The sequence below is a fragment of the Rattus norvegicus genome, chromosome 5 (assembly GCF_021556685.1).
Source record: "Rattus norvegicus strain SHRSP/BbbUtx chromosome 5, alternate assembly SHRSP_T2T, whole genome shotgun sequence".
Taxonomy (NCBI): domain Eukaryota; kingdom Metazoa; phylum Chordata; class Mammalia; order Rodentia; family Muridae; genus Rattus; species Rattus norvegicus.
This window is the reverse complement of record NC_141538.1, coordinates 33,881,900-34,026,078: the sequence shown is the minus strand read 5'-3', so window position 1 is coordinate 34,026,078 and position 144,179 is coordinate 33,881,900. Positions and strand designations below refer to the sequence as shown.

Below are 144,179 nucleotides of genomic sequence, written 5' to 3'. Positions count from 1 at the left end.
AATGAGAAAGGTGAGAAAGGAAAACTAGCTACAGTACTGAGTTGATTAGGCTCTAAAGACAAATTCACTCATTCCCTGAGTCGCTGGGCCAAGCTATGTGGCAGAGTCACAAGTCAGACTCTGCCCTGAGCTTTCAGAAACTTAATGGATGAAACATTTTGCTTTCTGATTATTTTATTTTGCCACACCTCTGTCCCCTTTGATTAACACTGTTGCATCGACCACAGTTATTTAGATCATCTCTCATGAATGTTTCAAAGTGCACTTTTAAGTAAATTACTCATTCTTACCTTTCTACTGGTGAGTACATTCTAAGCCATCTTTCCTGTGTGTCCCAAGCTCTGTTTGGAGAGTTCTGTCTACATGCCAATGAAAGAATGAAAGACAAAAGAACTTAATATTTCTTTCCTTTTGTTCTGAAGTCTTCTATTTCCCACTACTCTCCCCAACTTCTAAGCCACTGCAACTTCTGAAATGGCCTTTCCCATAAGGCATTTCATGGTCCAAAATTATTTATTCTTCATCGTCTCATGTCCTCTTATGTACCTAAATTTTTCATAAACTCAGTGAAAGACCAATGGGAAGCATTAGCCTTTAGGAAGGAAACTCTGTTGTTTGTGGCACCATAGATGGAACTGAAAGACACAATGCTAAATGAAATAAAGCCAGCCATAGAAGGTCAGATACTGCACTTAGAGGTAGAATTTCAAAGACTCAATTCAAAGAATGTATATGTAGAATAGGGGCACCCACAGCCTGTGGCGGGAAGGCGAATAGATGAAAAAATATATTTATCAAAGTTCATAAAGTCTTAGTGAGCAAGGATGGTGATGAAGTATTTAGGGAGCCATTTATGTAATATTGACTACAGCTAATAAAATAGTTTAATTTAAAAAAAAGTATTTGCTTCAAAGAAGCATATGAGGTGGTAGATTCATTAATTAGTTTTATATAATCAATTTATAATATTTGTGACTCTTAAAAATACATAGTTGTTATTTGTAATTAAAATGTTTAGAAATGAAACTTTTTCCTAATATACTCTTTATCAGGGAGAAAACAGTAAAGTTGAGTTAACATGTATAAAATTCTTTTCAAATAATGCTCTACATTTTCTATATATGCTTTCATATTTTTAACTGTATTTTTTAATTGCATATTTTTTATTTATACTCCACATGTTATCTTCTTTCCCGGTTTCCCTTCCATAAACCCCATATCCCAACCCCACCCCCTTGCTTCTATAAGGGTATTCCCCCACTCAACTGCCTGCCCTTTCCTGCCTGCCCACCCTGACATTCCCCTATACTGGGGCATCAAGCCTTGGCAAGACCAGGGACTTCTCCTCTCATTGGTACCCAAGGCCATCCTCTGCTACATATGCAGCGGGAGCTATGGGTTTGTTCATGTGTACTCTTTGGATGGTGGTTTAGTCACTGGGAACTCTGGTTGGTCAGTATTGTTGTTCTTATGGAGTTGGAAGCCCCTTCAGCTCCTTCAATCCTTTCTCTAACTCCTCCATTGGTACGCCGTTCTCAGTCCAATGGTTGGTTGCGAGCATCTGCCTCTGTATTTGTCATGCTCTGGCAGAGCCTCTCAGGAGACAGCTCTATCAGGCTCCCATCTGCATGCCTTTCTTGGCATCAGCAATATTGTCTGGGTTTAGTGGCTGTATATATATATGGGCTGGATCCTCAGGTGGGGCAGTCTCTGGATGGTCTCTGCTCCAAACTGTCTCCATATTTCCTCCTGTGAATATTTTGTCCCTACTTCTAAGAAGGACTGTATCTGCCCTTTGGTTGTCCTCCTTCTTGAGCTTCATGTGGTCTGTGGATTATACTTTGGGTAATCTGAGCTTTGGGGCTAATATCCACTTATCGGTGAGTGCATACCATGTATGCTTTTTGTGACTGGGTTACCTCACTCAGGATGATATTTTCTAGTTCCATCCATTTGCCTATGAATTTCATGATGTCATTGTTTTTAATGGCTGAGTAATACCCCATTGTGTAAAGTACTAATATCCAATATATAGAAAGAACTCAAAAAGTTAGACTCCAGAGAATGAAATAACCCTATTAAAAAATGGGGTACCAAGCTAAACAAGGAATATTGAACAGCTGAGAAGCACTTAAAGAAATATTCAACATCCTTAGTCATCAGGGAAATGCAAATCAAAACAACCCTGAGGTTCTGCCCCACAGCAATCAGAATGACTAAGATTTGAAAAAAAAACAAAAAAAAAACCTCAGGTGACAACAGATTTTGGCAAGGATGTAGAGCAAGAGGAACACTCCTCCATTGTTGGTGGGATTGCAAGCTGGTACAACCATTCTGGAAATCAGTCTGGAGGTTCCTCAGAAAATTGGACATTGAACTACCTAAAGACCCAGCTATACCACTCCTGGGCATATACCCAAAAGATGCCCCAACATATAACAAGGACACAAGCTCCACTATGTTCATAGCAGCCTTATTTATAATAGCCAGAAGCTGGAAAGAACCCAGATGTCCCTCAGCAGAGGAATGGGTACAGAAAATGTGGTACATTTAATTTTATGTTTTTGTTATTATTGTGTGTATGTGTGTGATATGAGAGGAATATAAAGATCTGAGGACCACTTTGTGGCATTGGTTTCTTCCTTTAACCTTCATTTGGATAGAAGGATTAAATTCATGTCATCAGATTTATGCAGAAAGTATTTATGCACTGAGCCATCTCACCAGCATGATTTTCACCTATTCAGAAAGATACTTCCTTAGTTTAAATGACTGTCAAGGTAATATAATTATAGGCCACATGGGAAGATGAAATCTTAAGGTTTCAAAGATACATGCATGGGAAACCAACATGGGAATGGGACAATTCCCTCTTCAGGGCAATTCCTAGTTTCACTATTCCCATATCTCTTTTCAGATTCTCTTTCTCCATTTCTGTATCAGGAACCCTAAAAGCCCTGAGAATTTGTGCAATGTATTTTCCTTGAAGGGTTGATTAAAAGTACAGAGAGTAATTTAGCATAGGGCCATCTGTGTTACAAATACATCCATTCTTTTAGTCAGCACAACCTCTCATTCATGGATTCAAGAAACATTTTTTTTTATTAACTTGAGTATTTCTTATATACATTTCAAGTGTTATTCCCTTTCCCGGTTTCCGGACAAACATCACCCTCCCCCCTCCCCTTCCTTATGGGTGTTCCCCTCCCAAACCTCCCCCCATTGCCACCCTCCCCGCATAGTCTAGTTCACTGGGGGTTCAGTCTTAGCAGGACCCAGGGCTTCCCCTTCCACTGGTGCTCTTACTAGGGTATTCATTGCTACCTATGAGGTCAGAGTCCAGGGTCAGTCCATGTATAGTCTTTAGGTAGTGGCTTAGTCCCTGGAAGCTCTGGTTGCTTGACATTGTTGTACTTTTGGGGTCTCGAGCACCTTCAAGCTCTTCCAGTTCTTTCTTTGATTCCTTCAACGGGGGACCTATTCTCAGTTCAGTGGTTTGCTGCTGGCATTCGCCTCTGTATTTGCTGTATTCTGGCTGTGTCTCTCAGGAGCGATCTACATCCGGCTCCTGTCGGTCTGCACTTCTTTGCTTCATCCATCTTGTCTAATAGGGTGGCTGTATATGTATGGGCCACCTGTGGGGCAGGCTCTGAATGGGTGTTCCTTCAGTCTCTGTTTTAATCTTTGCCTCTCCCTTCCCTGCCAAGGGTATTCTTTTTCCTCATTTAAAGAAGGAGTGAAGCATTCACATTTTGATCATCCGTCTTGAGTTTCGTTTGTTCTAGGGATCTAGGGTAATTCAAGCATTTGGGCTAATAGCCACTTATCAATGAGTGCATACCATGTATGTCTTTCTGTGATTGGGTTAGCTCACTCAGGATGATATTTTCCAGTTCCAACCATTTGCCTACGAATTTCATAAACTCGTTGTTTTTGATAGCTGAGTAATATTCCATTGTGTAGATGTACCACATTTTCTGTATCCATTCCTCTGTTGAAGGGCATCTGGGTTCTTTCCAGTTTCTGGCTATTATAAATAAGGCTGCGATGAACATAGTGGAGCACGTGTCTCTTTTATATGTTGAGGCATCTTTTGGGTATATGCCCAACAGAGGTATGGCTGGATCCTCAGGCAGTTCAATGTCCAATTTTCTGAGGAACCTCCAGACTGATTTCCAGAATGGTTGTACCAGTCTGCAATCCCACCAACAATGGAGGAGTGTTCCTCTTTCTCCACATCCTCGCCAGCATCTGCTGTCACCTGAGTTTTTGATCTTAGCCATTCTCACTGGTGTGAGGTGAAATCTCAGGGTTGTTTTGATTTGCATTTCCCTTATGACTAAAGATGTTGAACATTTCTTTAGGTGTTTCTCAGCCATTCGGCATTCCTCAGCTGTGAATTCTTTGTTTAGCTCTGAACCCCATTTTTTAATAGGGTTATTTGTTTCCCTGCGGTCTAACTTCTTGAGTTCTTTGTATATTTTGGATATAAGGCCTCTATCTGTTATAGGATTGGTAAAGATCTTTTCCCAATCTGTTGGTTGCCGTTTTGTCCTAACCACAGTGTCCTTTGCCTTACAGAAGCTTTGCAGTTTTATGAGATCCCATTTGTCGATTTTTGATCTTGCAGTTTTATGAGATCCCATTTGTCGATTCTTGATCATTGGTGTTTTGTTCAGGAAATTTTTTCCAGTGCCCATGTGTTCCAGATGCTTCCCTAGTTTTTCTTCTATTAGTTTGAGTGTGTGTGGTTTGATGTGGAGGTCCTTGATCCACTTGGACTTAAGCTTTGTACAGGGTGATAAGCATGGATCGATCTGCATTCTTCTACATGTTGCCCTCCAGTTGAACCAGCACCATTTGCTGAAAATGCTATCTTTTTTCCATTGGATGGTTTTGGCTCCTTTGTCAAAAATCAAGTGACCATAGGTGTGTGGGTTCATTTCTGGGTCTTCAATTCTATTCCATTGGTCTATCTGTCTGTCTCTGTACCAATACCATGCAGTTTTTATCACTATTGCTCTGTAATACTGCTTGAGTTCAGGGATAGTGATTCCCCCTGAAGTCCTCTTATTGTTGAGGATAGCTTTAGCTATCCTGGGTTTTTTGTTATTTCAGATGAATTTGCAAATTGTTCTGTCTAACTCTTTGAAGAATTGGATTGGTATTTTGATGGGGATTGCATTGAATCTGTAGATTGCTTTTGGTAAAATGGCCATTTTTACTATATTAATCCTGCCAATCCATGAGCATGGGAGATCTTTCCATCTTCTGAGGTCTTCTTCAATTTCTTTCCTCAGTGTCTTGAAGTTCTTATTGTACAGATCTTTTACTTGCTTGGTTAAAGTCACACCGAGGTACTTTATATTATTTGGGTCTATTATGAAGGGTGTCGAAGAAACATTTTTTTTTTTTTTTAGTCACTTCACATCCAGATCACAGTCTCCCTCTCTCCTCTTTACCCTGTCCCACTTTTCAAATCCCTCCACCCATTGGCTCCTCCTCTTCTCAGAAGCATTTTTTTAATTATTTACTTTACATACCACTCACTGCCTTCCTCCCAGTCACTCCCTGACACAAGCCTTCCTCCATCCAGACCCCTTCTCCTCTGATCAACTGGAGGGCCTCACCTGGGTATCCCCTACCCCAGTACATCAAGTCTCTGCAAGGCTAAGCACATTCTCGTCCATTGAGGACAGACAGGGCATCCCAGATAGTAGACTATATCCCACATACAGACAACAGCTTTTGGAATAGCTCCCACTCCAGTTGTTCAGAACCTACATGAAGACCAAGCTGCACATCTGTTATGTATGCTCAGGGAGGCCTAGGTCCAGACCATGTATGTTCTTTGTCTGGTGGTTTAATCTCTGATAGTCCCAATGGTCCAGGTTAGTTGACTCTGTTGGCCTTCCTGTGGAGTTCCTATCCCCCTTTGGGGCCTGAAATCCTTCTTCCTATTCTTTCATGGGAGTCTGCATCTGCTAGAAGCAAATTTTAAGTTCCAGTTTTTATTTTTATGCATGTTACTTAGGACTCAACAGTATACCTTTGATGTCATGGACTTTTAAGATCCTCCAAAGCTTATAATAAAACATTGTCTGGAATCAGGTACACTCAGTATCATAGGCAAAAGCTTGCTAAACTCAAAAATGCTGACATGGGTAAAGTGTCTTGTCTTAAATGAGATAATGGTAACATCAGTTTTCCTGGTCAAAGCATGAATAGCACTTTCTTAGTCACTCTGTGACAAATGTGCTTAGTTATTTTGGTTTTAAAATTCTAGGAATTATACCGTTATTTTTTATTTTACAAATAAAGAAACTGAGGTAATAATTAAGGCCAGAAAGCTAGCTATTAACAGAGCTAGGATTTGGATACAGAGCCAGTATGCCTACCCATCATCACCACGTATGTGTTGGCATAAAATTATTTTCTGTATATTTAATTTATAAAAGAGAAACTCTGGGTCATTAATAATAATTTTGAAATTGACTACATATGTATTAAGTTGCAAGTGCTGTGCAAAGGAAAATAGACTCAAGTTATTTCTAACTGGGCTTCATACCCAAGCAAGGAATGATACAGCAAATACAGTAAAGTACAACTAGCCCCCAAGAAAGAATAGCATTAGGAAAAGTTAGCTCAACACAGGTTTTTATATTGACTCTTGCAAAGTACAATAACCAACCTCAGTACCTCCAACCAATGTGAGACTGGAAGCAATTAACTGTAAGGTAATGGATTCTGAACTTGTAAACTGGCACACACAGAAAGACACACATGCACACTCACACATACACACACACATAAACACACACACACACACACACACACACATATACACACTTTGTTGATCTTAGACGTTCCCTTCATGTGTCCCTCAGCTTTCTATGGCTGTGATAAAGGACCTGCCAAACCGACTTCAAATAGGAAAGATTGACTGGTTCAATGGTTTCAAAGTTTTCAATCCAGGATCATGAAGCTTCCAGTCCAATGCCTAGAATATCGGAGGCAAAGGGTTGCCCATTTTATAGCCAGGAAGCAATGAAGAAGACGATGACGAAGAAGAAGAAGAAGACGAAGAAGAAGACGATGACAAAGAAGAAGATGACGACGAAGAAGAAGACGACGAAGAAGAAGACAAAGAAGAAGAAGAAGAGGAGGAGAAGGAGGAAGAGGAAGAGGAGGAGGAGGAAGAGGAGGAGGAGGAGGAAGAAGAAGAAGATGAAGACGAAGAAGAAGAAGAAGTGGTAGAGGAGGAGGAGGAGGAAAGGGAAAGGGGAAGGGGAAAGGGGAAGGGGAAGGAGAAGGAGAAGAATAAGGAGGAGAAAAAAAGGAGACTGTTCCCTCCACCAGACCCTATTTCTAGAAGTTTCTGATGTTTCCTGCTACCCCTCAATCTTTGAATGTGCCAAATTCATTGACAAGGTCAAGGCCTTATGAACCAATTACCTCCTCGGAGGTTCCACCTCTTAATTCTGCTTAATCATGGTATAAACTTCCAGCATGGGAACCTCTAGATGACATTTCAGATCCAAACCTTAATGGTTTCTGACTCGTTCAACAGAACATGCCAGAACTTATTACAGACATGTCCAATGTAATCCTCTGAGGTGATGATGAACTCAGTAAAAACACAGCTACCAACCTGGACAAACTAACAATATGATCTTGACACTGCCCAATAAATGTGAAATAGGCCTTGGATAAGATGTTCTCCTTTTGTGAATCTCCATTTCCTTAGAGGTAAGATGAAAGGGGTTAGAGTTACATGATCACAAACAATTTGTCATTTGGCTGTTAATTTTAGGAAATGATGAATTCTTTTTAGGTAACTGTTAGTCTTTAGCTAATTCCACTATGTTGGATAATAAGTTTCAGAATATTTTCAAAAACATACTAAAACATGCTGCAATTTTTTTCTACAGTAGTTCTATTGGGGGGAAATAATTTCTTTGTAGCCATAATTCTCTCTTTTAGTCAGTTTTATCAGACCACATTTTTACTTGGGAGTCAACATACAGTATAGGCTCAGGAAAACTGTGTTGCATTCTTCAAAAGCACTTTGTTGGGCCTCACCCCCACAGTATGGTTTTAGTAGATGTGGTGCATCTGACCAAATGACTAATCATCTTGGAGTTTCCTGCAATACTAGGGTTTTAGCTTTTTAGCACTTAAAGTCCTTTAACATTGAAGCCCTTCCAATACAGGCAAGCTCTCATGCTTCTCTGATAGAAATGAGAACTTGCACTCCTGACAGGTCACCAGATCATGTCGACTCAGCAAACCCAAAGGTTCCATTTTGGGAACCTGTATTCTAAACAAGTAGATCTCATCTTTGGCTTCCAGTAGGAATCACCTGAGATATAAAAAAATAAAAGAAGGGTTGGGAATTTAGCTCAGTGGTAGAGCGCTTGCCTAGCAAGCGCAAGGCCCTGGGTTCAGTCCCCAGCTCCGAAATAAATAAATAAATAAATAAATAAATAAATAAATAAATAAATAAATAAATGTAGATGGTGAGCTAATTAATCACAATGACAGCATGGATATTAGCCTTGCCGACAGTTCTTCAGATGATTCTAGAGTGAAGTCAAGGAAAAGCAACAACAGAACAACAAAGTACTGCTCTAGATCCATAAAACTGAATGGAGCACTTTGACTCTAGCCTGCTAACACCCTGTAATAGTCGCTTCTCCTAAGATCCTCATTGCCGGTGCTGGAATTCAGGACATCTTCATTTCCTGCTCAGATTATTGCCCTGCTTATATGACTGGCCTCAGTGCTGCCACGGTTCCCAAACCATCCCTACTTCATCTTCTGATGACTGCCAGAGGATTTTGCTAGCATAAACATTAGAGTCTATCACTCCCTTGCTGAGCATCCAGTACAATACATGCTGTTCGCTCCAACAGACTGTTACAAGTTCCCAGCAACCTGCCATACCAAAGCATGAGTCATTGTTTAGCTATTGTTCAGTAGCCACTCTTCCCAAAGGTTCCTCTTTGAGTGACAGTGAATCTCCATCACACGTTCTCACTGTGGAAAGGTAGTGTTTACTCTTTTTGAGATGCCACATGCACTCTAGCTGCCTCCCCCAGGTATGTGACTTGTTCCTTTATAATTCTCCCTTTTTCCCTCATACAAATTTATTTGTATAGGTTTAATATTATATAAAAATACAGCAGAAATCGTTGTTTTAGAAAGCCTTTTGTTGTTTTTCTACACCACCACACACTCACAGACCTCATATATTTCTTTGACAGGGAGCATTTTCATTGTGCCCTTACAGATGACAAAATGAGTGTTTTCTTTGTTTTCATGCCTAACAGTTGCTGGATGCCTAAACAAAGCAGATTTTGAGTAAAAGTTCCTTGGAGTAATTGAAGAGCAGCTGAGGACACTAAACAGCCCTGGTTTTTTATCGTGATTTCACATGTGGAGCATAGACTCCCCTACTGCATACGTTTCCATGTGTTCAACTGTTGTCATCTATTACTTTATTAGTACAAGCAAGACTGTGTAGAAAATCTACTGACCATTAAACACAGCCCTGTTGAACAGCTTCTCAGTGTGTATAGATGTGTGTGATGATGCCGACTCTAATTGTGATATTAAAATGGGTCACAGGAAAAGTGTTTTAGGAAGGAAAGAGACTTTAAATTTAAGAATACACTGGTCATGGGTTATTTAATAAGTATGGAGTATACTACATATCTCTCCAAGGACCTTGAATAGTGGGTATAGCATGAGAATATTATTTGAGATCCACAGAGTACACAAATGAATGGTAAGGGCAGCACCGAAGACAAATTTCCACTTTCATTGTTTCCCCCTGGGGACCTCCTATTGATGTGTGTCATAGCCTGGTGGTCACTTAAGACTCTGAAAGCCCAGTAACCTACATATCAGCAGTTCCAAGTAGAGTTACCATCTTCCAAAGGTGATCCCCTTTCTTCTCGTCATTCCTTTTAGTGTGTTACCTTTTCAATGGGAATGACTACCTGCCTCTCTTGCTTAATGTTTTTTTTATTAGAAATTATCTCCTTTTCTGTCATGAAGCAAACAGTGAGTTTTCATTCCTTATTTTCACAAAATAAGTTATGAAATGTGATGAGATGGAAATATGTATGTGGTCATTTTCAAAATGTTTCTCAAATACTTCCACTCATCTCTCCAGATCCACTCCCTGCCCCCTTTACATTGTTATATGCTCTAGGAGCTAAGGATATTGTGAACAAGCCTTTTCTGACAGCAATACATAATCAGAGGGCTGTTCTGCTCATTCATTCATTTGGCTTCCCCACTGTGAGTCACCTTAAGTCACCTACCACTCAGCACAAGGCCACAGGTAATCTAGGCTGACCTCCGGGTTTCCAATTTCTCTGGAGAGTGTTTTGAATTGCTTCATCTTCCACTGTTGATTTTGACTTCTTGTACTTGCAAGCTTTACAGTGTTTCTGTACCTTCTATCAGCTTCCCTTTGCCCATCAAATGACCTGATAACCATGGGAAATGCCAGTTCATTACAGTGTCCTCCTGAAAGGTTCCATATATTTCCTCCAGAACTCAGATCAATACAACGGACTGGCTAGTAATAGATGCTTGGAAGCCAGTCATAAGGCTACAAATAGACCTCATACTTAACCTTTCTCCATAGGCTAGAAATACTTGAACAATTAAAGTATAGCATCTTTATTACTTATGACTTTTTTTTTATAAGATGTATTCATTTATTGTATGTAAGTACACTGTAGCTGTCTTCAGATACACCAGAAGAGGGCATCGGATCTCTTTATTGATGGTTGTGAACCACCATGTGGTTGCTGGGAATTAAACTCAGGACCTTTAGAAGAGCAGAGGGTGCTCTTAACCACTGAGCCATCTCTCCAGCCCTACCCTTGACTTTTTTAAGAGCAAAATGTTGGCCTACAATTCAATCTCATCTTTTAAAGAACGGTATGATGGTGAAAGCTGAAACTGATGCTATCCAGTTTCTGACTTATGGATTAAGACTCCTATTACACTGAACTGAAATATGTAGGCCCATTAGAGATACCCAGAATCTTCTTAGGTGTAATCTTTGGTTGGCTGACTGTCTTCAGATTTGTATTCTGGAAAGCTGAGCATGTATGTGGCTTCCCTAAAGTTTCTATCAAACTGAACTAACAAAACTTCTCTGCTAAGTTATCCCAATGAACAGCCCTACCACCAGCTCCATGGGTGTATGCATTTTTGACAATCATTTTGCTCATTAATACATCTGAATACATAGTGATTAAATGTTCATATTACAAACCAGAATGAATAATAGATGAAATGCCTGTTCCCCCACTTGACAGCTGTCTCAGAAAAAAAACTTAATCTCTCTGAATCTCCATTTTTCTGAAATTAAGGAGTATTTTAACAGATCCTCTCTTGCAAGTTATGAGACACAATTATGAATTCCTCTAAGTGTTCAGCACAGTAACCCAGAGAAACACTAAGTGAATGTTATCTCATTGCATGCATCATTTTCCTTTATAAAAATGGTCAAAATATTCCCAAAATGGAAATATTCTTCTGTTACTGTCAGCCTGCAGACTGCCATGACTGTTCTAAACTGCTGTATTTACCTAGTTCTGCTAATGGCCTTTTTCCGTCGGAAAGAGTCCAAGGTTTTTAGACAATAAGAACATTTGGTATGATACTATTTCAGACTGGTCATCGTATCTTAGATATTCAGGAAATAGGTAAGCAGAGAAACTAGACAGTGTAGAACCCTGCGTGAGTTTCTCCTGAACGTATGCTCTGCATCATGCTGTCAGGATTCCTACAGCCTCTGAGCACACCTCTTGTCTGTATGATGGGTCTTCCTGTATCACTACACGGTTCCCTGAGATCGATTCTATGAAAGATCTCATTAAGGATCCAGTCCCATTCATCCAAGATCACCAATAACTAGCTTGTTCTCCAACCAGGGCAAGGAGTGCTCCTTTCAATTCTCAGGCAAGCTTGTGTTAGGACTCCTAATTTGGGGGTTAAACCACTGGCACAAAACTTGAAAATACATAATTTTTCCTCCTGGCCTCAGGCACAGTGAATCGTGGGTAAGGAAGGTGAGCAGCATGGAGTCATTCCACACAAGCAGTCATGGGTTTTGTGATCGTGCTAATGTGAAATATGTAGATTAAGTAAATCCATGGCAGAAGAGATAAACTAATCACTGGCAGTTCCAGGCAGAAAGAAAACCAAGTGATTGTAGAATGGATAAAGGGTGTTCTTTGGGGGTAAGGAAAATATTAGCAACTGTTAGAGGTAATAGCTCCTTGTGCGAATTACTAAATGCCACCAACCTGTAAGCTTTGAAATTATTAATTCTATCTTATGTCGCGCCCAACCTCGACCAGCAAGGAAGACACGACCAGAGGAGATCTTCTTCAAGCAGTTTATTCAGGAACCTTGATGCAATCTTCTACTACTACGGGGAACGCCCTACATCGCCTTAAATCCCTTCCTACTGGCCAACCCCAGTGAGCCATGTGGGTCCCACCGATAGGCTGTCACTATGCGCTGTCACTATGCGCGGAACCTAGCAGGCCAGGCAGGCATAGCCAAATAAGGACTTGTTTACTACAAGGAGCGCTCACCGTCGGGAAGGTGGAAGGCAGAAACCAGCGCCATCTTTGAGGCGCGGCACGTCACAGCTCCCTACAATCTTATGTGACTATTATTTCAGGCTTTTTAAATTTATATAAAATGCATCATATTGCTGCTTATCTATGATCTTGATGACACCTAGGTTAGGGTCATCAAGTGTTTTTGTCACCCTGACTGATTTTGCCTTTGCTCGTTTCTGTATTTGCCTTTAGCATTCTGTGTTCAAGATTCCACACAAAGTTGCTTTCAGGAGTTAGCTATTTCTTTCTGCAGACCCCTCCTTAGGGAACCAATGCTTTATCCAATGGTACTTCAAGTTAGATAGTAATTCATGAGTTCCTTCCCTCCCTATCTCCCTCCCTCCCTCCCTTCCTTCTTTCCTTGTATACCCCTCTTTGGTTTGGTTATCAGATTTATGCCAAGAGTAAAAATAATTGAGAACCCTTCTTTTGCTATTTTCTTAAAGAGTTTGTTTAAAACCTTTATTGATTTTTTTTTTACATTTTGTACAATGTGCTGTTGGAGAAATGTCAGCCCACCATGTTCTTTGTTAGAGAACCATTGATTGTTCGTTCAACTTTTTAAATTGCAGGTTTTCTGTTCAACATGTCGTGAATTTCTTTTACTCTTTTCTACCTTTTTTTAATATTTACATGTCAAATACTGTCCCCCTTCCCAGTCTCCCCTCTGCAAACTGCCCACCCCCTCCCGCTCCCCTTTGCCTATAAAAATACTCACCCATCCATCCTGCCACCTTCTAGCATCCCCCCTTCACTTGAGCAACAAGGTCCACAGGACCAAACTTATGTCAGTTGTCACTAAATTAACTTTCTCTCTACACATCTTCATTTTGAAAAGCAATTAAGGGTTTTGCTTTGATTTTTTCACTAATCTATGGAATTGTAAATGTGCTATTAATTCTGGATATCTGGAGATTTGTCAGACTTTAATTATATTATAAATTTATGTTATAATATTGTTATGATTAGAGAATATACATTTATCATCTTAAGCTTGTATGAGCAAAATATAATAATCATCAAAATCAGGATGACAATATTGGTGTATAAATGCTGAGGACTCAGTGTGATTTCCAACTGTCTCCGTAATGTCCCCACAGAATGGTGTCCAGCTCAGGAGTCTCTGAGCTTTCTGTGGCCACAGTACTTTAAAGTGGAAACCCTCTCTGTATTTGCTTATTGGTGTGGGCATTTCTGGAGGATTTTGGTGAGACTGCCATTGCAAAGTTCTTGTTCATCTTTCCTAGGGATGACTTTTGGGTGCTGACTTTTGGATGACTTTTGGATGCCATGGTGGTGCCAGATTCTAGTTGCTTCCTACTAAACATAAAACTACTTTTTTCTGTCGTGTAACATACGTCTTAGTCATTTGATTCAAACTCTCTCTGCCAAGATTTTTCCCTTTTCATTTAAATTGCTCTCTTCCCTTTTATAATTAGTATGTATTTTGTAAAATGCTATTTTAAAATTCTGTATGTCTACAATTCTTTCTGAAGTCTAATTTGCTTATTCATTTGCCTTTTAGGTGTTTTATTTTATTTTATTCTCTCAGTTAGAATCAATTACATTTATTTTGAAGTTCAAATTATCCCTGCACTGACCTTCAATGAGAATTCTTGCACGTGTCTAAAAGGCTCTTCTGTCATATTCTTACTTTCTTTGGCCAATCATTTCATTCTTTGAGCATTTTGTAACTTCTTGGCACAAAAATATAAATAAGAAGAAAATAATATCCCATGCTCGTCTTCTACTTCCCTTGCTCCAGCCCTGAAATAATTTTTTTCTTTTAGGTAAAAATGATACTCAGAAGGCAGAATCGTAATTCTGATAATCACTTCTGAAGTAGTACCTCTCTAGTTCTGTCATCTTCAGTGGGTACTTACTCCCTCACTTTGGGCATAGGAAAGCAGACTACAGTGAGTCCTCACTCAGTTCACATACTCCTACCACATGCCACTAACATCTACAAAGCAATGGTGGCCATCTTTGGAAACACCTCCAATGTAGATGAAGGGGTGTCGGGGTAGCCTCTTTTTACTTTGTATGAAGGTGTTTTCAATTATTAATTCTGTACCAGCAAAGAAATAAGTGCTGACAGGATTCTGGTATTATCGTTTATATGGCCCACCACCAGGTTTTCTCTTTTATAAATATTCATCCTTCCTCACCTGTCTAAAGGCAATCTAAATCGTATCAGAGGTTGTCTCACTGCTGATTGGTTGGAATAAAGAGCTGAGGGCCAATAGCTTGGACAGGAAGTAGGGAGAAGAACGTCCAGGCAGAGCAGTGACATGAGTTACTCAAGAGCAACAAGAAGGGGACAGATGGATAGGAACAAGACCAGAGAGGTAAAGAACTAGCCATATGGTAGGTGATAGGCTAGGCTGATGAGCTCACTGGAAGATTACTCAAGCAAAAGGCCTAAGATCTCAACTATAATAGAGTCTTGTGTCATTATTTATACATCTGGCAGGTCCAAGAAAGTCCCATTATAGATGGGACTTTCAACTATTCTTTTGGCTAAAGTGGCCTTAGACAAGTTCATCTTGAACTTTTCTTCCCTAATGTTGGGGAATGTGAAATAAAGAATAGAATGTCTGAGAATCTCAGTTAGCACAGGGCAAAGATCTTCAACAAATGGAAACTTATTCCGAAGACTTCTATGAAGTCTACCATATATTTTTGAAAGAATAAAGTATTTCCAATATCAAATACTTAAATTCCTTCACAAAAATTTTTATAGTTCTTATTTTTTATTTTAAAAACAGAATTCTTATATAAATTGAACATAAGCACTCGTCACATCAAGTGATGGTAAAAAGTTAATCTCTAGGGCTAGACTATGTCAGCCAGATTTTAAATGGCATGCAGATACAGTCTGGTTAAATTTTAAATAAAAGTTAAAATACTTTACTCACCCAAATCTACATGATGCATTCAGCAGTCAGGCTAATGTCAATTCCAGGTGAGCACTAAGTACTTAGTTTCAAATTGCTTTTATTCAACTGGTTACTCATCATGACTGAACCTTGAAAAGGTGTTGCACACATACCCTTTCCAACTTTGGAAATTGCTTTCCAACCTGTATGTAACCATTAATAGGTTATATGTAAAATAGTGAGTTTGATTATATAACACAGTGTACATGCGTGGATGCTTATAAGATGTCCTTCCACATGTATGTGTGTGAACCTATGCACACATTTACATTCTTTCCCAATTTAGCACCCCTGACTCTCAACTTTCTCGCTTTCAGTCTAGACTTTTCCTTATTATCCCCTGACCCCCTCTCTCCAATGCCTTCTCTCCTTTTGGCCTTTTGTTTCATTGTTTCCCTCACATATGTTATCAAGCTCCAATGACCTGCTAAAGGTATTGGGCTATTTATACATATAATAAATATGAAGTCCTTCTGATTCTAGAGGACTTTTTATTGGATATTTTATGTATTTACATCTCAAATGTTATCCCTTTTTCCCCCTCTCCTATCCCATCTCCCTCCTCCCCCTGCTTCTATGAAGATGCTCCCACTCCCACCTCAATGCCCTGGCATTCCCCTACACTGGGACATCGAGCCTTCACAGGACCAAGGGCTTCTCCTCCTATTGATGCCAGACAATGCCATCTCTGCTACATACGTGGCTTGAGCCATGGGTCCCAACATGTGTACTCATTGGTTGGTGGTTTAGTCCCTGGGAGATGCAGGGGAGTGGGGTCTAGTTGGTTGATATTGTTGTTCTTCCTATGGGGTTGCAAACCCCTTCAGCTCCTTCAGTCCTTTCTCTAACTCCACCATTGGGGTTCCCCTGCTCAGTCCGATGGTTAGATGTATCAGTACGATCCTCATCTGTATCAGTAAGGCTCTGGCAGAGCCTCTCAGGAACTTTTAAAAACACAAATTAAGTTCAGCCAGCCAAGTGTTAGAGCTAGACAAGGCTTTCTGAGGTCAGTGAGTGAGTCTTGGCTGGGTCCTCTCTCCATGTTTCCATTTTTCCTTCTCCTCTAGAGCTCTGTAGCCTTACTGCTTTCACCATTGCCTGCATCCCATCTCCTCTTATCCACCTTTGGGATGTGTGCTAATGCTAGTGTTTGATTGCCTTTTCTGTAGTACAATCCACTCTTCTCATTTTCCATCTCTCTTTCCACTGCGTTAGCAGCTGAGTCAGTCTCAGACTGACTTTCGTCCCAGACACTTCCTCTGCCAGCTACTTAGCTTATCTACTAACTATGTTAAATTTCTGTGATCGAATTTCAGTCATCATAGAAAAGGCATTTTTTTTCTCTGAATAAATCCAGTTTCCCTTTTCCATAGTGTACTGAATATATCTCACTCATTCCACAATTTCTTTTCTGTCTCTGGTTATTATAAATGTATTTTAAGGATCTCTTTTTTAGAACTCTACTGTCTCCATATTCTAGCTTTCAACAGTCATAGCTGTTTTCATGTTTAAACTCCTATTGGTGACAAATTTTCTTGTTTCAAAATGTTTTGGGCATTCCATAATATCTCTCTGAGTGTACTTCTGATGGAAATGTTTCCAGTATTTTGAGATAGAGATGTGGAAGTGTGACTATTGTGAATTTAGGAATTCAGTTTGTTCTATATCAGTTTTTCACATTTTCTCTGCCCTTGAAGATAGTTATATTCATAATGCTCATCCTTGTTTGCTTGAGCAAGCCCTTCTTTCATAGCCAGTGATCTGGCTTAAAACTGTGCCTAAGTGCTGCTCCTGTTGGACAGAACTAATGTCATAATTCATATACTGGATAATCCCTTCAAAGGTCTACTATTTAGGGAGATACAGTCAGTTTTTTAATACCTCATAGGTGTAAGTAGATCGTTCCATACCACATGAAGCCAAAGACCACTGGTGTTCAAATATTTATTTATTACAATGGTAGTGTTTGCTCTTGAGATACTTCTAATTAGCTCCTTCTTTTGCACGTAAACCAACCTAATGTATAATAAGTTAAAAGTGTTTTATTCAGCATTTTTCTATGTATAGACTGGGTAGGGCAGAGGAGTGGTGGTTATTTCCATATCTTTACAGTCTATTCTGTTAATCCCATTATTATCAAGGAGAGTCTCAAAAGCTAAGAAGGATCTGTAAGTATTCTGCCAACTCCACAACCAGTCCAGCCATACAGATTTCATGTGTTAGAAACTGGAAACATACTTGAATCATGCTGTGTGATCTGAGTGTGAAGGAATTTCTGGGACTTTATTGACAGGTGACCTTCTTCCACACTTAGACCATATTTTATTCAAGATCCAGAGTCTCATGTCCAGTCACCATTTCTTGATATAAAACCAAAGTGCATATAGATGTGGAGCATGAACAAATAAAAATAGATGAATATGAGGTGCTAGGGTAAAAACTCATCCTATTATGTTTGTGCAATAAGTACTATATCTACTATATCTCTTGTCCCTTTTATAATAAGAATAATTAATAAAAACTTAAGGAATAAGAAACTCATCTTTCCCTATTGCTGAAACTCCTTAGTCCAAGGTGAGTGCAAATAGCATCAGGTTTGCTTTTTTTTTTATTTTGTCTTTGTACTATTAAATATAGGTAATAAAAAACCTTTAAAATCTAGCTTTAAATCATCTTTTTGTTCTATACCTCAGTTCAAAGTGTCCCCATTGGTAACTTGGTCTTACCATTGGTGAATGGGAAGAGGGTAAGATAATCAATGCCCTTTGAGAGTGCTACTTTTCCACATTGTCAACAACCCTACCTCTTCACATGGAATGCCTTAATTCTCATTTCCTCATACTGAAATTCAAACATTGCCTCCTACGTTCACCACTTTTTCTGTTGCTATGAGAGAATATCTGACCAGAACAACCTAAGGGAGGAAATTTTATTCTGCCTCACAGTTTCAGGGAATTCAGTCCATCACAGTGGGCAGGGCATAGCACCGGGAGTAGTTTGGAGTAACAATGAGAACTCTGGGAATGGCTTCTTTACCTCCTCCTGTACCAGGAAAGAGAGAACTCATACCAGAAATGGAGTTGGACTATATCTTTAAAAGCTCATTCTCTTCCCACCAAGAAACCCACTTCTCTCAGCTAAGCTTCTCCTTCTTAAGGCTCCACAGCTTTCTTAAACAGTAGCATCCACCGGGGACCGAGTATTTAAATGCATGAGTCTATAGGGAACATTTTATATGAAACCTATAATGATGTTTTAGGCTAATTTCCTCAGTGTTTCTCCACCACCTTAATCAGAATCATTCAATCATCAAAGACATGAAATGCCAGTGGTTTTCTTTAAATACTGGCCCCCTTTTACAGACAAGACTCAAAACACCAGCTGATCTTTTCTGATACGCAACATGTGGCTCAAGACTCTGCCAGCAGTTCTCAGACAGGTGGTACTTTGATTTCTAAAGGATATTTGGCAATTTCATAAGATATTGTTGGTTTTCAGGGCCGAGTAATGAGAGTGGCATCTAGGGTATAGAGGCCAGAGATGCCATTAACCATCTTACAATATCCGAGGCAGTGCTGTGTGAGACTTTTCCTGGAAAGATGCTGCACAAATGTCTGCTCACCCCAGACTGGAAAACAACAACAGATCAAAGTAATGATTCTAGCAAAGGGCAGCTTGGTGAGTCAACAAGTTCACTGGGGTTACTTACAGGAGTGTGGGTAATGGTTTGCTTGTAGGAGCAAGAACAACTCATATACAGATCCATCCTTGTAAAACTCACCACACCGTGGGTGATGATTCATGAAAGCTGCATTTCTAGAACTCTCAGTAGGACTTTGAAGACCTACAAGTTAGATAACCTCTTCCCTGCAGTCCTTGTGGGTTAGTTTTCTCTCTAGCAGTTCTGCTTCTATAGCCTGAGGGAAGGGACCCTTGTATGTTTCATATTTCCCAAATTTGTGATGTTTACTGCCTGAGTCTCTTGAACCTCCTCCCTCCTTTCTGGGGTTATATATCAGTCCCAGAAAGTTGCAGTACAGCAAATATCCCAGGCAACAGAGAATCAACTGATCTCAGATGTCCATAGGGCTGATGCTGAGAAAGGCCTGTAATGAGGAGGATAGGTGCCTAGTCATCCTTTAGTGTGGTTCATCACCCAGTGAACTCCTATATCACAAGGGTCATAGCTCTCCATCTGTCAGAACAGAGACACCTCCATACTCATTTGAACTGGAAATAGTTTAATATTTTATTAGATTTGCATGCTTTCTTTTAAGTGAGAATGTTTTGCCTGTATGTAAGTATATATGTATGTATGTATGTATGTATGCTTGTGTGTATGCATGTATATATACCAGATGTGCACTTGATGCCTATAAAAGTCAAAAGAGGTCATTGGGTCCTCTAGAACTGGAGTTCCAGATAGTTGTAAACCATCAGGTTGGTGATGGGAATTTAACCTGGGTCCTCAGAAAGAGCAACCAGTACTATTAATTGCTAAGATGTCATCTCTCCAATCCTATTGAACATTGTTAAAGGTAGAGGATTATGCTGTCCTAAGCAGTTGACTGTGAAGATGCAACTCCATTTCTGGATTCCCAATACTTCCTGGTGACTTATGGATCACAGCTCACACCCAAAATCACTGCATGTTACTTCGATCCCAGAATTTCCCTCTGAATCATCTCTCCTTTTTTCTAACAACCCACAGAGGTCTCCCAATGAGGTTGCTTTGGTTTCCTGGCATCATTAATATGCAACTCTCTTATATCTGCCCACCCACCACCAAAGTGAATAGAGACCACTGTACACAAACCACAAATCCAAATATCCCAGTAGCATTCTCTAAATTTGGTGAGTATTCTGTATAGCTATTACTGTTTAATGCTGTAGTCAGCAAAGAGAAATTTCAGTTTCTCTGAGTTGACTAATTTGGGAAGAGGAGCAGACAGTCCCTGAAAAGTCATGAGCTTGGGGGCATCTGATCATCTGATTTTCAGGGTGACTGGAGACAAACATGAGTCACCTTTGGAAACATTTAAGTCTTACCATCAAATAAATCTCATGGCAGCAACTGATACCTACTTCATGGAGTACCACAGGAAGGAACACACATGAAGCTCCTTAGTAATAAATGCTCAGAAGACAGCTTACCCCCACATGTAAGTAAAGGTTCTGTCCTTGATGTTAGTTTTGTAACCACAGCTGTACAAATACTTCATTTTGAGATCACTGATTCCAGCCAAACAGATGGAGTCCCCTGAAATAATGCTTAGGACTAAAAGAGTGTTATTTTCCTTGTTCACTGTAAGAGACCACAATTGGTGCATGCTCCCAGGGCCTAAACATCTTGCTGGACTGAGACATGACAAGGAATGGCCTAGGGTCAGACTTTTAGCTCTGTAGTTGAGCACTTGCCTCAGACATGAGTCAACCCTACTCTACTCCCCAGTACTGTAAAAAACAAAACAATACTTTACAAAAACAGTTAACTGGTCTAGTCTAGATGCTACTACTATACCCCAGCTGGAGAGCTAATCCAAATGACCCTAGTTTTAAATCCCCATGATGCTTCATGCATTAGCTTTCTGGTGGGTAGTCAGACCCACATTTGCTGTTGAGTGTCCCAGGCTCCTTGAAGAGATTTTAAGTCAAGTATGGCTTCCAATTTTCAACAGAAACGTAAAATGATGCCACCAGACAATCCCAGTCATACCTTAAGAATAGCTTCCTACAGTTAAAATGCTTCTAAGAAACAAAAATTCAACACTTTCATTAACAGGGTCATACAGCCTTCCCTGCTGACACTCTGACTGCCACCTCCTTGTCCTCTCTTCTCTACAGTGTCCAGACTTGCCCTTCCTTCCAGCTCTAATGAGACAATGCTTTAATGCTTGATTTCTTTTTCTTCTGCTTTCTGCTTATTCAGATCTATTTTTATTCTGCTTTCCAACTTCAATCTTCCGATTTCTTCCACTGTTAGCTTCCCTTCACCCTTCAAACCTGATTTCTTTAGGGTTTTTTGTTCCAATCTTTTTCCACAGACAATTTGCCTTTGTTCCTCTAAAATGTTTTGAGGATTTTTTTCTGCAGTAAAGGAAACCGGGCATATGGGAAACCTTTAAAACTCGTGTTCTAGTAGTTTACAAAAGCTTCCTGCAGCACTAACTTAAAAGGAAACTAAGAATGCTTAAAAGCATTTTGTTTCTGATTTCGGCTTTGTAGACGCATAGTTCTAAGAAGAAAGCAGAATGTTTTGTTCATGTACTTCAGCAAAATGTATAATTCCTCTACTGCACAGCTGCTGGGGGGCTGGCTTATCACATTGGGGGATGCCTTCAGCACAGTTAGCCCTACTTCTGTCACTTGGCTTAGCATAGAGCATTATCTAATGAACGATTGGTCCACCATTGAGAAGGCAGACAACATCTTTACTTGTTCATAATGACTTAGAGCCATACTTACCATATGACTTTGTGGGGAGGTGGCCCCAAAAGGGCACTGATGGCAGGGTGGTGGATAGACTAAAGAGTGAGGTAAAAGAAGTAAGGAGAAGCTATGCAGTGAGTAACCTGGAAGCTTCTAGACAGTAGAGGGGAGAAACATCAAGGTTTAAATGAAAGGAGAAAGTGGGTCTGAATAAAAGCTTCTGAACTGAATGTAAATGTCAGGAAGAAACTTAGTCTAGGAATCTTTAGAGAATGAATTTACAGAACAATGCAGTCAGCATGTGAGCTGTGCATTAAAAAAGGCTTCAACTTTGGTACCCCATTACTACTTCAAAGCTCCTAGGACACGTACTCACAGCAGTTTCTACCAAACAGTAGTGTTTGCCTTGTGAGCTGAATATGGAAAAAGAACCTTCCACACGGGCCATGTGGTTAATCGCCAGCCACATGAGATACTTCTAGAAACCAAAAATGGCAGCAACTCTGTATGCAGAATTCCATCCCAATAGCCTGTGTGTGTGTGTGTGTGTGTGTGTGTGTGTGTGTGTGTGTGTGTGTGTGTATGTATATGTGTATGTGTGTGTAGACATGTGTGTGGTGAGTCTGAGTGGATATCAGATGCAACCTTGGATGTTGGTCCACAGGTGCCATCCAACTTTTATTTTAAGATAGGATCTGTCACTGGCCTAGAAATCACCACATGAGCTAGGTTGGCTGACCAGTGAGATACACGGATCATCTGGTCTCTAACCCCCTGGAAAGAAATGGAATTCAAGCATACTCCATCATGCTTGGTTTTAACTCAGGTTGATGCTCATGGCTGAGCACTTTGTTGATGGCGCTCTCTCCTCAATCTCATTCCCAGGATATATTTTCTTTTAACAGGGTTTCATATATTTTCCAGAGTTCCAACTCAAAGAGAAAAGGCATACCCATCTACTCCGATGAAGTTTTAGGATTTGACATTGAAAGAGTCACAAAGAACTCTGAGGTAAAAGTTAGTTGACTGAATTCGATAGCTTCAAGTTCACTGACAAAAGTGCTCTATCATTGCTGCTGCCAAAGTTTGGCCGCTGTGCTGATCCTTCTCTTCCTGCTTTTCCCAGACATTGCTAGTCATCTATACCCTTACAGAAATCTGTATCTGGTCCAGTGAGATAACTTAACAAGAAGAGACATTTCCTGCCAAGCCTGCTGACCTGTGCTCAATCCCAAGCTCCTAGCTCCCACACGATAGAAGAAACTCTGGAAAGTTGTCCTCTGACCTGTGTTCCTGTGCTCATGCACGTGTACACACATATACAAAATAAGTAAATACAATTTTAATTTAAAAAGTAACAAATCTTCAATACACCTTCACCTTCCTTACACCTTCAATAGTCACTGTGCTCCAGGAATCGGTCGACAATTAATTGGGATCAGTAGCACAGGTGAAATCCACGGAAACCTGATAACACTGGCCCTGCTGTGTGCCAGAAGAAACATAGGACAGTAAAGTCAGTCACAAGGTTACTTGTCCTTCCTGCCCAGGACAGTGACCAGGTCAGTTCAGTGGCAAGTTGACTGCCTTTGTCACAATTTTTTCTCACCACATTTTTTAATTCTTTCAAAGCCATATTCCTCTACAAACTAGGAATGAACTGAGTGTTTCTCTGGATTGACTGACTATATTTTACTAAGGGGATTTGAAAAGAATCAGCCGAGGCTACCCTTCCTCCCTCTCAGAAGTGCCTGCTTTCACCAGAGCTGAGACAACTGCCCTCCTTCAAACTCTCAGGAGAGATTAGGTCTGACTCAACCCAGGTAAATTTGCCCTCATAGTGAGACACGACATCGTGGTCCTTGGTTAATCACTGTCCCGATGAGGTACTTTTAGAGACCAACAACGGCAGGCTACGCCTGGGGTAAACTCCATGATGATTACTTAGCATTAGAATTTGACCTGAATTTCACCTGAGTTGCTTTCGCTCAGAACATTTAGTTGACAAGCAGCTTGACTTGCTGAGATTGTAAGTCGACCCATTTTCGGAAGCAAGGGTGGCACATTTGAAACTCTTCTCCAGGACAGGACCCTTGTAGCTTCCACATCTCATTAGAAACTAAAAAAACACATCTGCTCTAATTGCATCTGAAGAAAGCTGCTCTGCTTTTCAAAAATCATATGAGAATTTTAGTTTCTTAGTACTTAGAGTGCTAGTTAGAGAACCCTGAAAGCTAGAAAAAGCATGATTTTTGGGGGGGTTGTTTTGGTTTTTTTGTTTGGGATTGCTTTTGTTTTGCTTTGGCTTTTTGCTAAATGTGCAAGGGCTCTATGAGAAGAAATGTTGGACAAGAGCCCCAAAAACACTGTGCAATGTTCTGATTCACCACTTTAATGACATTACTACAGAAAACACAACTTTGACACAGGAGGCACTGTGTGACAAAGGCAGCTTGGAATCAATCAATGAAAGCAGGACATTTTAACATTGCCTTTTTCTTCCTAACAATAGGTAAAAACACACTCCAATGTGAAGGATGCCTTCCAAAGACCTCTTGCACAGAAACATTCTGCATGTGGGGGTTTCAGCATGGAAAGTTCTACACAGGCAAACCTGGCTAAAATATCCCCTCCTATTCTCCAGTCTTCCTCACACAATTTGCTTCTCCATGCTCCCTCTCTTGGTTGAATCTACCTCAAGCATATGGTTTTCCTTTCCTTATGGCAGGTCCCAGGTCATGGGAAATTTGTATTTTTTCCTCTCATTCATTTACCATTACCTGTGTCAACTCTTGCTCAGCTCAGACTTTAAGCAGATAGAGTACAGATAATGTTTTGCCTGCCCTACATTATAAAATCCCAACACAGAGAGACTCAAACAGAGGCAGAAAGGCAAAGAGACAGATACACACACACACACACACACACACGCACACACACACACACACACACACACACCTCTATCCTTGTTCTCTGCCAGCACAATCTTCCCATTCTCTCAGATTTCTAGTTCCCTTAGCCTCCAGAATGCCGTCTTCCACATCAAGGTGCTACATACAAATAATTGTAGCTCTAGGGAGGCCGGGACAGAAGGATTGTGAGTTCAAGGCTAGCTCGGGCTACAGTGCAAGTGCCAAAAATAAAAACCCAAAGAGAAACCAGAAGGAAATGTTCTCACTCAATCACACCTGCTGCTTAGTTCTCCAGTAAGAGTATATTCTGTCTTACAATGCTGTTTTTTTCTTTGAAACACACATGAATTGTGGGTCTCCTTAAGGATCCTGGTAATGTCCCCACTCTTGTAGCCTAAAGGCACTCCATTCCACTGAGAGTGAAGGGCAGGACCAATGGACTCCTGGGAGTGCCCTTGGGGCTATTCAGCCAACCACAAGCTACCAACATGCAGTCCTCACCTGATTCTAGAGGATGGATAAGTTTTACAAATTAAAGACCCCTTTTTTTATGTCTGTAGGTATCAAAACATATCTATGTTTGTGTGTGCACATTCATCTATGTACCTACACATGGAAGTTAGAGGTCAAGCTCAGATGTCTGAGGGCTTCCCTGAAATCTGTCCAACCTCCACTTCCCTGGTGCTAGGACTACAAGCTCAGAACCACCATACTTGGCCTTTTAAAAATAGGTTTTATGACCATCAGACTCAAGTCTTTCATGGCAAACACTTTACTAGTGGAACTATCTCCCCAGCCTGAGAGACCTTAAAGATATTGGCCGCTGTGGAGATTAAAACCCTCCCACTGAGTCTGCTGCAAAATTAAAACATCTTTATCAAAGGATCTCAACTTGTCTCCTATTGTGAAATTCATTTGTTCACTAGTGTTGAACACTAAAAATTTGGCATGCATTCTAAATGATGGTGAGGATGTGGCAATTAATGAAGTGAACAAGTCCTCTGGCCCCTGGGGACCATGTGATTTTCATTTCTGGACAGCACTTGCTGCGTGGATTTTTGTCTTTGAAAAAGCTGTCGCTCTTTGTCTTCTCCTGAAGCAGCACAGCGTGGAGAGGGTGCAGATGAAGTCTGCAGCGCACGGGATGGAGCGTGGTCGGATGGTGCCTAAGTCTCTGGGTTTTAAAAGTGAATTACATTGAATCAGTCTTAGCAATCACATTAGCTATGCACAATGCAAGGCGTGGGTTGGTTGTTGTGGGGTTGTTTATTAAGCTCCAGGGGTTTAGTAAAGCAGGACACTGGCAGTCTAATTATAAACTAAAAGGATGTACTCTGGTTTTGTACTGCTCGTATGGATTGCTGTCTGTATGCAGGTGAGGGCAGGCACAGGATAAGGAGAGAGCCCGGGATTGGGCAGCAGAAAAGGAAGGTGGGCTGAGAATTTTAAAGACCAACACAGAGAGTACAGAGAGAGAGAGGAAGGCAAGGAGAGAAGGAAACATGATGGAACTATAGTAGGAGAGGAAGAAGAGTCAGAACCACACAGTCCCGGACGCCATAAGTACTGGGGATTTTTTTTTTTTTTTTTGGTTCTTTTTTTCGGAGCTGGGGACCGAACCCAGGGCCTTGCGCTTCCTAGGTAAGCGCTCTACCACTGAGCTAAATCCCCAGCCCCTGGGGATTTCTTATATAGATAATTAAATAATAAGTCGGGTGTGTTTGCCCCATCTAGATGTATAGCTTCTGTTTATATCAATTGAGTTTTGAGTTCAGTGTGTGGGCATTTTGTGGGTGAGAATTTACTGATATAAATCTGACTGATAAATCACAAGCCTCTAGAGTTTTGATTTTACCGGTTACGGGGATTTGTGACAGCTAACCCCAGGGGCAGACAGCTGGGAATACGGCCAGAATCTGTAGCAGGAGAACTGCCAGTTGGGTGATCACAACACGGGGCTAGCCATGGAGGCAGCGAGACCGTCGGGGCAAGAGAGTAGCCGTCGATAGCGTTGGATGGTGCCTTTATTTTTTATTTCATGCAACAGGCTGATAGATAAGAGCACAGATAGACCACAGAGCTAAATGCCTGACCACAGGGTGTAATGAGTACCTACCGGAGACTGTGACAGGTAGGCAGTTGCCCCTTTGCCACCCATGCAAAGTGGTTCTCAACCCTTGAAAAGCCACAAAAATATGCAACACTCTAGGCAGAGTCAGGAAATAGAAAAACACTGTTTTCAAATCACCGCAAATGATGTGTGGTGTCTGTCACGTGATTGGGGACAATATCTGCTTCATATGTCAGCAATGGAAGATAGTTCTGAGACAAAAGAGCCTTGCAACTTTTATATAGAGTCCTCGAAGTGCCATATGAATATTTCAAGATTGAAGTCTTACCTTCTAGGTCTTGTGTTTGATTTCATTATGAATAGATGAACTAAAATCACCCTTATCTTTGGTGGCATGAACAGAAACTTCAGGTTCCCAAGTGATAACTTCTAACCCCAACAAAAGCATTACACAGACACTACCAAATCATAGGTTTACACTAGATACATAAACTATAAAAATGTAAAGTCTACTAGTAGACCATTAGAAGCCCATTTATGCAGTGACCTGATTGCTTAGATTTTGTTCTCTATTTCAACACTTTGCAGACTATTTCTGGAACAACTGTGATCAAATATTTGAAGGTTCTTTATTTTGTGTGTGGCCCTACACATAAATTAGATTCCAGTTAGTTAATCTCCGTGCATGTGTATCTTTCCAAGAGAAAACAAATTATTGAACCAATTAAAGCTTTACAAGTGTAGGGTTGAGGAACTGTCATCTCATTAGCAGACCCTTAGCTCCTTTTTTTTTTTTAATTCTTTTTTTTTTGGTTCTTTTTTTTTTTTTTTCCGGAGCTGGGGACCGAACCCAGGGCCTTGCGCTTCCTAGGCAAGCGCTCTACCACAGAGCTAAATCCCCAGCCCCTCCTTTTTTTTTCTTCAAAAATTGCATACTTGTTTTCTTGGTCAACTTAGACATTGTTTTATTGCTGTGAAGAGACACTATGACCTTGCAACTCTTAGAAAAGCATGGAGATGGCTTACAGTCTCACAAGTTTATTCCATTATCATCATGGCAGGGAACACAGCCCACATAGGCAGACTCTCATGCAGTGGTTGAGAATTGTATACCCTGATCCACAGGCAAAGAGGGAGACTCAGGGTCTGGCATGAGCTTTTTGAATCCTTAAATCCCACCTCCAATGACACACTTCCTCCAAGAAGGCCACACCTTTTCTAATCCCTCCAAACAATTTTACACCCTAGTGACTGAACATCCAAACATATGAGTCTATGGAGGCCTTTCTGTTTAAACTGCCACCCTTGTCTGCATTGTCTCTTGGTCATATCTACTCCTTTCTTGCCCTCAACTCCCCCTGGACCACTCGCTCCCCTAACCACATTCCCTTCCCAACACCATTCATCATTCTCTCTCTCTCTCTCTCTCTCTCTCTCTCTCTCTCTCTCTCTCTCTCTCTCACACACACACACACACACACACACACACACACACACACACAAACACACTAGCACACTGAGTTCAGTTAGTGGTGTCCATTTTTGCCTGGGTGTAGGATCATCCATGTTGCGTCATCAGAGCCCACCTCCCCAGAGAAAAACATCCTAAAGCATTCTCCCTAAGCATCCACTGTGACCTAGTCAGAAGTCCTAGGTCCTCAGCCGCAGGTTCTTCCCAAGTTCTCCTGGCTCCTGGCACTGACAGGGAAAACATCCCAGATCCTGAGCACTGAACACATTTTCACAGTCTATTTAAAAGCCTGGGGGGTTGACACAGATTTTTTTTATCATCATCATCACCACCACCATCATCATCACCACCACCACCACCATCATCATCATCACCATCATCATCACCATCATCAACATCATCATCACCATCATCATCTTCTTCTTCACCATCATCATCACCATCATCACCATCATCTTCACCACCACCACCACCATTGTCACCATCATCATCACCATCATCATCACCATCATCACCATCATCTTCACCACCATCATCATCTTCACCACCATCATCATCATCATCCTCACCATCACCACTACCAACACCATCATCACCACCACCACCATCATCGTCACCATCATTATCACCACCATCATCGTCACCATCATCACCATCACCACCACCATCATCATCACCATCATCATCACCATCATCATCACCACCACCATCATCATCACCATCATCATAACTATTTTGTTTTTTTTTAATTTAGAGAATACTTTATTAGTTTTTGTAATCAAACCCACGTAGATAAGACCTTACATATTTAATACAGTGCGTTACCCCTGTACAAATGGAAAAAACTTAAGTTCAACATTTCTAGACCAATATGGCTGTTAATTTCTGTACAGTGCCAACTCAACACAGTAAACGGGGATACTTTTTTCCAAAGTTGACAGCACAGCTAAAGTTTCCAAAAATTCAAATTATATATCTGTATATATATATTTATATTTATATAAAAAGACCAATAATAGCAGTGTGTTATGCATCAACAGCAGCAACAGCTTTTCCAGGTTCTGCAGTCATCTGAACAAAACTGTAGAGACATCCAGCACACTCCATTAAAAAAAAAAAAAAAGTAAAAAAACAAAACCCGAGAAAACAGCACAGTTCTGTTACTCTTGTGGTGCCTGGCACCATATCATAACTATTTTGAAACAAAAGTAACAGAAATCTTTTTTAGGAAAAGTGATGATGTAAAGACTTAGATTCCTACCCATTTCCAGAGAATTTTGATTTCCATGCAATTCTAAACAATTTTCTAAATTCTTCCCATTCAGGTAGCTATTCCGTAAACCTTAGCATGACATAAACAATTAAAAAATATTTACACCCTAAGCAGATGCTCAAGAGATAGTCGTAGGTCTACTGAAACATGACCCTAGTTTCACCCAGGATTTCCTCAAATCCTATTTTGAGTGAAGCTCATTGAAGCTGTTTAATCCCTGATCTTTGGGAAGAAGAGCTGAGACGATTATTTCTGGAATCCAACTGTCTTATTTTCCAGAGTCCAGTCAGCTTCATAGAATGAATTCCGTTGTGCTTTTTGAAAAACCTCTTGGAAATGAAAACAGAATTAATGTTCATTTTCTTTCCCTGGGAAGCTCTGAGATTCAGGGTCAGTGAACTGACCGCTCTGTCCACATTCACAGGTGAATGTAGTGATATTCACCCACAATTAACTAATGTAAAAACAATCCCCAGTACTCTAATCTTTTAGAATTTAGAATAAATATCTTTTTGATCTAGACATGCACAAAACAAATATTATTTAGGGAGGTTAATATTTGAGTCAAGTTCCATAAGAATGTATTTCTACAACTGAAATATTTGACTGACCTCACACATATTCACTTACTATCCATAAAAATACATGCAAATATTTTTGGGGAGAAAAAAAGAAACCTTCACAGAAGACAAGAAGAAAATATTGTGAAAGCAATCATCTCCAGAGTGGGTACAGGAGTTAGAAAGACAGCAAATCAAAGGTGTTAGCATCCTGCCATCCAGTGGTCATGACTGGTACTACAGTATCTTCACATTTATAATTTCCACCCAAGAGTTCCAAAGTGTGAGGTCCTCCAAAAGACAATGCTGTGGTTTACGATTGCGTGTGCATATGTATGTGTAAATTCTAAAACACTTCAAGTTATCCATAGACACTTTCACAGTCATTAAATTCCAGAAGAGACAGCTAAACTAAATAGTTTCTAGTTGAGTGAACATGAACATCAGATACTGTATGTAGTTCAATAGTATAGGCACAGTCCTGAATTCTATGTGACTTTGACATTTTAAATGAGAATACGGGAAAGAAGAGACTAGGTAGCTCCTGAATGGAGCCTCTTGTCTTAATCTTTTACCCTGCTCCTCAGTCTGCATTGGCCTATAGACGGATAAGGTTTTAATCGTGTACTGTAGGAGCGCGCTAGCCTCACACCCTGACCATCACATAGAATGTTTACATTTATTTAGTCCCTTTTCTCTCCCTGTTCCTTCTTCAAGACAAGTAGAAAGCTGCCGTTGGAGACAGCCAATTAGAAGAGCCTATGAAGTCACCGCTGAACAGAAGTAAACAGTCCCAGTGTGAGGCAAAGCAAAGCTTCCCACAGTAGGCAAGGGGCACCACCGACCTTTGGTCTGTTTTCCACCCTGTTTGCTGTATGAGAAACTCGGCGATGGTATTGGCTACTCTTAAACTTAAATTGTCGAAACTGGTTTGCTGAGACAAAGGTCGCGGGAAAACTCATGCACAGAAATCAAAAGGCAAGACGGTAAGCTACATTGTTAAAGTGCGTTACAGTCAGAAAGGCTGAAATGTTCATTTAGGGGTTAGGCAGGGATAACCCCCTGAGGAAAACAAATGGAGAGAGGAGAGAGGCCGGTGTTTAGATAGGATGGGAACAACAGAGTCTTTCTGCCTTCCCCGTAGTGTTCAGTCAAAAACACCACCACCAAGACTGTTTTCATGGAAGAATGATTTTTTTCTTTAACCTCACCATTGTGTATGTGTTCTAGGAGTTTTAATGTGGTGTCTTCTTTATCATGATCTTGTGAAGAAATCAGATTCTTATGTTTATAAATTAAACTACATTTTCAGGAAAGGTGAAGTGTCCTGCCATAAAACTAGGATTTGAAACCAGACAAATGGCTGCATGTGAAGAAGCGAACAGAAGGAGGGGGTGGGGTCTGACAAGCTCCCACGTGCTCTTCTGCCGCTCTTTCTCTGCCCTTAGCCATTTTTCCTTCACTTCGTCTTTGACTCCTAAACCTACCATTCCTACCTTCCGCATTTTGGACTTTGTCATTTCCCTTTCACTTCCTAGATCCCTTTGGTCTGTTTTTCTTTTCTTTTCTTTTCTTTCTTTCTTTCTTTCTTTCTTTTTCCCTTGTCTTTTTTTTTAAATCATTCTCCCCAGCTCCTTTCAAACTGGAAAGAAGGTCAAGCAGGCATCAACAGTGCACAGGTCTGAGTGTCACCGGACTCCACTCTTCTTCAGCTGGGGATCCTTGAACCTTAGGCTCCCATCTGCAGATTCAGACTCTAGAAAACCTTGTGGGGTGAACCCTTTCTAAGAGCCTTGGGATGGGGATGTGGGAGTCTGGTTCAGAGCAAGAAGAATGGACTCACACCTGCCTCCCCTCTCCAGCACTGTTAAATGACATCATTTAGAATTTTTTGAGTATAAATATTAAAATATATTTTCCATTTATCTTTTCTTTCTACTTTCTAGATGTCAAATTGCTCAAGGGAGGCAACCTCTCTTTGTGAATTCCAGTGATTAACAAATGTCAAACAGTTGCTGTTATAACCCAGTCTTGAGTCTCCAGTGTAACATTGGTGGGTTATAAATTTAGAACAAATTTACATGAAAGGTCGTTTGCTTCGAGAGAATGGAGATCTACTGCTTTTGATTAAAAGTGGGGCACCAACCACCCTGTCAGGGAGGACTTCGGAGATAGTCCTAGCCCACCCCCAATACCACTTCCTGGTGCTCACTAATGATTCCCAGGCAGCAAAACATGGTGAGACCCCAAAAGAGCCATGGAGGGTCCATCGGCACTGCCTTGAATCGTACTGTGCACGGTACAGACTGTCACTCAGACTTCCCCAAAAGGAATAGGAAGTCATTGAAGGCCATGTGCCCACAGCTAGTGCAGGAGCATGTCTGCTCAGAAAGTCTAAAGTGGGAAGTATTGGTAAACAGAGGCACGGCTCACAACTACTGAAGCACACTCTCATAAAACTGTAAAAGCACAGCTCACATTGCTATTGATTGGGCTCAATAAAAACAATAGACACCAGCTTAAATACTAACCCCCCCCCCCCTGATTCTTCACAGCGTGCTTAATGGATGATGCACACCTGACTTGACTGGCTAGTGGGGAACCCTTTGGGCCTTCCCTTTGCTTCTCCTCACAACTTCCTTGGAGTTATTTCAACACGGCCTCCCTTCCAACCCTTTCCTTTCCATTTGATCACTGGAGAATAAAGTAGGCAGATTTTGATGGTTACTCCAGTGTTCGGAACCTAGTTCATAGCCTGCCGTGCCTAATAAATGTGTTCTTGGCAGAGAATCTCAGGAGCTTCACCAACAGCATGCGTGTCCGTTTGTTTAAGGTGCATGAAGGAGGAGATCATTCTAACAAAGTCTTCCAACTGTCCCGTAAACGCTCCTCCCCTCAGCAGAGCGCATGAATGCAGTTACTGTTATCCCACTCCATCGTGCCTTTGAAATGTCAACCAGGCGGGACTTAGGACTTCAGTGTTCGTATTCCTTCTGATGTTTCCACCTTTGAGAAGCGATACTTTAATGGCCTTGCCAACTCATTTTAAAAATGCAATCAAATCTCTTATGAGTCTTGGATTTATGTGTTCAGTATTTCCCACCAAAACCCAATCCATTTTCTTTTGGAAAATGATACGGTCTAGAAAAAGTATTTTGTTATGAGACCAATCTGCATGCGATTAAGATGTCTTGCTCATTTCTGAGAGATATTCTGAGGTCTATCAACTCTGTGCCAAGTTAACTACTAACTTAATCTGGAAATCAGTCACGCATCTTCAACCAGCCTTCGCTGTTTGGTTGAACTATGTCTAAGGAATCTGGCAATATTGGTTCCCAGACAAAGAACCAATATTATTCCTTAAGCTTAATAAGTGTGAGGCTATGAGAGGCAGCACCTTCCAACAAGCTTTCTCCTCTTCCTTTGCTGGTCTTGTATCATACCTCAATCTTTCCAATACTCATTCTGAACCTGGTCAGACACAGTGACCCCTAGAAGTGGGAGGGAAGAGTGTGTACAGCCGGCAGACCATGACGACCTCATGGATTTTAATGATGCTAATCTAGAGTTTCCTTTCCATCTATTTGAAAACAAACCTCTTATGGGATGAATCACAAGTAAATCAGGTGGCAATTGGACATGATATCTGAATTGCGGATTCTCATGCCTTAGTAGAAAAGGAAAAAACAAACAAACACGGTAGCAGAATTTAGGGAACGTAGCTAGTGCTGGAGGACTTTATGCTAATTGCACAAGAGCGACAGCAATAGTGACTCACATCTCCTCAGAGAATGTAAAGTCCTCTTGAATCTTGGCAGGGGGAAGGGCTCCTAAAGTGATGGAAAGTGCTGGAGGAGTGTAAGGGTGGCTACAGAGAACTCAAGGATGTGTAGATGGGATAGCCCCAAATTCTAGGTGACTAAGGCAGTGATGGGCGAAAAGGCAGGATGATAGTCTTCTCCTTATGTAGATGGTGTACAGAAAAGGTAGATGTATTTACATTTTAGTTTATTCCAGTTTCTTCTCAAAGGGCATAACTTGTGATCCTTCTGTAGGTCATGGTGAAGAAAGGGAGTGAAACGCAGAGCAAGCACACTGAACAGATAGAGAGTTTCAATTTCTAAAATAAAGTTCACAGAATTTGTTCAATTAGTCCGGTTCCAAAGAAACGCTGGAAAATGGCAAAAGGTAGTGCCTATTAGCATACCAAAGTGCAGGCTGAAGGCTGGCCGAAGGCTCATTCAGGTCCTGGAGCTGCTCTCAGTTCTCACAATGGCCCTTACCCTAAACTCCTCCAGCTCTTGGCCTTCCCTCCTGCAGCTTCTCCTTCCTATAGACAACCCTGCTGTTTCAGTCTTGTGCTTTCCTTTGCTCTTTCTTTTTGTCTTCCTCTCTTGGTCCTCCTCTATTACTCCCCTCCTCCACAGCCCTGTTCTACCACCACCATGGCCAGGCCCAATGTTTAGTTTACTATTTTCTCTCCCTACTCTGGACTCTTCCAGAAGCCTCTGGATATTCTCTCTCTCTCTCTCTCTCTCTCTCTCTCTCTCTCTCTCTCTCTCTCTCTCTCTCTCTCCAATAAAGACTGTCCCCTTAAACCATACCTTGGAGGAATGATGTTCTCATTTTATACAAAGTCTATGCAATGACTTTAGTATCAAAGAACCAAAAACCAGCAGCACATTCCTCTGCTGCCCTTGTGCTGATGCCACTCTGTGGCTTAGATACATGGTCTACTGCTCTGGGTTCAGATCTGCCCCCGCCAGCAGGGACCCAGTTATTCAGGGTTCCGAAGGAGCGCTACCCTTGGGCCAAATGGGGGGCGAGAGAAGACCAAGCAAGATTCTATTGTCAAGGTCTCGTTTATTGGGGTGAACGTTACAGCTTTTCAGGCTTTCAGGTAGGGGGAGTGTCCTTTGGGGGAGATGAGGGTATAGGCAGTGATAGCAGGAGGCAAAGAGGTCAGGCGGTAGACGATGAGGTCAGGCGGTGGAGACACCGGGTGTTGGCTCAGGAGATGACTGGTATCTGCTTGAGCTGAGGCATCCCTTGAATGTTATCTTCCTGTGCCGTAAATTCATGGGAGAGGCTTTCATTCAACAATCTTAAGACTTTATGGCAGTCATCTTAGGGGTGAATATCTGTGGCCAAACAGCCCAGAGTCACCTAGCCACTTTGAGCTATGCAGTCAAAAAGTGGCCAGGCCCAAATCCAGTATGGCTCACTACACAGATCCAAACGTAAAACAGCAACTATACCACATCTAAGTATGAAGGATTGTGAGAAATCAAGGTGTATTTTGGGGCAAAGGGCACTTCCAGTGTTTATAGGAACATGCTAGAACCCCTGGTTCTCTGGTCATATTCAATTTCAGGGAGAAAGAGCCCCACACCAACTTCTCTTTTTTTCTACGGCTGTCCCAGTTATCTGCATATTGGACAGATCAGCATTCCAACTTCTCAAACCTGTGCACACACATTCCTTTCATGGCTGAAGGATTCAGCAGATGCCTATGGATTGGCTGGACCTTATAATCAAAAGCAGCTCACTAAAGATACTATTGCTGAAACCTTGACTCTTTCACTGTTGCAATCAACTTAAAAGTGTTCAGTGAAGCAATTTAAATTTCATTGTAAATATTCTTAGTAAAGTTGACGGTAAAGAAAAGTGTGATGAATCCAGTTGCTGGGCAGAGTGCCAAGGGTGCTTATGCTGGATTTCGTGAAACATGACCTTGCAGAGTGCATGGTTACAAGTGTGTGATATGTGACCTTACCCTGACACACCCGTCTACACTGTGATCGTGTTCTTCTACATACTCTCACCTTTCCCTTCCAAACATCTACTCTAGCTCCTCTCTTGCACCTCTAACTGTCCTCGGTGGTTTGAGAATGGCCTCCATAGGCTCCTATGTTTAAGTGCTTGGTCCCTAATGATTTAGGGAAGATTTTGAAGGTGGGGCCTCGTTGGAGGAGGTAAGGGACTGAAGGGTGGGCTTCAAGGCTTCAAAAGGTCCTGCCCAGGTCCAGGCTCTCCCTCCCTGCCTGCGACTTGTGGATCAGATGTGAGTCCTTAGCTACTGCTCCAGCACCATGGCTGCCTGCAGCCGTCCTTCCCACAGTGATGAACATGACTCACTTTCTAACACTGTAAGCAACGCACCAAGTAAATGCTAAGTTGCTTGAGTCACAGAGTCTCTCACAGCAGTAGAACAGTAACTAAGACACCCTTCTTTTCCGTCCCCCGTACATCCCATTTCTTCTCTGAGTTGAACACTTCTTATCCAGTTAACCTAGCCAAATGCACTGGTCACGGTCTGAGTCTCTTGTTTCCTCTTTTCTCCTTAGTGTGCCTTGACTGCAGAACCTTGAAGTGCACACAAGGAATCATGAAAAGGATGCAACTTCAGCTCCGTTGTAAAAACTACTTTTCTTTCTTTCTTTCTTTCTTTCTTTCTTTCTTTCTTTCTTTCTTAATCTTGATTTGTTAAGACAACAATCTTTGATTTGTAGGTGGCATCCCAACCTGGCCAGAGACTGCTTTTTACTTTGCAATACAAAGACAATACCTTCGTGTATGGGACTATTAAAACTTTAACTGCTAGCACACTCAAATATAGTCAGCTCCAGTTGTCTCAAATGTTTCTAGTGCGGATATTGACGTAAACTGTCACAGGACCATTACTGAGAACAAACTTTAATGTTTTACATGATCAACTTTTGAGTTACAATGAACCCTGTTTTACAATTGGAACCTTGGGCATGTACCTCAGCGGCATGGTATTGACTTAGACTGTGCAAAGCTCTGGGCTTGATTCACAGTACCACACACTCAAAAATAAAAAAAAAAAATCTCTAAGCCAAAATACTATCTTGAAATAAGTCGTTGTTCTGAGTCTTGAAAGCACCTGCACTCTTTTCGAATGTCTCTGGGAGCCAGCGCCGCTGGGCTGAACCAGTACCATTCAGCCCTGATATCACTGTGCCAAGGCGAAAGGTGGCTTTGAAGTGACATTGGCTGAGATCCAAATAGGATTTAGAAACCTGAGCACAGCAGAAATGGGTCATGAGCCTAAGAACCTCTGTGAAATCTCCCTGCTGATCTGTGGCCTTTAGCGTCTCTCTCTTGAGAATGAAAACTTGAACAAGAAAGTAACTAAGTTCAAAGGTCTTTTCTGAAGTCTGATTAGAATAAATATTTCAAATATAAGCTCTAAGAAGCAAAAGAAGGACACGGGGGAGCAGCAATATTCTAACTGGTTTACATGATAGAAAAGATTATAATTCATATGTACCTCTCCTTGGTATCACTTGATAGATAACCTTTGATTGGCTTCATTCCTGTATAGAGCTACTTGGCATTTTTCCAGACCTACAATTTGACCCAGATCCTAGAAATAAGAAATTAATACAGAAGGGAATAACACAAAATCTCCACAAAGAAATTTGCGACCTACAGCCTATTTCTCAGCACTAATGGTCTCCAGGGAGTATAAACCAATCCGTCTCAATTTTTCCTGGCAGTTCTTGAAAACCTGATACTAAGGCTAAGGAAAGAAAAATCAAAGTTTGTGATGCACATTCACTCCTAGTCTCACTCTAAATGTTACTAATCAGATGGCTTTGGTGTTCTTTCTTCTATCAGGATATAAATCATGACTGCACCAGGAGCTCTGCCCATTTAGAATTCCACAGCTCTTGACAGTTCTTTTATTACAACTCCCAAGTGTAGGGTGTCAAGGTTCCAAGACCTTGAGAGAGAGAGCAGGTTACCGCTCCAGGGTGTCCAAGGGTGTCCCAGACCTTTGGCCCTCAGGCCTCTGACGCTTCTCGCACTAACACTGCCTGTGCTATGTCTGCACTCTTGGCTGTCACCCTGCTCTCTTGCCTGCTCTGAGGTTTTCTCTGCCTTGACACTGCATTGTTACATTTGCCAGTGACTGTCTGGTTCTGCTCTTTCTGTATCTCAGCGTGTCTGGTTGCCATTCACAGGATGGTCTCCTCATACACAACCATAAGCCAACCATAGAAGACCTCCATGTTACCTTTACACCAGTGAAGGCCTGATTTGTTGCTCTCTAAGAGTCCCTTGCTAGGCCACATGAACAAGTACTCCCCCTTTGGCCTGGGTGGAAGTGGCGGCAGGGAAAGTTTTGTGCAAGCTGGTTAGAAGTGTTGTGCCAGGGCCTTCAAGGTACCAATGATGTTATGGATATAGTTGTCATATCATGTCATTGTCAATACAGCCATGTGATTTAAATACTGCAGTGTAAACCAAGACAAAGAAGAAATAACAGCAAGACAATCAAACTCACAGATCGCTCATGGTGAGGCCCACTCTGTCATTGTTCATGGTGTGAGCCTAGTGCTATCGAAGTTCCTGACTAAAACAGATTTAGACATAAACAGTTGTGACTCCATATTCCCTGGTTTGGAAAAGGGCACATCAACTGGGGACAGAAGCAATCATTTGAGATGACTCCCATGAGTGCTACTGAGAGAAAGAAGAAGTAACATCTGTGAGACGACAGAAGAGCCAGAGGTCATGCAGAGGTCACCACACAGAAAGCCATGCTCACTTTTCTGAAGAGATGGTTCAGCAAGGATGGATCTGGAGACTTCTGAATTGATTGTGTAAATAGCAGGTGCAACAATGACTATTTCCAGAAAAGATTTTATTTCTTTTTTTTTCTTTACCTATCACTATTTTTTTTTATTAACAAGTATTACTTATTTACATTTCGAGTGTTATTCCCTTTCCCGGTTTACGGGCCAACATCTCGCTAACCCCTCCCCCTCCCCTTCTTAATGGGTGTTCCCCTTCCCACCCTCCCCCCATTGCCGCCCTCCCCCCATCAATCACCTTCACTGGGGGTTCAGTCTTAGCAGGACCCAGGGCTTCCCCTTCCACTGGTGCTCTTACTAGGATATTCATTGCTACCTATGAGGTCAGAGTCCAGGGTCAGTCCATGTATAGTCTTTAGGTAGTGGCTTAGTCCCTGGAAGCTCTGGTTGCTTGGCATTGTTGTACATATGGGGTCTCGAGCCCCTTCAAGCTCTTTCAGTCCTTTCTCTGATTCCTTCAACAGGGGTCCTATTCTCAGTTCAGTGGTTTGCTGCTGGCATTCGCCTCTGTATTTGCTTTGTATTTGCTCTGTATTCTGGCTGTGTCTCTCAGGAGTGATCTGCATCCGGCTCCTGTCGGCCTGCACGTCTTTGCTTCATCCATCTTGTCTAATTGGATGGCTGTATATGCGTGGGCCACATGTGGGGCAGGCTCTGAATGGGTGTTCCTTCTGTGTCTGTTTTAATCTTTGCCTCTCTCTTCCCTGCCAAGGGTATTCTTGTTCCCCTTTTAAAGAAGGAGTGAAGCATTCACATTTTGATCATCCGTCTTGAGTTTCATGTGTTCTAGGCATCTAGGGTAATTCAAGCATTTGGGCTAATAGCCACTTATCAATGAGTGCATACCATGTGTGTTTTTCTGTGATTGGGTTACCTCACTCAGGATGATATTTTCCAGTTCCGACCATTTGCCTACGAATTTCATAAAGTCATTGTTTTTGATAGCTGAGTAATATTCCATTGTGTAGATGTACCTCATTTTCTGTATCCATTCCTCTCTTAAAGGGCATCTGGGTTCTTTCCAGCTTCTGGCTATTATAAATAAGGCTGCGATGAACATAGTGGAGCACGTGTCTTTTTTATATGTTGGGGCATCTTTTGGGTATATGCCCAAGAGAGGTATAGCTGGATCCTCAGGCAGTTCAATGTCCAATTTTCTGAAGAACCTCCAGACTGATTTCCGGAATGGTTGTACCAGTCTGCAATCCCACCAACAATGGAGGAGTGTTCCTCTTTCTCTGCATCCTCGCCAGCATCTGCTGTCACCTGAGTTTTGTTTTGTTTTGTTTTTTTTTAATTAACTTGAGTATTTCTTATATACATTTCGAGTGTTATTCCCTTTCCCAGTTTCCGGGCAAACATCCCCCCCTCCCCTTCTTTATGGGTGTTCCCCTCCCCATCCTCCCCCCCTTGCCGCCCTCCCCCCAACAATCTAGTCCACTGGGGATTCAGTCTTAGCAGGACCCAGGGCTTCCCCTTCCACTGGTGCTCTTACTAGGATATTCATTCCTACCTTTGAGGTCAGAGTCCAGGGTCAGTCCATGTATAGTCTTTGGGTAATGGCTTAGTTCCTGGAAGCTCTGGTTGGTTGGCATTGTTGTTCATATGGGGTCTCGAGCCCCTTCAAGCTCTTCCAGTTCTTTCTCTGATTCCTTCAATGGGGGTCCTATTCTCAATTCAGTGGTTTGCTGCTGGCATACGCCTCTGTGTTTGCTGTATTCTGGCTGTGTCTCTCGGGAGCAATCTACATCCAGCTCCTGTCGGCCTGCACTTCTTTGCTTCATCCATCTTGTCTAATTGGGTGGCTGTATATGCATGGGCCACATGTGGGGCAGGCTCTGAATGGGTGTTCCTTCAGTCTCTGTTTTAATCTTTGCCTATTCCCTATTTGCCTATTTCTCTCTATTCCCTGCCAAGGGTATTCTTGTTCCCCTTTTAAAGAAGGAGTGAAGCATTCACATTTTGATCATCCGTCTTGAGTTTCATGTGTTCTAGGCATCTAGGGTAATTCAAGCATTTGGGCTAATAGCCACTTATCAATGAGTGCATACCATGTGTGTTTTTCTGTGATTGGGTTACCTCACTCAGGATGATATTTTCCAGTTCCGACCATTTGCCTACGAATTTCATAAAGTCATTGTTTTTGATAGCTGAGTAATATTCCATTGTGTAGATGTACCACATTTTCTGTATCCATTCCTCTGTTGAAGGGCATCTGGGTTCTTTCCAGCTTCTGGCTATTATAAATAAGGCTGCGATGAACATAGTGGAGCACGTGTCTTTTTTATATGTTGGGGCATCTTTTGGGTATATGCCCAAGAGAGGTATAGCTGGATCCTCAGGCAGTTCAATGTCCAATTTTCTGAAGAACCTCCAGACTGATTTCCAGAAAGGTTGTACCAGTCTGCAATCCCACCAACAATGGAGGAGTGTTCCTCTTTCTCCACATCCTCACAAGCATCTGCTGTCACCTGAGTTTTTGATCTTAGCCATTCTCACTGGTGTGAGGTGAAATCTCAGGGTTGTTTTGATTTGCATTTCCCTTATGACTAAAGATGTTGAACATTTCTTTAGGTGTTTCTCAGCCATTCGGCATTCCTCAGCTGTGAATTCTTTGTTTAGCTCTGAACCTCATTTTTTAATAGGGTTATTTGTCTCCCTGCGGTCTAACTTCTTGAGTTCTTTGTATATTTTGGATATAAGGCCTCTATCTGTTGTAGGATTGGTAAAGATCTTTCCCCAATCTATTGGTTGCCGTTTTGTCCTAACCACAGTGTCCTTTGCCTTACAGAAGCTTTGCAGTTTTATGAGATCCCATTTGTCGATTCTTGATCTTAGAGCATAAGCCATTGGTGTTTTGTTCAGGAAATTTTTTCCAGTGCCCATGGGTTCCAGATGCTTCCCTAGTTTTTCTTCTATTAGTTTGAGTGTACCTGGTTTGATGTGGAGGTCCTTGATCCACTTGGACTTAAGCTTTTGAACCCCATTTTTAATAGGGTTATTTGTGTCCCTGAGGTCTATCTTCTTGAGTTCTTTGTATGTTTTGGATATAAGCCCTCTATCTGTTGTAGGATTGGTAAAGATCTTTTCCCAATCTGTTGGTTGTCATTTTGTCCCAACCACAGTGTCCTTTGCCTTACAGAAGCTTTGCAGTTTTATGAGATCCCATTTGTCGATTCTTGATCTTAGAGCATAGGCCATTGGTGTTTTTTTCAGGAAATTTTCTCCAGTGCCCATGTGTTCGAGATGCTTCCCCACCTTTTCAACTAAAAGTCATCAAAAAAGATAAGGAAGGACACTTCATATTCATCAAAGGAAAAATCCACCAAGATGAACTCTCAATCCTAAATATCTATGCCCCAAATACAAGGGCACCTACATACGTGAAAGAAACCTTACTAAAGCTCAAAACACACATTGCACCTCACACAATAATAGTAGGGGATTTCAACACCCCATTCTCATCAATGGACAGATCATGGAAACAGAAATTAAACAGAGACGTAGACAGACTAAGAGAAGTCATGAACCAAATGGACTTAACAGATATTTATAGAACATTCTATCCTAAAGCAAAAGGAGATTTCATTTCAAATAGACTTAAGCTTGAGTTACAGCTCAGCCTTAGTTACCAGAGGTTTCTCAGAGCTGCAGTTTCCTTATCTCAAAGCAAGGTGCAGTGAACTCTATGCCGCTAGGTTATCATGAGGGCAGCAGATGGACTGCATGGTAACTGGTTCCTCTGTGCAGCCAGGAATGGTAGCGGCTGAGGGAGAGAGAATATGATGTTGACCTGATGACACGGCTTGGGGGTGTTCAGCCACACGTTGTGACTATCAGTCTCTGATGTGCTACCTGACCATCGGAATGTATGAGTAGATGTGCCCTGGGTACAGGTGAATGCTTGAGTTTCTGCCCCACCTGGGCCTGTAACACCATTGCTAATACTCTGTGTTTCTGAGTTTCTTGTCTCTGTTTTAGTTAGTGAGCTTTGATTCACTACGGCAAACTGTAGCTCATCGCCAGACTGAAGATACTCACCATTGACTATCCACACCAAAGCATGTACCCTTTCGCAGCCATGTGTCAACATCCCTAAGGCTCTTTGCTCACATATTTTCCGCCAATCGTCTTCTTCTGTCTGTGAGATCGCTACCATATGGCATCTCTGCTCATTTCAGCGCTGCATTTTTAAAAATAAGTCAGTCTTTATAAATGTCACAGATGAGTCCTAGAAAAAGATTCTGTCGATGACCTGATCAATCTCCCAGTCACCATAGCAGATAGGATCTTTAGATTTTTGCTACCACCTAGAATGAATCGTTACATAAGTTTTCTTAGACACAAGAAGGGTTCCACCCCATCCCCATCTTCTCCTTAGGTACTCAAGACTACACAAACACTTTTATTCTCCAGTTAATGATTCTAATGTGTCTGGGAGTATTGTCTATTATGACAAACTTTTAGAAAACATTGTATACATGATTTGCTTGCTTAAAAATTGAAATGGATTTTTATTTCATTTCTGCAAGGTTTAAAAACAGCTTATTGTTAAATCAAGATGGCAAGTAAAAATAAGGCTACCGTATCCGGGGGAAATAAATAAATTTTACACACCTGAGCTCAGTGGATTACAGCATTTAAGCAACATACTAGTTCCAAAGCTTTCTGGATGTCAGAGTGCAAAAAAGTTACATAGAAGTGCTCCTCAATTCACAGCCTGGTTTGTCATAGTCCATCATAAGGTGAACACACATTTAATGCATCTAAGCTGCCAAACATCACAGCCTAACTTGTGATAATCTGCCCAAAGCACTTATGTTAGCCTGTGTTTGGGCAAATCTTGTACTACAAAGACTAATATATAATGGAATGGTAATGGATAACTTGTGTAATCCATTAAATATTATATTTAGGTTGAAAACCATTTGGTTGTTGTTGTTTTCGTTTTTTTTTTTTTTAAGTCAAATTGGGATCTGCCTACTTTAAAAAAAAACACATTTTAACCTATACAGTTTTCAAATAGGAATTCATTATAAAATGATCTAAATAAGTTATCTATTCATACCACTCTTAGCATCCTACCAGATTCATAGTGAACACCATAGTGTTTTTCACAAATTACCACTTTAATTAGTAAGGGTGCAAAACCTATGCTAAGAAATCAATTCCTGGGAGAATAGTTTTGAACTTGTAAATTTTTACTCTGTGCCAGAGAGAGAGAGAGAGAGAGAGAGAGAGAGAGAGAGAGAGAGAGAGAGAGAGAGAGAGTGCTGTGTATATTAGTACACTGATGTGCATGTTTGTATGCATGTGTGGAGGCCAGAAGAGGGCATCAGATGTCCTTCTAAATCACTTTTTGCCTATCCTCTTGAGACCAGGTCTTTTCCTGAACCTGAAACTCATGTTTTCTAGGCTGGGCCTCTGAGTGTCTCTGCCTCACTCAGATCTGGGATGGACATATTAGGTGCATGTGCAACATTAGTGTGCATGGTCAAACATTAGTCCTCCTGGGTGTACAGCAAGTGACTTAACAACAGAAACAGCATTCGAACACAATGTACTTTTCAGGTATATACAGTTTTATTTTGTGTGTGATTCATGTGTGTGCTCAGATGTATGTGTGGTATGTTCATGTATGTGTTCACATGTGTTCAGGTGCATTGTGTACACCTATGCACATGTGTGTGCGCATATGTGTGTGGAGACCCAAAGTTGATGTTAGGTATCTTCCTTGATTTTGCTCTATTTTATTTAGGTAGTGTCTCTTGCTGAATCTGAACCTTACCCATTCATCTAATCTAATTAGCATTTCAAGGTATTCCCTCTCTCTGGCTCCTACATAGTAGGATCACAGAAGGTAATCCCATCTGCAGGCTTTTGACATGGATTCTGAAGATCTGATCTACGGTCCTCATTCTTCTGTGGCAAGTAGAACCACTGAATCATCTCCCAGCCCTCATTAGAAATTTATTGGTAAGAAAGAAATACACTATTCTGACGTGTTTTACTAATACCTTACTCTCTAAATAAATAGAAAACAACTTATATATACATATATGTATGAGAGAGAATTACGTAGATATTAGAATATTGTATAAAAAGTAATATCATTGTTTTCTGCAATACTTCTAAATAGGTACTGTATCACATTAAGTTAATGTGTTTCTCTGAGGTGTTCAAGTGGAGCAGTCGAGAGAGCTTTAATGTGACCTCTGCTCTGTTCCCACTGGCCTCACTTGTCTAACCTGGGTTGACAATGTTGTTGAACTCTGATATGGATTCTCAAGGCTAGAGACCACAGTCTGTGAGCACAGCTGTCTTTATTTGCTTTGACTCACCAAAGAGTTCCACCAAAAGAATATTTTTTTACTTGACTTTGACTAATACTTTACAGTTACATGGTCTTTTTTCTGAGATCAATGTTGAAGCCTGACTGAAGCTACTACTGAAAGGAATCCTAAAGTTAATGCCCATTGAGTTGTTCTGTTATCTAAAGTCCCTCAATGTGAAGTATTTACGACACTGCCTTTCCTGTATGTGAACTGACTCTGTCTTCAGAAAGGGATTGAATAAATTGGCTAGCCCTGAAAACCCTGTGCAAAAAAATTGGGGGAAAGCAATAGAATACGAAAGGGTGAGAGAGGAGATGAGTGTTTCAGAAGAACTAATAGGTTCTCATAAAGTTTTGAAGGTTCAATATATAATTAGTTAAATATACAAGTACAAATAGGAAAAGGCTTAACCCCAAAGATATTAAGAAGTTTAAAGGAAAGATTAATCCCTTTGGCCTAATTTATTTCAAAGTGTGCTTCATGTATCAATGGGATCTTCATTTGGAGCTCTTTCGAAGTAAATTGTAGACTGTGTTAGATACTCTCTATCTATTAGTATTCTGTACCTTTTCATTCCAGATCATTTCTACTAGAGGAATGGTATTTGAGACAGAAAAATTAATATTAATCATGATCAAAACTTTGTTACAGAAATAAAGACTTGGGAGACAGTTGATGTCTTAGTTAGGGTTTTATTGATCAATACAAGTTTTATAAAGGACAACATTTAATTGGGACTGGTTTACAGGTTCAGAGGTTCAATTCATTATCATCAAGGCAGGAGCTTGGCAGCATCCGGGCAGGTATGTTGCAGGAGGAGCTGAGTTCTACATCTTTATCCTAAGGAAGCCAAGAATAGACTGAACATCCGCAGGCAGCTAAGAGGGTCTCCAAGTCCACCCCCACAGTAACACACTTCCTCCAACATGGCCACACGTTCTAAATAGTGCCACTCCTATGGTCAAGCATATGCAAACCCTCACATTCCACTCTCTGGCTTCCAAAGGCCTGTTTAAGCACAAGAGTCTATGGAGGCTATACTTAAACATAGTATAATAAAAAAGTACATTTAGTTCAACTTCCAAAGTCCCCATAGTTTATAGCAGTAACAACGTTAAAAGTCCAAAGTTCGGAGTTGGGGATTTAGCTCAGTGGTAGAGCACTTTCCTAGCAAGCGCAAGGCCCTGGGTTAGGTCCCCAGCTCTGAAAAAAAAAAAGAAAGAAAGAAAGAAAAAAGAAAAAAAAGTCCAAAGTTCAGTCTCTTCTGAGGTCCATCCAATCAGTTACCTGTATTCCCCGAATTAAGGCAGGCAACCAGGTGGGCAAACTTCAAACTCCGCCATCTCCATGTCTGATGTCAAAGTGGTCTTCAGACCTTCAACTCCCTTTTCATCTTTGTTAGCTACAACAAATTTGTTTCTCTTGAGGTGGTTTCACTCCCTGTTTGCAGCGTTCCTCAGCAGATAGCCCGTGACTCTGGTATCTTTAACATCTTTGGGTCTCCATGGGAGCTTCAATGTTACAGCTTGCTTCAGTGTCTGGGATCCATACATGATCCTCCAAAGGGCGGCCCTTTCACTTCTCCAGCTCTGCCCTCTGTAGCAGTTTAACTTCAGGTTGATCCACATTACACTGTTGCTGCTGTTGTTCTTGGTGATCATCCCATGGTACTGGGGTCTCCAGTACACTGGGGTCTTGCGTTGCATCTGGGCTTCACCAGTAGCCTCTCCTAGGCTCTCTTCTTGGTGCCAAGCCTCAACTCCTTTGCCTGACCCCTTCAGTCCTGGGTCGTCAATTGCAACTGAGGCTGCACCTTCACCAATGGCCTTCCATGGCCTCTCACAGTGTCCAGCCTCAGCTGCTTTTCATGACCCCTTCATGCCTTCAAAACCAGTACCACCTGGGTGACTCTTACACATTATCAAGCCCAGCCACAGCACAAGGTACAACCTTGGCATCTCTGGAACACAGCTCTCAAAAAAAAAAAAAAAAAAAAAAACTTCCCAAAGATTTTGATTTTGCCTCAGTGATGCTGGTCTCTTTCTTAGGTCCAGCTAACCAGCATCAATTGTCCCAGCAGTCTCCTTCTCTCCTCTTATATAAAGCCAGAGAAACATGGCCAAAGCTGCTGATTTCTGCTGCTTGCAGAAGCTGAAACATGGACCCCCTTATTCTATTACATTATCACTAGCTTCCTCTTTTCTAACTCCTTCACTGCCTAAAGTTGGCTGACCTGGATTTTTTTTTTTTTCTTTTCTTTTTTTCGGAGCTGGGGACCGAACCCAGGGCCTTGCGCTTGCTAGGCAAGCGCTCTACCACTGAGCTAAATCCACAACCCCTTGACCTGGATCTTGATCTGTAGATTGACCTTGAATTTAGAGATCTGTATGCCTGTCTCCTAGGATTAAAGGTTTGCATTAAGTTGCCTGGCACTAACCTAGCTGGGTGGGTTCTTGTCCCAAGGTCATTACTTCCTTAAGTCAGTTTATTATCCTTGAACAAAGAATTCAGTTCCATTTCACTTCCAGGTGTCCCTTTAATACCCGAACCATATATTTTGTATTTCTCCTTTTTCAACTTTCCTTTTTTCATTAAAATGCTCTTCATGAGACTTAATCAGGAAACAAAATCTATGATGGGCATTTCTGAGACTTCCTTTGTCAATGCAATTAATCTGAGTCTTTTCACCTTAGCCTCAGGCAGACTCCTCAAACAAGGGCAAAAAGCAGCCACATTCTTCACCAAAATACCACAAAAGCAGTCTTTACAGCACATACTGAAATTCTCCTCTGAAACCTCTTGAACCCGGCCTGCACAATTCAAATCACTCTCAGTAACAAAGACTTCTGCATTCCTACTAAGATAGCCCATTAAGCCCCATTTAAAGCGCTCCACTACTTTCCAAATCCAAAATCCCAAAATCCACATTCTTCCAAACAAAAGCATGGTCAGGCCTATCGTAACAATGCCCCACTCCTGGTACTTAACTTCTGTCTTAGTTAGGGTTTTATTGCTGTGAGCATATGATCAATGCAAATTTTATAAAGGACAAACATTTAATTGACGCTGGCTCACAGGTTCAGAGGTTCAATCCATTATCACCAAGGTGGGAGCATGGCAGCATCAAGACAGGTATGGTGCAGGAGGAACTGAGTTCTACATGTTCATCCTAAAGAAGCCAGGAACCAACTGAGCATCCCCAGGCAGCTAAAAGGGTCTGCAAGCCCACCCCTACAGTGACACATTTCCTCCAACAAGGCTACACCTTCAAATAGTGCCACTTCCTGGGCCAAGCATATGCAAACCCTCACAGTTGGTAAAGTGTGTGCTATACAAGCATGAGACCTGAGTTTGACCTTCAGTAACTAAGTACAAACAAAGAGACTTGCTGACACACACTTGAAATCTCAGCTCTGGGGAGGTAGAGACAGGCAGATCCCTATGGTTCACTGGTTCTTGACTCATATCTAATGGAGGAGAGCTCCAGGTTCAGTGGAAGACCTTGTCTTAAAAAATATGGAGACAGGGCTGGAGAGATGGCTCAGAGGTTAAGAGCACTGACTGCTCTTCCAAAGGACCTGAGTTCAATTCCCAGCAACCACATGGTGGCTCACAACCATCTGTAATGGAATCTGATGCCCTCTTCTGGTATGTCTGACAGCTACAGTGTACTCGTATACATGAAATAAATAATTCTTAAAAAAAAAAAAAGTACAGAGATAGATTGAAAAAGACACTGGATGGTTGGGGATTTAGCTCAGCGGTAGAGTGCTTGCCTAGAAAGTGCAAGGCCCTGGGATCGGTCCTCAGCTCCGGAAAAAAAAGAAAGAAAAAAAAAAACCAAAAAAAAAAAATCTCCAATGGTCTGGATAAGATGTATTAAAAGTACATGTGAAATATCACAGGAAAAACATTTTAAAAAAAGAAAGAAAGAAAAAGACACTGGATTCCAAACACTGACATGTACACACACACACACACACACACACACACACACATACACACACAAGTCCTCATGGACATCAAATTATAGTACCAATGACAGGAAAGAGAGTTTATCGAACAGAGTTCGTAAAACTGAAAATGGTCAGCTGAACGTATATAATTGGTCTCCTATCTGGCATAACTGCTTACTATGACATCTAGGAAATGCAAAGATGAACCAAATACACTCAAGGAATTGAGTAAAACTTTCACTGGCTGTGGCTGGAAGGCAATTGAGTTCCTAGGTGAGGCACATGAGTGCAGGCATCGCCAGCACCAGGTGGAAGAGCATGGCCCAGTGATCAAGCGGATTAAAGGCAAGAAAGAACACTTCGTGCACATCATCATAGTGAGCTGAAAGCGGCACTGAGGATAGCAGTGTGCCCTGACATCAAGGACACTGCACCTAAAACCTGACAAGATTATACACATGCAGAGAAGTCATTCAGACACAATAAACCTCATTTCTTTACCAGAAAGTCTGTGTTCTCAACAGTCAGGACTTTTCATTAGGATTAAGTAACACCAAGTATATGTAAGAGTAATGTAAATTATTAAACTGTAAAATTTTTACTATGTACATGTTTATTAGATTTCGCCTATTAATGAGTTTTGGTATTTACCATGTTTTGTGTAGTCCAGTAGCTATGGATGAGATGTGCTCCATCAATCCAATCTGGTTGTAAATTCACTTTTTAAAATTTCTTCTTAAAAAAATGCCGACTCATCCTTCAAACATGTCCTGACTTACTACAGCCCTTTCTTGCAGAACCAAGTTTCAGTTTTCTTCAGGGCTTTGAATCGAGACTACTTGCTGGCCCTTTGAGAATGCAATGCCAACATCCTAATTTATTTTCAATTAGTGGTTAATTTACTTTAAAATGTGTTACCAATATTTCCCAGTCCTAAGTGTTTCCCAGAGCAGCCACGCACGAGTATTGGGAACCCACCTCGTTTCTCTTTTGTGGAGCAGTAATAGGTCAATAAAATATTAATTTGCCTATTCAGAGCAAACTATCAGAGAGAATATTTGAGGCTGCTGAGACCTCAGCAGCCTTCTGTGGCCAACCAAAAACACTGATCATTTCCTCCTCAACAAACTCTAGAACACAAACAAAGGCATCTGCTTAAAGGATTCAAGTTTGGTTAGTCTCCAGTAAGCAATAGCAGCATTCCTGTTCAACTGACTGGAAGCCAGGAACTGAAAACAAACAAAAGATGCTTCTACTTCTAGTCCCCAGTCTAATCATTTGTACCTCCATTGTATTAAGTTATTAATATTTCTAGTAACAAAGCCAATAGGATACTTTCTTCTTCATTTTGACATCATTAAAAGACAAATAATGTCTTTAAATAAAATTTTCATGTATTCATTTCCAGCTAGAATTTTCTTATTTATTGCAAATCTAAAATAAATACCTGAATACTAAGAAATTGACAAACCTAATGTGCGATGCTACAAAGGCACAATCTTAAGAAATCATTAAAAGCAATAAAACACTATTATTATTGTGTTAGAATAAGAAGGGATGGAAAATTATTGTAAAAATAAATCTTGGAGACGGTGCCTATTTTAAGGCCTTCTGTCTATTTTGGTTAAGTCAGTATGGACAAGGAGACTAATGGACAATCTGCAAACAGAACTACAAATGAGTCCGACATACTTAAGTACACCCTGAATCAACCAACTGTAGTAAAATGTAAATATGAATTTGTAATCCAGAAATATGGGCAAAGACTGGTTATAACCTATAACCTGTTGCAATTAAACAAAGTCACAGTCATATTTGAATTAAGGCACAAAGAAGTCAGTCATATGTTTGAATTCATAATCGAATTTTCTATTCAGAGCAGAATGTCTCCATCCTTTCTCTGGAATGAATGTAAAAACAGAGAAATACATTTTCTGGCTTAAGAGGACGGGAAAGGATCAGCAACCAGGGAGAAGGGAGACAGGGAGATGGTTCAGTGGGTAAATGAGTCTACCATGCAAATCTGACAACCTGACAATCAGAGTCTAATCCATCTCTAGAGAAGGACAAAGAAGAGAGGGGGGCTGTTAGCGTTCTGTCCACAGTTACCTGGCAACAGCTAGGTATGCCTGACACTATAAAAGGGGCTGCTTGCCCCCTCCTCACTTTCTTGCTCTCTCGCTCTTACCCTCTTCCCCCTTTGTCCCTTCTCTCCCCATTCCCCTCCCCATTTCTCTCCAAGTACTTATGGCCGGCCTCTACTCCTCTCTCTCTCTCTCTCTCTCTCTCTCTCTCTCTCTCTCTCTCTCTCTCACACACACACACACACACACACACACACACACACACACACACACCTACTACCCTCTTAACTCCCCTCCCCATGCTGTGAATAAACTTTATTATATACTATATGGCTGGTCTCTCAGGGGGAAGAAATGTTTCAGAATGGATCTGCTGAGGCACCCCTTTTCCTCATACCTCACCACACTTCCATAGAACATAATTCCCCCCTCCCTTTATCTTTTATAGACACATCAGAGAGGGCATCATAGAAAGTTACTTTGGTCAGTGATCAATGTACAATGAATATATGCAAATTACAAAACAACAGTAATGACTAAAGAATCAAGGATCCTAAGAGCTGGAGAAATAGCTCAGTGCTTAAGAGCTCTATCTACTATTTCAGAAGACATCGGTTTAATTCCCAGCATCCTTACAGCAGCTCATAAGGTCTGTAACTCAAGTTCCAGATGATCTAGTGCCCTCTTCTGGCTTCCACAGGCACCGGGAACCAATCATGTATTTTGTACAGACAGACATGCTGACACTTGTTTAAAATGTACCAAATACCCTACTACTCCTGTCTTATCTAAACTTTGCTGGCCTTGCCAAATCTCCCAGTACCTTCTCACCTTCAGGTCAGTGGCACCTCCCAGCTGCCACTTTCTAGGTCAGTTTTGTGACTGCTCAGAAAATACCGATTAGCAAGGCTAACAAACAGAAAAGACAGGAAGAGGAAAGGAAAATGGAGGAAGGGAGAAAACAGCGGTAATAGTGAAAAACCACAGGCCACAGAGCTCCCAGCATTGCCTAAGGAGAAAGGACAGAGCCATACAGAAACCACTGCTGCGGCTCCCGCTAACCCAAGACAGAAGCCAGGTTACCGCCATGCATTATTTTCCACCTAAACAAGGGTCCAGGGACATCAGCTATTACATATTGGGGCTGGAAGACAGACTTCAAAACTAGCAAAAAAAGCTGAAAGAAGAGAGGACAGGGGTCCACAAAGAGCATTAGAGAAACAGCTATGGTGAATTCAGAGGGAAGTGAACTGCGTCAGCTGAGACAAAAGTGTGCATGGGAACTGGCCAGGCAAAGACTAGAGAATGAGCTTCTCGGGCAGAACAAATGGATTCAGTAAACATCCACATGGAAGGATAGTGCTACCAGAGAAGCGACGTAGCTCAGACTCTAGGGGAGTGTAGATAGGGAGGAAGGTGGATGGGACCTTTAAGACACTCCAAGGTCTAACAGGTCAAAGCCAATACAGCAGGAGTCACTGAAATTATAACCAAATAACTCACCAATGACTCTCATTCACGTATAAATTTACTTCTAAACTAGAAGCAATTGAGATAATTAAGACTAGATGATGATACTAAGGATTTTGCAAGGACCCTCAGACCCCACTGTGAATTTAACTATCATTATTATTGTAAATGAGCCTCCCTGTCCTGAAAATGACCTTTGAACTTCCTCATATGAACCTAAGTCTATGGCTTACTTTTTTCTCATGGAAATGGACCTTTGAAATTCTTCTGGGGATTGGAGAGAGGGAAGTGTAAATACATAGAATATCCAAGAAAAAGAAAATTAAAAAAATAGCCAATCTCAAGAAGATATAGACCTCACAGTTTCAGTCACACAGCAGTTAATGGGATATTACATTCATAGAGACAGAGGATACAGTTGTAACTGCAGGGAGTTAAAGACAGCAGGGGAACGAAGCAATAGTGGCTTTAACATCTTAAGGGAAGGCCATGTTTTGTAGACAAACAGGGCCTTCTGAATTGTGGTAGTAGTCACACAATACACGCGTGTGCGCACACACACAACCACGTATGAATCGAGATCTCTAAATAATCTTTATTGATTTTGCCAATGTCCATGTTATTGTAGTGTATCCATGTGAGGATTCACAGAGTGGGAGGCTGAGGGGTACTTCTCTGTATATTTATGTGCAAGTCCAGTGAGCCTCCTCGGTCATTAGAGAAATGAAAATCAAAACTACTTTGTGGTGTCATATTAAACCCATTGGGGGGGGGGAGAAACTCTCCTGGTTGTTTGGACTTTTAAAATGCTTGTTACCGTTTAGAAGCTTTAGAAGTTTAACTCTCAAACCTCTACTCAGCAGACATTTCATCTCTGATATGGAGAAAGAAACATGTATTAACATGTATTGTTTGTATGGCACTGAGAATTTAACTTGGAGCCTTATGCATGCATTCCAGCAAAGAGCAACAGTTCCTTATGTTTTTGTACACAGGTACACCTTCGTTCAGAGTTAATTCAATGTTCTTACTATTCTGATTACAAAAGAAAAATTCCAATCACAGGATTCACTGTGCCTTTATTCCTGAATGGATTCACCAGATTATGCCACTGTGTCCTTCACAAGGAATTTCAAACGTGGACGGTGGTGTGGCTCTCTCGAAGCCTTATGCTTCTTGCTGTAAGGAACACAGAAGAACAGGTCAGTCTTAGTATTTTAAAATGTAACCCCATGGACTTCGATGAAAGGAAAATTAAAAGCTTAAAAATGTACAACAAAGAGAAACATCAGTTAAAAGCCCTCTGAAGACTCCCTTTAAAGAATATCGCCGGTCGTGTGTGATCACTGAAGCCCTTGTGTGGAGGCCAGAGTGTGAGTGAGAGCTCAGGCTTGACTGGTTTTGACCTAGGTTTACCATTTACTGGAAGATACGAGGCAATCCCTCAATGTGATTTTTCAGTTCTTTATAAAATGTTTAAGAATATCACCAGCAGTCTAAGATTCCTGGGCAAATTTAAAATGCTTGTATTTTTAATTTTTAAATATCACAAATACCTTTAAATATAGAATATTTAAATATAGAATATTTAAATTCAGATTCTATGGCTCTACTATGTTAGTGTGGACAAACACCCCCACAAGCACTCAAGGAAGATTAACATCTCAACATCTTAGCATGTCAAACCCACAGGATCTTAACATCACATTTATTTTTACAGAAGAGTGTAAATTAGAAATACTGCTTTCGAAAAAATTGCTCTTGGTCTTATAGAATGCTTGTCTTCCTTTTGGTCTACTGTTTCCTTTCAACGTCTTTGAAAAGTTTTCATTTAGAGTGGAAGCTAATGGAAAGAGTTATGAAACCTGCTCTCCAGCAGAAGGCCAGATCCAAAAACAAACAAACAAACAAACAAACCCAAAACCATAATGAATTCTGAGGAAGGAAGTCATGGTTTCTACCACAGGTCAGGCAGTGTGTCTGGGTCTGGCCTTGCAGACTGACAGTATCAGATGAAAAGATCAGTTTTCTGATGCAGAGCCAAGGAGTCATGGGGAGGGGGAAGGTGGGAGGAGAAGGGAAAAGCCCAACAAATGACCCCACACACTTCTTTAATGAACTCAATACTGGCCTGTCTGCTTTTCCTACTGCCACCCACTCTGCAGGAGCCTCTCACCCTTTCACCACCTTTCTTTATCCTCATAGTTTACAGACAGAGCAGTCAAGGTTCCAACACTATAAACCGCTTGTCTAAGATTGTTTAAAGAGAACATTTGCAGTTTGTAGTGAATTATCATAATCTGGGACATGGGTATAGAAAAAGGAGGTGCCGAGGAGGCAAGCTAAGGGGGTGATCCTAGCTTTTTAAGGGGTGTGTGCAGGACACTCAGTTTGACCTGTAGGGTCACTTCTGAGTTGAAAGCTCCTTGAAATAAAAAAGGTGAAACCCCCTGAGGTGTTGTGCAGATGATCCATTACCACAAAAACAAGTTCCTCTGGTAGGTCCTTGATATTATCTGATCATGGTTCCGGCTTTTATCCCGGACCTAACAGCACTGTGTGGACCTGAGAACATTTTTAGGGAAGCAGCTCCCTGAGCTCAGAGGCACAATAAAAAGAAACATTTACACAACTATTATACACCTGATAGAAGCTTCTTTTAACGGAGCCTTTCCTAAATAATTAATCCAACCTCATTATTTCATTGTTGTTGGTTTTTTTTTTTTTTTTTGTAGAAAATATGCACCATTTATGCCTCATTGACCGCTATTTTGTTTGCTTCCTGACTGCAAAATTTCTGGCAGTTTGGGAGAACAGAAAGGAGGGTGGGGAAAGGCTGCTGAACTCTGATTGGGAGGTTCCATTCTCATCCACAGTGCAAGCATTGCAGAATTTAAGCTTTCAGAAAGGTTTTCGGATGGTTCAGTGCTCTTGTAAGACAGAAGCCAACAATAACAAAGTACAACTTCAGGCTGGCTGGTGACTCTTCAGGGAAGGCACTTGAAGGCAGAGTGTAGCCTTCACAACTGACCTCTGAGAGTTGTCCTCTAACTTCTACACACGCTCCTTGGCATACACATGCCTGCATTCATGCACACTCACACAAAATAAGTAAATGTTAAAAAAATAAAAATCAGAGAAGAGTACATTTATTAGCCCCTCTTTTATATATATACTTTTAGACTGAACTTCTGTAACAGTTTTGAGGTTGCCCCTATGTCATATCCTGCTTCCTTAATTGTGGGCTGTTCTTCCGAGCGACCCCTTCAGTATGCTCTACTCCCACGGTAAGCACGGGGCTCACCAGGGGCAAAATCATTCAGGAAGCATGACGATGAACTGCCTTGACACCGAGGGAAAGCAAGTTTAAATTGGATTCCAGTTCCTGGAAAATCAGAGGCCAGAAACAGACAGTACTTTTCTGGTTTTAAGAACGTTGGTCTTTGTTCTGTGAAGGTCTGGCACACGTGTGCCTGCACTCAAAAATGCTCGCCGGAAGCCTGGTGTCCAGGGCCGGTTTCCTGAAATGCCACTTCTGTATCCGTTGATTAGAACTCGACTACAGACTCAGGACTCTTGAGCACAGTTTTGTGTTCCACTTCTCATTTACTCTGTGAATGTTATGCAGCAAATGAGCCAAGAGATGGGACGATGGTGCCACACTTCTGTAAACGAAGTGCTCAGGACAGAAACAGACAGAGGGAGGATCTGGGGGAGGGGAAGTCGCTGTGTTCCAGAGCATCGGGTCCCCTAGTCAGTTGATCTCTTGCCTCCTACAAACCCCAAAGAATTCACTTATCATGATCCCCATGTCTAACACACCCTGGCTCCTCTTCCTGATACTCTTTTCCTCAACAATAAATAGTCCACCGTTACTAAGACCTTGAGCCTCACAACCTCAGTGACAACTTTGTTTTAGCTTCCAGGGTATTTGGCCAGTACCAAATGACCAACAGTCAGAAGTGCTGAGATGGCCCCTGCCAGGGAAAAAGGCTGGATTGGACTTATTAAGTGAAAAACAACTCTCTGGTTAATAAAATAAATTTATTATAACAAATTTCTCAATTAACTTATGTAATTATTTATTGCCTCTAACTTATCTGCTTGGTCTCATCTTTACTGGAAAGTGTCCGTTAAGGTCAAAGTCTGGAAAACTACGAACAATGTTTCCAGATGAGCTCCTGTGGTTTGCGCATTGCAAATAAATCATTTTATCACAACAAAAAAACACTGGAGGGAAATGCTTGTGCGTCACCACGGGTTTACTTAAACCACTTGAGACTGTCAGCTGGTTTCTCCAGGCTGAGCTTACGGTGCCCAGGGATTGGAAACTATTCCATCTTCTATCCCAGGTATCAAAATGATGTGAGGTTCCTGACTTCTCTTGTGTGCTACTCAAGGACCCTTAAGGAGCCCAGTTCATTTCTCACATGATTCTTTTCATCATGTTTCTTAAAAGGATGCCAGTATTGCTTCTTTAGAGAACATACCCTTATGCACTCTTATAAATCTCAGGATTGAAGCCTAAACACAGAAATAGTAAAACGCACACACCACACACACACACACAAGCCAGTTTTAATTATATAATGACTCCAGGTGAACTCTTGTTAAGGTGTGTGTGTGTGTGTGTGTGTGTGTGTGTGTGTGTGTGTATGAAAACACATGTGAATGAACAATAATATTCATCCTAATTATCAATTAAGAATAACCAACATGCAGCACGGCAAGATACCAACAAAAGAAATTGTTACTCTTAGCTTTTGCCCTACTTTCCATGTGTAATACTTGCACAACAACAAAAGGATGTTTTAAGTATGAAAGAGGTGTTAGAAGATTGCTGAATCTGAACATTTAACATTAGTGACAGATTGGGAAACATAGTTTATGGATCTGCTTCTAAATATGTTCTATGCCCTTCCACATTGTGGCACAGACACCTGCAAGCACCATTTAAATGCATGGCGATACTCACAGACCTAAGGTATTCCCAGAAGGACGGGCTAAGGGATTGTATTTGGAGATGGCACATTTAGGATTGAGCAGCTCTCGTCTGGGAAGTAGGAAAGCGTAGAGATTCAAAACTCAGCTTAGAGTCTGTCTTCCAACACACTTCCCAGTCATGAGGTTTACCATTCCTGTAAAGTGCTTGCAATTTTGCCAGAACCACAGTGAGAACTTGAAACATGTTAGACGTTATCCTGTATTCAAACTTCAAGGCTATCTAAAAAGCCAGACTCTCGGGAATAAATCACATCAGCTGCAGTAGAAGATGCATCCCTTTTCCCAGGAGATGAGAGGGGCCACAGTCACTAGAGAAAATGCCACACTGTTACTATGGAAACACCCATGCTCTGCTCCTAAAAGTAGCTTCACAGTTACACTAGAGTGTGACAAGCATTTTATAATAATAATAATAATAATAATAATAATAATAATAATAATAATAATAATAATAATAAAAACTAGAAATAAAACAAAATTCCAAAAGGCAGAGAGAATCTAGTTTACACAATTTACACCACAGATGTTTATTCCAGAAATGAGTACATTTTCTACATTCATACTGCCACTTAAATTACTATTTTGGATATTCCAGTATTTCCCATCATCAGAAAGCTAACATGAGATTTGCATTACAATAACAAAATATGAAAAGTTAGCATTTTAATGTGAATTTAATTAGTTTAAGAAGGAATTTTACTTACAAAGTAAATGGAATGCTTACTGTTAACATTAATACTTAAAGAGTGGAGCTTAACTGTCTAAGCGTTTATCTTTACTTTATTCACATAAACACCATTTAGTCACCCTGTAAGGTCTATAGTGAGACAAGTTAAAATTGAAAAATTACTTCCTACTAAATACAATCAAAACATACATTTGACAGATGAGTTCTATTATAATTTGAGTTTATAATGTTTTCAAAGTGGGATTTGCCACAAAGATATTTCATTGTAATTTTTATTCTTGCACAGTATAGAACTCAAGAAATACAAAAGAAGATTCAAATGACAAATTTTTCTACATTAATTTATAAAGGTACTTAAGCAAAAATTTTACAAATACATCTACTGTCGACTTTTTTTTAAATTTTATATTGTTTTAAGGTACCATTATGACTTTTTCAATGAAATATTTTTATGTTCCTTCTTCCATCTGATCATCTCTCCTGCAATATTCTTCTCTGTAGCTGAGAGAGAAGGTTAGAGGGGAGAGAGACTTTAGGTCTCTTTAGGCTACTTCCTGCTGATTGGAGTGTCCAGTTCCTAGGGGCATGTCCAACCTTCATTGGCAGGATATCTCCAACCAGCAGCCGGCAATAGCAACAAGCAAACAGCAACAAGGCAAAAGAGAAATCCAGCATTCCGACAATCCAGCTATGCAGCAATGCAACAATGCAGCAATCCAACAATCTAGCAATGCAGCTATCCAACAATCCAGCAATGAAGCAATGTAGCAATCCAGCTATCCAGCAATCCAGCTATCCAACAATCCAGCAATGCAGCAATGTAGCAATCCAGCTGTACAACAATCCAGCAATGCAGCAATGCAGCTATCCAACAATCCAGCAATGCAGCAATGTAGCAATCCAGCATTCCGACAATCCAGCTATGCAGCAATGCAGCAATGCAGCAACCCAGCATTCCAACAATCCAGCAATCCAGCAATCCAGCAATGCAGCAATCCAGCTACCCAACAATCCAGCATTAGTAAAAGCAGCAAATGCAACACAGGAACTAGCAATAGCAGGATCCAGCAGGGGCAGCAGAGGCAGAAATAGCCACAGGCCCTCTCAGGGCTCTCACATTTTTACTCTCTCAAGATTTCCTAGAATTACAAACATAAACTATCTGCATCTGGCAAAAATCACACTCCTCCTAGACAGAGCACAAGACAAGTCATAATTAGCAGCAATGGGCAATCCGAAGCAACCCATATCGGACACCTTGGATTAAAGCAGTAACAACCACACAACATAACTGGGTTTTTAAAGAAACCATAATTTTCACTACGCCTCTTTGCCTCCCTCCCCATACTGTCATTATTTATACTGAAACATAGAAATAAGTTCTTGGACTTGAAGAAATGGATATTAAATGCAAATTCATTCAAGAAACTAAATTAATTGTTCCATATGTCTGAGACAATATTCAGCTCATCTGGTAACATTATTATCCAGTTGTCAACTTAATTGCAAAGACAGCAAGCCAGAGGGATTATACAGTAGTGAAGACTTTGCACATCAACTTCAGATCAAATTCAGGTACACACACACACACACAGACACATGTACCCACACACATGAAAACGCATACATATATATATATATATATACATGTATATATATATATGGAAGTAGTAAATTTTTTTAAAGATTTATTCATTTATTATATATAAGTACACTGTAGCTGTCTTCAGATACACCAGAAGAGGGCATCAGACCTCTTTACAGATGGTTGTGAGCCACCATGTGGTTGCTGGGAATTGAACTCAGGACCTCTGGAAGAGTAGTCAGGTGCTCTTAACCGCTGAGCCATCTCTCCAGCCCCCAGAAGCAGTAAATTTAGTAAAAACAAAGGTACTCATTTTGACTAATGCTTAGCCTACCACATAATTTCCTCTCTACTCCAATATTTTTAGTTGGTATGCTAAAATCTTTAAAAATTAAAAAAGAACACTTTAAATATGCAGAAATAAAACTGGAAGGAACACAATCTAGGTTTAAAATTTTTTTTCTGAATTCTTTTAGCAGAGGGCATTTGCCTCGTTGGTATAAGGCCCAGGGTTAAATCACAAAATGAAGGGAAAAGTATTGACATATTTTGTATCAATTATGCATGTCCTTTAGTCAAATTCGGAAGTCACTGAAGCAAAGTTTTGATTGTTCAGAATTCAGATGTGACCTTCCAATTCCATTGAGAGTGCTCAAGGTTTTCAAATACTCTTTGGTGAGATATTGTTTTGATGGTAAGTAATATGTTTTTTTTTCTCTTCATTTTGAAAAAATCTCTCCATGTATCTGCTATATATTACCTGTTGGTGAACTATGAAAATGTCTGGCATGAAAGTAAATTTTCAAAAATGAGCATTTAAACTACTGACAAACACAAGCACGTTTTTGTCTTTTCATGTGTATGTTGTGTCATGTGCACACATATGTATATGCATTTTCATGTGTGTAGGTACATGTGTCTATGAGTGTGTGTGTGTGTGTGTGTGTGTGTGTGTGCATGTAGACACCTGAATTTGACCTGAAGTTGATGTGCACAGTCTTCAATTATTTTTCCACCTTGTCTCAATCAAACTCAGCACTTGTTGGTATATCGAGTCTCACTGGCAAGCTTGATTCAGGGATTCCCAACTCTGCCTTCCATAACTGGAACCGCAGGCAGGCCTGCATGCCCACTTGCCACTAACGTGTTTGGGATCTGAACTCTAGTCCTCTCACTTGTATGATATGGGTTTAGCCACTGAGCAATCTCCATAGCTTCCTCAAAGATTATTTTCACAGATAAAAAGATGACCCATCAGTTAAAAGCATTTGATGCTTACGCATACAGCCCTGCTTTGATTCCCCACACTCATATGGCAGCTCATGACCCTTTGATACTTTAGTTCCAGAAGATCCGACACCCTCTTCCAGCCTCTAAAGACACCAGGCTGCTTGGAGTACTTACATACATGTATACAAAATGCTCAAACACATAAAGCAAAACTAGATTTTAAAAATTAAACGTTAATATCTAAACCCTACTGAGCATAGTCTTTATGCCAAATTCCGAAAGCTCCTTTGTTGAGTTCATTAAAATATTAGTTTCAAAAAGCAAATAATAGGGTTTTGCTTTTAGTGATGCAGAAAAAGCAAGACCCTTAGGGCAGCATAGTTGTACATTAAGTGGAAACTCTTGGCATTTCCATCATATATAAAAAGTAAACATGATTTAATGACAACATTTCTGAATGTTTACTAAATCATATTCTACCTATAGAAGGCGATATTAATTTTACTTTCGTCGGTCAATCAGTATTTCTAATGTGTCCACTAGGTACCGGTCATACAATGATAAACGAGCCAAGAGAGGAAGACAAATGTCTCAGAGAGAGAAAAAGTGGGAAGGAAAAGAACTGCATCTGCATGGGAAGCCATCTCTAAGATGCCGTGAAACACTTTGCTTCCACACATGTGTCTACACGAGCCCTAGCTGAGGTCCTCCCGTTTTACTCCATGAAATATAAGACAAGCAACTTTGCACAAACGACTGGCAAGGAAAGGTTTTGCCCAGGTGACTTCTTTGGCTCTGCACAAGTGTAGCTATCAATGCCATTAAAGTGACTGACCACATGGCTAACCATGTGGTCTACTCCATGCTTCTTCACAAAGCAAGTCTGTTAAGGAACTCAAACCCAGGGAATCCTCAGGGCCAAGTCTGCCCTGTGATACTTCAACTCCTCAGTTAATAAAACGGAGATAGAACACGTCCTGCTGAACAGATCATCTAAGAGTTGTAAGTCTTCTGACATCAGCTCTTCCTGGAGCTCTCTGGACAATCGAGGGTAGAAGTAAAGGAAGAACATTCCACACCACGTACCGAAATAGATCCCTCGGAGTCTAGTCACTAGGAATGTCTGTGATGGCTTCTTGTTACCTTCCTACTGACCTGGTACCAAGCACAAAGTCCTACAGCCCGGGGAAGTGTTGTTTCTACATCTACTAATTTTTTCCTTCCCATCTGTTAATGTGGCACTAGGAATGGTCCATTACTTGTCTTTATCTTTTGGATTTAGAGCTACATTGATTTAACTTGCATAATAGGCATTAGGTATTTTCAAACAATGCACCTGTTTTGTATCTTTAATGCACACATCGCTTACAATTTTAAAAACTAGACTGCTTTTTGAAATGAAAACGTAAGAGACCTCCTATGTATTGTACCCTGAAGAAATTCTCACAGGTCTCTTCCTGACTGCAGGGAGGGTTGGCAGATGAGAGATGGGCTCCTTCTCCCTTTTATGTATGTAATAAAGCAAATGGTTGCCTGTTTGTAACTCCAGGAAGCCGCTAATGAGCCTCTCAGGGAAACAGTTAATTCCCAAACCTCCTTTAAAGGCTGGGCCTATTTATATGCACATTTAAGAACTGCTAAGAGTTTATCTTGACTGTGCCAGCTGCCTTTACAGCGGGATAATTCAGGAATGGAGGCAGAATGGTCAGCCCCCACAGCCTGAGACCTGTGCGCCTACCTCAGAGAAACGGACAATCCCAGCACTGGTCCTTTCCCCTCCACCGTGAAGTCCGTCTTTTAAAGCGCTTTAGAAGCCTGCAGCAGATGAAAGTTCTTTAAATTTGTCCTGACTAAGTCTCATCTTTCCTAGTTCCAACTGACCTGTAAATGTCGGCGGCTGTCAGAAGTAGGTGTGCACGCTTTGCCTCCTCCGGGGGATTCCATCTGATACAAAGGCTGTCAGAGTTTTGGTTCTTACGTTTCTACCTGTAAGGTTTCATTCTCACTTGCAGACCCTTCTAATGGATGCCCACTAATATCTCCTTTTGGATGTCTAAGTTCCTCATTCTAACATGTCTGAAACAGAGCTGTTCTCTCTGCTCCCAAACTCACTCCCGTCGTCCTTACTAAATTGCGAGCACCCACTCGGTTGCTCAAGCCTGAAACAAAAGCAAACACCAGCTTCAATCATCCTTTTCCAATATGCCATGTCCGGTTAGTTAAAGATCTCTGTTAATTCTTTCGCTGGGATCTGTGTACTTTGGAGTTTCTCTTTGCCGAATGGCTGGCCTTTGCTCTCTTGTCTAGACACTGAAGATAGCCTGCGAGCTGGTTGCCAGACATTTCTTGTCTCCTTGTAATCCATTCATTCTCCACAGTCTGAGTTTAGCAAACAAGCTTTCCATATTGACAATGAAGCTGGAATAACAGTGAGAGAAGTGCGGTTTTCTGAGCCATTTCAAGCTTGACCCATCCTAGATCCCCGAGTCTGTCAGCCTTTCTTCTGCCTTCAAATCCAGAGATAAACACTAGCACCTTATTATCATTTAGCACAAAGAGCCCGTTCAAGTTTTCCAGTCATCTTAATAGTGTCTTTTATGACGAAGATTATATCTAGGGCCGCATATTGTATTTAGTTGTCATGTATTCAGCTGTCATATCTCTTTAGGATCCTTCAAGATGCAGGGGTTTCCATTTTTCTTTTAACGTCAAGTTTGGCACTTCTAAGATTACTGGCTCCTTATTTTCTATTACCATCTCAGCTTGTGCCTTGTATTTCCTCATGAAAATATTCATATCATATATTTTTAGTAAAGATTCCACAAAGTGATGCTTTTTACCCCTGCCCCCTTCTCATTGCATCATACGTGGTTGTATCACTTCGAGTCTTCCAAGAAGCAGAAGGCAAGGCAGATTAGAGCTAATGATAGGTTTGTTATGCACACGTTTGCAAAGGATGGGGGTGGGGTGGGCGGAGAAGGAAGGAGTAGGCAGAGAGAGAGAGCCACAAGGTCTATAAAAGGAAGGAAGAAACAGACGGTGATGGAATTCTGGGAAAGCGACAGTGGCTGATGGGGCATCTCCAAGGAAATCTGCCTGATGAAGTAGGAATGGATAGACTAGGCTCCCATTCCCTCAGCATGCTCAGCAATTGGCTGGACTATGCGGGGGGGGGGGGGGGTTGGACACGGACGATGACCTCATCAGTGTTCATGGGGACAGACTGATGTGTCAAGTATTTTCTCCCTTCACAAAGGAGTCTGTTTCCAGGGCACATTCATGGCCACCGTGCACTATTTCTGCGGTAACAGCTGGGTTTCTCAAGTACTGGATTGCCGGCTGCAGAAAAGTAAGCTGTAGTTATCATTTTGCCCCTCAGTTGTCCCAGCTGAGATGCTGGCTCCTGTCTTTCTGAAGCATCATTACTAATCTTTCATACTTCTTTCCTATCACAACCAAACAGACTCCACTTGTTCTTTCTTTGCCTCAGCCCTGGGGTTACCCATTTCTTCAAAGACCACCAGTCTCTTTGAGTTGGATGGCATATTGAAAGCAGCATTTGGGTGTCAGGTGACACTATTGCTATTACAATATCTTTGCTCCCAGGTCCTCCCAATAAACAGAGCTGAAACAAAATGCATTCATTATCTATCTATCTATCTATCTATCTATCTATCTATCTATCTATCTATCTTGTATCTATTGTATATACTTAAAAACTAATAAGATTCACTCTAAGTTTCCTGCTTTCTGTGTTTGTAACTCCTTTCTCTCATAGTGAGAAAAAGGACTTCCATTTTACTCCATGTATTTCAGCCCACTTGCATTAAAGATGACTATGTGACGTCAGTGAGCCCCCACCAATGCCATGTTCCTCCTTGAAAAGCTCTCTAAACTCCACTATAAATTATTTAGAAGCACAGGTTTCTGAGACAACTCATGTCCTTGCTGCAACCGATAGTCCAAAGATGATATCAAAATCAGATTTAACTCTGGCATTCAAACAAACATACAAAATAACGACAATAACAACAACAACACCTCAAGAAAAATAATAGCTAAGAAAAATGCCAGATAAGAAAAGAGACATGGGGGTTGGAGAGATGGCTCAGTGGTTAAGAGCACTGACTGCTCTTCCAGAGGCCTTGAGTTCAATTCCCAGCAACCACATGGTGGCTCACAGCCATCTGTAGTGAGATCTGATGCCCTCTTCTGGTGTGTCTGAAGACAGCTACAGTGTACACATAAAATAAACAAACCTTTAAAAAGAAAAAAGAAAAAAGAAAAGAGACATGGGAGATGTCTGTTGTCTGAAATATTTAGTACATGATGGTATAGCATATGACACCCTAAAAACATTCTAGAGTGTTTTTCTAGAAACAGGATTTGAGACAGGGAAAAGAAGAGAGAGACACAAACCAAGAATAACAGAAGTTCTAAGGAGAATTCATAGAAACATAATCACGAGTGTGATTATAACATGAGTTGCTTTTCGAGACATTAAAGAAAAATCAGACGAGAATTCATCTTGTTAGAGAAACAAAATAAGCAGAGGCCAACATTGGAACATTTTGAGAATGATAGCACGAAGCCTTCATCCCAGCACCTAGAGGCAGGAGCATCTCTGGGAGATTGAGATCCGTCTGCTCTACATATTAAGTGACATGTAAGCAGGAGCTACATAACGAGAACTTGTCTCAGAAACAAGCACACAAACACAAAAAGACAAACCTAGGTCACAGCACTAGGTGAAAGTGTTATAAATATTATTAATACCAAGGATGTATCATAGAATTAAGTTGAAAGCGTAAAACTATGTAAACATTTAGGGAAAAAGTAAGCTAGTAATATACACAACAATTTCAGTGAGTTTCAAAGGAACCATATTTAGTAGGAAAAAAGTTGTTCCTCTGATATTGCATGCTGTATGATTCTCAGAAATAATAAATTGCAGAGTTAGAGAGTAAGTTCCAGCTGCCAAGGATTCAGGAGATTTTAGGGCAGGAGAGGGCACAGCTATCACAGAGCAGCCTGAATGGTCTTCTTGGTTGTTATTCAAATGTTCTGTATCTCTACTGCATCCAGTCAGCATCCCAGTCAGGATACAGAACAGAGGTATAGTAAGATGTCCCTAGTGAGGAACGTGCTCTCTCTCTGGATTATTTACTACAACCACAAGCAAATTTACAAGGATCTTAAAATTAAAAATTGCATCAAGAGTCTGTAGATGGCAATTTCTATAATCGATGTAGCTATTATATATAATAAAGCTTTTAAATGTACTTTATACATGTAATATTTAATGCTGAAGTATACACGACTTGTAAAAATTTCTAGACTTATCAAGAAAATTCTCCCAATGGTGATCAAGGCAAGATCTGGAAAGAGTTGGGGGGCAGAGGAGAACGTGATCAAAATATATTATATGAAGTTTTCAAAAATACATAAGCACATAGAAAAGAGCTTTCAGACAGAAGTAGCTAAGTATTTAGATTAATTATTGTGAAGTTAAAAGATGAATAAAAACCAGAATCTATATAATTACCAATGCAAAACTAGTAATTGTAAATATTCATAGAAACACAAGAAATACTACTAATTACTAGATAGGATAAACCAAACCAGTAATAAAAAAAATGCTTCTCATTTAATTAATGATGAAGAATACAGGAACACAGAGCATTGCCCAAGATCCTGAGAGTGTGTCTTGCTTCTTAAATAGAGGCTGGAGAAATGAGTCTATTGTTAAAGTGCTTGCCGTTCAAGTGTGGACCACCATTTACATCCCCATGTAAATTCCAGGTGGCTTTGGTGGCGTATGGTAATTTCAGCCTCAGAAGGTAGAGATGGGATTCCCCAGAGCCAAATGGCTACCTGTATTACACAGTTCTGGGTTTAATGGAAAGACCCTGATTCAGTGAACACAGTGGAAAGTCAATCAAGATGATAGCCAGCATCTACCTCAAGTCTCTATGTGTGCATGCACACAGGAACACCTCACACCTGTGCTTCACACATGCATCATACATACATATCACACACCCACATAGAAAAACATGAAAAAGGAAAAAATAGTATAACCCCTCCAAGATCCTTGGCAGCTATATAAGTCTATTGTTACAAATTAATAATTTCAACATCTGGGATACTTATAAATTAGCTCAATTAATTAAAAACGTCAGAAAGGACATTTATGTTTAAACTGTATTAAAGTATACATATTAATATTATATAATATAAATCATATTTTAGCAATAAAAAGAAAGGGGAAGGTAGTAATTTCTTACATAATAAAGTAAAACTGGAAAACACATGCAAATAGGGCCGGGAAAATGGCTCAGCTGGTAAAAGCATGTGCATATTATTGGAAACAAATAATTAAAACTAAAAATATTTTTAGGGCTAGGTAATCATTCAGATGGTAAAATTTTTGATTTGCAAGAACGCGGATCAGAGTTGAATCTCTCAAATTCTATATAAATAAAAATGGGGGTGACTGCACACACTCGTAATACCAATACTCGTAATACCAATACCAATACTTGGAAACCAAGCAAATCCCTCGGGCTAAATAGCGGGTAAGCCTAGTCTAAGTCCTGTCTTAGGAGGACCAATGAGATGTCTCAAAAAAAAAAAAAAAAGAGCTAAATGCACCTGAGTTTGTCCTCCGGCATCCACAGACAAGCACACGCACTGAGCATACGCACCAAGCACATAGAGGTTTGTAAAGGCAGTATACAAACTTTTTTAAAATTTGATTTCTGAATAAAATCATTGCAGCTCTTGTCAGTGACATGATGCAGCTTCTAAAGTCCATCCATTCTTCAAAATATATCGATAAGAAAATATAATAACAGTTTATATAGCACACCACGAGACAAACGTATACCAAAATTTTTAAGCAAAAAGAGAAAAAAACCTTTGAAGACTTTTACACAAAGCTGTGAGCACTGAATTTTTATACTGCACTCTGCAAAGCATTTGTAAGATGGGTAAAGAAATGATAGGAAATTAAATGAAAACTACCACATAGACCTAAAGAAAGGTCAAATTTTAAGGTAAGTAGAATAATTTAAAATGTAAAATATAAAACACAATGATAATAGTTCAGCATTAAATATTAAGGAATAGAAAATGAAAAGAACAAAAACACCAGTGTTTTAGGAAATAGAATTAAGCGTGGGGTGTTCAGGATAAAAATGTAAATTTGGGGCTGGGGCAGAGTTCAGTGGTGGATCCTAGCACACTCCAGAGCTCGAGCTGGATCCCCAGTATTTCCAAAGACACAGACGCTGTGCACGGTGATGCACAGCTTTAATCCCTGCACTCAGGAGGCAGAGGCGGAGGCAGGTGGACCTCTGTGAGTTCAAGGCTAGCCTGATCTGCAAAGAGAGTTTCAGGACAACCAGGGCTGTTACACAGAGAAACCCTGTCTCGAAAAACCAAAACCAAAACCAAACCAACAAACCAAAAAGATAGCTAGAAGGACACAGACACAGGCACAACCTAAAATTTACCCAGCATCGCCCCCCACCCCACCCCACCCCACCCCCGTCCTTTGTTTTCTAGTTTGTGTTCCCAGTGCAATGTATTGACACCGCTGTTCTATCGGATCTCAGGCAGCTTGAGTCTTTTTGTTCCTTCCCAGCCTCTGTCTATTCTGATACAGGAAGTCCTTTACTCTTTCTTTTTAATTTTTTTTTTCCAAAACTTTTCAGGAGTATGTTAACTACTTATTGTTTAGGTCTCAGACTTGAAACAAATGGATAACTGAAGTGCGCTTGTTTCAAAGTGCATCCCTCAGTCCCTACCTGTTACAAAGTATGGCTGGCATACGCCACCCCTATCCTAAACTTCTCTTGCCCAGGGACCGACTGCCTTTCCCCAAGCTGCCCTTCCCTGTATAAGTCAGCCATTTTGATTACCTAGCTCTTTTGTCTGCCCTTTACTCTCCTGACTCTCCCCTCTCTTCTCCCCTTCTCCTCACAGGCTGGCTGATGGCCATGTTCGTTCTGGACCCTCTCAGAAGTCTCTACCTCAGGCCATGTGCTGTCTCCTATCTACAATAACCCTCCTCTGCCACCCTTAGGAGCAGTTGTGTGCTCCTCTGTTTTTCATTTCTTTATTTCACTCATCTGGTGCTGAAATCGGGAGTAAATGGGATCCCTCCCAAGGAATCCTACTGCTCTGAACCAAGCTAGGGATTTGACTCGCCTAGGGTCTGTACCGATCTTTCATCTCTGCCAGCTCCTGTCATCCATCAAATTTGACTGCAAATTCTAGAGCCTGCCTGCCTCAGCTACTTCTCCCCGCCATGTGCTCTCTAACTTTTCCTCTCCTTGTCTATGCCACATGTGTCTCTCCGGCACCTAGAGCCTTCCCTACCTTCCCAAGGAACCCACCGGGCATTGGTCTTGAATGTCTTGGCTGTGGCCTACTACACCTGCCTGGGTATCTCTACCGAAGACACTGTCTGCCTTTCCCCTGCTGTCCTCTCTTTACTGGATGAGCGTCACCCCCAGCTGCCTGCAATGTCTACTATTACTACAAATGCCACACGGATATTATATAAATGCCGCACGGGTATTACTACAAGTGCCACATGGGTATTACTACAAGTGCCACACGGGTATTACTACAAGTACTAGGAAGCTCCTCTCACCACTTGGGCCCCGATCATGTGGGAAGGGGCACCTCTCCTCTGTGATACAGACATTTTTTTCCTCTAGAAAGTTTCCCACTCTTGTCTCAACACTGTATCCACCTCAGCTGCTTTCTCTTGCCTCCCCCAAGGAACTGTAGTTGGCACTATCTCTGAGCTCACGCCTCTGGCAGCAGTTTCTGCTCTCAGCTTCCTTCTATAGTCCTGTTGTGCCCCCTCTCCACTGCCCCCCTCCCCCCAAAAAAGCTGCCTGCTCTGTCTCCTCCTTATGGCCTCCTAGGCCATCCTGGGCAGAGCTCTCCTGTAGCTTCTCTTAAGTTTGAGCCTGTCTGGGTCGCTATGTACTCTCTCCCTTCCCTCCCCCTCCCCTCCCCCTCCCCCCTGTTCTCCCTCCCTCTTCTTCCTCTCCCCTCCCTCCCCTCCTCTCCTCTCCCCTCCTCAATAGCGATAGACTGGCAAGCTTGATTTTCAAATTCTCACATATGGTATCCACTTCTAACTCTGCACAAGCACACGGCCCCCAAATCTCTTCTATTTAAGCTTGTTCTGGTCTACATTTCTTCTTCTGTCCATTCTTAAAAACCTTTTATCTTTACGATTTCTCTGCACTCTACTCTGCAAAAAACAAAAAACAAAAAACAAAAAACAAAAAACAAAAAAACAAAAAACAAAAACAAAAACAAAAAAAACCAAATTCCTGTAAACTCTAACTCATGATTTCTTAGTTCATTCTCTCTCTCTCTCTCTCTCTCTCTCTCTCTCTCACACACACACACACACACACACACACACACACACACACGCACACACACACACACAAAATTTGGCTTAACTTAAATAGCAAAAGGCTTAAAATTAAAAAAGAATCTATGCATGAGTAATCTTAATTTGCTACAATATATTATATATGTGATTCAGCTCTTGGTTAGAATATACTGCATCTGTAACTTGGATCCAACTCTTGTTTTAAGAAAAAAATAGATTTAGCAAAACAAATAAATCTACCAAAAAATTCCCCAAAACCCAAAAAGGTATTTTAAACAATAGCCTCATGACTGGCAGCCACCTCTTCTAAGGCTCAGAGTATATGCCATGTGACTTTACCCCATCTTAATAACTACATAGATAAAATAACCAAGGAGGCACCTATAAAATTCCTTAGTCCTACTGAGCTCTCCATTTATCATTGTATCTACATTCAGACTAAGGAAGCAATATTAAGCCTCCAAAATATCTGGGATTAGGATGGATTATATATGATGATAAATTCCTAAGGTTAGAAAGGTATACTCAGGTTAACAGAACCTCACTTAAACACAAATATATAACTACTTTTGTGCCTTTGCTAACTCCGTTCAACACTGGGGCTTTAAAAATTTTAGATAGACAAAAATGTACATTTGATAAATAAGGTTTATGCATGTCTAAGGTCTGCACACACTCACGGAAATGGCTAGGCTCTTTGTCTTTGCGCACTTTGTTAAGCTGGCCTTAAGGACTCCCCGACAACAACTGCCAGGCCTTTTCCCTGGTGTTCAACACCGGGTGGATGAATGAATGAAAAAAGAGAAATACAGAAATAGAACAGGAAGATGTGACTGCTCCTAGGCATAGTGGATGAGATTTAGAGAAGAGCAAAGCCAGAGACAGAGGCCTGTGGGAAGAGTCCAAAGTGAACATGATCCTGAGCTGGCCACTTAACGGGAAGGGGGAGGGTAAAGTGTAGACAAAAGGGCCAGGTAACCAAATGGCTGGACTGTATAGGGAAGGGCAGCCCAGCCTGGGCTGGAGAAGTTTAGGGTAGCAGATGGGGTATGGCAACCATACTTTGTAGCAAGTAGGGACTGAGGGATGCTGGGAGAACCTGAAGGCCAGGTCCACTTTGATATGTTAAATAGGCATGTCGGACATCTAACAGTTATTGCAGATGATTTTGGCATCATTCTTGCCGATTGTAAAGCAGGAAAAATGTGCTGTGGTACGTATTGTAAGACTGTAGGCTAGTTTGAAGGACTTGACATGACAAGATCACGGGTCAGCCGGTTTCTCAGTCCTGTGCTCACACGTTCCCTGGTGTAAGTTTGACCTGACATTGCTATAGCAAGCCCCATAGGAACAACAGTGGGGCATAACCCCTTTTCTTGAACCCCAAGGAGGAATATGAGAGAAAAAAATCATAAGGGGGAAGTGATTCTAATTTGATTAAGCCTGATGTTAACCTTGGCACTTTAAGTTGAAGTTAATTTGGGTCTCATTTATCATAGGTATCAGAGAAACTCAGTCTACTCCAGGGTTGCTATAAGTCACCTTGAGTCTAACTGGCCCTGGCACCCAACACCCAACAACAGAGACATAATTTCAAATCACTTGAGGTCAGACGTAAGTGATAATATTGATAATATTTGACTTTTTTTTTTTTGTATTTTCCAAGCCTTGTGCCCTGCAGAACTGGTAATGAATCTGATAGTAAATCTGAGGGTAAGGTAGGGGCAGTGAGGAAGGAACTCCCACTCCACTGTCTGCGGTGACTTATGTGCTTTGCAGAAGTTACCATCATTTCACAACTTCTTGGAAAGAATGCAACCAAAATACACATGAAAATCCACACCAAGCGTCACCTCCCATCTACAGCTACAGGCTGAGGGTGAACAATTGGTAAAACGAAGCTTCCGAAACACCTTAACTTTCCTGTAGAATACAAGTAAGATGTGATAGGAAAACAGATTCCTTGGGAATTTGGGGAAGGGATCCCATTTTGGTTCTGGTTCTAGCAAATAAAATGCTCAAAAGATCCCAAGTCAGAGGCACTGAAGTAATTTCCTTCTTCTTCCCCTCTCCCTCCCTCTCATCTTTCTCCCCCTCTCCTCTTCTGCCCCCTGGAAATATATCGGGATCACAGTCATGGACAGAGCGTTACTACTGCTTCCTCAGCTCAAGTTTAACACTGGAGGACACTACGGGACGACCTATACATAACTGCAACTTAAGAAAATCCTTGCCACCATGACTGACAAATAATCTCCCCTTCCTCTCAGTTATTCCTTATAAATTCCCTGAATCTGTGCATATTTTGCTTCCTTTTTTGCAGTGAAAAATTCTATTTTGCCATGCGACAGACTTTGGCCCTATCTTAACTATATGCTCCAAAAATCATTTGTGTGTGTGTGTGTGTGTGTGTGTGTGTGTGTGTTATCTGATGACAACCTTAGGTGTTGTTTCTCAGGTGCCATCCACCTTTTTTTCTTTTAAATAAACAAAATTGTGGCAGGGTCTCACTCTAGTAGTCCTGACTGGCCTCAAAATTGCTATATAGATCAGGATGGCCTTGAATTTAAGAGATCTGCATGCCTGTGACTTTAATTCTGCACACTTGGATTAAAGATGTCTACCCACACACCTATGCAGTCTACCCTTTCTGGAGACACAACTTCTTGATCGACTAGAGATGACCAAGTAGGCTACAGCGAACCCAGAGACCCCTTTGTATTTAATCCATGGATTCTCTTTTGTATGTGTTCTGGGATCCAACTCCCCCACTTTACCAGGTGATCCAGGTCCCCTGGATCCAGGTCCCAAATTACTTTCCTGTATCTCAGAAAATTGAAACTACAAAGAGTGGGTTATGTGTCAAAGGTCTTTGTAATTACTCTATGTTTTATATGACCTGATATATTCAGACTTCTGCCTGAACCAAACTCTAGATTTAAGTGCAGGAGAATAATTTCACTAATTGAGGGTAACAGTCCTTGTTGTGGACAGCTTAGGGGGCCATGATCTCACTGATGCTCCAGATCTCCTGCTGTTGTGTATAAAGTGCGATGGGGCAAAGGCATACTCTGCCGCCCACTCATTCTGATTTTAAGTAAACAACTTTCTTTCTGCATGAGAGAAAGCTGAGCAGCACGCTGCTTTTAAACGTTTTCTAAAATTGATCCAACTTTGAAATAAATGTTTCTAAACTCATTTTTTAAGTGAAGACAAAATGTTCACATACTCTGATGGAGTTTATAATACGAGGTATATACACATACACAATGTATAATGATCAAGTCAGGATAATAAGCATTTCCATCTCCTCAGCTCACTTTTCTGTGCTGGGAACCACATAGTCTTCCAGTTAGGCTAAAGTCGATCATGGAATGGTGTAACCAAGTCCTACTGCTGTAGAACATGGAATCAGTTCCCCCTAGTATTTGAGAGCCCTTATCTAATTTCCTCCCACCCTTCTCCCTCCTCCAACCCACCCCCACCACGTCTTTAATTCTCACCACTGCTTATCTGGGTTACTCAACGTTTTAATTTCCAAAATATAGTGGAAATATGTGATATTTGTTCCCTTGTGTTTGCCTTATTTCACTTAACATAATAAACTTTACTGGACCATAAACATTTAGGAGAGAAAAATCTTTAGAATTGAATTTTGTAAGGGTGGTCTTGGATCTGCCTGTCCCTGGAACCTTTTGATATTCTTGTTTTAGAGATGAGAAGAAAAAAAAAAACACTTAATAACCAGCCTACGATTAATTAAAGTTGGACTTATATTTATCACACAAATAACTCAATTACTCAATTCTAGAGTCATGTTTCTTTGCAAGAAGTTAATTTTAAGTCATTTTTTTGTTGCTTAAAAGAATTCTTGGGTGGTTTTTCAACTACTTTCTGCAGATGATCTTTGAAACATTAGTTAAAATTAAAAGAATAAAACACATGAACAACGACTCACTCCCTTTAGAATGAAATGGGCATCAGTGTACTGTGGACATAATCTGGTGTAACATGTTTGTAGTTAATTGGCAATGATCAGAAATAAGCTGTATTGTGGCAGAGTTTCCAGGCAAATGTTCCACTGATATATACTGTTATCTAAGCTGAGAGCATAACCCAATGAATTCATATAGTAACATAAATTGTACAGATAATTCCCCTCACTGCTTAAACAAATTTTAGTCACTCCCTCTGAACGGGTTTTTAATCAGCAGTAAACATCAAAATTGGCTGGTGGCCACATCTAGGTGCTAGAAAATAAGTCAAAGAGGGCCAGGCATGGCAAGCGCTTTGGTTCCCCAGATAACTTTAATATGAAAGAATTCTTGTCCTAACACTTATCTTCTCTCTATTCTCCAACTGTGCTTTCTCTTCTTGAATTCAGACTTTCAGAGGTTTACACTGACACAGTTCACAGATATTTTAGTTGAAAAGAAACAATGTCAGAGGGGAAAAAAGCCAGGCCTGAGAGCCTGAGAGTCCATGCCTGTAATCCTAGGTACTCAGGAGGCTGAAGCAGGGCTATCTCGAGTTTAAGGTTAAGGCTTGTCTGGGCAATTTAGTGAGACTCTTATTTCACAGACACAGAGAGACAGAGAGAGAGAGAGAGAGACAGAGAGAGAGAGAGAGAGACAGAGAGAGAGAGAGATGGAAGGAGGGAGGGAGGGAGGGAAAAGGGAGAGAGGGAGGGAGGGAGGGAGGGAGAGAGAGAGAGAGAGAGAGAGAGAGAGAGAGAGAGAGAGAGAGAGAGAATTCCTAGTATGAGGTGCCATTCTCAGTACCACAGGGAGAAAAAAAACAAAACACAGAGAAAGGCAGTAAGCAGTGCAAACCCCTTGGAAAGGCAGTTCTCTCTTCTGGGGTTTTTGTTATTCCTTTGGTTGCTACACTTATTGTTATTGTCTGGAGCCATTTGTTGCTTCTCTGAAGCAGAGGGAAAAGGAGAGAGAGAGAGGAAAAAGTCTGCCTGCCAGGCAGAATCAAGGCAGGTCAGGGGCTGTTGGCAGATTTCCCACCCTGCTGAGGCATGGAATGATAAGAGGAGGTGTACTTAAGGCTCAAGATGAAGGCCTGAAGATTCTACTGACCTTGGTGGAAGGAATAGGGAGGTTTTTGGATGGGAACAAATGTCTTACGTGTATATTCTAGCAAACTGCTAGCTTGTGGCTTTGCTTCCCACAGTAGTCTAATATAAGAAGGCCATGGGGAGTACACTTGCTGCTGGTGTGGTCATGGCCCACAGCCCTCCCATTATCTGTCCCTTGCATTTTTTTTCTCTTTTCTACAATCAGCCTCACTCCCCTCTCGGAGGCCTGTTCGACTTTGTACTGGTCAGACCTGTACAAGTTATTGAGAGACTTACATTTGCCGAATTCGCTTCCTCACTGAAGTCACACGACACTCCATTAAGCTTCTCTGTGCTGTCCCCGAGATACCAACATCTGCCTAAAGGCTAAACTCATTGAACACATTTAAGTCCTTAATTGTATTTTTCCTTTCTGAAGTAGTCCTTTCTAGACCTTTCCGTCTTCCGATGGTGGTGGCTTTGCTTCTTGGGCTGCACTACCAGGTCATACACAGACCCTCTTCTCATGGTCACCATTATCCTCACTTGGCGAAAGAGCCCCAGTTGGTGTCAATCTGAGGCCAGTGGGAAAAATCCACCACAAACCTCTGAGCACAGAAAGACCCCTCCCTTCTAGGAGGAGCAGAGCTACTTTAGTTCCTGGAACCGCTACAAGCCAAACTGTTGAACAAATCCACCTGTGACTCCCCATCCGACCCTCTCGGAAAGTCCCAGAATGTCCACTGACCACAAGTCAGTTTGTTGTTCAAATTCTGCCATTATTGTCAGAAATCTGCCTCTGTCAAAGGTATATAACTCCCTATTAGAGTCGGCTTGTGGTCATCTCTCTCTGAAGGGAGCAGACTGCAGCGCGTTGGATCAATAAAGCTCCTCTTCCTTTTGCACTGATTGCTGCCTCCCTGAGTCTCACTCAAGGGGTCGCAAAAGGGGTTCAGATCAGACATCACACTGGTACCAAATCTACACCTTCTAAGGCAGCACGTTCTGTTGATTCCCGAGCCTCTATCAGTGCCCACTCCCTCCTTGAGTTTCAGATCTACGCAACTACTTAGCCTATATTCCTTGATCACCGCACCCCCAGGCTGCATCGAACATTTGCCAAATTTATTGTGCACATTGGCTTCCTGTATTTACCGTCATGTTTGATTTCTGGCCATTACTTCATCCCTGATTACTTTCACACTAGTGGTTTGGGCATTCTTCATTTTCCCTAAACTACTCAGTTCAAAGTTTTGACAGTTGCTACTTCAGCACTTTTTTACCCATAAATATGAAACCTGTGCTTCTTATAGATGGATCCAGTTGTACCTTTACAACGCAAGCATCTTACAAAGTGCTCCAGTGCTGGCTTAATACTTTGCTTCCTGCCCTTCACGTTCTTGCTGCTCTTAAATATTCATACTGTCTTATGTTTTGAATTCTCATCTTTTCCCTCCTTCCTTAAGAATCTGGATTTACTCTCAGACTTCATTAAATTACTGGTGACTGTATACCTTTCACTCTGCTCCATGCCCTGCAATCCTCACGATGTCTGATTCTGCTCTCTTGTTTCTGCTTGGCCTTCCTCTCTGCCCAGGCAACACTGTGACTGTGTTCACTCTCCAACTTCCTCACAAATGAGTCCCCCTATTTCCCTTACCTGTGTAACCCCAGGCCAAGCACATATCTAGCCAGTTTCCTCTTTTTACTGAAAAACCAGTGACCAGCTGAATGCAAACTCAGGGGATTTAAATTTTCTTTCCCTCACTCACGGAGCTATACTGATATGATACGAAGTGTAGGCTGGCGTCATCAAGGATGTAATCGACTCTGAAGCCCCTGTGCAATGTGTATGACTTAAAAGCAAGAACTGAAGCAAGTCTTCGAGATGCACTAGCTTAAGTAACTGAAAGCTGCTAGTGGAAGCAGCAGTTAGCTGGGGAAAAAAGAATGACCTGGAAACTCATCCAGCTACATGAACAAAAACTATGTCCCTTCCCCTCTCCAACCTTCATAGTTTTGTCTTTTCAACTAAGGGTTCCCATCTGCAGCGTACAAAACCAGTAACAGACACTCGCACCTCTCCCAGCCTGGCGACTTCTCCAAGCCCACCTTTCCTTAGTCACACATTCTGTCCGAACGGGCTTTTATGTTGATCTTGCATGCCGTGTGGACCATGCAGGGTTTGTTTTATATATTGTCCTTGAAACCTCCTGGAGCCATGGAGTTTTAACTCTCTCCGCTCTTGCTTATAAATGGCAGGTTCATCTTAGTCTTCCCCATCCACACACCAGAAGGGTCTCTCAGCTCTAAAGAACTAGGTATTGGGTAGTGACAGCTTACTGTGCACTCCCCACACAGGCCTTTTTAACTTTCCCCAAAACCCAGGAGGCAGACTGTTACCTCCCAGGCAATGAGACAGAACAGAAATGTTGTTACTTCTTAACTTCCCAAGGACTTGCATCCAGCTAAGGGTGGTGATCCTGGGACGTAGATCAGGCAGCTGACCTTAAGAAGGTACTTTCTTCGGCAAGGACCTTAAGAATGTGCACTCTTCCATTAACAGGCACTTGTTAACTCAATGATAACTTCTGCCACACCATTTTATTTTCAGGTTTGCCTCTTCTTCCCTTTCCTTTTCAACGTTGTCTTTACTTCTTCATTCCATCCCGGGAATGACACCCGTCCTTTCCCTCCGCTCCCACCTAAGGAAGCCATATTAAAGTAGCAAGTTCCCTTTAGCAGTTTCTCATCCACATTTCATCCTACACAGGCAGATGCGGATGTAGCTGTCACACAGACATATACAGAGCCACAGAGCTTTGGGGGTCAGATGCATTCTTTGTTCTTACAGTTGCTACGTCTTGCCTCTCTGACAAGAAACTTTCTGGAACGCTCTAGTCTGTCAGAATCAGCTAGCTCATCCTATCTAAGGGCTGCTAAATCTCTTATGATGGCTGTGTCGCTCCCCTAAGTGCCTGCTCACTGCTTGCAAGTGCCAGGAGAACAAAGATACGATTGATAGACCTCCAGAGGAGAAGTGGGAAGCCAGTCCACCGCAAGGGCCTTAGAAGAAACTTCTGGGCGTCTGCTCTTGCAGAATTTTCTCCTCCTTACCTAGCAGGGAACTTGAAAGCCCAACAGCCACTTTGCAACACACAAAGCTCCATCCGCACCCAGCAGCCCAGGGCAGTGCAGGAGAAAAGATGGTTCAGAGTTACTGCTCCTAAGCCACGCCCACGCAGAGGATAGCCACTCTCTGAGAGCCCACAGAAACACTGGCTCCACAGAAAGCTGTGCAGCTGCCTGTTCACGGCAGAATCACAGCGTTGCAGAAAAACAAGACAATTGACTTGAACTCAAAGTAGTAAATCGAAATTTTAACTGGCAAACTATCTAGTACTCTATGTTCCTAGCCAAGGTAAGCTTTGAACAAGATTACAAGAGATATACACTAGTCCACGCTCCAAACATTCATGTGGGCCACAAAACTTTATGCATGTTAAAAATACTTAAAAGTGTTCTATTCTGCATTCCTACTCTATAAGAATTTCAAATTATTTTCTTGATTTACATGCAGCATATTTTTCCTATTCAACTCTTCTGCAATATTTTGTGATTTTTTTTTTTAAGTTTCCTATTTAGGAATTCTGAGTCATTTTAAAGCAGTAGTATTAACTGGTTCTTACTAAATCTGGATAACCATTTTTATTCAAACTTTAAAGGGTGATTCAATATAAATTTATCATACGTACAGACCTTGTTTAACACTACAATACACATGCTATGCTAAGATGCTCAATATTTAGCTTAAGCACATGCCCTACTGGTATACATTTTCCCATGCCTAGGAGTGCTAAGATGGATTCTAGTATCAACCAGGGGAGGGGCCGCAGCCTGATGATGCATGACCTTGGATGGCAAGCCACCAGCAATGCCAGCGTGCTTCTCTGATGTGGGTATTAATGCCACACCCAGTCTTAAGCCTCTGAAATGACTCCCTTGTGGCTTCTTTATTTTTATTTGTGTGGGAGTGGGGCAAGATCACATCGTGTAACTCAGGCTGTCCTTGAACTTATAATCCTCTTGCCTCAGCCTCCAGGAGTGCTGGCATTGTAAGCATGCATCATCACACTTGGCTTCCCTTGTGGACCCTTTATTTTGTGTTCTAGCATGCAGCTTTGACAGCGAAAGATGAAAACCAGCATTGGATCGGGTAAGAAGCAACATAGGTAAGTATCTTTCTGGATGCTAAGAAGAATCATTTGTGATAGCTGTATTATAATGTGCTTTCAAGGCAACCGTCAGAGAAACTAGGTACAAGTCAACCGAAAAGTAAACTGGGAAAAGTTTTTGATTGTATGAAAAAGCATCAAACAACTAATGGCTGTTTAACAGATGCCCTTTTATGATACAGGAGCTGAGGAGCAAATGCTAACATGGGAACCAGAATCACGTGTCCACAGCCTCGCTTCTGCAATCCTGACATGAGATCACGGGAGCGAGCTCACCATCAACAGTGAGCGTGATCCATCAACCCTTCCCCGTGTTCCCTCCCATGAACACATCTTTACAACCATGGGAAAGAAAGAGAAGAGAGAAGAAAAATAAAATATTTCCTTTTATTTTCTTAGGCACACGAGTGATTTGGGATACCAACTTTCAAGACATTGTAACTGTTTTGCTGTTAGAATCTGCTACTGTAGATCCCAGTCACCTTTGAGAACAGTCTGTAGCAATCACTGTGCAGTTCAGATGTACCAGGTCGCAAAGTCAACAGTGTCTGTTCAATTTGTGAGTTTATTTGAACTCCTGAGTTTTAAATGTCCTAAGAAAGTAACTCCTCACCCCGTTTAAATGGCTTTTCAGCCTAAAGCAATGAACTTTAAAAATATATATCCTAAATACCTTATTATAAGAGAAACCAGAAACATCTGAGGATCCAGACAATAACTATTACCTGGACCATTCCAAGCCTGGGAGTAGCCTTCAGCGGCAACACTATCTCAGCTCCAAGGCCATCAACCCAGTTACAGCTGTTGTCTGGTTTCCCAATAAACTTTTTTCTCTTCGATGCTCCTTTCCTGTAAATGGCATCCATCTGCCACACAGGAAGGATCTATTGTACCAATGTGGCACAGACTAGCAGCTTTCAAGAACTGGAAAGTTCAGTCTCGCGGACATCAAATTTAAGTCACAGTAACTTCCCCAGTAAGAGTCCAAATCACCACCACGGGTTAACAGGTCTGGTGCTGGGGACGTGCGTGTGTCTCAACCGTTTAGTTTGTTTACAGTGAGGGCAAATAAACAATGGATTCAATAGTTTTCCGAGAGGAAATTGCATGAGCGTTGGGGAAAGCCACCGTGGAACATTAGCAGCCAGTTACAGTGCATCAAGGGTGAGTATGGCTGACTCTGAATATAAACTGAGAGTGAACATTCTGGCAACAGTGACTCGATAGCATGATTTTCACCAAGAGTACAGATTTCCATTTTTCACAGATCAGATGATGAAATAAAAGTGACATTAAAGCACAGTAAATATAAACATGGTTTTAAAAAGAGGTAATACAACTTTGTCCAAGAGGCAATCTTAGGGAAGACAGAACACAGCGTTAACCAGAGTGAAAACTAGGTGGACTCTAAAGGAACATAAAGCAACATCAGACTGTAGTTTACCAATGTAAGGACACCACGTTTCACTTCCATGAACAAGCACTGCCTAAACACTGCTGGAGGCAACGTGTGCCCAGAGCACTGCCTGGCAACTCCTGCTGTGTAAGCTCAAGGTACAGGGTTAGAGCCAGTGACCATGACAGGGCTATGTTGTACAGATTACAGTGAGTATAAATATAACTCAGCCACCAGCCACCGGACGCACCGATCAAATAACTTGGCAATCATGAAGGGCTGTTTACTGGTACCTTGGAAATGCTAAAGGAGGGAAAAGCACAGCTACATTAGAACTTTAGAAATTGTCAATCCATACTATTATAAAAGTTGATGATTTATTATATAAAATTATGATTGGCAGAATACAGAAAATTATTTCTTTTCTCTTCACATATGTAATACAATTACCAGGGAAATTGTTAACATTTGGAAGAAGTTATTACAAATTACCAAAAGGTACTCATTTGGTGAAGTCGTTCAAGTTACAAATGCTAAGTAAATATAATGCACTTCAAAATACACCAACTGTAAAACAAGCATGAAAACCGTGATCTTAAATAGTCCTTAACAAAAAGCAGCTGATAAGAAACACAAGAAAAAGTTTGCAAAGTCAGACTAAAAACAAGAACAAATCAAATATTTCCTTTATTGGGATGGTTAAACTAAATAAAACTAAACAGGCAGTGAGGACTCAAAGTATACATAGTTGTTTCTCTACTGATAACAAAGGTCTGGAGGCCAGGCATGCGCTGTAGACCAGGTGCCTTTGTCATAGTTACTCTGGTCTTCTACTGCTACTCAGAGGCGAAGGAATTTACGTATCAGGGAGGGAAGGAAAACAACCTGAACTGGGCAAAAACCTTGTATGTGAACACAATCAAAGTCATCTCTGGTGTTAAGCTAGAAAAATCTGCTTGCACAGGATTACTCTATGTCAGCAGCTACCAGGGCAATGGTTTTACCGCCAGGAAAAGGCAGCGGAGAGACTTCTGACAGGTTGGAACAGTCATAGAAAAGCCAAGTACTTAACAGAAAACGTTACCGTATTACTACAGTCTCATTTGTAACCAACAAAATCAACTATTCATTAAGTTTGCAATTAACTACTTCAAAAGTAAAGCTGATCAATGAGTGTTCGCTGTGTGAATCATGTCAGATTACTGTATGCTAAGTCCTATGTGCTGTTAGCAAACACACATGCTCCGAGAAAAAGAACCAAGACGATTTCACATTTCAGAATTCCTGAGTCTCATCAGGGAAAAGGAATTATCAAAGCCCCAAACAAAACAGCAATAATACAGCAGATAGCACAAACATGGGCTTTTATTAATGTTTGTTTATAGTTTTAAAGCTGAAAACTATAGAGACATATATATTATAAGTACTTTACTGAAACTATAAACGTGATTTTAAAGCTTGTTTCTTTTTAACAAGGCGTTTTGACTAAACAAGGCCACCTGAATGACAACGTCAGAAATGGTAAGCCCACCGTTTTATAGGAATAATATGTTAATTTCAAAGCCTAATTATTAATATAAAAGGGAGAAATGGTTTGGTAAGAGTGCTTTCGGACAGCCCTTGGATGAGGCCTAAAGGGTGAAAACAGGATAATCAAATAAGAATGCAGGCTCGACTTGTGAGTCGCCTGCTAAATAATGTCCCTTTCACTTTGCATATTACACAGTGAAAATAAAAGGGGTCTTAAGAGCACTTCAGTCCCACAATGTAGGATTTACGCTTGTACGCAAAGTTGTAAATGGCCCACAGTGACATAATGCTGACATACATTCGACCAAAGTACATCTATTCTCTTACAAGCAAGAAAAGTAAAGCGAAGTTTTCCTGCTTGAAACAAACAAGTGAACAATAAACAAAACAGTTTACCCTTCTGGACAGAATGCCAAAGCAAAGAACATCCAACAGTGAGCCACTGAGAACTGTACATTTTTACTCATCTTTAAAGACAGATGCACACAACTATTCATGGGCTTTATAAATAAAGATACTAAACAGAAAAAAAAATTTGGGTTATTTCTCTGTTCATAAGTCCCAGCAATAAAATAATTCAAAAACACTAAAGTGCACACCTATAGGCCATTACAGGTATGACAAGGGGCAGCCAAAGCTGCATCTACATTTACAGACCCAGAAAATGATTCTTGCTTTTAGAAAATTGTGCAATTTAAAAACTAGTCAGTTTTGCTTGTGCCATAATACAACGGCACTTGTCTCTGCCATTAGGTAAGTGACTGCTAGGCCCGGACAGCAGAGTAGGCGCTCGACAATCACAGTTTGTAAGAGTCATACAACATTGATTCCACCTCCAGAAAATGTGAGGGTCCTCTTGTTGTAGAAGGAAGAGCCACTGGGATTCGGTTGACTGCCTTTAACCAGAGAGGTTTTCAGTTCCATCTCACAAGCGACGATAGCTGCATTCAATTCCACTTGAGCGCGATGAACTACATAAAACATGAGGCCTATGCTGATAACAATCTGTGAATAGAAAGAAGACCAGTTACCAATATCATACAAAGCCAGAGGAAGTGATTCAATGATGTGTAGTAAAAGGCTTCATGTGGATATTTCTTAAAAGTGAAAGGTAGGAAGTCACACAGCTATTTTTAAGAGTTATTTGCTGTTAACTGAGCAACCGCTGTTCAATAAAATGGTAAGCTGGGCATTAGGAAAGTGGAATTCTAAATTCTGTAACTATTTTATTTCTCCTGAAAGAAATATATTTACTTTCTAAATATCATTTACTTTCTAAAAACTCAAGGTTTGATATTTTTCAATAGACTCTAACGCAATGTAAAGAAATAAAGACAGAGTTAGGAGAATGTGTGCTACAGGCTATGTGAGTAAGGCTATGCTAAATCTGTGTAACACACTGAATTTATTTGTGGTACCTACTAGACCCAGAGCTATGGGAAGAACTTCGTTTTTTGTATGGGTAGGAGACACACGCTTTGCACTGACTTTCTCCAGCACATACCAACTGTCTTCCTTAGTCTCAGAAGTGTAATAAAAAAAGAGAGAGGAACAAACAGGATGTATGAGAAACACTTCTCAGGTTTCTCTATCTAAATGAATGGAGGTCAGAGGAACAGCTTCCTACAGAACACAAGCTTCTCTCCCGCCATTTGCTGAGGAGCAGGCACAATATTCAGAACAGATTTCGTAGGTAGAATGCGGAGTTTCCCACAGAGAAGCTTCTGGTACTAAGAAGAAAGAGGTGGTCTACTGAGGACACAGGTGGTCAGGACACACCAGCCTGTGCGGACAAGTGAGACAGCTTCATTTATTTCAAGCCAAAGTAGAGGAGGAAGATGACCACCGACCACTGGAGCTTGGAAAGAGCTTCAAACGAGGAGAGAAAGCCTGTATCAAGGAACTCCAGTGTTTCCCACCGACTCTGTGGTAAGTTTGACCTGGAAATCTTACAGAACAGATGAAACTTGGATATATGTTGCCTTCAGGAATCTCCCTCTCTCCTCCATTTTAATTAAGTCCTGCATTAAATCCTTTCTGAAACCACGTGAGCTGCACCTAACATCAACAGACCAAACCAAGCATTGTTTCCATTTTTTTCTACAAACGCCTGAGCCAAGAATTATGAGATTTCCTTCCTGTAGTGTATGTCAAGCTTAAATATGCCCATTCAAACAAAAGAAGGGGTTAACAGGCTGTCCCAGAAACCAGATGATTCTAGTTTTAGGAAGCACTAACAGTTACAGTTAAATAATTTACAAAGATGGCATGAAAGTATAGTTTCAGTAAAGAAGACACGGTAAGCAATTAAGGAATTCACTCAAACTATTTCTATAAAGATATTTCGGACAGGTTTCTAATATCTATGAAAGAGAAAATGATACATACTTAATCTATCTTTAAAAATCCCTTCAGAATGCATTATATGTCAGAATCTTTGTTGTACTTTGAAATGAACACAGACAGGGAATTATCCATAATATACTGTACAATACATACAAAATTTAACATTATGTATGTGATTAGCATGCTTATCCACAAAAAGCAAGCAAAACAAAAATTCTAAACCTAGATAAAAACCAATTCCTTGAACCGATTACAAATTTTTTGACAACAAAGCTTTCATACAAAGTCAAGGTACAGCATTTGACTTGTAATGATTTTAAAAACAAGCCACATAAAAGAATCTTACTTTTATGATAATTTTCTTATGATTTTACAGGGGATATTCAATGCATCTGACCACATCTATGCATTTCCAGGAGTCCACACAATTGAAACTGTCATCCAAATATGAAGTAGAATTGAAACGACTATCTAAAGTGCAACAATTCTTCAACTGTGGTCAAGGAAAGTTTAGGATTAAATTAGCGAAACAAAGAAGAGTACAGACAACTCTTGGCCTTGCACTCACTCACCTGTAAACAAAAGACAAAATATCCACTAACACTTTGTTCTGCAATGACATCTTCCATCGTCCGTAGTGTGGTTCCCAAGTAAGAATTCAGAAGCTGGGTCGGAAGCAGTCCAACTGAAGACGCCATCAGATAGTTGGGTAAGGAAAGATCAGTAATCTAGAAAGTAGATTAAAGGTAACGATTTGTTATCAAGTACAAAGTCACATGTTTCTATAAACCTTGTCACTGCTGTTATTTTAGAGTAGAGAGCTAAAATATGGATGAAGCACCCAAACTTATGAACAATTATCAAGGGAATTCTTGCAAACTATAGACTTAGAAGGAAATTTAAACAAGAATTTACCATTCTACTCTACTACTATTGAAAAGAATATTTAGCAACTAATTTTTCTTACCTATAAGCAAAATCCACATAGATCAGTATGTAAAAACTTGAACAAGTCTCTCACATCTTATTAACTGAGCATCAACACTCTTAAGTGGCAATGGGCTTATTCTACTCTGAAGCCAAGGAAGCCTGGAATGGTAGACTGCAGAGTTGAGAGCCCAAGGAATTACTGTCTCCATCATTCTCAGTGCAGAAATATCAACACTGCCTATTTCTTGGTGTCTTCTGTTGATATTTTTTCTTGTTATTAAAAAGAATGTACAAGGTCACAATGAACATATTCGTATATTAACATATGAAAGTCAAGAACCTGGGCAATCTTTTCCTAAAATACAGGCTACTTCCTGCTTACTTCTTAGCAAACAGACTCTAGCAGACCAAATGAGAAATCACTTCTAAGATTAGGCCATGAAGGTCTTCCATCTGCCCCTGAAGCAGGCTACCTGCAGTAGCTCCAGGGAGAGTTGGGTGGACAGGACCTGATCTCAGCAGCCAAAAGATAGGAAAGGCCTGGAGCCTCCCAACAGCCACAAGAGTGAGCCTGGAAGGGGCCTCTCTGCCAATCAAGTTCAAGATGGCTGGAGGCCTGGCCCACATCTAACTGAGGATCAATGAATAAATTACGAGCTCCCAACTGCACAGAGATTCCTGGCCCACAGACAACACTACTAGGTTGTAGAGATCTGTTAAACAACAATATGCATCTCAGTTATTTTAGGATAGATCGCTAGGAAAGCAACTACTGAAACAGCAAACTTTTACACTATATTCCGAATCAGTCATAGACATTTGTACACTGCCAATAGTGCATGTGTCTGTCACGCTTATTAAGTAGTAAATGTTAATCTTTTGTAGCTTGATAAAGTTAAAATTATACCTTCCCATGGTACCATTTGTACTTTTTCATTTATATTGACACTTTTTTTGACAATTTTTAATTTTCATATATGACTTTGTTTGCTCATAGTGGCCTTATGTTCTCAGAATGTTATTCTTTTCTTATTCCTAAGTGCTCTTTACATATAAGGACACGTGTTGATCTATTACAGTTATCATACATTTTGTACGGTACTGTCCCTACACCCTAAAGTTTGAGACATGGTCTTACTATGTTGTCTAGATGTGCCTCAAATGCCTGGGTTCCTTGGCACCACAGTTCCTGGTATGAACTATAAGATCAACAGTTCATCTTATAGAAACACATAACTATAATCAAATGTAAGAGACCTATCGCTTTTACCTCCCTGAAGTCTTTTTTTTCAGTTCTCTTAATGTTTTAATTATTTTTTCCTGCTTAGTTTGCCTTTTTAATACTCACCATTATGTAATTCCAGAATTAATTCATTTTAAAAGTAATGGCATGGATTTGTTCCTTTCCTTCCCAGGAGCTAATTTCGCTAGCATTGCACAATGGATAATCAATAGTTTCTTTATTTGCTTGTGGTTTCAGTATGAATTTCCCATCTCCTCCAAACCAGATTCATTATTGTTAAGAATTACATCTATTCTCACTACTTTTTCTTACAGATCATCTTGCTACTCAAAAAACTAAATTAAATTTTATAATTAATCTAGTTAGAGACGAAAAATCTGTGTTGAGAATCCTTATCCAGAATTGTTTGAATAATTACTCAAAAAACTTTATAAATCTTTTACTGAAACTTATCCATATGTGATGCATTTGTCAGTTGAAGTCTAGCCATCTTCTATACTGTGGACGTGACTTCCCCACACCCCCGTTTAGTTATTCTCGGTATTTAAGAATATCACTCATTGTAGAATTAATCTAGTCACAAATGAACAGGAGATGTAGCATTGTAGGGTTGGAAAGAATATTGCAGCAACAAGTTGCTAATTCATTTATCACTGAGCTGTAACTTTCCATTCAAGATGCCCTGACATTAGCTGAAAGAGACACAGAACAAGATTCTTCGAAGAATCAAGTGGTCAAGCACTCCACTACGTCAGACACAGAAAGGGAGCCTTGAGAAAGACAAGTGCAGAACACTAAGAGTAGAGAGAAATCAAAATTAGTTCTGGGAGCCTAGGCCAGGGGGCAGCTTTGTAGAAAAGGAGGTGTTGAGAACATACACAGAGGCCTAAGCACGGGTTTAGCAGGCATGGATGGGTGCAATGAGGAAGGCAGGTGTTCTGGGAAAAGGATCAAGAGAGACAAGGTGGGAGGTAGTAATGAAGTTGGCAGGACATCCTGGATTGTCCAGACACATGCAAGGGAATCTTGAACACTAAAGCCAGCAAAAGTAACCGAGATGAAACCTGGAGCAGATTGGTAAAGAGGACCAAGCCACTCAAATGAAAAAAACCAGGGCTTTTGCTCATAGAAGCAGAGGGTCTTCTTTAGAAAACAAAACTAAAAAAAAAAGTGTTAAATGTATATAATGGCAAAATAAGGCAAAAATGAGTGATAAAAATCTTGTGACACAGAACACATGAAACTCAAGAAGGATGACCAAAATGTGAATGCTTCATTCCTTCTTTAAAAGGGGAACAAGAATACCCTTGTCAGGGAATAGAGAGGCAAAGATTAAAACAGACACAGAAGGAACACCCATTCAGAGCCTGCCCCACATGTGGCCCATACATATACAGCCACCAAACTAGGTAAGATGGATGAAGCAAAGAAGTGCAGGCAGACAGGAGCCGGATGTAGATCTCTCCTGAGAGACACAGCCAGAATACAGCAAATACATAGGCGAATGCCAGCAGCAAACCACTGAACTGAGAACAGGACCCCCGTTGAAGGAATCTTAGAAAGGACTGAAAGAGCTTGAAGGGGCCTGAGACCCCATATGAACAACAATGCCAAGCAACCAGAGCTTCCAGGGACTAAGCCACTACCTAAAGACTATACATGGACTGATCCTGGGCTCCAACCTCATAGGTAGCAATGAAAGGCCTAGTAAGAGCACCAGTGGAAGGGGAAGCCCTTGGTCCTGTCAAGACTGAACCCCCAGTGAATGTGATTGTTGGCGTGACTGTTGGGGGGAGAGGGTGGTAATGGGGGGAGGATGGGGAGGGGAACACCCATAGAGAAGGGGAGGGGGAGGGGTTAGGGGGATGTTGGCCAGGAAACCAGGAAGGGGAATAACAATTGAAATGTAAATAAGAAATACTCAAGTTAATAAAGATGGAAAAAAAAATCCTGTGACAGAGTTAACATGAAATTTATCAAAATTATATTTAAATATTAGGAGGCTGGAGAGGAAGCCAGAAGTTGGGAGTGATTGCTGCTCTCCTAAGAGACCAAATCTTGGTTCCCACATTGCAGTAGCTCCCCAAAGCCTGTAATTTCAGTTTCTGGAAATCTGATGCTCATTTCTGGCCTCCACGAGTACCCACATACACACTTAGCATAGACAGACAGACAGATACACACACACACCAATTTTTATTTATTTGTGTGTGTGTGTGTGTGTGTGTGTGTGTGTGTACAAACAGCTCAGTGGTTTAGAGAATGTACTGATCTTGCAGAGGACCCATATTTAGTTCCCATCACCCACATTGGGCAGCTTGGGGATCCAAAGCCCTTTCTGGTCTTCTACAGGCACCTGGCACTCATGTATAAATACCAGCACATACAGACATGCACACATAATTTAAAAGATAAATCTTTAAAAGCACTGCGGTTACATTCCAAAATGTCCTAGTATAAAACTTCAGCCTACGGTCTTAAATGTAATGCAGTGTCTCTGAACAGAATTCATAATTAGTATTCAGAGGACATCGAAAATATCCATGTTGGAAATGCTAACAGATTTCAGCAACAGGATAGACTTGGGCAGTCAGTCACTCTTTTATCATGACTACTGTCCAACATTAAATCAGAGTTCATCCAAATGTCAAGGATGAAGCCTTTTCATGGGGAAAAGTACCACACCACTTCCATCTATTGTTTATGTGAAGCTATCTAAGAGAAACAAATGACAAACTTCAGATAATCACACTACTAGAGATAAGATTTCAAGTTATTTTAAAGTGGGATTTGAACAAGCACAAATCCTAGTCAGAACCTGCATTTTTCTAATCTTTGACAAACTCAAGTTCCTACTCCCCAGCCTGCTCTCCCAAGTCTTTGCCCACAGAGTTTTAGATGTGACTACTTGTCTATTTAGAGAGATAAAGATCCACACAGTGCACTGGGATTGCCACCTACCTAGAGTACGCTGGGACCCTGACATCACACTTATCCTCCAAATCCAAAGAGCCCATGGCAATCTCAACCTAGAACATCAGTTTTAGTTGGACAATTGCTATGGACAGAAATTACGTGTGAGACTTTCAGAGATTATGAATGCCACCTGACAGACGTGTGTGTGTGTGTGTGTGTGTGTGTGTGTGTGTGTGTGTAAACATATTATACATTGGTAATATACTTTTAAATACTCATTTTTTTTATCTGTATGTATACACTACTGTTTTATCTGTACGTGTGTGCCTGAGTTTCTGTGTGTGAGCTACAAATGGGCAGTACCTGAACAGGGCAGATTCCCTAGCTGGGGTCACAGGCGGCTGGACACTGCCCAGTGTGGGCGCTGGGAAGCAGACCCGCTGTAAGGGTAGTAGCTGCCATTTGTCCAGCACTGATGACACATAGTAATCCTCCAGAATTGCAGTGACTCCCCTGAAGAGCAGCTTGGAACCCACATTCTTCTGACGAGGGGCATACAATACTATCCCTGGGGAATGCTGCCGCAGAAACAAGCTTATGTTTCTTACACAGGGCTTTACAAATTCTAACTTAAAACACTAAAACTTTATCAATATTACATAGAATAACTTGATATAGAATTAGTGAAAAGCATAAAAGTAATGTGTTCAAAAGACCTCGAATTTTACCTATAACTCTGTGAGTCTAATTGGGTTGGACAAATCACACCTTCTTGTGTTAGGTGCACTTCAAGGTTTGTGCATCAATGGTATTGTTTAGACAATTACTATTAAGGTATTGTATGAGTTCTAAGTGTAATATATTCAATATTGTACAGAAAAATCATGAATACCTACATTGCTTTTTATTAAAGACAAAAGAATTTAATTTAAAATGCAAGCCTGATCCTCAGAAGGTATCAATTCCCCAGTCTGAGCTCCATCTCATTTCGGCAGCCTGGCCTTTGAGCATCTAAAGCTTTATGTCAGAGCTCCAGCCATATCTCAATGCTCTTAGTGCCTAGCACATGCTTTGCTTCTGGAAAGGATACTCAGGCTTCTTCCCACTCCCTTGACTGAGGCAACAGTCATTCACTAGCCAGTCAAAGATTCCCGAAGGAAACTCTGTTACCCAAAGACAATATGAAGTAAGTGCTTCCAGTGGCTGTGATGGGCAGTTCTTGTCCTATCACACTGGACAGCAATTGACGGTTCCACAGTTTATTGTCCCTGGCCCAGAATAAATTTGTTTTATTATTCTCCTAGACCATTATGAAAAATACCTAATAAATATTAGCTGTAAATATATGCTAATTAGAAGCTAATTATATAAATCTCAAAACTGGTTTGTTTACAAATATGTAAACAACAGCTGATATTTATAAACAGCCTGAAATTTAAAAAAAAAAGTCTCCTTGTAATGGACTATTTAGAAATGCTCACCTAGCATACAGAAAACACTTTACCTACGAAGTTACTATCAGTAATATTTGCACCATATACCTAGAATGCTTGTTCCCCCTGGAATGGTCATGCCTTAGGATTTCTGACTTTAGGCTTGGACTAATTCACAGCTATTTATGTGTAGTATCTAGAACACTACTGTTTAGTAGGCACATACTAATTACCTGCTAAATGGATACAGAATGGGAATTAAAAGTATTTCCAGTAACTTCTGGGTCAAAATTGAGATACTCTGATTAAGCGGCAACCTTGACAGTCCAGAGAAAAATCTTTTTACTAAAAAAATGTAGGATTCAGGGTAGGGATGAGGGCTGGGAGAGGTTCTACTCTTATCAGATAGAGGGCTTTAGAACAAAGGACCTCCTATTGACTGCTGTGGCTTGGCCATCTGATGTGAGATCCACCTTCACACACACAAACTTCACCAGCACCACATCCCTAAATTAGGAACCACTAATGGTTCCCAAGTAATCTAGAGATCAATGGTCCATTTAAGAATTTGATTAACCCATAACACTGAATCCTCCTGTGGGAAGGGGAAGGGTACAACCTTATTAAACATAACCTCTAGAATACGAGGTGAAAATTCTTTACATAGCTTGATAAATTAAAGGTTTACCTTTTCTATTCATTCAACAAAAATTGGTCAAATACCTTTCCCACATAAGGTCCAGCTCTAAACTGGAATTGAAAAAGGAGAGAGACAAGGATAGGTATGTGGTTATTAAAAGTCATGGTACAGAATATGACTGCACTGAGCAAGAGAAGGTCACAAAAATCATAACACCAACTGAAGAAAACATAGATCAGTTAACTACAAAGCAAAGCAAAGGAGCCCAAAAAAAGTTAATTGTTTTCTTGACCTGTACTTTTCAAGCTTTGTAAGGAAATGTCTTTGTAAAGCAAGGGAGAAACCATGCTAAGAGAGCTTTCAGACCTCTCTACTTTTTTTTGTCTTTATTCCAGGAAGGGTTATTAAGACACTCCACATAGTGCTATGAGCTAGAGAAAGCTATGTGAAACTTAAGCACGTATACAGCAGAGACACCAGAGAAGCGTTTAGATAATCACAGAGCAGAACGAGAGAACAGTGCTCCAAGGAAATAATGAAAGACAGCTGGCTGTCTCAGTGACACAGGAAGGTCTGAGGATGTGGCTAAGATGCTATCTACCAACAACCCTAAAGTGCACTGCTTCCCCCAGTTCTCTGTTCTGCAGGCCAAGTGCAGAAATCAGTTTATATTAATACATTGCCTCAGGACGAGTATCATAATCTATATCTCTGTTCCAGTCTACATCTGTATTCATAGCAAAGAACCAGAATTCCAGGAAATGACAACACTTTAAATAAAACACATTCCCACTAAATTCTTTAGAAAAATTTAAAAGGTCAGGTTAAGACCTTTCTACTCTTGACCATTTACAAGTAAGACAACTGGAGGCCAGATTCACTCAAGACTTCATCATGAACACAGTAGATGACACAGAACTAGAAGCCCTGAGAGTTCCCAGGTTAAGACAAAGATCACATTTATGGCTTTGGACTTGCCCAATTTTTAAAAATTAATTGTAATAGATGTAATTTCAGTTGTGAATTAAATTACTAAAAGAAACTCTTGTTGATAAATCAAATCCTAGGGAGATCTATTCAAGGGTTCTGCATGCCGTGTGCAGTTAGGTCTGTTTTAAGTTACGATGGCATCTTTGTGTGGCAGTGTTCCAGTCAGTATGGGCTTATGCTCCCTGATCTCTCACTCACAATCAATCCAATGCACAATCAAAGTCCTGCTGTGGCTGCTTCTACCCTTCTAAGAGTACACCAAACAACCGGAGTAAGGAAGGGCTGGAGAGTACAGGTACTCCCGAGACACTGGCTGAGTGGTGCTAATGCTTGGTACTTTTACATATGCTTATTCTGTTTCTACTTTACACTCAATGCATACTACTTCCACTTAAACTGTTTTGTCTTGAGAAGATGACATACAGGCCTCTCTTCAGAGGCAGCAGCAGGAGCTGTGGCCTGGTGGGTATTTTGTTGCACTGACTACAAAGCAGAAGTGGTTAAACTCTTTCCATTAAGTGTGAAGTAGTAAATATTTTAGGTTTCGTAAGGATATAGATAAGGATCTGTCTCAACACTTAAACTTTGTTGTCTTTTCTCCAAAAATAAAAGCTACAAAGAACATATATCTGATGCCCAGCTGCCAAAGTCTGAGTTTCAGACTGTTCACATGCACGATGCACTATGCTGCAGTATAATTTGCTGACCCTAATATCAACTCAACTCTGCAGAGCCCTGCACAATGTCTCACAGGAAAGAGTTCTAACAAGAGGCTCACTACAGAGGGTTCATAAGGATAGCAGACCTCTAAGAAAGCTAGTTTTTCCTGCACCAACACAGAACCAGCCACTATCAGCCAGTTATGCTCCAACAGTTTTAACTGTAAGAAGATGAATATTAAATAAGTAATTATGCATGAGCGACTGGTGCCCACTGCTTAGTATGGGCAATGTAGACACTATGAAAAGGGAGCTCCATGCCTGTTGTGGGGATGCAGAGAACAGAGAGAAATAGTATATAATGACAACCGTAACATACCATGGTTTTGCAGTAGATATTATTAAATATGTTTTATAACACAAAGTATGTATCTAAAAAAAGTACAACTTCCTTAAGACAACTAAGTACATGTTAAAGCCAAGTCTGATTTAAGATTGTGGTGCTTGTCCTTTATAAAAGATTGATAATGTCTTCAACAACAGCTGTAAGGAAAATTAAGGGATACCATGCACGTAAATCTGCTCTGTTGTGGCACACAACGTGTAAGGCAATCTTGTACACTATATGTTTCTTTTAGTATTTAAGGTTAATGAAAAATGTTTCAAACATTTAAGGTTAATGAAAATAAATTTTCCATGTACACCTGTTTGAGAGAAGAATCTACAGGAATTTTTGACTTTGTATTATTTTCCTTTGAGTAAAGTAAAAAAGTCTTTTAGGAACTCCTGTGGCACAGCCTTATGTCAGACTCGTGAGGATTGGAAATACGATTATGAATTCTCTTACCCATACAACCCACAATCTTGTAGTCTTGAGATTAAGACCACCATTTTACTGGAAGTAACTTTAAAATACAAGTCTCCAAGGGGACCTCACAGAGCAGCCATTACAAGGACAGTATCATGTTTATTCAGTGTAGGGTGTGATCTGATCGTCTGAAAAGACTTACCAAAGTGTTTCTTCTAAAAGACTTTAGAAACATTTTGTCTCCTGTACTTAGTACCAACAGTCCTTTACTGATCTAGAGTTCCTTTCAACTGGAAACAGAAAAGTGACACCTGAAGTTTCTAGTAGAGACAGGATTTCATTCCCTATATTTAAGTCATGTCTCCTTCTAAGGGTACCAAGGATTCAATAAATGAAGACATCAAAAGGTCAAAAGCCACTAAGTATAGATAGCAAAAAGAGGAACTAGTCAAGGGTAGGCATGATTCATTCTTGGGGAAAAGAGCACTTACCCGGGAATTCACAAAGGGTAATAATCAGATCACATTTGTACTGCAGAGTTCAGTTTTGGATAAAGACGGGAGAATGTAAGCCTGAAGCAAGAGGCAGGGACCCTCGGTATGAGGTAAAGGTTCCTGAATCACAGCAGAGGCAGTAGGCTGGACTCAAGTGTCAGGAGGCAAAGCCCACAGGACTGGGAACATGATTAACACCTGGTGAATGGAGATCATGCCGAGAGCCAGAGGCATTAAGGTGAATGGAGATCATGCCGAGAGCCAGAGGCATTACGACTACACTAGCTGCCCTGCTCCTCTCCCCTGCCGCCACATCAGCACTCCGGTGAAGGCAGTTATGACCTTGTAACTTGTTCAGGCCAGGAAAAAGTGAGATCCACTACAAGGGACACCTGAAAGTCCGGAATTAATTAATTCACTAATCTCAGCAACCATGCTCATTTCTTAAAGTCAGTCATTTCTTAAAGTCTTGGTACAAATGACTTTTGTAAAGTTGGTCAAAATTTAAGTTCATCGTACACAACTGCAAAATGGTAAAAGTTGACAGGCTGAGTAGCTGGGGATCGCAATGTGAACTCCAGTTTAGAATCCCTCACCACGGAGAATTGAGATACTAGTCATGTGGCATCTTTACTTTAAAAGTGAAGTCAAAGCTGGCTTTGGGGACTCACAAATGCAATAGGCAACTTATTGGCCCATGACCATGCAGCTTGCTCAGGCCAGGAAAAACGAGATCACAAGGGACATGTAAAGCAGAAAACGCAGTTCCTCACTGACAGCAGCCAAATGCAAAGTAATGGCTCTGCCAACCCAAGTTCCAGAGGCAGAACAACCTAAGGCAGTGGGTCCTTCCCCAGAATTAACCTTGACACAACCCATATCAAGCAGAATAAACAAACCTTCCCTTTGGACCACCGAAAACTAGGGTTACCAAAACGGCCTAATTAAGGCTACCATGAATAATCTAGTAAGAAACCGTACAAGTCATCTCAAATGTGTGTCCACTTAGGAGCCATACTCGGCAGCATGCAAACTGTAAGTTCCGAGATCTCTGTAATGTGCAGCGAGACCTGCAGATAGAGGATTTCATCAAAGACACTGTGAGAAAGTCCCAGGAGAAACGATGGGAGAGAAACACCTAAGTACACACCTGAAGAATTTTATTTCTTACAGCTCACGGACCAATACTTTCTATTTGGAGAGTTATCAAGTGTTGTGTGTAAGCTTGCTAATCTCTTTCTAGCGTGCAAGGGAGAATTAAAAAATCATGGTTAATAATTAGAAGCAAGGGAAACCCCCTTTCATCTTCAATATACTCAACTTTTACAAAACTATAACTACCTTGATCACCAACAATTGTATGGGGCAGGCAAAATAATGCCTTCAAAACATTAGCTTAGTAGACACTCATGACTCTACAGCATTTTGCAAATGAGGAAACAGGGATTTCACATAGGAGGAACCAAGCAAAGACTATTTTCAGAATCTGTGCTTTGTCTGACTTTTATACCTAAGTTCCTCTTTGAGCTAATATTATATTCATGGTCATTGAGAAAATGAGAAATCGTTTTCAAGTGGAGGGGGCGGTACTTTAAAAGACTCGATAAGAAGAAAAGTAGAGAACAAAAGAGTATGTCTGGCTAGGTGCGATTGGCATGAGGTCTAGAGGCACAACGATGATCTAGAAGGCAAAACAGAGAATTCGGGTTCAAGCCAACCTTGCCCCACACTGTGTTTTCTCAATCTCACTGACCCTGAGTAAACACAGCCAACTACGTAGGTTGAAAGGGCCTCTGCTACGAGAAGACAGCCTAGGAGAATGTGGACCAACAGACCATGTCCAGACCTTCACGGCCCATCCTGCTTCTGTTTATGCTTGAGAATTTTACAGCAACACACGCTACCATCAGCTGATTACATGTCTTAACCGCTGCGCTGCCTCTGCCAGGTGACTCTAAAAGTTTCAGGATAATGAGGCGTTGTTGTCTTCTTTCTGAAATGGTAACAATACCCTCTTGCAATAGAATTCTTTCTTCTTTTTCTCCTGATGCAGTTAATGCCAAAATGAAAGACTCCTGACCCCTGTTAAACTCAACTACAAATTGAGTAACCTCAAACTATTTACAGTAGTATAGTACTTATGAATTTAATATAAAAGAGACATTAGGAAAGGAAAAGGTTGTAATCAATACATATCTTCTCCAGTATCTGTGACTTTATTAGGTAGCAAATATCCCATGAGGAAACAGAGTGGGCTATAGGCTGGGGCGCTATCTAGGCCACAGGTCAAAGTTTGGCTCCACCGCTTCTTTACTTCCCAGGTGACTCTGGGCAAAAACAACAGACAGAGCAACCAGTAGCTAAACAACAAAATGCACACCAGTAGCCCATCAAACAAGACCCAACACTTTCCTCATCTTACAAACGGAAATTAAGGTGCAGAAAGAACAGACATCTTAGCCAAGGTCAGCAGACGCCGAAGACAGCAGGACTGCAGAGTACCAGCTCAGTGTTCCCATCTGCTGTAGGCAACAACTATTTGATTGTACAGTCACTTCTACCGGCTGAGGACGGAAGATCCCTGGAAGGAGTATCTTTCAACACACTACGCAGACAAGAAAAAGATGCTGGCCGTGATCACACTATCAGCATTAAACTCATGTTCCTGGTCATATCTCATAGTCTTGGTTCAGCCGATCTATTAAGGCTGATCACCATGTATGCTCATATTCCAGTGTGAAACAATAAAAGCTGAAGGGCTGAGGCCACACTTACTGCTGTCCCTCACTACTTGCAGTTTCCTTTGATTTGATGGCGAATACCTAGGAATCACAGGTGTGAGCTCTAGTTTGCAGTCACTGAACGTGGGAAAGTCAGTCAGCTGGTCCTTTTCCACAAAAGTCAAGTCAAAGCTGGACACGGGGACCCATGCTGGTCACACAACACTAAGGGAGGTTAAGGCAGGAGAATCACTGCCTGTCTGAGGCCAGCCTGAGCTACACAGTGAGTTCTAGGACAGCCTGGGCTAGAGTGCGGGCCTGTCTTCAAACAAGACATACTTCAGATTAGGTTTCATAATTTGTCCTAAAGCCACAGAGTTCCCATCAAGTGGTCGCTACCTCACCAGCAACATTTCTACCCTTAAATCTGGTGCACCCTCGCTATAGAAACCTACACGGAAGAAGCTAAACCTTACAAGGTAAGAAGAGCCGGTGCTCACTTTGTTTTATGAACCACCCAAGTGACTTCAAAATAGAATTCTAAACAAAGATAAACAGGATCCTCAGCTTTTACACAGTATTACGGCAAACTACTTTTAAGAAGCCTATTGAAAATTTAGGAAACTCCAAGAACTTGGGGTCTCGGCTGTCTCCTCCACTGCTAAAAACAAAAGCGATCCACAGCCCCAATATAGCCAGAAACTTGAATCAAAACCCTGCTCCCAATGTATGCAGGGCAGAGAGAAGCTAGGAAGTCAAGTCTCAAAGTCAAAAAGCTACCAAAGCCGCTTCAGACATGCAATGACAACAGGATACTTTCCTTTGCCTGTCTCCCCCAACCCAAGTTAAATGAGTACTTCACTTTTTCTTATCAAACTCATACACAAACACACGCACCGGGGAAAAAAATTAGTTCTTTAGCAGGTCTTTCAAGGGACTGTGTTATATGAATTTGTAGTATAATTTTTTCAGGATGTCATAAAAAACGTCAATGACGCTCTGTTGGGTATCTGTCATACAGAGCGCCTCCTAGGGTGGTCACAAGGGCTCTAAAAGACAAATTTGGAGAGTGATCGAGAAAGAAAGGCCAAGGGGACCACTTACCGAAAACACTGCATTCTGAAGCCCAAAAGGTATGGGAGTCAGCCGGGCCAGCGCCACCACCTTCAGGCCGCTTCCTCCCTCCACGACACGGATAACGGCGCTCAGCTTGTCGCTGCTCTGGATCCTGGCGGCCACCCAGGCGGTGAGCAGCCGCTTGCAGACCACATGAGCAATAAAGGTGCCGATGAGGACGCCCACCACCATGAGCCCCATGCCTAGCACGAAGCCGTACAGGTAGCCGGCCGCCACATTAAGCACGATGTAGCCCCAGCCGCAGGGGAAGGAGACCACGATGAAGCCCACGACGAAGAGCAGGACACCGAGCAGCGAGTCGAGGCTCTCCACCCAGAGCAGGAGGTGCTGCAGGTAGCGGCGGACCAGGGCCAGGGAAGCGAAGCACAGGGCGGCCAGCACGCACACCAGCACGAGGCTCCGGCACCAACAGGTGCTGCCGAGGCAGCAGCAGCGCCAGTTTCTCACCTCGGCCACCCCGACCACCACGCCGCCGCCGCTCCCGGGGCCGCCTGCCAACGCCCCGGCCGGCGCCGGCAAGTCCGAGGCCGCGGGCGGACCGTGGCGCTCCAGATAGGCGCCGAGCAGCGCGCCCGAGGCCGCCGCCGCAGCAGCAGCCGCGCTGGCCCCGCCCCCACGGGGAAGGCGGTCCTCCGAGCAGTCCCCTCCCGCTGTCCGCTCCGGTGCCCAGCGGCCCGGCTGCTCCGCACCGCCCGGCCGACCGGCGTGCTGCAAGGCCCGGGGCAGCGTGTGGAGCAGGCTTCCGCCGGGGTTCCGCATGCCTCGGCCTCAGCCGGCCAGTGTCTCCGCTCCCGCCGCGTCCCCCTGCCTGCCGCCTTCCATGGCACCCCGCACGCCAGGCCTCGGCTCCCTGCGTCCGCTTGCGGGGAGGGAACGGCCGGAGACAGACGGCAGCAGCGGCAGTCGAGACACGGTCCGACCGGGAGTCGGTGGAGTCTGGACCCCGCGCTCGCAGAGCCCGCCCCCTTGGGCCCGAGGGGCGGGGCACGCGCACAGGGGGCGGAGACATAGCTGGGTGGTGGGTCACGCCCCCGTGACGCCGGGCCCGGGCTGCGGTTGAGTGGCGAGGTACCCGCGTCTCTCTGGCAACGGAGTCCTCCGCTGCCAGGGCAGTAGAGTGAGGTGGAGGGAAGCCACGGGAAGCGGAAAGGGGACCCGGGGCTGCGCGCTCCCAGCTTCCACGGGCGCGCGCGTGCCTGCCTGCGTGTCAAAGACCCTTGGCCGCAGCTGCTGGAACTCTTGCCAAGTGCCTCTCTAGTGGTTTCCGATTGACCTCTCCTGCAAACAAGCAGCGTGTCACTCTCATCCAAAGCTGTCTAGCGACTTTAGGGAAGGAGTTCTTGTCTGTTCTGAGGAGGCCAGATGTACAATCCCAGAGATTAAGTCTCCCAGTGGGTTCTAGATAACTTGGTTGTTTAGGAGCCCAGGGGATTGGTTGTGAAGGGCCACTCTTCAGAAAATGTGTCTTCTAGTTCCTAATCCTTTCCTGAGTGCCAAGCACTGTGCTTGGAAAAAGATTCCTCCTCAGAAGACCTTTGTTAAGGGCTTCTGTTACCAGCCCTTTCAGGGCTATGTATAGATTTAAGACTGACATAGTGCTAGGAAAGCGAGATAAGGAATCAAGAATGCTATCTAGAGTTCTTATTTGAGGTAGTAAATAGATGGAAACATTGACCCAAGGAAAATATAATAAATGAGTTTGATGCATGAGAATCGAGATGTCCATATCAAGAGCCAAATGTGGATTCGGTTAGATGTTTGAAAATAGGAATAACAGTGTTGGCATGAATTACCACTCCTAGAAATTTTGACATTGATACACAGGCAACAGTTAAAACCATGGTTATGGATGACTGAATGGTAATAGGTGTGCTAAATATTCTCTGTATTCTCAGTCATGGTAGACTGGCTTTTCTGTTTAGGCCTTGTGTTTGGGTCAGTCTGCACGACATATTCTGCCAAGTGAATTGTGACTAGCTTTTATATGCCTTCGGAAACCTTCCAAAATCCTTTTGCTCTTTGCCATGTCACTTATCAATGTTCCAGAGACTGAGCTCTGCGACTTTTCATCTTGGGAAGGAAGATAGTGAAGAGTAAGAACCCCAGTTAGTTCTTGATGGAAATAGTGAGAAGAAAAACCACTGACATGTGAAAGTGAGATTATCAGGGCAGGTCTTCATTACTTCTGACTGGTGTGAAGGAGGACAGGTCTGAGAAATGAAATTTGTTACTTAGACCCTTGTGAAGAGTCTGGAAGACTACCTCATATTACTTAATATTTAATAATAATAATAATAATAATAATTGTGGTGGTGGTGATGATGATGATGAAGCCCGGCATCCTATTTCCGTTTCTGTTCTCTATCTGTCGTTTATTCCCATACCAACTCCATGCGTAAGCCTCCAGTTCACATTATAGAAGACTAAAATCCAAATGCAGAGGCCTGAGTTCTGAGCCAGCTCTTGCGATGCCAGTTCTCTGGATGGGCCAGTCTTGGATCAGGAGTTCATCCCTATTTACACAGCACATGATTATCCAAGATACCATCTGCATCCACTGGGCACAGTGCCTTGACCCACCGCAGTGTAAATTGTAGTGGAACGTTTCCACGCTTGTGCCACTGTAATTTATTTTTCGTAGAATTATGAAGATTACATTTTACGATGGGAAGCGAGGCATGTCTTGATTCCCACACAGCGGTCCATCATGATCAGCCTAGAACCCTTATGGGAAAATATTAACTCTTCCCCTGGCCTACAAAGGTGTTTATGACCTCACCTCTGCTGCCACCCCTACCTCATTGCCCTTGCCTCATCACATACTAGCACACTGGCCTCCCCTCTCTTGCATGGGCATGTCTCCGACCTGAGGTTGTTCACACTCTACCCCTGCTGATCCCTCACTCTACCCCTGCTATCTCTCTGGTGAATGGTCTTCCCTTGTCTCTTAGAAAGTCTAGTTTCCCTTCCCTTACTCATACTAGGCTCTGCAGGCCTGTTTTCAGAAAGGACATCCCGGACGACTCTCACCTGAAGGACAAGTCTGCCTGCCAAAGAGATTTCTTTCACTGTCTGTCTCCCCCCAACTAAAGACACTGTGAAAGCTGCCATTTTGACTGCCCTGAGAGCCCCAATAACTAGCTTCCTAGAATACCCGACAGACTTTGAATTTTAAGTTAACCCCCAAGTATTGTGTTTCTTATCGAATTTTAATAATGATTTGCTCTTATTGGCCCCCTCTCCCCGTGATCCACTCTTAATAGTCTCTTTCCCCCTTAATAATTCCCTTCTGCATTATTCATGTAACAGTTTGTATATTCTGTAACCTCATCTTTCACTCCTCCCTGCTTCCGTCAGACCTCTGACTTTCTAGTTCACACACACACACACGTGCACGCTCATGGTTTTGCATATGTAAGTTCAAGCAGTATTTGTCGATGAGCCAGGCTCAGTTTACTTAACCTAACGTGTTTCATCTTCATTTCTGCAATGTCATAGGCTCAGTTTCCACTGGAGCTGAGGAAAATTGCTTACGCACATGTATCACATAGGGATCACACTTTCTGCATCTGTTCATGCTTTTAAATAGGTGTGTACGGTGGCTCCGTTTCTTAGCAGCCATGAACATGCGAGCAGCTCCGCAGTACGTTGCAGTGTCCTTCAGGTAGATGTATCTAGGAGTGGTAGAGTGGTATAGGTTTCTTTGTTTATAACGTAAGGATTTTGGTTTGCTTGGTTGCTTTTTATTTGTTTATTTCTTTTTGAGAAACCTCCACTCTGATTTCCACACTGGCTGGCACAATGTGGTAGCTTAACCACCAGCAGTGAATAAGGCTTCCTCTTTCCCCCATCCTCACCCATATTTGTTTTCTTGCTGATTTCCATTCTGACTGGAATGAGACTCTCAGGAGCTTTAAGTTTGCACTTCATGAATAGCAAAGGTATTTATCGGTAACTTCTGCTTCTTCCTTAGAGAATTGTTCATTGGAGTCATTAACTAGTTTATTGATTAGAAGATTTAGATTTGGGAGTATTTAATTTTTTCAGTTTTTTTACATATACTAGAAACTAACCCTTGTGTGGTACATAGTTGGCAATGATATTATTTTCTTATTGTGTAGGAATTTTTTCATCTAGATAACTGTCTTCTTTTCTTTGTAGAAATTTTTACATTGTGTGTTATCTCATTTATCAGTTCTTAAAGTGTTTTCCTTGCTGTTTCAGTCCTTTCCAGAAAGTTCTTGCCTATGCTTATATATTCAGGTGTTTTTCCCTAGCAGTTTCAGAGCGTCTGATCTCATGTGAAGATTGTTGATCCATTCAAAGTGATTTTTCTGCAGTTTAAGAAATATGGATCTAATTTCACATTCAGTCTTCTTGGCAACATTTATTCAAGAGGTTGTCATTTTTTCAATGTATGTCCTTGGCACTTTGTTAAAACTTTTATGGATATAGCTGTATATGTGTGTTTGGTTATAAGTCCTCTATTCTATTTTTTTATTTTACATATCTGGTGTGTGTGTGTGTGTGTGTGTGTGTGTGTGTGTGTGTGTGTGTGTATCCGGTCATGAAGTTTTACCCATGCAGAACCTAGATACATGATTCTATAAAGAACTGAACTTCAAGGCAACTGAAATATGAAGCAAAGTTGGATTTATTAAAACTAGAAAGATTCAGCCAGGTGTGTTGGCACAGGTCTTTAACCCTGTCACTCAGGAGGCAGAGGCAGGAAGATCTCTGTTCAAGGCCAGCCTGGTTCACAGAGGGAGTTTCAGGATATCCAGGGTTACACAGAGAAACTTTTCTTGGTGACAGAGAGAGAGGGAGAGACAGAGAGAGGGAGAGGAAGAGGGAGAGGGAGAGGGAGAGAGAGAGAGAGAGAGAGAGAGAGAGAGGAGGAGGAAGAGGAAGAGGAGGAGGAGGAAGAGGAAGAGGAGGAGGAGGAAGAGGAAGAGGAGGAGGAAGAGGAGAAGGAGGAAGAGGAGGGGGAGGAAAAAGAATAGAAAGGTTCTCAAGAGAGAAAGAGGAAGCATACTCAATAGGACAAATATAAGCCTCTCTAAGAAAAAAAGACACTATTAGGTTTTGTTACAATGGGTGTATATGGGATTTGACTGACTCTCACATTCTATCTTTAAAACTTGTTAAGAAAGACTCCTCCCAACACTTCTTTTTAATATTCCCCTAAGAGTATAATTTGTTATAAGATTAAAGGTTAAAGAAGTGTTCTTAGTAAGGCTTCATTTCGTTCTAGGGAGTAGGTTGGGAATATATCATTATACCTCATGTTAGCCCTTAGTAAACCGAGCCTTATTTACTAGTCTTGATATCCTTGATTGAGGTGTCTCTAAGAATGCGTTGTTTGGCCTTAAATGAGAGCAATTTATTTACTTTCTTGGGAAAGATGTCTTTTAGAAAACACATTTTGTCTCTGTGGACCATTAAGGTCCTTGTCAGTGAGTCTAAAATCCTCTGCCTTTCTCAGCAGTAAAATCAGATGCGATCTGGGGAGCAGTGCACCCCTCTTTCCTTTTACTCCATGTTCTCATACTTCCATAATTCTATGCTGACTCAAAAACCTTATGCTTTCTGTTGAGGCCAGCTTTGGTTATTTGTGGTCTTTTGTGCTTCCCTGTGAAGTAAGATTTTTTATTCTCTAATTCTAATGAAGAACATCACTGAATTTTAATAATAGCATTGAATCTGTAGATTATTTTCAGTATAGCCATTTTCCAGAAATTAATTCTGCCAAACCACGAGAATCCAAGCGACGAGAATCCATCTCTTAACATCTTTAATTGCTTTCTTTAGCATTTTGAAGTTTTCTTAGTGGTCTTTCATATGCTTGGTTAGGTATCTCAGTCTGGCTTCCTGTTATGGTTAAATAAATTCTTGATAAAAGCAATTTATGGGAGGAGGGATTCATTCTGCCTCACAGTACTTCCGATCAGGGAAGTCTTCATCAGGAGCTCGAAGCACCTAGTCCCATGATACTCACAAGAAGCAAATGCTGGCTGCCACTCAGCCCCTTCTCTCCAGACTCCTAACCAGGATACGATGTCACCCACAGGAAGCAGACGTTCTTCCCTTGATGAATGCACACACACAACCCCTCACCGAGATGCCCGAGGTCTCATCTCTATATCTGTGAGGTTGATGCTTAACATGAAAAGCCATCACAATCATAGGGTTTTCGGTTTGCTTTGGTTTGTTTGCTATGGCAAATAAGATATATTTATAGCAAATTTTCTTACTGATATGTGGAAAGGTTACAGACCTCTATATGTTGGTTTTGGATTCCACTTTCTTAAAGTGTTTATCAGATCTGTTTTCTAGTAGAATCCTTTAAGTGGAGCATCATGCCAGCTATCAGTTGTGGTATTTGACTTCTTCTTTAGTTGTGTGCATCCCTTTTATATATTTCTCATGACTTGTTGCCATACTAAGACTTCAAATACTATAATAAATAAAAGTGGAGAAAGCAAACACTCTTATCTCATTCTAAATTTGAGAAAGTGCTTCAGTTTTTCTCCAATTAGTATAATACTGGCTATAGATTTGTTTTATATGCCCTTTATTGATCTGAAATATATGCCTTATATTACTAGTTTCTTTTGAATAATTATCATGCAATAATGGGCTTTCTGTATATGTTGTGATGAACATACATATGGATTCTGTTCCTAACCTATGCTTTTATATTATGTTTATTTATTTGTATACATTGAACCGATCTTACATCCCTAGAATATAACCAAATCCCTCTTAATATGTGAACTGTCTGACGTTTCCTTGCCCTTGGCATCTACGTTTATAGGGGAAATTAGTGTACTTTCATTTACCTGCCTGTCCCCATCCAGTTTTAGTATCAGAGTAGATCATAGAGGTATTCTCTTCCTGGCTACATTTCTGCTTTTCTTTTCACCCACTCAGGCATTGGCAGAGGTGGCATCTTCTTAAAGTTTAGTTTGGACCACCTTGGAGAATCCTACCTCCATGCTCCTAAGACACACTTCTGCCATGGAGTATCCAATGAAGTACTTTTCTGTCAATGTCTCCACCCGTGGGATAGCCATACTTGCATGATAGCCATTTATGCCAGTCTTCTCTGGCCCCTTTTCCTACAATGTTCATGTCAATAGGGAACAACATCTCCTTAACATTTGTTCTTGACCCTAGCTCAGTGGAATAACCATGATTGCCCTTGTGTAACAAGTGACAGTTGCTTCTGGTTGCTTACCAGAGAAATGTATAGATTCACTTAGATACATTTACCTATCTGTCTGTCTATCTATGCATTCATTCCCCATAGGAATAGAGTACCATTTTAATTCCATCTCTCCTCTTCTACCAGGCCACACAGAGACAACTTCTGACCTGCCATTTTACATGCACCAAGGAGAAGTAGGCATTGTGTGTGTGTGTGTGTGTGTGTGTGTGTGTGTGTGTGTGTGCTGGCCATTCTCTGTTCATTCTCCATAAGGTTCCTCCTCCACCCTCTGCCTTGCTTTTCACCCTGAGTAGGCAGACTTCTGGAGTATCAGCCAACCTCCTGTTTGAGGACAGTTTCCACTTAGGTTTGAGCAGTGATCAAGACCAGAAGAACATGGGATAGGAAGAGACTGGGTAGTCTGGATACACATCTCTTTCTTCTTAATCATCTTTTCTATGATTTTAACATAAGGTATTACCTATTCTTACCTAGAAAGAATTGTCATTTCCTAAGTTTCCAGTTTTCTCCCATGTCTGGTAATGGTTTCCTGATGATTCACCATTTCTCGTAAGACTTGTTTGATTAGACTTAAGTATTTTTCTCCAGAGGAACAGACCACTAGAATATTTAATTATAAAGAGTTATATTAGAAATGATTTGAACAATCAGAGGCTAGCTACCCAGCCTGTCTGCCTGGGAGGTCTGGAGAATAAGGGAAAACAGTAATTGCTCAGTCCAAGGAATCTTCCTAACAAGACGGACCAAATGATACAGACCCAATCCAAGGGATCTTATGTGTGCAGTGAAAATTCTAGAATGTTGGTTTCTTTAAAAACTCAGAAATATTATAAGAATATGTTTTCATTTTAATCCCTAGTGTGATGATATGGGACTGCTTCACTGCAACTGACTGTGATATGCCTCATGCTTTAACAGAGGCGTGGCATTTCCAGCTGCAGATAGTTTCTCCGACTGTATGATGTTTGGAATTCTGGGAACTTTTCAGAGGGTATATAAATGTTAGGTCACTATAGGCAGGGTTGATGGTGGCTGGTCATTCAGGGAGATTGGTTACAGTAGTCACACTCAAAGAAGAAACAAAAGAAATAAATTAGTGTTCTGGATTTGGTTTAACACTTGTATTATGCTAATTGAGTTTCCAAAATGGCACAAGAAACCACCTGTAAGACACTGAGGGTTCCTGTCCCCAGTTGGTTCTGATTAGTAAATAAAGTTGCTGGTGCCCAATGACTGGACAAGGAGACAGAGGTGGGACTTTAGGATTTCCAGGCAAGGGGACTAAGAGAAGAAGGAGGATTTACATTCCTGATGCCAGGAAAGGAATAAGATTCAGGCTTGAGAACTGTAGAAGACAGAGTAGCAATCATGTAAGGAACACCCCCCCCCTCCACGCACAAATTGGGTCTAGGGTAGCAAGGCTGGAATATAGATTTTAGAAAGTAATAACTCAGGAGTATCAGATGAGAGAGGTGTTAGCAACATGGAAGTTTGGGAGTGGCCCAGCTATTGAGCTGATTAAGGCATATTAAATATAAGGCTCTGTGTGTGTGTGTGTGTGTGTGTGTGTGTGTGTCTTTCAGGATTCCAGAACATTGGGGCAGGTAGCGAGGAACTCACACTGCCATCGGGAAGATTAGAACAGATTAATTATCTACTGCTACAAATTATATTCAGGGATCTTTGTGTCTGTCTGTCTGTCTCCCTCTGTTCCTCCCTCCCCTCATACTTATTTCTCTCATATCTACTCACAGGGAGTAAAGCAAGTGGAGATATAAAGGGTGGGAAAAAGTAGAGCCCATAGAGTAGCAAAGGTCAGCTATGCATGTCCTCAAGGAAGGGCAACATTAAGAACAAGCCAAGTCAAAACAAAACCAAATGTCCCCAAGAGCAGACAGTGAACCAGCAGAAGTTTGCTTTTCTTTCCTTTTTTTTAAAAAAGATTTTTATTTATTTACTATACACACAGACACAGACACACACACACACACACACACACACACACACACACACACACACATATGAGTATACTGTAGCTGTCTTCACACACACTGAATCAGATCTCGTTACAGATGGTTGTGAACCACCATGTGGTTGCTGGGAATTGAACTCAGGACCTCTGGAAGAGCAGTCAGTGCTCTTAACCACTGAGCCATCTCTCCAACCCAGAAGTTTGCTTTTCCTCAGTCTATCCTTCCACCTGCATGGGTGAATCCTCCTCACTTGTGTCTCCCACATACCAGTCTTCTCTAGAAACCACCTTCCAACACAAACCCCAAAAATGTGCTTCACTATTTCTCTAGACATCATTCCACCCAGTCAACCCAGCAGAATCAACTGTAAAACTGCACCATTGCCTCTGTTGCAGGCAGAAAGCCGGATTGACAGAGAGGCAAATCAGAGCCTGGCCAGTTCAGCACAATCAGCACTTGTTTTTTAATGTAAGCTACCCAAGGCCACACAGGCAACGTGGTAGAATCAGATTTCAAATTAAAAATAAATTCAAGGATTAAGAGGAATCAAAAGGTCTTTTGTATAGCAGAAATACAAGAAAAAGAGGAGCTGAGAAAGGAAGGAGGGAAGGTCAACGTTACTCAAGGTCACAAACAATCAGGGTGAGAAACACTAAGGAGGATCCCTCAAGTTCTTAAGTGTGAGAGTAAAAGGGAGCATGATGGAATGAGTCTTAATCACTTTCATAATCTTTACAGACTGGAAGGAAGGAGAGCTAGACGTTAATACAGGATTGAGAATGTAAGGATATTATTAAAAGACTCCAATGTGTTTATAATTTTAGGTTAAGAGAGGAAGTAAGGGATGAGTCACGCTCAGCCGGAGACTAGAGAAGGGGGGATTAGGATTTGAGGGGAAGATTAGCTACAGGAGACAAGGCATTCCCTAAAGGAGAGATATTTCTACTATTTTTCTATGCTTATATCTAACACCAAGGGATCTGCCATTTGAAGTTTTATTTGCCTATGGTTGGGAGAATGCAGATAGTTTTTGTCTCTCCTTTGGTAGCCTGGGGCAGCATTTTCATGAATTTTCATGAACATTAAGGGAAGATGATTCATCCTCCCAGCGTTTTTTACATGTCAGCCACACAGCAGGGCAAAGGTTTCAAGTTCCTTGTAATGTAGATAGAAGAACCTTGTCAATTAATCCTGTTTGAAATGCCAAAGCGAGGGTGCTATTAAAAACAACGCAATGGCAAATCAGTCTCCAAACTCCAAAGTTTCTACAGTGTAACTATGGTTTTCTATGTGCTCCACTTTCTATATAGGACCATAAGGGTAGGTAAATCCATAATTCTGATACGTGGATATTGAAACTGTTCAGATCTGTTTACTGATGTTTGCTTACTCAGCAAATCATCTCTCAAACAGGATCACGTGTAGCTTTGCATTGGCACAATGATCTGAGGTGTATTTGCCTTCCTTCGCTGCCCTTTAAAATATTTGGTTTGGGGAGATTTTAGGATGCTAGACTCAAATTAGGACTAAGTTTATTTTATTAAAATGTTCCAGAAGCCTTAATTCGTTGCTCATTTTTGTATTAAGTTAACATGTATATATACCAGACAAGACTTCATTGAGAGGAACATGAAGCTTGTCATCAGCTGGTGGCCTTGTGGATTGGGGATAGTGCTTAGTTGATAAGGATTCTTGTCTAACATCCATGGGGCACTGGCTTAACCCCTGGCATCTTATTAACTAGGGCTGTCGGTGCACAGATGTAATCTCAGCACTTGGTGGATAGAGGCAGAAGTTTAAGGTCATCATTAACTAGATAGTAAGTATGTAGCCAGCCTGGGATACATGGACACACACACACACACACACACACACACACACACACACACAGTGGCCTTGGAATGACAGTGCTTTTCTTCAGTTCCTCACATGCTAGTAAGGAAAATAGTTTCTGCATGTTTCTTTTCAGGATTACTTGCAGCTATACAATTTAAATCAGTACAGATATACCTGGACCCTGGGTAATATGGCAATGATTCTGACTACAGGAATAAAACAACTGAAGGCCGGATGTTTTCCTAGTCAGCTCAAGTGCTGAAGAAAGTCTTCAGTTTGCAGTTAAGGGTGACCATGGAACAGAATTAAGAACACTATTTGAAACACGTGCCCCTCAGGAAATCCTCTGTATGCCTGCCATTCTCAACCATCCAGCCTTCAACTGTTTTATTCCTGTCATATTACCCAGGCTTGATGTGTTACACTCATGTCTGTCCATAGTTAACTAAGCACCCAACTTCCTGGGTATCTCCAGCCTCTCACAACTCATACACTTCACCTCCCTACATATTTGACCCAGAAGGAGAATCTGGTGGAGGGACAGAGTCACATGTGTCATGAAAATGCTTACCTAATTGTTATTCACACCAAGAAAATGAAAACATACAGGTTTGACTCTATGGATGTAACTTCTAGTCCAGATGGATCATGATGTTAGCAGATTCTGTAGTCTCAGCTCTGAGGGAAAGGTATCCAAGATTCCAAAGAGAAAAATAATGAATGAAAATGCCAAGTCTTTCAATTATTTCATTTCCGTTGTTGTACAAGATCACATTCATACAAGGCGCTGCTTGGCTTAGCCACCACACTGACTCTGTAGTTCATATTAAGAAGAAAGATGAAGGTGTACAAAAAGTGAAAACTCAGAATATCTTATTACCATTGTGACTTTGTTTCCTAGTATAAAAAAGCTTGATGTATAAAACTTCCTCATGACAAACATATGACTTTTGATAGCACAAGTACAGAGATCAGAGAACTGCATGGTCTTCATTTTCTCCTGCCACTTCTATGTGGGCTCCAGGAATGGATCTCCAATCACTGGTCTTTGGGGAGAATGCCTTTACACCGAGCCATCTCGGCAGACACATCACTTTCTAGCCACACTTACGGAAAGAGAATTATACATATCTTAACATTTTAAATTTTTTCCTTTGGAAAGAAAAAAAGGGTGGGAGGGAGGGGAGAAGGGAGGGGGAGAATATGTAAAAATAAAAAACAGAGTACCTACTACGATCCCAAGATGGGCCTCTGCCATGCATTCACCGTTGTATTCTATCCCACATAAGGATTTAAGATTTTCTGTGGGGTCTGACCCTACAGCATAGAGGAGTAGAATAAAATTTTTGGGTATAGAAAATGCCAAGTTGGCACCAAACAGCAAGATAGGCTTGAAACGTGAGGGGATGTTCTGAGGGTGGATGCCGAGTACAACTGTAAGCCTGGAGGACAGGGGCAGCATCAGTGTACATTTCCCTTGCAGGAGTTTTCAAACTTGAGTTTGCATCACAATTCCCTGGGGAGCTTTTAAAGGCACATTTCACTGGGCCTCATCCCCAGAGACCTTGATTCTGCAGGTCTGTGGCTGGGGAAAGTGGGTAAGAATTTGCATTGCTCATACATTCCCTAGGGATGTGTATGCAGCTGGTCTTGGAACCACAGTATAAGGAGCACTTCAGAGTTTCTGGATTTTTATCCTACAGTATTCAGTACTACAAGGACATTTTGCAACTGGGAAATAAATGAACCAATTTGAATTTAGAAAATTTGCCAGACACTCGTGAAGACAGGGGAGGAAACTGCCTGGTGGATTATTCCACATGTCCAGGAGAGAGAGTAAATGGATCTGAGCCATTTGAGGAAAAATAAGACTAGACTTGTCTTCCCTCAGCTGACTGTGATTGGGGATACGAAAGCCAAATAACTTCCTTCTTCCCAACTTGCTTTTTGTCATGGTGTTTCAGCACTGCAGTAGTAATCTAGACTGTACAGAAAAAGAATTTCTTCCTTTAAAGGTAGGGAATATCAAACAAAACATACAATTTTGAAATTCAAGGGAATGCTCTCCAGTCTTTGAAGGTGAGCACAGCTATAATCAAATGCACAGTTGATACTGCCTCTGCCAATGCTGTACTTATTCTTCAAACACTATTAAAGGAGCGCTCAGGTTTTAGGAAGTTAGCATGCACTGTTATTTCTGTTCCAATCTAATCTTCCTTCTGGCATACTAGTAGCATTTAAAGCTGTATTCTCCCAGCTAGAGCTACCGCCCAGTCTCACCCGTAGCCGAGGGCACTGTGCAAATTTGTTCTCCCAGAAATAACGATGCCGCTGAAGGGCTGTGTGCAACTCCAACCTGCCATGTTTGAAAAAAACAAAATCAAAAACTGTCTTGTTGTTTGCTGTCTTTCTCTTTACTGAGCTGGGATACTGACGTGGCTGAGTTGGTCTTCTACTCTACCCTGGCTAGACTGTAATATAAGAGAGAAATAAACTCATTCAGCCTACTACTACTACAACTACTACTACAACAACTACTACTACTACTACTACTACTACTACTACTATTACTATGACTACAACACACAAACACATGCACACCTGTAGTGTGTCGATGCCCACACCCACATGGCATCAAGAACCTGGCATAAGCCTGAGGCATGAAAACACACACACACACACACACACACACACACACACACACACACACACGCAGGTTATTCATGTTAAGAAAGAAAAGCCAATTCTGTAGCTTTATTTATGGAATATATAACTCAAGTTGACCAGGTGGAAAAACCTGGGAAGCACAGTTGGGAACCCCCCCTTAAGGCTTCGGTAATAAAAGACCGAACACGTGCCCCAAATTTACTGGGGAGAAATCCAGGAAGACCAGCCTAAATCCCAGGAACAAAAGGCTGGGAAGAAACAAAAGGCAGGAACGAATTGACCATCACCCAGGTGTGTCACTACCGGGGTCAGGCTGTTCCTTTGTTAGGAACCAAAGGCTTCCACATGCATCAGCAGGGCTCAGCAGGGGTCAAACCCTGCAAGGGACCTAGAAGGGTCTGACAAGGAGGTGAAACACTGTAGGGGGCCTAGAAGGCTCTGACAAGTCCCCCTATTTTATTTTTTTTAATTAAGCAAGTCCCCCTATTATTTTTTTAAGCAGCGCCTGTCTTAGGTCACTTTGAGATATCAAGCCTCTTTCCCGTCTCTGGAAAAACTCTGCCAGTCTCAGAATTTCCTGTCTTAGGAGAGGCTTGGCCCCAAAGAGTTGTCCCTCCTTGGCTAACTGCTTCTCGTGAAGGCTGAGCCCAATTTGGGCAGAGGGATTGTCTCCTACCAAGGAGAACAATGCCTGCTTAGTTGCTGCCCAGGACTGGGAGTGCTGTTTGCACATGAGATAAGAAGCACAAAGCCAACTACTGTGGCACCCTAGGGCCAAAATGTGGAGGGCCATAACACCGAGAGCCATTGTCAAGATGTTCCTGTATTAAAATTTAGAATTCCCAATCATTAGCAACTACTACAGAAATTTTACCCACTGTGCTTGCCTTAACATCAGATTGGGGGAGGGCAATTCCAGACACTGCAGACACGGTAGCTGCAGCAGCAATGGCTACTACAATAGCAGCGAAGATGCCAAAGTCTTTCCCAAGACAGTTCAGGATCAGCCGACCTCCTCTCGAAGAACTGGCAGGCAATGGAACCATGCCTGAGATCCACATAACCAGGGCAGAGTTCCGTGGTCTCCAGCAGCCTCACGCAGATGGCATTCCTGTGAAGACAGAGACTGCGAAATGGCAACACCAGTCACAGCGGCAATAGCCGCCAGGGGAATAAGGAGGGCCAAAGGTAACGGCTGGAGTCCGGTCTTCTGTGGCATGCTATGGTGCAAGGAGGATGGGAGTGCAGGCCGTGGTGGGACAGGACGCACAGTGGCAGTAACAATGACTGCAGCAATGCCAAAATCTTCGCAATGGCACAAAGGGAGGGAGAATCCTCCATCTTCATCCAAGGGCACAGGAATGACTCCAGGGACCCGAACCAAGAGAGTTGAATCTTCATGCTTCCAGCATCAACATGTCTCACCAGCCACTCTGGCAGCTGGCACACTCCTGCAGCATCCTGTAGGGAAACCACCAACATGCCCTCTTCCCCATATAAAATACCAGAACAGGATCATGCCATATGCCAATATGTGGATTCTTCCATTTCACCTAGGTAGAAGTATGCCTCGTTGTAGGGTGCCGTAAACACTCAGAGAGTTCCTTGGCATCCACATTTTAAAATTTAAAGTAAAAGAGCATTATTTAGATAACTGTATAGCATACAGGGATATAACTCCCCCTTTTTATTTATTAAGATTGTTTATAAGTCCTCAAGAATTAACACTATTATGTGATACAGGAAGAAATTGAGGACACTGAGGACTTGTATTTATAATTTGACTTGTATACCAAATTATTGTCTCCAGCATTATTGTTCTGGTGACAAAAGAATGAGATTGTTTGACTAATTGTTCCTATGTAAGGCTTATTCATTGCCCTCCCTTGCTAAGGGACCCAGGCAATCCAGTTTGAGTTCTTAAATGGCCTATAAAGGAACAGCACATTTTCTGGAAGAACAGTTAGTGCTCTCTTAACTGCTGAGCCATCTCTCCAGCCCTTCACGAGCTTTATTTACCTAAACATTGAGCATTAATTGAAAATGCCAAATCCTGTAAATATTGTCTAGATTTAGCCTTACTTAGAAATCCCTGATCTGGCAAGGCAAGGCTGGGAGTTGAAAGTAAGGGTGTGCTACCAACTCCATTGCCATTTCCAAAGAGCTAGGTATGAGTCTATGGTTTTGTTTAGTTGTCTGAGCCAGAGCACTGAAAGGACAGCGAGTTGTCAGACATTCACACTGAAATCATCACTCACTGATTTCATGTAGAAAACTTGCCTCTGAAAAAGCATAAGTAACTGTAAACTTTTGAGGGTTAGCAGTATCTAAAAAAAGAAATTTTTTTAATCCAAACCACAAGCCACACATTGGCTATCAGTATACGAATTGAAAGCTTGATTTTTCAACATTTAAAAAACAGCAGCTAAAGCACGTAATTCAATAATCCGTGCTGAAGCAAGGGAAACTCAAGAGAATAAACATGTGATACAATTATATATGTTGCCTTTTCATTAGATGACCCATCTATAAATATAGTAAGCACATTTTCTATGGGCTGCATGCACAAATTTACAAGAAATACAAAAGCATGCATAGAGTAAAATCAGTTTTGCATGCATAGAGTAAAATTTGTATATGTAATGGGCCAAATATCAGTATTTTGTAACAACCAATTTAATTGCTATTTGGAATAAGGTATGTTTCACCAGGTTTCTTTTTAAAATACTTCCATGACTCTAGCCTACAATTCTGTATTAGTACAACAACAGCTTTATCTCCCCTGAGGATATCAAACAAAGGCTTAAGTCCTCTGGTAAGATGAGGTACTTAGTCAATTAGCATATCCTTAGAAGCTTAAAATTAGTTTCAAATATTGAAAAAAAATATTGAATCTTTTCTGGAACAACAGCTACTCCCCAAATATCAAAACTCATTGTGAGAGTAAAAATTTGTAGTGAAAATTTCCATATACACTGAAAGATTCAAAGTCTTAACTTCTTACATTGAAGCAGCGACAACATTGCATAATATAGGGCTATTAGCCATTCTTTTGTAAAACTTTTCAATGATAACACTTCATGGCTTCTCTAAAATTATAAGCAAGCTCATGAAATGAAAACCTTTCACAATCAACAGGATGTAAAGAAACAGCATGAAAACAATTCTCTAAATCTATCTTGAAATGGCAGTTGGAGTAAACAAACAGGCTGTAATGCTCTCACAAATTCCAAAACAATCTCTATCTGTTTGATTCTTTTTTACAAATAAGTTTGAGTTAGTCAATGTAACACTGGCAATCTTTAACCACAATCTTTAAGTTCTTATAACACCAGAGCACAGCCACAACTTTGGAAAGCAAAACTCAACCTCCAACAAACAATCCAGTCTCCAAAATCCAGTCTCTCTGAAACACTGAGTCTATCCTTCATGCTACAAGGTTTGACTGCCAATTCCTACCTATGAATGCACGATGGTGCAGTCTCCAATACAATACAAAGAGACATTGCCCTAAATTCTTTTAGAAGCCCGGCTTCTAGGATAAGAATTCCATAAAAATATTATCCCAATTTAGACCTGTTTCCCTGGGTTGGCTCATGCCACATGTTGTCTAGAATGACTCCAAATTACCAGTTTTAAGCCAACTGTCTGTTACCAATGTTACAATTTTTAACCATATCCGATAACTTAAAAGCCAATAGTCTATAACCAAGACATGTATACATTTGAAACCAATCAGAAACAAAAATGAAGTGGCTACACATATCTTTAATATTTAGACCAAACACCATTTTTACTTTTTCTAGCTGTGGTTTTAAGAGAAGCACCTTGTCACCTGCTAAGTCCAATAATAAGTCAGGGATTTTTGTAAGAGAAACAGCCATCAGCTCCCTTACCATAGAAGCTGAGGAGTTGCTGGTGCCTTTAAGATCAGCTAGTGCAGACCCTTGGCCCCCGGGCAGCTTCTCCAGCTGACCTAGGCTCCTAGCTACAGGTGCAGGGCTCCAAAGGCTGATTAAAACTGCTTTTTATTCATTTGTTCCTTTATTGAAGTGAGTTAAAACCAAATCAAGGTGTGAAGACCAGCAGATAAACTTTTTACCATTTTTTCTTTTGTACATGAAACATAAAACATTTAAGCAACGAGAAACAAAGACCACAGACATAAATTGACAGACATGAACAGCTTGGTGCACCAAGGACAGACAGTAGACATAGAGGGAAAAAACTAGATGGTGTTCCACCAAAGGGACCCAGATATCCTACCTATGGAACCCAGGACCAGAAATAAGCATTTCTCCAAAAGGAGCCAGCAGAGAGGTAGGACGTCTCCTGCCTTCCTTCTGTTCCTAGGAGAACTCTGAAAAAGTTTACTTCTCTTTCTCCAAAGCATCTGTGGAGAGTCCAGGAAGACTGTTTTTCCCAAACCCATACTCTCTCACGTCTAGGGTGTAAACTATCTCTAGTCAGGATCCAAAGACTAAAACATAACTCTAAAAGAACACATACACAAAAATACTTTACCATTATCTTGTCCCTCTTTTATTACAAATTTTACTCACGCTAGCCCAAATCACAGTGTCCTTTTCTAGGCCATCTTACCCCAATACGTCCCTCCTCCTTCTCCAGCCGGCTTCCCAGGATGTCAAGTCAGGAGACCTCTTTCCCGATCTCCGTAGGACCTCCATTTGTCGGTGCCTGCACCGACAGGGCACCGAAAACTGGACATAAACCTGCGGGATTAAAAGACACACACACAGGCAGATTATTCGTGTTAAGAAAGAAAAGCCAATTCTGTAACTCTATTTAAGGAATATATACCCCAAGTTGACCAGGTGGAAAAATCCAGGAAGCACAGTGGGAAACCTCACCTTAAGCCCCAAATTTACTGGGGAGAAATCCAGGAAGACCAGCCTAAATCCCAGAAACAAAAGACTGGGAAAAAAACAAAAGGCAGGAATGAATTGACCATCACCTGGGTGTGTACCGGGCCAGACTGCTCCTTTGTTAGGAACAAAAGGCTTCCACATGCATCAGCAGAGCACTGCAGGGTCAAAACCTGCCAGGGACCTAGAAGGGTCTGACAAGGGGGTGAAACACTGTAGGGGACCCAGGAGGCTCTGACAGTAGTGTACCCATTCACACATATATACATGCATACACACATATACACAGTAGTGTGCACACACACACACATACACAGACACAATATACATACAGATACACATGCATATATGTGAAAGAAGATATGGAATAGAGTTGCAGTCAGTGCTTTTTAAGACTTATCCATTAATAAACATATTTTCTAACAAGTGAAAATTTTTCTTCCTTAATGAAATAATGTTTACTATTATGTGATACATTCTTCAAAAGCCCTCAGAAATAATCCTGGAAAAAATAGTTCTCTGGGCAAAAATATTTCTGCCAAATTTATGCAAGATGTTTAAGATGTTAGATGTTAATTGTGTGGGATAATACAAGTCTACATTTCTATCAAAATTCTTTTGATAAAATTTGCATAAAGTTCTAACTCAACTTCTTGTCTTATTTTTTTATCTTGTTTTCCTCTTCCCACAACTTTTCCTGAAACCTCCTACCTCCCTACCTACCCAGCTTCCCTCCCCCTCCTCTCTGTCTGTCGTCTGTCTGTCTGTCTGTGTCTTTCTCTCTCAATAAGAGAAACAAAAACAATGCACAAAAATCAAAACAAAGGCAAAAGACCAATAAGACAAGAAATTCCAAAACAAAATAAAACTAAAAGTTCACAAAATGAATACTGGATTCATTTGGTGTTGACCAACTACTCCTAGACATGGGGCCTACCCTAAACTGAGGTTGATTTATCCAGTCATGCAGCATTGCTTAAAGCTGATTATAATTTTGCCAGGGGCCACAAATTGTAAATAGCTTCTTGGTTAGGGGTGAGATCCTGTGTCCACTTGCTCCTCTCAGTGTCAGAATCTGTTTGGCTTGAACTTCCACATATCTTGTCTATGCTGCCACCATCTCCGTGAGTACAAGTGTGTGTCAGTTCCTGTTGTGTTGTGAAGACATTAGCAATACGACATTAGGAGTCATTTTATTGCTGTATCCATTTAGCAAATTAGCAGTTTTTCCTCTAGGCCTATCCCCTATCTAGTTTCAGGTTCTTGGCTACTTTTGCAGTGTCAAGTAAGAGGTCTGTTTCATGGAGTGGGCCTCACAGCCAATTTCAAAAGAGTGGTTGGTTTCTCTCATAACATTTGTGTCACTATTGCAACCAGTGTATCTTGCAGGCAGGTTGACGTAATCCACAGGGCTTGTAGCCGAGCGACATTGCTGATTAGTTTTCTCCTGTAGTAACACGCAGACTACCTTACAGTACCCTGAAGGCTAGTCAGTAGAAGTTTCGGTTATCTATGTTCAATGTTGTAAGTGTTGTCCTTATCAATAAAGCCTTACCAAGAAAGCTCTCTGGAAAGCTCATGGGTTATCTGACCAAAGTCAGAAAAGCTGCTATTAAAAAATTCTTGGATCTTCCAACCAAGTCAGAATTCCTGTTGGAAAAGTTATAATAGCAATTCTTGGGATTTCTAATCAAAATCAGAAAGCCAGAAAAAAAATTTGAAAGAGCTGTGTGTATGTTCACTCTTCAGATAGCTTCTCCAGGTAGCTGCTAGAAAACATTCCAAAAGATCTGTGACAGCTCTCTAAGGAATTCTTGGGATTTCTGACCAGAAATCCTGTTAGAAAAAAAATTCTTTAAAAGCTGTGCTTGCTCTCTAGAGATTTTCAGACAGCTCAGCTCTTGCTAGAAAAAAATTCTAAAGAACTGCTACCAGTTTCTGCTAGCTCATCTCAGGCAGAAAGAGCAGTTTTTAAATTTACATGTCAATTCAGTTGTTTATTCCAGGTTCACTTTTGATTATCATGTGAGTTAGCACTCCATGACCCCAGCAGTTTGATTGTTAGGAGACAGCAAACATATTTTTTTAAACATTGCAAAAGAATTCAGAGATCTGCCTGCCTCTGCCAAACACAGATACTAATCTAGCTGGTTGGGACCTTGTCCTGAAATTACCATTTCTACCACGCCTGGGCCTCACTTTGCTGTGTCCCAGAATGACCTTGAACTCAGGAATCTGACTGCCTTTGTATCTTTCTGATGAGTTGGTTCATTAGTGCAGCTGCCTTTGTTCCTTTAGATTCGTGAAGCTCCTTATACAATTCATATTGCATTCTTTTGTTTTTGCATACTTGAGAAATTATGTATTTTCAAACTCATGTTTTTAGAGTTCTTTTCAACAGGCTTAAGTATTGTCCTGAAGGTCCTAGCATTTACCATTTTGCAAAAGACATAGAGACACCCTTGACTCCTGAACTCATGTTGTTTTAATTATCATTAACATTGACATGGAGGACATTTCTCAGAGGAATGTGAAATATGTACATTAGTATACAAATAAGCCTTATGTCCATAGCAGCCATTGACACTCATGGAGGTCCATGCCTGCTGGCCGTGTCCCATGGGGAGAAATTATGCCATTCTGTCCTTACCAGGGCCATGTTGGACTTAGCACTTCTTGTACCTTGATAGGCATCACTTTCTTTAGATTGCGGAAATTTTCTTCTATGATTTTCTTGAAAACATTTTCTGTGCCTTTGAGCTCTTAGTTATCTTCTTTTTCCTCTAGTCCTATTATAAATACATTTGTTTTGTTTTTCATAGTTTCCCAGAATTCCTGAATATTTTGTGCCTGGAATATATAATTTTCTTTGACTGATTTATCCATTTCTTCTACTTTATCTTCAACTTGAGATTCCCTCTTTCAAGTCCCATACTCTTTGGTGAGATGTACTTCTGAAGCTTTTGTTTGATGTCCTAAATCTTTCACATTGGGTTTTATCTCAGTTTAGGGTTTTCTTTAGTGATTTTATGTCTTTGTTTAAGGTCCTTGAATTTATTCTTAAGAGCTCTTTTGAAGTCTCCATCTTGTGCTTCACCAATTTTTCTCATGGCCTTTTCCTGGCTTCTGGAAGAAGCGTATTAGCTTGGCAGTTCTTGTTTGTTTTTGCAAAGGGGTGTAGCATCTGGAATTAAGAGGTTTGGGTTGTTTCCTGGTCTCATTGTTGTTGACTGGGTGTTCTGCTCTTTGGTTGCTGTTGTCCACTCTGAATTATAGGCAAGTATGGTGGATGAAGGTCCTTGACTTTCAGCTGAGTGTGACTACTGGGTGGGGGGTCCCTAGGAGAATATGTTCCTTTGGACTAGGGCCGACACAAAAGAATTGAGATGGGCTAGAAGTGAAGGCTGAAGAGAGTCTGTAGGAAAGAGCTGGGACAATTCTGGGTCTGCACCAAGAGGTGAAGTTCCTGGAAATAGAAGTGGGAAGGAAGTTCTTACAGGCAGTCAGGCTGCATGCAACAGGACTAAGAGTAAGTCTGGAATGACCAGAATCCATTGCCTTTTATTTTACATGGGAATTCCTGTTTCCATGTTACATTCACCTTCTGACTTAAACTTTAGAGACTGTTTGTCAAAAGTCGGGATGATGGCTATTTGTATTGTAAAGTTCTCAGGTAATGTTTGCTCTTACCAACCCACCTAGCAAATATTATGTAAACATTTACAGATTAGCAGATTTATAGATAAACCCAGGTCCTGCTTGGTTGGTGTAGACATTCCAACTGTGGAAGGGTTAATGTGAGCCATAGATCAAGCCACTCGTGGCTCATGCTTGTCTTCTGAGATCGTCCCAGGGTTGATAGACTTTGGGTAGGTGTTAAAGAATAAAATAATTTGGAATTAAAATGAAATGTATTAACAAATTGCAGATATAGAAAATGTGTTACAAAGAGTAAAAGGAAAGAGTTTTAACACACAGACTTGAGGGGGCCATCTGCTTTTGGTCCCTACATAGCTTGCCCTCGTTTTAGCCTGTTTATCTATAGATGCGGCTGAAGACACTCCTTATCAGCTCCATTCGTACTGCACAAGGCCAGCAGAGCTGAGGTATTTTTCAAGGACTTCCTAGGTAAACAAACATGCCAGTCAGAAGGTGAGAGAGACTTTCAGCCTAAGATCAAATTTAGAGAGTTCTGGTGTTTTAATGATTCACTAACCCATGGCAGCAGATGAGCATTTCTAGGGAAAAGGAACACAGGCTTATTGATAGTGTACTTGCCCTGTACACACAAGGTCCACAGTATCATCTCTCCTATGAGGGAGACAAACACGAGTCAGCATTTTTACCAGATTTCTAAAGACCATGCTCTGGAAAAAGCACAGAACCTTCTCCCCTCCCCATCATTGTGGAAATTTTTAATTTCAGCATCTTCATTGCAGCGTCTGCTTCTGTATGTGTGTCTCTCTCCCTTCTCTCCCTCCCTCAACTCATTCCATGTTGCACTGTGTGACTCCTCTGCAGCCTTGACTCTGAACATACAATAAACACTAACACTGCACATGCCCGCAAATCATACAATGCCAGCAAACACTGGTTGGAGCCTAGACTAGGTTTAAGACGATTGCACATTAAGAATGTCAGTGTTTTTTCCTGTACATACAAAGGTTTTCTGGTTGGGTTTGTTTGTTTGTTTGTTTGTTTGTTTGTTTGTTTGGTTGGTTGGTTTTAGAGAAACATAGTGATTTAACTATAAAAGACAAAGACTACAATTTTTCTACCACCATTCTTGGGTGTATATCAAGGAAGTGTATCTTTGGATTGTGTTATGTTAGACTATTTCATTTTAATTTGAGTTGCTCAATTGGGCAAAATAATTGTGAAATGAATTTTGGGTTAGAATCAAGATGATTTCTGAAATGTTAAACATAGCTGTCACGTTTTGCAAAGCAAACTTGTACAAGGTAATATTCTCACATTGATGATGACTATACAAATATCAATTAACTCTGAGAAATGTTTAAAGAGATCTATGTCCTACAGTATCAAATATTCTGGCATAGCTTAATCATTTATGCAAAAATAAACAGGAACATTTATTAGTATGTAAATATTCTTCTATTGGTAATAATTGTTAAATTATATGTATGTATCAAAGAATTGTTTTAAAATAAAATTCTCTATGTTTTTTGAACCAATAAATGTTTGATTTACACATCTGGTTTATATGTTTATCCCCATGGTCATATAAATGTTTCTTGGTTGAAAAGGATTCACACAAAGAAGCCCTAGTCCATAGTCAAAAATCAAAAATTTTGTTTTCATTTTCTAGTCATGTTTAGCATAATATTTTATCAATGGTAGACCATCTAGGTAGCAGTGGCTTCCCAAGATGTTAGAGAAGCAGACACATCTTTGTCTCCAAGTGTCTGTGTTGAACAACTAATGATTCATGTGTCTGTGGTGATGCTTGTGACAACATAGCTTCTGCATAGACAGTAATTGAAGTGGAGTACACACCATTATTACAGTACACAACACTTGGTAATGATAAATAACAATGTTGCCAGCTGGCATACTTCCTTTCCTATACTTTTCAGTCATCATCTTCACATGTGTTCGTTCCGTCTGCTAATAAACGCTTTCTGTAAAGCAGTATGAAGCAGCCTCATCTCCTGTTTCCTGCCTTGCCATGTCTTTGCATGGCCTGGGTCCTAGAACCTTGCCTCAAGGTGATGTGAGAAGGGAATGAAGAAAGGATGGACAGGGAGAGACACACAGACACAGAAACGCTTTGATCACAGTCTGAGCTCTCTAATGGAGAAGCTTCAGAAACTCAGATGCTCCACGTGTTTATTATAAACAGTTGAACAGGGAGGTGAGGTTGCTATATACAGATGTCAAGGGTGCAGGCTTACCTAAGTTCATCAGGAGCGGGATCTGTGGGGAGCAGTCTTCAGACTGTAAACATCTGGGAGGAGGAAAAGCCATGGTGAACATTTTCTTTACAGTCAGCATTCACACTGGACATAGCAGAGGTTTTGCCATCCCTTTGAGCCTTAATTGGGGATGGCTTTGCCATTCCCATGAGTCGGAGGTACCAGGTTCCTTGACATGGCTGTGCCCATGGCAACAACACACATCCACTCAGGACTGCACTCCTTATACTACGTCTCCTAATCATGTCAAGAGGTCACACTGAGCACAATACCACACCTGTATACCATTTAGGTTTGTGCAAGGACAAAATGTTAGAGACAGACTTAATCGTCTAACACTGCTGTGTAAGCCAGATGTGAAGCAACACAAGGCTGTACTATACACCATGCATAGTGTATCCCTCTAATGAATAAGAAAGAGCACCAGGTGAACGAAGGGAGGACCCACTGCTGGTCCTCCCAGCTCACAGTGTGGTTCAGACTGCTGAATAAAACTGTAGAGGTGGAGATCTTGAGACCCAGAAAATCAGAATTTATACAATTCTCTAGAAGGAGATAATATTTCGAGATGTGTACAGTGGGAAGTTTTTTGTGTGTATTACCACTTGGTATATTGCCATCCATGGCACAGCTTGAGGGCCATGACTACAGTGTGATTTGTGGCAGATGGTTGTGTCTACCAGTGACCATGTCACTTTGTCTCAGTGTTGAGTTTTCTGTAATTAGAAGCCTAGTAAGACAGGTGAGCAGCAGCAGAACCAGGGGTAGCATTTGTTCAAGGTGGTCTTTGGTCTTTGGTCCATGGTCAGGTTGTTTTATCCACCGCAGCTCTTTTATAAGTATCTTATTCTGCTGTGTACTGTATCGTTTACAGGGAAAGTAAGGGTTTTAGTAAAATACATCCTAAAATAAAATAGCATTTTAAGCATTGCTTTAAACATCTCTCTCTCTCTCTCCGTGTGCTTGTGCGTGCGTGTGTGTGTGTGTGTGTGTGTTATGTGTGTTTGTGTGTGTGTGTGTGTGTGTGTGTGTGTGTGTGTGTGTGTGCGTTGGTCAGAGAACAAAATTCAATATTGTTTCTCATTGCTACCTTTGTTTTTGAGACAAGCTTCCCTCACTATTCTGGAGCTCATCAAGTAAGGTAGGCTGACTGGTCAGCTTTAGATAATTGGCAGTCTCTGCCTCCTTAGTGCTAGGATTACAAGTGCAAGCTGCCACGTGCAGCTTTTTCATGGGTTCTGGGGTATCGAACTCAAACACCTAACCAACAGAGCCACACCCTCAACTTCTTCTAATCCCCTTTTAAAAAAAGATTTATTTATTTATTTATTTATTTATTTATTTATTTATTTATTATATATAAGTACACTATAGCTGTTTTCAGATACAGCAGAAGAGGGCATCAGATCCCATTACAGATGGTTGTGAGCCACCATGTGGTTGCTGCGATGTGAACTCAGGACCTCTGGAGGAGCAATCAGTGCTCCTAACCACCGAGCCATCTCCCCAGCCCCCCTTCTAATCCTTTAATCCTAAATTTTCATGCTTTTTTTTTGTAAACTTGTAAAGAGTAAAATACTATTGAGAAGTGTTTTCCCCAGAGTATTAAGAATATCTCCCTACTTTCTACAAGTACCTGTTTACTCCCTTAATACTTCTGAGAGGTACACTCTCACAAAACAACTGAGCAAGGAAGAAATAAGCAGCAACCGTAAAAACTTTATTAGTTGGGATTTGGCTTCCAGCCACAGTACAGAGCTCTAGTTAAACTGGCCAATCACACGAAAGGCTTATTTATGTTGAGCCTTTTGGCATAAGTTGCCTCAGGCTAAAGTGGTAGCCTTTAGACTCCTGTGCCACCCTTTATTTAGTTTTTCTCTCCAGAAGACCCTTTTAGAAATGCAAAGAAAAGCCCATCAGGGGAAACCTCTTTAGTTCTTGCTTGTGTTTGGCTGAAGAGGCCAAGGTTGTGCTCCAAACTCAGCAAGGGGCTGGGAAGGAAGGGAGCTCATTTTATCCCATGCCATCCTACCACTTGGTTGCTGGGAAGCAGGGGAGGAAGCCAACATGTGTTGACCTATGCTTTGACCCAGATAAAGCTTTGACCCTATAAAATGTAGCCTAATTAACCTCTGTGACAGTGCGATCATGCTATGCCAGAAACATAGTACGCAGTATATCCTTCCACATTGTCAGAATTAGTTGAATAACAATAAACTCACAGGCTTTTAGCAATTTGTTATAAAATCTACGGACCCTGGTGGCTTGGCCAAGGCAAATGCAAGTTCTTTATTCTAATCTTAGTTACTAATGTGTTCATATCACACCTCACGGAGCACACAGCCAACATATCTAAAGACATATAAATAGGTCATGGAATGAATACAAGTTAAAAAGCGTGTACCGAAGTTCAAGAGGTTTCAGAGGTACTCTGAGAACATAGCTGTGAAATTCAGCTGTGCCATGAAAAAGGCTGGAGCCAGTCAGAGCAGGACATGGGACAGGTACACAGGTGGGCAGATAGGCAACTGAAGGGGCTACGTTATTAGTGGGGAACATGGCTCAAGACCAAGGTTCTCAATCCTTACTGGACAAATCCTGTGTCAGATGATAGGTTGGGGAGGGACCATGCCATTGCTGTGTTAGGTTTCCATTGTTTTCTGGGGTCCAGAAAAAGGTGCAATACACTTTCTTGGTCTGAGTGTCTGATAAGTTCTTTGGCCTGGTTTCTCTGATAGGATTTTAGCACTCTGTGTGCCTCTAAAATCTCAATTCTCACCAATTAATGTAGAAGAAGGTTTTCTTTTCCAAAGGATCAGTCTTATGGGCTGGACAGGTGGTGCCCAGCAGATGGTGCAGTTCCTGGGTACCCCCTGGAAGCTGTAGTCATCCTTCCCTCTGAAAAATGAAGTCAAACCTGCTTTTAAAACAGAGTGTCTCCTAAGGCAAGGCGCAGCCTGATAAAATACTGTCTTGAGAAATTAGAATAACTTAGAGCAGGGCATAGCCTGGTCTTGACCATGAAGATAAAAGGAGTCCATGCTAATGTGCATGTTCCCTAGATTTGTGGAATGTATGAATGTGGGTTCTATGGATAAAAGAGCATCAAAATATTTCAAATATTTGAGTCCATTTCCAAAAGAAAACATAGATCTTGTTTTCTTTCTGCTGGGTATCTGATTTTTTTCATATGTCGGTGGGAAGAAGGCTTTGTTGAGGTCTTCAAGTTCTTAAGAACCAGTCAATCTTTTGATTTTGGGTGGGGGGGGCAGTGAAAAGTTGACCTGTGCACACATTCTTCACAGCAGGCCCCTGGCACTGAAGCAGAGCCGCAGCCGGTTCAGCTGTCTCCCAGTGCTCTCCAAGGCTCCTTCTCTGCCCTTGGCCCAAAGCCAGGATGCAAGCAAAGCAAACCCCTTGACCCCTCTACTGTAAGCCTGCATTCTTGTTTTTGCTTTTTGAAGCTCGCTGCTTTCATACTACCTGGAAGGGACATGAGGTCAAGGATTAAAAGGAAACCTTCCAAAGATATGATTAGCAAAAATTCATTCTCCTTTAGGCTGAGAAATGACACGTCACAGTCTTAGAACATTTGACATAACTTCGTTGGGGACATAGGGACCATTTTAATACAGAAACCATGGGGTGAGATAAAGTACAGCCAAATCAAGATTCTTGCAAAGGCTCCATGGTGCCAAAGTCAGCACTCTGTACTGTCTGGGTCCTAAGGCCGACAGCCCAGCAGCTTAGCCTCCTCACTGTGGCCTTCCTCAGTACTCTGGGCTTCCTCCTTTAGCTATGCATCACAGTTTACTACTCTTCATTAGCTGCTTCCTTCCCAGATGGGCAGGTTTGCACAAGCCAAAGCATGCCTACATTGTTTAGGACTTAACTCAGTAGATTTTTCTACTTGGATGCCATATCATCTTGCTTTGGTGTGGTAGCTTTTGGACAGAGAGCATCTTCAATGCTCCTAAACCATACTGTTTATCCAGCATTAACTCTAGAAAGATTCGGCTTTATTTGGTAGTCCTTTCCGACTGATATGGGACACACCTTTCTTTTTTGAATGAGAAAAGATGGAGAGAATAGAAAATTGTTAAAATACAACTTAAGTGTCTCTTCTAATACGTCTTCCCTGTTCATGTTATTATTGAATGGACGATACCAAATTCATAAGCTCTTTGGATGTCAAAGCAACCCAAATTTGAATTGTTCTGGGAAAAGTTTATTAATATAAATACCAAGTTAAGTTTCAACCTTTCCAATAAGCATCTAAACAGAATTTATTTCCATAACAGAGCCGCTCTCTATGGAGTAGAGCCGACAGATAGAGGAGAGAAAATACAGACACAAATTAGTACATTTTACAAAGAACCAAAGACAGAAGGTGAAAAACTAAGGTATGACTGAAATAGTCTTGCTACACCATTTTAGTCACATGGGCCACAATATGTAGCTCTTGACTTTAAAGTGCTAATTACATGATTAAGATTCTTACATTAACTCTGGAAACCCCATGAGTTTTCACTGTGGCTCAGACTTCCCACACTGGAGATGCATAGATGATTAGTTCCTTTCAAGGAGCACAGAGACATCTAGAGAAGGCAGATAGCCACGGTCTTTGGTGTCTGCAAAACACTTCAAAAACTATCTCACGTTCTCACTATCAGATGTTAGGACGTAGTCTCAGAACCTTGTGCTATGGCTTTGTTGCTGTGAAGAGACTACTGTGAAGAAGTTGACCAAGGCAACTCATATAAAAGAAAAAAAATGTAATTGGAACTGGCTCATCGTTTCTGAGGTTTAGTCCATTATCATGGCAGGAAGCACAGTGGCATACATGGTGCTAGAGGAGCCCAAGAGTCTACATCTTGATCTACAGGTAGTCGGGAATAGACTATGCTTCACACTGGGCAGAATTTGAGCATAGAAAACCTCAAATCCCGACCCCAGAGGGAAACACTTCTAACAAAATCATACCTACTCCAACAAGACCAAACCTACTGATAGAGCCTGCTTTCCATGAGCCAAGCATTCACACACAAGAGCCTGTGGTGGTCATACATATTCAAATCACCACAGATCACTTTCAAAAACTGGTGTAGGCTATCCAAAGACTATATACATGGACTGACCCTGGACTCTGACCTCATAGGTAGCAATGAATATCCTAGTAAGAGCACCAGTGGAAGGGGAAGCCCTGGGTCCTGCTAAGACTGAACCCCCAGTGAACTAGACTTTGGGGGGAGGGCAGCAATGGGGGGAGGGTTGGGAGGGGAACACCCATAAGGAAGGGGAGGGGGGAGAGGGATGTTTGCCCGGATACCGGGAAAGGGAATAACACTCGAAATGTATATAAGAAATACTCAAGTTAATAAAGAAAAAAGGAAAAAGAAACTGGTGTAGATTATTGGCATGATATTAATGTGCTTCCTTATGTGTTGGAGACTTGGTCCCTAGAGCTTCAGTACTGGAAGAGAAGGATCAACAGAAGAAGAACAGGTTATAAGCACCCTTATGATTCCTAGCATTATCATAGGAGTGGACTAATCCTGTCCAAAGTAGGTCACTCTGAAAGGAAGTTGGCCCTGTCTTGACCTCTCTCTGTATGTTCTTACACCTTTGTCTTTGCCAGTTGTGACATATGTAGGGGCTCCTGATCAGGAGTGAGTCTTCAACCTTGGACTTTGCAGCTTCAAGAATTGGAAGAATAAGTCCCCATTCTTTATAAACTGGCCTCAGATAATTATGTTCTAACAGTATTTAAAAACAGATTAAGACAATTGTATTTACAATAAAATATATTTCCATGGCAAAACTGCATAATGAAGCAAGTATTGATGTGCTTATATTTTATTTAAAGGTCGATGCATAAATTCTTCCAGAGTTAACATTTCATAGTTCATATCTTAGAAAAATGCAAAAGGGTGGGAAGCTATGAATTTGAAATTTAAGTTCTGGGTTTAGAATATAGTTAAGTAGTAACTTCCTCCATATAGCTCCTGACTTAGTTTAGACTCTGAAGTAGTGCATGAACTACATAAAGAAAAGAACAGTGTTACTGCAGGTTAATTGTAGCACTAATTACTTACTGCAAAGTCACCTCTGCTTATGTGAATGATCAAGGTGGCTACTTTGGATCCAAAGTTCTGGATACTTCAAAAGTGTCATTCCACTGTCAGATAAATTAGTATTTCAACTGGGCAAAGAGTCTATGCAACAACTACTAGAAGAGACTTCATTTAACATTTCAATTTGGCAGATTATCAGAAGTAAATACCCTGGGACAGGCAGAGCCAGGAGCAAAATCATGAAGTATATTTTATGTCATATGAAAGAAACCAGATTTTGTGGTGAACAAAAATGTTCTCTGTACAGTTTATATTTGCAATCTACTAGAGACTTGGACAAAAATCCTGATGTCTAATTAAGTATTTTTTATGGTTTGGATATGAAATATGCCCCAGACCCAAGTCTTGGCTTCTAATATAGTATTGTTTAAAGATAGAATTTCTGGGAGGTAGTTGAATCATAAAAGACAGATCCATTAATGAATTTATAGTTTAATAGGCTAATAATAATTAATATAAACTTTAGGAGGTAGGGTTAAGTCTGAGGAAGTAGGTCACTAAGTGGGGTGTGTGCCTTAAAGGTTGGATTTTTTTTTTCCTGACTGTTTCCTGGCCGGAACATTGTGCTCAGTGTTTTGGATTCTGTCAGTGACAGGTAAAGACAGATAAGGACTCCAAATCAGGGCTAGGAATTTTGAAAATTGTCACGCCACACATTGCATGATTTTTCCCCAGAATTTGTCAGTGGTTTTCAAGTAGAGCAGGAGACGTTTCTAAAGGTTGACTTTTGATTCAACAGTGTCCCTAAAAGAACTAAAAACAAACAGCCAAACCAAAGTATCATGAGTGATTGCTGCATGACTTCTCACTAATGTCATTGCGGTCACCTGCCCTAGTTCCTTAAATTCAGAACACCCATTGTATCAGTGGCATGGGAGATGCTGACCTCATGAGAGCAGAGGGATAAGAGTAAAGGAAGTGTGCATGAGGTGTAGATGGAATTCTACTAAAGGGATTGAATATAACGTCCTATAGAATTAAAGGAGAGGTTTGAAGAGATAGAGAAAATAAAAGGTAATTTCCAGTATGTGAACTATGGTGACTGGGCATACTAATATCCAAGTTTGAGGAGGGAGATAATTAATTTAGTTTTCAATAACTGGTCCATCTATACAAAGATACTGAACATATACCAAGGCAAATATCATGCTTAGGTAAAGGTTTATGTTAGAATTGTAATTTGAGAATCATCAAATTGGTAATTGGTAATTTAAATGCTTTTTCAAGGAGTATTTAGATATAAAGAGAGAATCAGGGATGAATTTAGTGGGAGCAACAGTATTTATGGACTAAGAGATGAAGACACTTCTTAAGGAACTAAACCAGAGAAGGTTGTCACAGAAACTCCAGAGAAAGAAGATTTAAAATAATGTAGAGAGTAAGGGAGAGTATTACCCACTGCTGAGGGCTGAGGAAAGAAATGGGCTTTTGAATAATCACTTAACTTTTGAATTAGCAAGAACATTTTCAGATAATGGAGATGGTAGAGGCCTAGAGCGGTGGGCTGAAGAATAGAAGACATACATTCTTATGTCACTTTCAAGAGTCTGGCTTCCAAACAAAGGGCAGAAACTGTGCTGTAGAAAGCAAGAGTCGAGGCTAAAGGAGTCAGGATTTCTTTGAGATAGGAAAGATACAGGCACATTTACTTGTGGAAATCAATAGCCAAAGTCTTCCAGATAAGAGACGTGGGGAAAAGGAAAGCAGTAGAGATTAGTACAAGTGAAGAGACAAAAAGATTGGCGAAGGGATTATCTTTAGACCCAAAGGAAGGACTGCTGGAGATGTGATGGCATCTGCTGGAGTGATTTCAGGCAAATATTTGATGTCCTCATTCTTTCTCTTAGGAGGGAGGGTGTGCCAGGCTGTCCCTGCGGCTTCACTTCCATCACCTCAGGAGAAATGAAACAAATGGCATGCTTTGTAGATTAGATTAGAATGCCTGAGTGTAACTGGCCAAGCGTAGCTGGCTGAGCCTCAGCCACGTCTCCTTTCGGGAACAATCTGCTGTTCCTCCATGGGCAATGTCTGTCCACCCACACAGAAAGGTTAACATTGGTCCAATGCTGCCTTGAATCTGACTATGCCTGTCTTATGCTAAAACTTGGTATGTTATAATTGCGTTTGGGGGACAAACAGACATAATCCATTTAACCGGGCTAGTATTACTGATAGAGATGAAGCTTTGGTTTCTTTCTGTCATTCTTTTGTTTCTCCATTAGATCCACACAGGATGAGAGAGGGGGATGAATGTCATTATGTATATTAATTATTCATTCAAATATAGCATTGATTCCATAAGCAGGGAAGGTTCCGAGATTCACACAGATATTGATGCTCCTACAGAGATTAGTCAGGAGCCCCATCGAACCAGGAAATGACAAGTGATAAGTGAAAATTCCACCTCACTGCCTTCGAAGGAAGTTACTTTCTTTTTTTTTTTTTACATTTTATTTTTTTTTTATTAACTTGAGTATTTCTTATATACATTTCGAGTGTTATTCCCTTTCCCGGTATCCGGGCAAACATCCCCCTCCCCCCTCCCCTTCCTTATGGGTGTTCCCCTCCCAACCCTCCCCCCATTGCCGCCCTCCCCCCACCAGTCTAGTTCACTGGGGGTTCAGTCTTAGCAGGACCCAGGGCTTCCCCTTCCACTGGTGCTCTTACTAGGATATTCATTGCTACCTATGAGGTCAGAGTCCAGGGTCAGTCCATGTATAGTCTTTAGGTAGTGGCTTAGTCCCTGGAAGCTCTGGTTGCTTGGCATTGTTGTACATATGGGGTCTCGAGCCCCTTCAAGCTCTTCCAGTTCTTTCTCTGATTCCTTCAACAGGGGTCCTATTCTCAGTTCAGTGGTTTGCTGCTGGCATTCGCCTCTGTATTTGCTGTATTCTGGCTGTGTCTCTCAGGAGCGATCTACATCCGGCTCCTGTCGGTCTGCACTTCTTTGCTTCATCCATCTTGTCTAATTGGGTGGCTGTATATGCATGGGCCACATGTGGGGCAGGCTCTGAATGGGTGTTCCTTCAGTCTCTGTTTTAATCTTTGCCTCTCCCTTCCCTGCCAAGGGTATTCTTGTTCCCCTTTTAAAGAAGGAGTGAAGCATTCACATTTTGATCATCCGTCTTGAGTTTCATTTGTTCTAGGCATCTAGGGTAATTCAAGCATTTGGGCTAATAGCCACTTATCAATGAGTGCATACCATGTATGTCTTTCTGTGATTGGGTTAGCTCACTCAGGATGATATTTTCCAGTTCCAACCATTTGCCTACGAATTTCATAAAGTCGTTGTTTTTGATAGCTGAGTAATATTCCATTGTGTAGATGTACCACATTTTCTGTATCCATTCCTCTGTTGAAGGGCATCTGGGTTCTTTCCAGCTTCTGGCTATTATAAATAAGGCTGCAATGAAAATAGTGGAGCATGTGTCTTTTTTATATGTTGGGGCATCTTTTGGGTATATGCCCAAGAGAGGTATAGCTGGATCCTCAGGCAGTTCAATGTCCAATTTTCTGAGGATCCTCCAGACTGATTTCCAGAATGGTTGTACCAGTATGCAATCCCACCAACAATGGAGGAGTGTTCCTCTTTCTCCACATCCTCGCCAGCATCTGCTGTCCCCTGAGTTTTTGATCTTAGCCATTCTCACTGGTGTGAGGTGAATTCTCAGGGTTGTTTTGATTTGCATTTCCCTTATGACTAAAGATGTTGAACATTTCTTTAGGTGTTTCTCAGCCATTCGGCATTCCTCAGCTGTGAATTCTTTGTTTAGCTCTGAACCCCATTTTTTAATAGGGTTATGTGTTTCCCTGCGGTCTAACTTCTTGAGTTCTTTGTATATTTTGGATATAAGGCCTCTATCTGTTGTAGGATTGGTAAAGATCTTTTCCCAATCTGTTGGTTGCCATTTGTCCTAACCACAGTGTCCTTTGCCTTAAAGAAGCTTTGCAGTTTTATGAGATCCCATTTGTCGATTCTTGATCTTAGAGCGTAAGCCATTGGTGTTTTGTTTAGGAAATTTTTTCCAGTGCCCATGTGTTCGAGATGCTTCCCTAGTTTTTCTATTAGTTTGAGTGTGTCTGGTTTGATGTGGAGGTCCTTGATCCACTTGGACTTAAGCTTTGTACATGGTGATAAGCATGGATCGATCTGCATTCTTCTACATGTTGACCTCCAGTTGAACCAGCACCATTTGCTGAAAATGCTATCTTTTTTCCATTTGATGGTTTTGGCTCCTTTGTCAAAAATCAAGTGACCATAGGTGTGTGGGTTCATTTCTGGGTCTTCAATTCTATTCCCGTGGTCTATCTGTCTGTCTCTGTACCAATACCATGCAGTTTTTATCACTATTGCTCTGTAATACTGCTTGAGTTCAGGGATAGTGATTCCCCCTGAAGTCCTTTTATTGTTGAGGATAGCTTTAGCTATCCTGGGTTTGTTGTTATTCCAGATGAATTTGCAAATTGTTCTGTCTAACTCTTTGAAGAATTGGATTGGTATTTTGATGGGGATTGCATTGAATCTGTAGATTGCTTTTGGTAAAATGGCCATTTTTACTATATTAATCCTGCCAATCCATGAGCATGGGAGATCTTTCCATCTTCTGAGGTCTTCTTCAATTTCCTTCTTCAGTGTCTTGAAGTTCTTATTGTACAGATCTTTTACTTGCTTGGTTAAAGTCACACCGAGGTACTTTATATTATTTGGGTCTATTATGAAGGGTGTCGTTTCCCTAATTTCTTTCTCGGCTTGTTTCTCTTTTGTATAGAGGAAGGCCACTGATTTATTTGAGTTAATTTTATACCCAGCCACTTTGCTGAAGTTGTTTATCAGCTTTAGTAGTTCTCTGGTGGAACTTTTGGGATCACTTAAATATACTATCATATCATCTGCAAATAGTGATATTTTGACTTCTTCTTTTCCGATCTGTATCCCCTTGACCTCCTTTTGTTGTCTGATTGCTCTGGCTAGAACTTCAAGAACTATATTGAATAAGTAGGGAGAGAGTGGGCAGCCTTGTCTAGTCCCTGATTTTAGTGGGATTGCTTCAAGTTTCTCTCCATTTAGTTTAATGTTAGCAACTGGTTTGCTGTATATGGCTTTTACTATGTTTAGGTATGGGCCTTGAATTCCTATTCTTTCCAGGACTTTTATCATGAAGGGGTGTTGAATTTTGTCAAATGCTTTCTCAGCGTCTAATGAAGTGATCATGTGGTTCTGTTCTTTCAGTTTGTTTATATAATGGATCATGTTGATGGTTTTCCGTATATTAAACCATCCCTGCATGCCTGGGATGAAGCCTACTTGGTCATGGTGGATGATTGTTTTGATGTGCTCTTGGATTCGGTTTGCCAGAATTTTGTTGAGTATTTTTGCGTCGATATTCATAAGGGAAATTGGTCTGAAGTTCTCTTTCTTTGTTGGGTCTTTGTGTGGTTTAGGTATAAGAGTAATTGTGGCTTCGTAGAAGGTATTCGGTAGTGATCCACCTGTTTCAATTTTGTGGAATAGTTTGGATAATATTGGTATGAGGTCTTCTATGAAGGTTTGATAGAATTCTGCACTAAACCCATCTGGACCTGGGCTCTTTTTGGTTGGGAGACCTTTAATGACTGCTTCTATTTCCTTAGGAGTTATGGGGTTGTTTAACTGCTTTATCTGTTCCTGATTTAACTTCGATACCTGGTATCTGTCTAGGAAATTGTCCATTTCCTGAAGATTTTCAAGTTTTGTTGAATATAGGTTTTTATAGTAAGATCTGATGATTTTTTGAATTTCCTCTGAATCTGTGGTTATGTCTCCCTTTTCATTTCTGATTTTGTTAATTTGGACGCACTCTCTGTGTCCTCTTGTTAGTCTGGCTAAGGGTTTATCTATCTTGTTGATTTTCTCAAAGAACCAACTTTTGGTTCTGTTGATTCTTTCTATGGTCCTTTTTGTTTCTACTTGGTTGATTTCAGCTCTGAGTTTGATTATTTCCTGCCTTCTACTCCTCCTGGGTGTATTTGCTTCTTTTTGTTCTACAGCTTTTAGGTGTGCTGTCAAGCTGCTGACATATGCTCTTTCCTCTTTCTTTCTGCAGGCACTCAGCGCTATGAGTTTTCCTCTTAGCACAGCTTTCATTGTGTCCCATAAGTTTGGGTATGTTGTACCTTCATTTTCATTAAATTCTAAAAAGTCTTTAATTTCTTTCTTTATTTCTTCCTTGACCAGGTTATCATTGAGTAGAGCATTGTTCAATTTCCAAGTATATGTGGGCATTCTTCCTTGATTGTTATTGAAGACCAGTTTTAGGCCGTGGTGGTCCGATAGCACGCATGGGATTATTTCTATCTTTCTGTACCTGTTGAGGCCCGTTTTTTGACCAATTATATGGTCAATTTTGGAGAAAGTACCATGAGGAGCTGAGAAGAAGGTATATCCTTTTGCTTTAGGATAGAATGTTCTATAAATATCCGTTAAGTCCATTTGGCTCATGACTTCTCTTAGTCTGTCGACATCTCTGTTTAATTTCTGTTTCCATGATCTGTCCATTGATGAGAGTGGGGTGTTGAAATCTCCCACTATTATTGTGTGAGGTGCAATGTGTGTTTTGAGCTTTAGTAAGGTTTCTTTTACATACGTAGGTGCCCTTGTATTTGGGGCATAGATATTTAGGATTGAGAGTTCATCTTGGTGGAGTTTTCCTTTGATGAATATGAAGTGTCCTTCCTTAACTTTTTTGATGACTTTTAGTTGAAAATTGATTTTATTTGATATTAGAATGGCTACTCCAGCTTGCTTCTTCTGACCATTTGCTTGGAAAATTGTTTTCCAGCCTTTCACTCTGAGGTAATGTCTGTCTTTGTCTCTGAGGTGTGTTTCCTGTAGGCAGCAGAATGCAGGGTCCTCGTTGCGTATCCAGTTTGTTAATCTATTTCTTTTTACTGGGGAGTTGAGGCCATTGATGTTGAGAGATATTAAGGAATAGTGGTTATTGCTTCCCGTTATATTCATATTTGGATGTGAGGTTATGTTTGTGTGCTTTCATTCTCTTTGTTTTGTTGCCAAGACGATTAGTTTCTTGCTTCTTCTAGGGTATAGCTTGCCTCCTTATGTTGGGCTTTACCATTTATTATCCTTTCTAGTGCTGGATTTGTAGAAAGATATTGTGTAAATTTGGTTTTGTCATGGAATATCTTGGTTTCTCCATCTATCTCAATTGAGAGTTTTGCAGGATACAGTAACCTGGGGTGGCATTTGTGTTCTCTTAGGGTCTGTATGACATCAGTCCTGGATCTTCTGGCCTTCATAGTTTCTGGCGAGAAGTCTGGTGTGATTCTGATAGGTCTGCCTTTATATGTTACTTGACCTTTTTCCCTTACTGCTTTTAATATTCTGTCTTTATTTTGTGCATTTGGTGTTTTGACTATTATGTGACAGGAGGTGTTTCTTTTCTGGTCCAATCTATTTGGAGTTCTGTAGGCTTCTTGTATGCCTATGGGTATCTCTTTTTTTAGGTTAGGGAAGTTTTCTTCTATGATTTTGTTGAAGATATTTACTGATCCTTTGAGCTGGGAGTCTTCACTCTCTTCTATACCTATTATCCTAGGTTTGATCTTCTCATTGAGTCCTGGATTTCCTGTATGTTTTAAACCAGTAGCTTTTTCCCGCTTTACATCATCTTTGACAGTTGAGACAATGATTTCTATGGAATCTTCTGCTCCTGAGATTCTCTTTTCCATCTCTTGTATTCTGTTGGTGAAGCTTGTATCTACAGCTCCTTGTCTCTTCTTTTGGTTTTCTATATCCAGGGTTGTTTCCATGTGTTCTTTCTTGATTGCTTCTATTTCCATTTTTAATTCCTTCAACTGTTTGATTGTGTTTTCCTGGAATTCTTTCAGGGATTTTTGTGACTCCTCTTTATGGGCTTCTACTTGTTTATTTATGATTTCCTGATATTCTTTCAGGGATTTTTGTGTCTCCTCTCTATGGGCTTCTATTTGATTATTTATGTTTTCCTGGAATTCTTTCAGGCATTTTTGCGATTCCTCTCTGTAGGCTTCTACTTGTTTATTAATGTTTTCCTGTGTTTCTCTAAGGGAGTTCTTCATGTCTTTCTTGAAGTCCTCCAGCATCATGATCAAATATGATTTTGAAACTAGATCTTGCTTTTCTGGTGTGTTTGGACATTCCATGTTTGTTTTGGTGGGAAAATTGGGCTCCGATGATGCCATGTAGTCTTGGTTTCTGTTGCTTGGGTTCCTGCGCTTGCCTCTCGCCGTCAGATTATCTCTAGTGTTTCTTTGTTCTGCTATTTCTGACAGTGGCTAGACTGTCCCTATAAGCCTGTGTGTCAGGAGTGCTGTAGACCTGTTTTCCTGTTTTCTTTCAGCCAGTTATGGGGACAGAGTGTTCTGCTTTCGTGCGTGTAGTTTTTCCTCTGTACAGGTCTTCAGCTGTTCCTGTGGGCCTGTGTCTTGAGTTCACCAGGCAGGTCACTTGCAGCATACAAGTTGGTCTTACCTGTGGTCCCGAGGCTCAAGTTCGCTCTCGGGCTGCTGCCCACGGGCTCTTTGCGGCGGCAGCAACCAGGAAGACCTGTGCCGCCCCTTCCGGGAGCTTCAGTGCACCAGGGTTCCAGATGGCCTTTGGTGTTTTCCTCTGGTGTCCGAGATGTGTGTGCAGAGAGCAGTCTCTTCTGGTTTCCCAGGCTTGTCTGCCTCTCTGAAGGTTTAGCTCTCCCTCCCACGGGATTTGGGTGCAGAGAACTGTTTATCCAGTCTGTTTTCTTCAGGTTCCTGCGGTGTCTCAGGCAGGGGTCCTGCCGCTCCTGGGCCCTCCCCCACGGGAGCCCAGAGGCCTTATACAGTTTCCTCTTGGGCCAGGGATGTGGGCAGGGGTGGGCAGTGTTGGTGGTCTCTTCTGCTCTGCAGCCTCAGGAGTGCCCACCTGACCAGGCGGTGAGGTCTCTTTCCCACGGGGTCTGGGAGCAGAGAGCTGCTGCGGGCCGGGATCCGTGGGTGTGGGACTTCCGGTAAACACAGGACGTGCCCGTTCCTAGAGGAATTCTGCCTCTGTGTGTCCCGATTTCACCCGGCAGCTTTCTTGCAACAGACAAGTTGGTCTTACCTGTGGTCCCGAGGCTCAAGTTTGCTCACGGGGTGCTGCCCACGGGCTCTCTGCGGCAGCCAGGAAGTTACTTTCTTTGCCCTTGTGTATGACATCGTAGATGTTAGCTTGGGTATGCAATGGAGGACTACCTTCCAGGGGTGTCTGGAGTAGAGACAAGGATGGAATCACCAAAAGTCCTCATGGAGAACTCGGGGGACTGAGGGCTACCTGTGCTATACATGACAGAGACCTCTTCAGTTACTGAAGCCACTGTAGTCTTGAGGCTCCTTGTTACAGAAGTACAGTCTCTAAGAAACCAAGATCAAGTTATCTTGGCTTTAAGTAGTCAATACTGTAGTTCTAACAGGTAAATGAATTTCACTAACTAAACGTTTCAACTTGAACACTAGATTTGTTGCAGGGCACAGGTAATATACTATTTCTGAGATAAAATGAATGGTGCTATCTGGCATATAAAAATTTGACTACCAAAGTTCATATTTATTAGAATGTTACAAGGGTGGTAAACTAGAGGAGCTCAGGGGTGACAAATAACCCCGGCTTGCTCTAATTCATCCAGTTATTAAATAATCGAGACAGTTTAACAGAGCAAGATTTTCAGGCCGTTCAGGAGGAAAGAGCATAAAAGTCTTAAAGTCACAGTGCACTTGTCATGTTTAGAGTTCCCAGAGCCTGGTTGCACAGTGGGTTGGAGGGGGGGGGGCGTAGCATGGGAAGTGAACTTAGACGGCAATAGTCACATGAGATAAGTCCTTGTGAAAATCTAAATAATGGCTTTGGATTTTATTCCAGACATGATGGGCTGCCATGACAAACATGAATGGCATGATAAAGTTGCCTCACAAGGACTTAGATGTTTTTTGAACAATTTGGAGATTTTGAAAACAAGCTTCCCCTACCTAATCAGCTGCAGAAAACAAATATAGTAGCGGAAACTAAAAGACCACATTAAAACTTCAAAGATTTTCTTTCATCTGGAACTCATTAGCCAGAACATTCCTTCACTCTCAAGCTCTGACACAGCCCTGGCTGTTCCAGACATGCCCGTGTTGTTAGAAAGTGAACTTCTTGGCTCGGCTCAGCCACCAAGAACAGGGACCCTCAAGCACATGGGCTTGCCGATGGGAGCTTGGTCAGTGAAACGAATAACTATGCTTTACTCCATCAAAGTCAAATACTGGCTGGTGATTTTGGATTGGTGCTTCCAAGTTGCTGCGAATTTCAGCCAATATTCTAAGCCATCTTGACAGAGACTTTGACAGCTGTGTGATCTTCCCAAGGAATCTAGTGGTAAGGATATGCCAGCTCCTAGATATTAGCTGATCCAGTGTGCTTGAAGAGAAGAGATAACAAAACTGGCAAGTGATTAGCAAGGAAACAAAGTACCAGAAAACTAGAGTAGATGAGTAACTGAAGCAGGTAAACATGTTTAAGAGTGTTCCAAAGTGGATAGTTAGTGGTTTTTCCCCAGGGGATTTAGTCTCCTCTCTTTACACTTTGCATCTCCTGTGACTTGGCTCTGACCCCTCCTACTGACAATGTTACAGCAGTATCAGGGTGGGCCACTGAGGAAGATGGAGACTCTGCCCAGGAATTTGAAAAGAATTCCCATCCTATCTTCACCAAACCAAATCAGTAACCTTAAGGGATCACTGTGGTCAGGCAATGTCACAAATGGGAAGCTACATAAATTTAACTAAAATTTTGAAATGGTAGCTCCAGAATGTGTGTGTGTGTGTGTGTGTGTGTGTGTGTGTGTGTCTGTGTGTGTCTGTGTGTGTGTCTGTGTGTGTGTCTGTGTGCATGTGTATGTGCCTGTGTGTGCATTGGTCTGTATGAGTGCACTCGGAGGCAAAGTTATCAGTGACAAATGAGGACAATAGAGAAGTGTCGGGGTTGCAGAAGAGTGTGCTACTGAAATGGGTCTGTCTAGAACTGAAGAGACAGCTTCCCACACATGAAAGAATTACTGAAAGGGCTCAAGTGTCCAGGTGACGTGACAGATATAAGAACACAGTGATGTAATCTATACCGTTGTATGACTTTCTCCCACAGCATCCTACGGCCTTGCTTAATAAGCCAAGAGAACACAGACACTTGTAGCTAGTGTTTCAACCTGAAATGTTACTCGCAGGCTAATGTGAATCCTTTGTTCTCACTTAGTGACACTGTTTTAAAGGTCGAGGCCTGGATGATGAAAGTAGGTGACTAGGAGTGAGACTTCGAATGTTCTACCTACCTCTGTCTCTTATCTTCTCTGCCACAAGTACTCAGTGCTGGAAGTGGAGGCACCAATGCCCTCACACCTTTCCAGCATAAAGAACTGATGACTGTGGCTTTCCAAGAACGAGAGGGAAGAATGACAGAATTCCTTGGTATATATGCGTTTGGAAATACAGACAAGGCAGCTTGGGCTGGAAAACAGTGGAATGCGATCTGGAAAATACAAGTATCATTTGACTTCCTCTCTGAGATCATGGCACCAAACAACAGGCCCAAGAGAGCCAGTTGCTGGAGCACACATTCCCGTCCATTCAAGAAGCACAGTGTTACAGTTGCCCCATCTTAAGACTCTCCTTCTGCTCAGGTTAAAAGTCAGAAAAAGTCTCTAATTCTCCTCACTGGTGAAAACCCACTTTCAGCAGTTACCGTGCTTAGAAATATTTGTAAGCATGGCCTCGTTTGATGTCCCAACAGAAGACATTTTCCTTACCTGTCACAGAAGCACACATAATCTGAGTGACAGACTGGCGATTTATACCCAGAAACACAATTGCAGATCCTTTCTCCCCCAGGCCTAATTACTACATTAATCTTTTCTTCTACCCTAAACTAAAACTGCTGAATACTATCAAAAAGTGTGTTCTTAAAAAACATTTGTGTTAAACTTCTATCACCATGACAAAAGGCCCCAGGTAAATCAACTTATTAAAACGAAAATTTTCTTCTGGATGGTTTCAAGGTTTTCAGTTAACAGTCAGTCACACAGCCTTTTAACTTTGGGTTTATGGTAAGGCAGAAGGTCATGGTGGAAGGTATATATTAAAGAAAAGTTGCTTACCCTATGCTTGCCAAGAAGCAGAGAAAGGAAAGGTACACCTTTAATAATTTAACTTCTTTTAAATAAGGCTCTGTCCTATTTACATTTCTATTGCTGCAAAGAGACACCATAACCAAGAGGCAGCTTATAGAAGAGTTTATTGGGAGCTTACAGTTTCATAGATTCAGTACGTACCTGTCATGGCAATGATCGTGGCAGCAGAGGGGTCTGCATGCCACTGGAAAGGTAACTTAGAGCTTACAACTGATCCACAAGCAAGCAGAAAGAACTAGCGAGGCCCGGCATAAACTTCTAAAACCCAAAGCCCATCCTAATGATACACTTCCTCCAACAAGGCCATACCTGCTAATCCTTCCAAAACATGTCCACTAACTGAAAACCAAGAATTCAAACATATGAGCCTATGGGGGCCACTCACATTAGAACCACTGTCTCCTACAAGTTCCACCACCACCTAATAGCACTGTCAGATAGTGACTAAGCCCTCCAGCAGACAGCCTTTGGAGACATTTAAGATCCCAATCTCATTACCAAGCCCAGGCTCCTTCACAGATAACCTTGGAATGAGACATGAATCATGGAGCCTGTAATTAAAATGAGATAATAAGATTTTGAGTTATTGAGGAAATAAAAGTCAAAATAATATCCTAGGTTTTAAAAAGACGAAACCAACAGGAAACTTCATGCTACTTAGTCTGCGGATTTGTTCATTTATTAAGACTTGCTTTTTTTTTTTAAAATGCAAGTCACATTTTAATTTTATATTAATAAGCTGTAACTACTTATTTGGTATCCATCCTTCCCTCCCTCCTTTCATTCCTTCCTTCCTGATTGATTTGAATAATCAATCCCTTTGGAGCTAACTTTTTCATTTTTTATTGGTTATTTTATTTATTTACATTTCAAATGTTATCCCCTTCACAGTTTCCTCTCCATAAGCCTCTATCCCCTCCCCTTCCCCCTACCTCTATGAGAGTGCTCTGCGACCCACACACCAACTCCTGCCTCAGCTCCCTTTTCCCCTACCCTGGGTCAAGGAGCCTCCACAGGACCAAAGAGCTCCCCCTCCCATTTATGCTAGATAAGACCATCCTCTGCTTCATAATCAGTTGGAGCCGTGGGTCTCTCCATGTGTATTCTTTGGCTGGTAATTTAGTCCCTCAGAGCTCTGAGGCAAGTCTGGTTGGTTGATATTGTTCTTCCTAAGAGGTTGCAAACTCTTTCAGATCCTAGAGTCCTTGCCCTAATTTCTCCATTGCAGTCCCCGCACTCAGTCCAATGTTTGGCTGCCTACATCCATATCAGTATTGGTCTGGCTCTGGCAGAGCCTCTCAGGGGACAGCTCTACCAGGCTCTTATACGTAAGTGCTTCTTTTTTTTTTTTTTAATTTTTCTTTTTTTTTTTTTATTAACTTGAGTATTTCTTATATACATTTCAAGTGTTATTCCCTTTCCCGGTTTCCGGACAAACATCACCCTCCCCCCTCCCCTTCCTTATGGGTGTTCCCCTCCCAAACCTCCCCCCCATTGCCACCCTCCCCGCATAGTCTAGTTCACTGGGGGTTCAGTCTTAGCAGGACCCAGGGCTTCCCCTTCCACTGGTGCTCTTACTAGGATATTCATTGCTACCTATGGGGACAGAGTCCAGGGTCAGTCCATGTATAGTCTTTAGGTAGTGGCTTAGTCCCTGGAAGCTCTGGTTGCTTGACATTGTTGTACTTTTGGGGTCTCGAGCACCTTCAAGCTCTTCCAGTTCTTTCTCTGATTCCTTCAACGGGGGACCTATTCTCAGTTCAGTGGTTTGCTGCTGGCATTCGCCTCTGTATTTGCTGTATTCTGGCTGTGTCTCTCAGGAGCGATCTACATCCGGCTCCTGTCGGTCTGCACTTCTTTGCTTCATCCATCTTGTCTAATTGGGTGGCTGTATATGCATGGGCCACATGTGGGGCAGGCTCTGAATGGGTGTTCCTTCAGTCTCTGTTTTAATCTTTGCCTCTCCCTTCCCTGCCAAGGGTATTCTTTTTCCTCATTTAAAGAAGGAGTGAAGCATTCACATTTTGATCATCCGTCTTGAGTTTCCT

At 41.4% G+C, this 144,179-nt stretch overlaps 1 protein-coding gene and 1 long non-coding RNA gene across 5 annotated transcripts; one reads left to right on the top strand and one right to left on the bottom strand.

The window, feature by feature from the left end:
* The first annotated feature begins 31,013 nt into the window (after nucleotides 1-31,013).
* On the top strand, nucleotides 31,014-56,840 carry LOC120102836 (uncharacterized). The gene is made up of 4 exons (XR_015620153.1): nucleotides 31,014-31,300; nucleotides 51,762-51,962; nucleotides 53,779-53,985; nucleotides 56,703-56,840. It is a non-coding gene; the product is annotated as an uncharacterized LOC120102836 (long non-coding RNA).
* Tmem64 (transmembrane protein 64) lies at nucleotides 53,846-100,197 on the bottom strand. 4 transcript variants are annotated; one of them, XM_087551190.1, is made up of 4 exons: nucleotides 99,227-100,197; nucleotides 85,862-86,017; nucleotides 83,777-83,948; nucleotides 53,846-53,962 (listed from the first exon to the last, which is right to left on the bottom strand). In XM_087551190.1, exons 1-4 carry the CDS (start codon nucleotides 100,016-100,018, stop codon nucleotides 53,916-53,918), a joined length of 1,167 nt encoding a protein of 388 aa, XP_087407316.1. In that variant the 5' UTR covers nucleotides 100,019-100,197; the 3' UTR covers nucleotides 53,846-53,915.
* Between the last annotated feature and the right edge of the window lie 43,982 nt (nucleotides 100,198-144,179).

Coding starts and splice junctions, on each gene's coding strand:
- Tmem64 (XM_087551190.1), bottom strand. CDS start 100,018: ATGCGGAACCCCGGCGGAAGCCTGCTCCACACGCTGCCCCGGGCCTTG. Junction 86,018..99,226: donor TTCAGAATGCAGTGTTTTCG/GTAAGTGGTCCC, acceptor TCTACTTTCTAG/ATTACTGATCTTTCCTTACC. Junction 83,949..85,861: donor ATTTTGTCTTTTGTTTACAG/GTGAGTGAGTGC, acceptor TTCTATTCACAG/ATTGTTATCAGCATAGGCCT.